The sequence below is a fragment of the Theobroma cacao genome, chromosome 4 (genome assembly GCF_053813885.1).
Source record: "Theobroma cacao isolate CCN51 chromosome 4, ASM5381388v1, whole genome shotgun sequence".
NCBI classification, from domain to species: Eukaryota; Viridiplantae; Streptophyta; class Magnoliopsida; order Malvales; family Malvaceae; genus Theobroma; species Theobroma cacao.
Window position 1 is genome coordinate 2,162,830 of NC_142642.1, and position 113,875 is coordinate 2,276,704.

Below are 113,875 nucleotides of genomic sequence, written 5' to 3' on the forward strand. Positions count from 1 at the left end.
AAATAAGCATTCCTGCTTAAGAAAATATTCTTTATTAATTCTCAACTTGAATATCTCATAACTAAGTTTAAGGGTCCTATTTATAGTATTATAGGCCCACATCCTAATAAAACTCTACTCCTAATTGTCAAATACAATTAGAATAATTAACAAGAGATTTAAATAAAATAAGTATTCTATTCCTAAATAGAACATGACTAGCTTAAAGTCCTAATACAAGTAAAAAAAGAATTTTATTAAACCTATAATTCCTAAATAATAATATTCTAATAATATACTCCTGTATCATTTTCTTTGAAATTTGCTCTAACTTTCATATCTTTCTCGTAATGACTTTCCTTTTATTGTATGCTCCCTTCTACTTCCATTTCGTCACTCTAATCAGTCTCCCTCTTTTCTCTACCTCGAAACCATCCCTATATTTCCATACCATATCCTTTTTTAGCACACTATCGTGCACCCTTTTTTTCCTTTCCCTTTCTAACTCCCATTTTTCTTATCTGTCAACACATCAACATGTCCTATCTCACAACAAGTATAAGCTTTCTCTTCAACTAAGCTCTGTCACATACTCTCATTCCCTCTTTTATTGCTTCTGTCAACATCAAATCTCACCTTTAATTTGAAATCCTTTGTCTCCTCTACCATTATCATACTTTCTTTTGTTGTGCCTAATCCACCTTATACACACAAATTTGCTTCAAAATATTTAGACTAGAAAATTAGGAGAAAAATATCAAATTTATTTATTTATCATACATGAGTTTACAATATTTAGTATTCTTTTATAATAAAAAGTACCCTTTGATTAATTTCTCCAATCTTCACTTTAAATGTTAGGATGACTTGATTTTAAACTTCATTCTTTGTTTCAAGGGTCTACGACTTGATCTCAAATTTGCTTCAAGGGTCTTGCGACTTGATCTTGAACTTCATATTTTGATTCAAGGGTTTACGACTTGATCTTGAACTTTGTATTTTGATTCAAAGGTCTACAACTTGATCTTGAACTTTGTATTTTGATTCAAACTTCTTGTGATTTGGTCTTGAACGAATGATATGGAGACTTTGTTTCAAGAGTCTTGCAACTTGATCTTAACGAACGATTTGGAGACTTCACTTCAAAGGTCTTGGCGACTTGATCTTGAACGAGTGACTTGGAAACTTCACTTCAAGGGTCTTTACCACTTGACCTTGAACGAATAATTTGGAGACTTAGACTTGTAGGTTGGAACTCTGGAAAAGCTTTGATTATTCAAATCTTCCTTCTTAGACTTGGTTGGAAACCTAAAAAGGCTTTGATCTTCAGAATCTTCCTTCTTAAGGCTTTTATCTTCAAAATCTTCCTTCGAGGCTTTAATCATCAAAATCTTTCTTTGAGGCTTCGAGGCTTTAATCATCAAAATCTTTCTTCTAGGCTTTGATCTTCATAATTTTTGTTCTTGGATTTGTGGAACTCTAGAAGCTTTGATCTTCAGAATCTTTCTCTCTCTCCCAATTATCTTCTGTCTCTATTGTTCCTCAAATGGCTTGGAGGAGCACTAAATTTATAGTGCTAGATGAGAGACTTTCATGAGAATTTAATCTCTTTGAATTATCTCTAAATTATTTTAATTTAATTAGAAATAAATCATGATGACTCACAAATGATCTTTTGATTGGCCAAACTTTGAGTATTTGAGTCTTGATTGGCCGAATTTGAGTATTATCTCTAAATTATCTTAATTTATTTAGAGATAAGTTGGATGACCAAATTTGGATTTTATCTCTAAATTATCTTGATTTATTTAGAGATATTTAGAGATAAATTGGATGACTAATAGATAAATTTTAATTAGTAAAATTTAAATATTATCTATAAATTATCCTGATGTATTTAGAGATAACTTAGATGACCAATAAGTGAATTTTTATTGATCCAAATTAAATATTTTCCCAAGGTAATTAACCAATAAATTAATTATATGGCTATCTTAAATGATGTCTTCAAATCCACATGGCGACACATGATTTGTTTTTGAAAAGTTTTTTCAATTTACTAATTTCAGACATGTGATATCTTGTAATTGGATAATAATTTTTCTCCTTCTACACACCCTTGACTCAATGGCATTCCAGTATTGCAACTTTGTTGTTTTCACTGCACCTTCACCATTTACGGCTTATCACCTTTTGTGATACCTCCTCTTCCTTCTCTAACAATGCCTCCTTCTCTTTCGACTAAAGTTCCAAAATGTTGTATGTCTCGCTACCCACATTGACCTTGAACCTTTCTCCACCCGCTTCTAGTTCTTTATGCTCAGGAATGACCACTTTACTACGAATCTTCACCAGCGCGAAAGCATGGTCAAAACTCTCATACTTCTGAGTGCTTTTATATAAACCAATAGGCTCCCCTCAATACTCACCCACTCCTTTAAAAGTGTTCAAATGCCAAAGATGAATTGGGATTTTGCTCAATCTAATCCATAAAACCACTAACCTTTCTCTTGGCGCAGTCACGTAAGAGACTAACTCTTCAAACCATACTTCGAATGAGTCCCAGTAATGATCTGGGAGTGCTTCCATTTCTTCCCATTCTTCAAAAGTCACTGCAACATTTAACCCTTTTACTATCCGCACCCAAACACCAATTCCTTCTTTGAAGAGATCCAGTTGGATCACTCCACATGCAACCTTTGCTATGAGACGTCCCACAGTATTGCTCTTAAGCCATTCCACGTCCTCATGTAGAATGTTAGTTCTAGCCAACACTATTTTCTCACCTAACTTCTTATGCCCATTCGTACTCCCTTTTCCAACTTCATTCCTCCTCACCTGTTGTGCATCGACGCCTACCTTCTTTTTGTCCCACCTTGCTCATCCCTACCTCCTTTTTCGCCACTTTCACTTTCCCTACTACTTGCCTGTTCTTCACAGCCTCGCCTGTAACCACCTCTTTAAAAGATCTATAAGCCCTCTCATTACTCTTGAAGATAACTATCCCTTTCATCTCCTCTATTTTCTTTTCTGTCTCTCTCTTAGCCACATCTCTCACCAACCCAACTCCTCTTACTGTAATTCTCCTACCATCCATCCATCCATTGATGATTCCCCCACTTTAATGCTTTCTCCATCTCATATTTTTCTCTATACCTGATAAACGCGTAGTTGGCCACTTTACCTCTATCTTGAGCACATTTCCTTAGTATAAATACGTCCACTACCCTCCCTCCCGTACTCCTCAATTGCTCCTTTAATCGCTGTCCACAATAATTTCTTACTAGGATTATCGACAAACACTGAATGAAGATATCTAACCACCGCCTACCATTCTTTCCTCCGTTGGTCGAACCTCTCTCACCCCTGGTTGAACCTTTTTCCTCTAAGATATTTACATTTCTAACCAATAACATTTAAGTTAGCTTCCTTGAACGACTCACCATCATTAACATTTCTATAGCATTACAATTCCCTTACTCAAGAACTTTTGGCCACCCCGATCTTCTTACTTTATGTGAATCTTCCATACATTTCCATCATAAGATATGGCCAGAAGCTTGTTAATTTAAATTTCTTAACTGCTTGAATTCACATAAAAACATGAATGTTAAATAGCAAACTCTTAACTACTGTTCTTCCTTTTATTGTTTTCAATTATATAATTTTTATTTTGTTCCATACTTTGTTTCAAGAATTAATTATAATAGTAATAACTAAAAATACCAATCAAACGAAGTTTAAATAATTATAAGTTCTTGGGCAGCTTTAAGGTGATTAAATTCATATTATTTGCCTAGCCACTGATCAGAAGAGACAACATTTGTAAAAGAAAAAAAAAGACATAATATCTAAAAAAATCCTTAAATTATTTAGCAAAACTTAAATAAGTCATTAGTCTTTTATTACTTTTAATCAAGTTGTTATATTTTTATTTTGAAACAAATAAGTCTTTATAACTCATGGTTGACAAACTGTTATTAGTTAAAAGACAACTTGTCATTCTATACCACGTGACAGTGATGTAATATACTGACATGTTATAATCGATGATATGTTATGTTAATGTGATATGATGATTTGATCATACGATATTTTCACCTTCTATGTCAATGCCACATCAACATTATGTCAACGTGGCATAAATGATATTTTGATTATTGACAATTAGCAATTATTAGTAATAAAGGCTTATTTGACTTCAAATAAAAAATTAATTAAATGTAATAAAAAATAAAGATTTATTTAAAAAAATTTTAAATAATTTAGACACTTTTTCCAAAAAAAATTTATTAATTCACCTTTTAACACCTTCAAGCAAAGAATTCAATTCCCTAAAGGTTAGAGAATCTCTCTTATGCTTTTTTCTTTTTTCTTTTCTTTTTTGAATTCCTTCTCTTTATTCTAAAAGACTTGCATCATTGATGATGAAGAATGTGGATAATTTCACTCCTATACTACTTATAATTTCACTTCCACATGCATCTTCAGTCCTCAATGGTCAAATTGAATGTATAAACTTTAATTATTAAGGCATTGGCCTTGGCCATTTCAGTGTTTCTTTTTTTTTTCCCCTACTCAAAGAAAGATATATCATTTTCTAAAGGTGCATGCATGGCCATATGTATGGTTAAATATATTTATGTATCATGCATGCATGCTATTTATTTTTTGAGAGTAAACAAAGAACGACTTTAAATCTGAAATAAAAAATGAAAGAAAGAAAACAGAACTACTTGCATCCATTTAACATATAATTCTGATCATTCAACTCTCCCAGGAAATATTTAGACTAAGTAAGCTCTGATAAAGAAGATGTAAGATCATACGATTTCCAATTATCTACTTCTTTTTACTATGTTTCTTACAGCAAAATTCCATGAGTTTTCCATAGACTCTATTATGAAAAAATTTAACATCAATTTTCTTAATTCTTCTTAATTTGCAGGTTTTAAGGGGAGATTAGCACTGGAAGATAATCAACAAATTACTTGAGACTGATTGAAAGCAAGGGACTTCTGAGGGTATTTGCATTTGAAGTTGGTAGGCAGATACCACGTCTTCTTTATTTATTTACTTATTTATACTCATGCCTACTGCCGTTTTCTTTGAATGAGACTTGAAACTTCACTTTCTCCTTTGAACTAAATTAAAGTTTAAACTCCCAAATGTCCCTTCTCCTTTGTCATCATTGACTTCAACAAAAACTAAAATGACTAGGGAGAAAAGCTGAAACAAGATATTTTGGGGGTTTTCTCTGCAAATTTTTTAGGTCCAATTTGCCTAAGAACTACTAACTTTAATTTGTTCAAAGGAAGAAGTTGTACAGGTTTTGATTTAAGGTAGGGAAAAAAGAGTAATATCTATGAGGGGTATAGCCTATCAATATAACTAAGCTTTTACATTGTTGCTTTACATCTTATTTTCATATCCTCAATTGTTTTCTTACTGATATAAGCTCTGACTCGAGTCTTTTTCCCTTCTTTTCCCCTTTGTATCCCGGAGGAATATACTGCAGCTACATAGATCATAAATATGGCACAGGGTGGGAGAGATGACACTGTGATTGATGTTGAATCATTGGCATCTTCCATGGAGAAACTACTTACTTTATCACCTGACAGTTGTATCTTTAGAACACCAAGCATACTCGCTAGGCACAAACCAGAAGCATATATCCCCAATTGTTTTTCCTTTGGGCCTTTTCACCATGATAAAGCAGACTTGAAAGTCACAGAGACAATCAAACTGAAGTATTTACGAGGCGTCCTCTCCAGATCAGATGATCGAAAGACAAAGTTAAGGGAATGCCTTGGTTCCATTCAGGAGGTTGAGGGAAAGGCTCGAGACTGTTATGCAGGGAAGATTGATCAGTTTGTGGCAGAAAATTTTGTACAAATGTTGGTGCTTGATGGTTGCTTCATCATTGAGCTACTTCGCAAGGATGCTGATGTGGTGCCTAGAGAGGATGATGACCCAATTTTTTCAATGTCTTGCATGCTCCAATTTCTTCATCATGACTTGATTTTGCTAGAAAACCAGATACCTTGGTTTGTACTGGAGCTTTTGTTCAACAAAACCAAGACCCCTTCGGAAACCAAGCCCCTGGTTGAACTTGCCCTTCATTTTTTGGGCAGCATGTTCTCATATCATAGTCCTTTACGCACTGACCTCTTTGTGAATCAAAAGGTCAAGCATATCCTTGATCTGCTAAGGTTATTTTTGGTTTTGCCATCTGAAGAAGTAAAACACTACGAAAGGGAACGACGGTTAAATCAACAAGACTTGGGGTGGCAGCCAATCCCTTCTGCCACTAGACTTAAAGAAGCCGGGGTAAAGTTTGTAAGAGTCACAGCTGGTAGCATTTTGGATATAAAGTTTAGGCATGGTGTTTTTGAAATCCCGTCTTTGCTCATTCAAGAGACGACGGAAACCATCTTTCGAAACCTCATCAGCTACGAGCAATGTTTACCGAATTGTAGACCCATTTTCACTTCCTACGCCAAGATCATGGACAATCTCATCGACACCACCAATGACTTGGAAACGTTATGCAAGAAGGAAATTCTCGATAACTGGTTGAGCCCTGAGGATGCAGCACATTGTTTTAACAAGCTTTACAATGACACTTACGTGAAAGAGTTCTATTATTGTAAACTCTGCGATGAGCTAAATCAGTATTGCCAACAACGGTGGCCCAAATGGCGTGCTGCTTATGTGCACAACTACTTCACCAGGCCATGGGCTCTGGCTGCTCAAATTTATGCCATCATCATGTTTGTGCTTACCTTCTGGCAAACCTTGAAATAGGATTGATATTGTCTCTCTAGGCCATTTCCTGTGTGTGGTTGATCCAAAACATAATAGAACGAGTGCGCTCCATCTTTAATTTTGATAAGCGATTTCTATGTTTGCTGTGTAAAACTATTTCTATTTCAAGGTTTTTTTCTCAATCAAATAAAATTTTATTAAGTATTCATAATTTATATGCAATTGTTGCATTTAAATGTGGTGAGTTCACATGGCACGTAACTTTATTAATTATTTGTGGATAATTAATAAATATTTAATTAATTAATATTAGATATTATTCTGATATTTCTTAATTAAATAATTAAAAAAATTTTGAGATAGGATATAAATTTAAATTTAATTTTTTAAAATTTAAATAAGAATTATCTATTCATTATATTTAAATTTAATTTGTTTAAATTTAAATAAAAACTAATTACATTTAAATTTAATTTATTTAAATTTAAAAGTAATATCCGATCTCTATATTCCTAACACGTTTATAAATAGTAAACAAATATACTAATTTTTCACACAAGAAAGAGTGAACGTGAGTTGTTCCATAAGTTAAAAAAATCAAAACCTCTTTTCTTTTCTTTCTTTCTCTTCGTTCTTGAGGTACCATCAATAGCCAAAAGGTTTTGAAAAATGTAATTCATTGTGCAGGACTCTAGTAGCCGCTTCATAATAATAAGAGTGAAGAGATCATTGTATGCACGAAGAAGGATTTGTAAGGCAAGCTTCTTCAATCAGAAAGAGAGTGGAATATGTATATAAAAAAGTAGACCCACCTCCCAACAATGGTATTAGAGTAAGTTTTGGCTTACTTTTATCCCTTTAATTTGTGTATATTTTGAAAGCATATTTTGATCATGATCTTATTTAACTTAAATTACCAGTATATGACTTTTTATGTATAAATCTGTAATAGATATGTTCTATTTTTTATTAGCTTTCTCATGATGTATTATATATCATCAAAAATAATATTGCAAATTTATTTTTGTTGAAACTAATATGAGGAAGGAGTAGGCTTTAATCCAGTACAAATAGATGCATTGGTCTAAGGTCACGTGGAGCCTTATGGATGGCAGCAAAACAGAAAAAAAAAAAAGGTAAAGAAAGTGCAACTAGCAGGATTCGAACCTATACTAACAAAATCATTACGACTTAAAAAAAATATTTTTTAACCACTACACCAAGAAAACATTCTTAATATGAGAGTGCGGCAACCAATAAAGACCAAAGCCCGAACACAGCCATAAAGGGCTTGATGTGGTAGCCACATGAAGCCAATGGATATACTTTTCAAAATTACATTCTTACCCCAAAAGTTTTTATTTTTACAAAATGACCCCTTAAAATATTTTTTGGTAATTACAATTTGACAAAAATGCAGAATATTATTTATGTTTTTGGCATGCTAATATTTTATTAAATTCACATACGTTATAAATTTAGTTAATTAATATGTTAATTAACCACTTTTTTTTTTTTTTGCTTATATGTTGTATATTAGACATTATTTTTTTCTAAAACATATATGGTTTGAGTGAACATAGCAAATTTTTTTTACTCTATTATTTTACATATGTTTTTTTTTCCTCTGCTATTTTACATATGTTGTAAAATTTTATATACCATATAAGTATATTTTATATGATTTTACTTATTTGTTAGTTAAAATTTATAAAATGTGTTACGTAATTATTTTGTTTATTTGTTAAGTAAAATTGTATGCAAATAGACAGTATAGTGATTATATGTCTCAGTAGTTTTGTCAAAGGAGACTGGGTTTTAAGAGTGACCATTTGTGACTCTCCAACCTTTCCTGAAAATTACTACAAAAACAAGGGTGCTTTGTCAAGAAGACTATTATAGTCTTTCCTGGGAGCATATGAAAATATGATCTACTTAATGCCACTTTGGTGTGTATAATATTTATATGGAAGTTTTTGATCATCCAAAATAATAAATATGTATAAGCAAGCACAACATCCCCATTTTTGTGTAGATTGATGCAGTAGATTCCTTATGATGTAATTTATTTTAGGTTTGTATTAATTATTGAGGCCATGTAAAGGGATGTAATTTTGCAGTTACTTTACTCATAATATTATTTTGGATATGGGCACCTATAAAATCAATAAGGTTCTTTAGTAAAACTCACTATATTATGTGGTAAGTAGGAGTTATTCCCATAATCTAAAGTTAAATTAGATTAAACATTTTAATTGATGCTTATACTATTGGTGATGATTACTAGCATGCATGCAAAATTTTCGAACTAGTAATATAAGTAAAAATTAAATATGTCTAATCTTAATTGATTAGAAAATTATATATGTACCTAATTAAATCTTATGCAATGATATAATGATATGGCTTTAAAATGAATTATTACTGATTTGACCAAAGGTGCCAAACTTGATGGCAAAAACTATGATATCTAGCATAAAAAGGTTCAATATCTTCCCAATGAGTAAGAATTGCTCAATCATTTTACCAAAGAGATGAACCCACCTGACGCTGAAAACACTACCCAACATCACCGTGACCAAGAGGCCTATGACACGTGGTATAAGAGATACAGTAGTGTGCTCTTTGACATGTTAAGTTGCATGCACGATGGTCTCATTAGGGAGTTCAAGAACTTCCCAACTACTAAGCAGTTGTGGGAACAACTGAAATTCAAATATGGTAAAACCATAACTACGAGGTTTTGTGCCTTTGACACTTAGGTTTAATCAATATGTGATGGACTCCAAGCACAGTATGGCTGAACACTTAAGGACTGTGTCAACCATGATAAAAGAGATGAAAGCAATTGGTTATGATCTCACAGATGTGCAGTAGATCTTAGTTGTCATCAGGTCACTCCCTGAGTCCTCATGGGATCATGTTAAACTTGTATTTACACACAATTAAGGGATAAAGACTTTTGATAACATTTCTCGCCATCTAGAGCTTAAGGCTGAGCATAGAGAAGTTATCCACAACACTGCCTTGATAGCTTAAGTTGGAAATCGCAAAAGATATGTTCCCTAATGAAAAAGACAACAAAATAATGGAAAGATTGGAAATCTAAGACCCAAAAGTGATGGAGTCAGCAAGCGCCAAAGAGGCAAGAGTGGTAGGAAGAAGGATAAGTCTAAGTTGAAATGCTTTAACTATGGTAAGAAGGGATATATTTTGCTCAGGAGTGCACTAAGCCTACGAAGGTTTGTCCTCTAAACTACTTTAGAATTTTTATATGTTCTCATGTGTTTATAACTCATTCTCTCCTTGGTTAGATTATAGATACAAAAGCAACCAAGCACATAACCTGCAACCATGCAAGATATGTAGATTACCATCGTTTACTAACGAGTAAACACTTTTATCATGATGAGGAATGGAGAACAGGAAGAGCTCCTAGGAGTAGAAACTTACCAACTCACAGTGACAATGGGTAAAAATGGCTCCTACATGATGTGCTTCATACTCCGCTCGTACGATGTAATCTACTTTCAGTTTTAACATTGATGATTTTAGGATTTAATTTTGCTTTCGAGAATTATAAGTTGTCTTTTTTTTTTTTTTTTGAAAACACGTTTTTGGTCATGATTATTTTAAAAACAGTTTGATTATGTTAGATTTGGATTCTAATAATGATGTTGCTTTTGTTTCAAATTCTTCTTTTGATGTTATAAATGATTCTATGAAATGGCATGCTAGATCAAGACATATTGGGCAAAATAGAATGTCCAGATTGGCTAGAGAAAGGTTATTGGGCTCACTCATCAAAGTTAAACTTCCTAAATGTGAGCCATATCTTGTTGGTAAGTCTAGTAGAAACCCTTTTGGGAAGGTAAAAAGGGCCACCCATCTTCTAGAACTTGTCCATTCAGACATTTGTGGGCCTATGAATGTAAAGGCACACAACAATGCATCCTATTTCATTACATTCATAGATGATTACTCACGATATGGATTCATATTTCTGTTGTCTCACCATTCTAAACCTTTGAATTGTTTCAAACGCTTTATGGCAGATGTTGAGAATTAGAAAAAAAGGAAACTTAAGGTTTAAGGTTTTTCGCACTGATAGACGTCATGAATTCCTATCTAATCAGTTTAAAGAATTATGTGAGGAAAAGGGAATCCATCAACAATTAACGATATCTAGAACTTTGTAACAAAACGGTGTTACAAGGAAAAAAAATCATACCTTGGTAGACATGGTTAGATCAATGATGGCACAAGCCAACCTTCCAATAAGTTTTTGAAGGGATGCCCTTTTGACCGCAACATACATCCTTAATCGTGTGTTTTCAAAATATGTTCCCACAATTCTATATGAGTTATGGAATGAAAGTAAACCTAATTTAGAAGGCTTACGTCCTTGGGGATCAGTAGGGTATGTACATCACTCATCTCATAAGTATGGGAAACTTGGCCCTAAAGCTAATAAGTGTGTATTTATTAAATACTCAAAACATTCTAAAGGCTACATTATGTATAGGGAAGACCCTAGTGGAGAACCCACTGAGATGAAATCTTGTGATGTTGATTTTTTAAAAGATGACCTTCCAAGCATAGATAAGGTTAAAGAAAGCCTTGTGCTTTATGAGATTAAGGAGCCTCAAGAAATGGTATCCTAACATGAGGAAATGAATGTGGAAACACATTCTATCCAATAGACTATTGAGGTCAGTGGGAGTACACCACCTGAGCTCCACCAAGATTCATAGTTGTGAAGAAGTGAACGTGGGCAAATATCTTGTAAATGATTCAAGATAAAAGGTCAATCTTTCTTAGATATTCCTATGGATCATGATGAACCATACTCCTATGTGGAAGCTTTAAACTCACCATCATCAGACAAGTGGCTTACTAGTATGGAAGTTGAAATGAAATCCATGACTGAAAACCAAGTATGAGAGTTAATTGACCTTCCACTTGTGTGCAAGGCCATCGAAAACAAATGGGTTCTGAAGGTAAAGCACGAAGTAGATGAATCAATTGAAAAATATATGGCTCGCTTAATGGCAAAAGACTATACCCCAAAAAAAGGTGTGGATTATGAAGAGACATTTTCTTCTACATTGAGATTTGTGTCAATTCGTCTTATCCTAGCTATAGTGGCACATCTAGATTTGAAATTATTCCAAATAGATGTGAAAGCTACATTTCTCAATGGAGAAATTAATAAGGAGATTTATATGAATCAACCAATTAGTTTTCCAGCCAAAGGAAATGAACACAAGGTGTTTCACTTAGAACATTCTATCTATGGCTTGAAATAATCATCCCTACAATAGTATCTTCATTTTCATCAAGCCATCATTTTCATAGGCTTTGTGATGATTGAAAAGGACCATTGTGTATATGTAAAGAGATTAGGGAATAAGTTCCTTATTCTTTCATTATATGTGGATGATATCCTATTAGTCGGGAATGACATAAAGTTAATTGTCAGCACTCAAAAGTGGTTATCCTCCACTTTCTAGATGAAGGACATGGGACAAGCTGAATACATCCTCGGGGTTAAGATCTCGAGAAATTGTTCTAAGAAGTTCTTGAGTTTCCTCAAGAAAATTACATTCAAAAGGTTTTAGAGCGATTTTATATGCAAAACTCCAAGCCTATAGACATTCTAATGAAGAAAGGCCTATATCTTAGCATGGAACAACGTCCTAAAACTCAAGAAGAAAACAAACAAATGGCGAATGTACCATACGCAAGTGCTGGTGGTAGTTTGATGTACACTATGATGTGTACTCAACTGGACATATGTTTTGCAGTTGGTATGGTTAGTAGGTACCAAAGTAATCTTGGGATTGCCCATTGGGCTACAAACGAAAAAATACTACGGTATCTAAGAGAAACCACTAATTTGGCTTTGTGCTATCAAGGTGGAAGTCTAAAATTGGTTAGATATAGTGATGCTGATCACGCCGATGACAAAATTAATCAAAAGTCTACTTTAGGATATGCTTGTATGCTAAAAGGCGAACCTATCTCTTGGAGTAGGAAAAAGCATCCTTGTACTACTCTATATACTATGGAAGCAGAGTATGCAGCATGTTGTGCTACAGTATAGAAGTGGTTTAGTTAAAAAGATTCTTGTAAAGCTTGAACATTACTAAGCATCTTAGTGAAGTTGTTGTACTTTATTATGACAACACAGCTACCATAGCTTATACAAAAGGTCCTAAGTATCATGGAAAAACCAAATACATTGATACTCGCTATCACTACATTCGTGACATCATTGCACAAGGTCTTGTTATGTTGAAGTACATTTCCACAACTGATATGTTAATAGACACATTCACTAAACTTACTGCTAGAAATGCGTTTCAAAAGCATATTAGAGGTTTAGGGTTATTATACATTTGATATTCATGTACTATTGTTTTTTGAATAATTAATAAATTAAATTTGTATTGACTTATTTGATCAAATGTTGTTAATTAATTAGGGCACATATCTAAGGTAATTATTGTCACTAGGCTTTATAGATTATTCATCTCACATGAGATAATCACCCCAACACTATGGTAGTGTGTGGGATGAGACTTAAACGATCATAAGGTACCAAGCATTCTGTGATCTCCTAGTCACATAAGTTGTGAGCAAGGATCTTAGCAATATCACCTTCACTTAGAGTCAAGATAAGACTCATAAGAGTCAAACATGGAGATTATCCACACTCCATAAAGCTAGTGATTTCCAGATTTGAATCTTAGGGGATTCAAGTCAATCCTTTTTGTAAAGGTTAGACCGAGATCCGTATGGTAGTTTTGACGTGACAAACCCTAAATAGAAGATCCACCATAACCTAGATTCCATATTATATGTGCTATTAGTCGACCCATTGAAATGAGTGATTGAATAGATCCTACTTCATCACTATGTGAGCCCTAAGGACTTATGTAGTCCAAATTTTATACCCTTTGAGACTTGGATTTATGATATGAAGTTGAGATTTGGTGTTGCTACTTTAGCATGATTTCCAAAGGTTAAAAATGATGTGATCTAGCGGAACATGATTAGTTATGTAGTCAAATCTTAATAAATTGACATGAGTATCCAAAGAAGAGTCATCATACATCTCTCATACATGGTCTATAACTCATTGTCTGGGCGGTTATAAAAACATTAGTTATTAGATATAACCATGAGTTTAGACACATAAAGAGATTCTGCATAGCCATTACATGTAGGAAAGATCAAAGATCAAAGATGCAAAATCTTATGTGATTAAAATGATTTGGGTATGACGAGAACTCGAGCGGTGTTATGTTAGCAAAATGGTAACTTAATATCTCATTGCTCACTAGTACCTTTATTTCTTGTTGGTCGCATGTTCCATTTTCGTTGTATGACAATTATTGGAAAATGAGTTAAATTAAAAATGGTATAAGTTTATGCCAATGTGTACGAGTAAGAAATGTTGCATTTACATGTGGTGTGTCCACATAGCATGCAACTTTGTTAATTATTTGTGGATAATTAACAAATTATCAATTAATTAATGTTGGATATTATTCTGATATTTCTTAATTGAATAATTTAAAAAAAAACCTTTGAGATAGGATATAGATTTAAATTTAATTTATTTAAATTTAAATAAAAATTATACATCCATTATATTTAAATTTAATTTGTTTAAATTTAAATAAGAATTAATTACATTTAAATTTAATTTTTTAAAATTTAAAAGTAATATCCTATCTCTATATCCCTAACACGACCACAAATAGTGAACAAACATACTAATTTTTCATACAACCAAGAGTGAACATGAATTGTTCTGTAAGTCAGAAAAACTAAAAACTCTTTTTTTTTTCTCTCTTCATTCTTGAGGCACCATCAAAGGTCAAAGGGTTTTGGAACATGTAATTCCTTGTAGAAGACTCTAGTAGTCGCTCCATAATGAGAGTGAAGAGATCATTGTATACACGAAGGAGAATTTGTAAGACAAGCTTTTTCGTCAAAAAGAAGAGTGAAATATTTATCTGAAAAGGTAAGCCCACCTCCCAACAGCAATCATAATCTTTTATAAAAAAATATTAGACATTAAACATATGAATATAGTCCAAAATAACTTGTACAAAACTTTTAAAAAGAAAAACAAACATCATCAAAACGATCGCATTTTACCATGCATAAACTATCTGAACTCTATTCATCTAAAATCTAATAATAAAAGGATCTATAGAAGCATTAACTTCTCAAAAAATATATGCAAAGATTATATCCTAATAACTTTCCACAAAGTTTTTTTTTTTAAGTCAAAAACATTTATTAAAAATCAAAGGGTTACAAAACTAACAAAATAGTTAGCAAAGCAAAGAACATAGTTCTATGCAAAATCAAAAACAAAGTGACAAAAGCCACCTTCCACAAACTTTGTTGAATTAGCTAATCTTGTAAAGATTCAGCAAGAAAGTCCTTATTCTTTGTTTTGTCTGCAAGGGAAAGATAAGAAATTTTTAGTAATAGTACAACCATAGAATCATTTTTTGCATCAAAATGAGCCAAATATTATGTAACATTGACTAGCATAAAGCTTTATCAATTAGTCAACTTTATACAAAAAGTTAGTCCAAGTGCTTACCATTCTAAGCAGTGACCCTTTCTTCCTCTTCCATCTTTGTCATTTTGCTCCACCACCTCTCAATATAGATAAACCTCTTTAGTCTACACTTGCACCCGAATTGAAATCTAGGGTTTGTTTGGTAATTAAAAAATAACTTGTTAGGAGACAAATTTTTCTATATAAAATATTTTACAAGAAAATTTAATATTTTTTATTATTTAAATAAACTGTTGAAAATATTTTCTATTGTTTGGATTATTCAATGAAAAATATTTTCCACCATCACTGGTAGAGTTAGTTGGATGTTAAAATGATAAATTGGAGTTGATTACAAAGCAATTATACTATTTAGTTCTCATTAATTTCATATCAAAATTAAGAATAGAAATGAAAATGGATAAAATAAGTGCCTTTTTGGTTTGGCGTTTTTCATCTTATCTACCTCTTAAAAGTAGAAGTTAAGCCAGATAAGATTTTTGAGAAACTCTTAAAAAAAGTAATTTTTTTAAGAACAAAATTTAAAAAAAATGCTTAAAGAAAAGCTATAGAGATGAGCTTTCTCTTCTTTCTTTTAAAACACACCAATTTTTCAAGAAATACCCCTCTCTCTCAATCAACCTCCCTCTACTTTCCTTCTCTCTGAAAATCACCCTTCTTAAATGTAAATCGTGATCTCCCTCTCCTCAACTTCTTTCTACAAAGACTATTAGAAAAAAACAAAAGAAAACACAATAACAGAATAGTAAAATTTAATATTTTTTTATTCTTACAAAGATTAAGAGAAAAGAAGATTCAAAATTCAAAGTTGCATTCAAATACTATTTAAAGATTTTCTCTTTTCTTCACCAAAGGATTCTAATGTTAAATACATCGTTTCCTCTTTTCTTTTCTTTATTGAGGAATTAAAGCATCATGATTCAATTGCTTGTTAAATCAACAAAAATCTAATACTATTACTACTATATAAGTTTGAAAGTTGTTCCATTTTTTTATGGATTTCTTTGATTTTAATATTTGAAATCGTATATAAACTTGAAACAGATTTATTCCACTTTAATTTATTAGGTAATTGAATATGATATAAATACCCCTTATGGTAATTTTATTCAAAATTAGAACTTATACAATGTATTTTGCCAAAAAGCTTACCAAACAGATTTAGCTTAATTATAAAAGCTATTATGAAGCTCTAATGAAAAATATCAATATTTTTCATAAAAGTTGTTATGAAAAATATCAATATTATTTTGAAATTATAAAAGCTATTATTTTTCATAAGAGCTTCATAATAGCTTTCTAAGCTAAAAAAAAGCTAGGCCAAATAGGCTCTAAATAATAATATTTTTCAAAGCATTTAACCACATAATTATAATGAAAGTAAACTCTAATTTTCAAAAAAAAAATGCATCTCATTATTTTTTTTAGCATAACACTATAAAAATATCAATATTTATCAACTGTGTAAAACATCCAAAACTTATATCCATAAATGTGTATTCATTAAGTGACAATGATTGAAATATTTTTTATTATAATTATTATTAAGATTTATTAAATTTATTAATAAAAATTTTAATTACATCAAATGATTTCATTAAAAATATTTTTTAACATTTTAATAGGATTGAATAATTTAAATATTAATATTTTAAGTTAAAAAATTTTTAATTAAATATTAATATTTTTTAAGTTTTTAGTATTTTAAGTTAAATAATAATATTTTTTAATATTTTAAGTTAAATATTAATATTCAGCAAACCTATACTACTAGGTTTAGTATAAAAGTATTCTTCCAATTCTCCGACAACTATCTTACATTCTTAATAGTTTACGTCACTGGATATTTTCTCTATTGATATGTAAAATGTTTTACATCTGAAATAAATTTCTCATCTTCCAAACCAGCATGATTTCTGAAAACGTTTTCCAAAATATATTAAACAAACATAATTAGGGATGACATTTGCTGCTACAAAAAAGGATTTCTTGCAACTACTAAAAGTAGATTATTCTTGCAATAACTTTTAACTCATTAATATTGATTTTCTTTTATTGTAATAATGTCGACATAGGCCTTTTTTCTTCTTGAAATTGATCTTTAATTATTTGCCAATTGTGCTAAGGCTTTCATTTGGGAAATATTAAAGGAGAAGATTTGTATTAAACTTGATATTGAATTAGCAGTTTCTATTCAACTTAATTCTGCCTTAAGTTTCTCTTAAATTTCTTAAAGGTCAATCTCTTAAGGGCCTGTCTATCATTGGAACAAATTTGCCCCTTGTTGGTTCTGTTTAATTGCTAGCGGTTTTTGTACTCAAATCTTTTTCCTCCAATGAACTTAGCTATAGCTTTAACGTTATTTTCTCCACGAAAAATCATTCCGCCGTCCCTTGGAAATTGAGAAACACCGAAAGTGTTAAGTGCAAAATTTCTACCCTCTCTTTCAATCATGTTCTCAAGAAAAGTAAACAGTATGACAAAAGCAAGAGTTTCTCAAGTCATTAATTTTTACATCATGTTTTGTAATACTCTTACACCTATACAAATAAATTCTTCCAACCTTTCAGAATAAAAATAATAGTAAATTCGTAATTAATAATGCAATCTCCCTTATTTTTTCTTACTACAACAAACTTATGTGGTTTATTAATTGATTTATGTTGAAAGAAAAAAAAATAATGTAAAGATTCATAAAAGAAATTTGGTCAAAAAAATCTGATTCATAAAAAGAAAAACAATAATAATCTTTATATAATCTCTCAAACCTTAATCTCAGCACATCCGAATAACATACCAACCCTCTCTAACATATATATATATATATATATATATATATATATTCAATTTTCAAATAGAAATATAAAAGTACAGTGGACAAATTGAAATTGAGAAACTAAATAATAGAAAATCAACTTCCATTAATATCTCATCTGCCCTCTTCATGGGAAATTGCAATAAATATTCAACAAGAAAAAAAAAAAGAGAGAGAATCAATAAAAGGAAGCTTTCTGCCCCTTTCTTAGTTATTTTCCAGTCTTGATTTATTTGGCAAATTTGATTTGATGGTTTGGTCGAAAAAATCCCCTGGCAATCTAGAACACATTGAAATCGATCGATTTTTTCATGCCTAAACCCCCCACCCAAAGAATTTGAATGCGGTCACTTCTTGGTAGATTCGCATGCTTTTTTTCCTTTGATTTACCCTCTTTTTCCACTGTATTTTTCCTTGCAGCCCTGCTGCATGCCCCATGCATGACGTTGAAGGTCAAAGTCTTCCTACCTTAAAACTCCCCCCCCCCCCCAGAGGAAAAGTTACAAGCTGGTCAACTCACGTCAAGCGCCCACACACCTCATCCCTACGCATGCATATATTTGCATAACATAATTGCATTCACACATGTTGCTCTCATGCCCCCTCTCTTCTATTTTTTTAATAGCTTTGCTTCATTGCCACCGAGTTTCCAATTCTCCATTCTAAACAGAAAAGTCAAACTTTTTGGCTTTTTTTTGTTGTAGCAATAGCATTATATACAAGCTAAGCCTACGTTATGTGAACTTGAAGCTCCTTTTTTGTTAGAATGAGCAAACACCCTAAATATGAAAGGGTGTTTAATCACTTTGATGAGAATGGAGATGGGAAGATATCCCCGGCAGAGCTTCAACAGTGCGTGAAGGCAATAGGAGGAGAGCTGTCACTTAAAGAAGCGGGGGTGGTGGTGGAGGCCTTGGATTCGGACGAAGATGGATTGTTGGGGTTGGAGGATTTCGTTAGGCTTATGGAAGAAGTTGGAGAGGAAGAGAAGCTTTCAAGATGTATGAGATGGATAGGTGTGGGTGTATCACACCGAAGAGCTTGAAGAGGATGCTTAGTAGATTAAGAGAGTCCAGGACTATTGAGGAATGTGAATTGATGATTGCTCAGTTTGATCTCAATGGTGATGGAGTCCTCAATTTTGATGAATTTAGAGTCATGATGTTGTGATTTAATTTTCTTTTCTTCTTCTTTTATCTTTCTTTTTCTTCTTGCACTTGATGGTGATTCTTTTCTCAAAGATCAATAATTAATTCTTTATTTATATTGTGGCTAGGTTTCTAATTTTTATACTTGTAGAAACATATTGGAAAATGGATATTGAGATAGAGATTACGGATCAAGGGTTAACAAAGAATTAATGGAGCTAAAGTCAGATCATACACAAGCAAATTGGAACAAAAAAAAAAGAAAAATCCATCCCTTTACATAGTTTAAAATCTTTAAGGCAAAGCTAGGCTGGAAGTGTTTTTTTTCTCAAAGTAAAATTTTAATAATATAAAAAATCGATGCATGCTAATAATCTTTGCGACGAGTATCAATCAGAAAAATACATACTAATACCTGAATATAAACCGAAACAAATTATCAAAAAATCTCAATTTACATATTATGTTACCACCAAGTATAAAACATTTCCGTTCTATCAATATTAAATTTAACAAAAGAATCAACAAAGCATTAACTTCTCTAAAGCCAATTACCATGTTGCTACCATATTTCTCAATATGACAGTATGCCAATTAACACAATAATTAGTTTTCTAAAGCCAAGCATTTTGAGTATTCAGAGGGATAGATATTCACCACACACAGTTGATCTCAAACTTGCTACATTTCAAGTTATAAGATAGGCTTTGCTTTATAGTTGAAATATTTATAAAGAATTTACCATCTAAGTTTGCTCTGTTTGTTTTAAACATAAAGCACTATGACTTTTGAATCAATCTAACAGCATACCTTATATTATATTTATATTCACACAAGTTATGTAACATCATGCCATTATAGACCCTAGTAGGTGGCATGTTTCATGTTAGTGAGAAAAATTGAAATGAAAGGAAATTGACAAAGTTCCAGAAAGGACAAGAGAGCAAATGAAGGGTATAAAGTTTATGTTCAGAATTTTAACCCTTAAGAATCACAACAATAATTTGGACACCAATGCTTGGCTTTGTTGTTGAATGACTATCAGCACTAGGTTAATGCATTTTTCAGATGTTAGATTTTTCCAAAATCTACAAGCAAGATAGCATAACTGAATGAAATGGTATGATATAAGCAGTGATGCAAGATTTTGGCCTGCTATCACCAAGCTAAACATGTAAGACTTTAATTTTTGGGCTAACAAAAAACTGTTGGTTGACTCATTTCTAGAAGAATAACTATAAGGTGTAAGAGGAGAAGTCTCTCTTGTAATACCCAACATCCCACATCTGATGTGAATGTGATTGTTAAGACCTGTATAACAATTCAAGCCCACCATTACTAGCAACTTGAGTTTAAGCTTTTGAGGGCAACGTGGTTTAAGTCCAAAAAGCTGTTGGGCCAATGGTTGAACTTGTGTTGTTACAAATGATATCAAAGCCTGCGCCAGGCTGATGTGGGCTTTCACATTGCTCTGGTGAAATCTTGGTCCTATAGATGTGATGTGTGGCCTTGATGAGGACATCAAGGATTTGAGTGGGTGAGATTGTGATACCCAACATCTCACATCGGATATGAATGTGATTGTTAAGACCTATATAACAATCTAAACCCACCACTACTAGCAACTTGAGCTTAAGCTTTTAAGGGTTATATAGTTTAAGCTCAAAAAGCTGCTGAGTCAATGGCTAGACTTAGATTGTTACACCCTCATATGGAGAAAGAGAGGAGAAGACAGTGTCCGGTAACAATTTTCCTACATTGAGGCTTTTGGTCCCTCCCCACCCTGAAAGCTTTTAATCATTGATCAGAAATTCTGATATAAAGGAGATTCTCATCATGATGGAGATGGGTTTTACAGGGGTTTTTGTGATCACAACCACCAAAATCTGGGGATGGTAGAATGTGAACCGTGCCACTAAGTTACAAGCCTTCAAAACGGTTGTTATGGTAGCATTAACTATAAAATAAGCACCTGGAAAGTGGCAACCTTTTGGCTGTAGAATTTCTCTCTTTCTTAATTGATTGATTTGTCTAGTAGCTAATCTTTGACTTTTGAGTCAAAGCAGCACAAGCTTCAATGAAGCAACAATGAGGCTATGTTAAACAAAAAGGCCCACCATTAGCTTCATATATAAGTTATAAATTATATATGTTATCTCAGAGGCTTCATCATATCGAGTACTACTATGATTATTATTTCAGGAATTATAGAGAATACAAAGTAGAAACTTGCTTTTTTTTGTCCAATTTAGTTTCTTAATTACGTATGTACAGGATCCCACTGCCCTTATCAATAGACAAGAGGCTAAGAGCCAAGGACTGCAGAACATTTCGAAACAGCTCAAAAATTAGAACTAACAGTAGCTATTTTGGATCCTTAATTGATTATTCATAGATTGGTCGTTGATGCTTTTACCAGAGGTTTGCAAGAGCTTTCACAGATTAACATATGTTCCACTTCCAGTGATTCTTCCACCAATCTTGATAACTTCTCAACAATCTCTCCAGCACTCGGTCTCAGAGAGGGGTCTTCTTCTATGCAAGCTCTAGCAAGATTTGCCAATGTGACAGCTTCATCAAATGAGTAATTCTCCCCTAATGCACTGTCCATCCATTCCCTTAGCTCCTCTGCGCTCTCTGACTGCAATATGGCCTTGATTTTCTCTGAAAGCCAAACATTCCCTCCTCCCTTCTTATCAGGTCTGCTTATTGGTGTTTGCCCGGATAAAATCTCAAGCAAAACTATCCCATAAGCAAAAACGTCAATACTTGGGGAAATCACACCTTGGTGAAGATATTCAGGAGCCAGGTAACCCAGGCTCCAACTAGCAGGATTAGTTGAAAGATCAGGATACTCTGTATCATCTTCAACACACCTTGCCATGCCAAAGTTCCCAATCTTTGCATTGAAATCTTCTTCCAAGAAGATATTTCTGCTCTTGACATTCCTATGAACATAGCTTGGATTCATTATCTGGTGCATATATTGTAAAGCAACTGCTACATCAAGACTGATCCTCAGCCTCTGCTTCCATGTCAAAAAGCAATAACAGGAGGCTATGAACTGGTTTTTCATTGCCAATCCACCATGTAACCAATCCTTCAAGGAGCCATTTTTAGCATATTCGAAGACCAAAAACGAATTAGAGACCTCAGTCACACAAGTTCCCAGCAGTTTAATTATGTTTGGGTGCTGGTGAGTTGCATCATTAAAGAATCTAAGCTCAACCTTCGAAATATTTTCTGTTCTTGTGTGCCTTATTGCTAAGTTTTTCCCATTGAGACGACCATGATACACACTTCCCTCGATCTGATTACTCGAATTGAAGTCCTCTGTAGCTTTTCTCAGCCCCTCTATGGTGTACATCTCCATCAGCGCCTTACAGGGAGTGCTACTGTCAATGATCTTACCATCTAAAGCATCCTCAGATCCCTCAAAAAAGACTTTCTTCTCACTTGCAGTTCTTTCGCTTAAACTAAGCTGCTGCAGTTCCACATCTACATCTTTTCTACAATTTTGCTTCTTCTTTCGCTTCAATTGGATCACCAAGAAGGTTGCTGCAACAGCAATGATAGCTCCAACTACAACCCCACTTAATGCAATATACACTCCGACTTTCCACATCCTTGACTTTTTCTTGTGCGTTTTAATTATTGGGATGCTGGTTTCTGGAAAATGCAGATTAGGCTCACTAGGTTTTGCTAGTGAACCAAGAAGAGGATCACCATTGAGTGGAATGAGAAGAGATGTAAGAGGTATTAAACTTTCAAGTTTGAAGGCCCCTAAGGATCTGTTATTTTCAGATATTATAGCTTCTGAAGTTGTATTGAATGCAATAGCCAAGTTAGAAATTGTATCACCTTGAGTTACTAGATAAGAAAGTAGGTGCCTTGCTTTCTAAGTGCCTTCAGATGCAAATGCAGATGGACATGCGCATCTTAATGGTATCAGTAACCGGACTTTGTCACCAAAACCCCATGGTGAGACTCCAGGATTCTTCTCTCGGATGGCTTTGCAGGTTGTCAAGCCTTCCAATGACTCAACAATACCATAAAAGCTCTCGCCTTTGATTGTAGTTTTTGTTAAACCAGCCTGGAAGAAACCATTGTTGCATTTACAATCAATTGGCACCAACAAAGGCTGATCTCTTGGCAGAAACTCTGTTTGTGCAGAGAAACCATTAGCTTCAGCAATTTTAAACCGATTGAGGCCTAAATAAAAGCTCAAGTTGGAAAGAGATGAGTAGTATGAATTAGTTCGGATCACTGCAAACGTGCCACATTGATCCTCTGATCCATTTACACTGCAACGGTACCCAGAAGCATCTGGAGATGTAGTTTCACAACTCAGCAAGTTCTATCCAAGTGAAGAGACAAGTAGCCAGAACCCTAAGACCAAAGCTCTCAAGTAAAGCTCACTGATCACAGATGCCATGCCAATAACCAACCAGTTCAACATAACAGACCAATTAAAAAAAAGAGCACACTTCGAGAGAGTGAATATTTTGGATCCATAGACACACAAAAATATAAAAAAATAAAGTGTTAAAATAAGAGCTTTTTTTGCTTTTTCCTCAAAGCCTTTCAAGGACAGGATTCTTGGGGATGACAAAGATATTGTATATTTTTATCTGGTTCCAGCTGTTTGTAACCACCTAGCCTTGGGCTTTGATTCCACTGACTAGGGGGTGGCTCTTTATCCCCAAGTTTTCAGTTGCCGTGCTTGGAGCCACCACTCTCAACTACTTTAGAGAACTCCTGGGGCTTCAAACCTGCTTTTATATGCTGAAAAATATGCATACAAGCCTATCATACATGTGCTTTGACAGGACATACATATAATCTGTTCCTTATCGAGATATAGGTAGAATTTGGGAGATGCTCTCTGATATTTTTAATCCAATCACATGAATGCCACGGGTAGATCATGGACATACAAAAACCATAATCTACATTTATGGTCCTCAAGTTTGGAAAAAAGTTGCTTAGAATTCATGGACCGAGAACTGGAATGCACAACATTACTTGTCTGAATGTGACAGTGAGTGCCAAACTTGGATAAATTTTCACTTGTAAACTGTTTTTGATAAGAAAACATGTGCAGCTAATGTGCCAAATTCAACACCAGATGGGATTTTTTATGCACTGTTGAGATTGCTTTTGTTGCCCTTTATCAGAAACAATTTGATATTGGAAATCGCATCCATTTTATGCAGACATTAACACAGTAGCATCTGCCAATTCTGTTTAACTATAATTTGGAGCATTATTGCGTATTTGTCGATATTGTACCTAGAAACTTTGAAGCTTAGTACTCTTGAGGGACTTTGGTTTGTGGACAAAAGATAGATAGGTCTGCATTGCAGAAATCTGTCTCATCAACCCCGGATGGAACCAGGAAAAAAGGAAAAGGAAAACCTGGAAAAAAATGAAGGTACATAAAGCATATGCACAAACACATGCATGCATTGGCTGGTTCATAGACATTCCTGCCCTACCGTAACAAAGAATTGGGTAAGGTCGAATTTAGGGGGCCCCCATTGACAAAAATTAGGTCCCAATTTCTAACGTTTCCTTGATGTAAATTATGATACGATGACCAAAATTCCTTACTCTCATGAAGATTTTCTAGACAGAACATGTGAGTTGCCATTGCCAACTCAGATGCCTACGTGGGAACCAACTTGGTGAGATTAGACAACTGGGTGAAATCCACATGCAGTAAGCTGATTGGAGATGAGTTTCAATTACTGAACATAAAAAGGGGAGATGAGGAAGGAGTTATATCACGATCAGAAACACATGAATTCCTATAGGCAAATGTAATATTCCTGTCGTAGCATGCCCAACTCTAAACGGGAAAATTTGAATTCAACTCTTAACGAAGATGCATTACTTAGAAATGATTTTGATGAATAGAAACGATTTAGATTTTGACACATAAAGAAAGAATAGGAAAAAGGCAAGATGATTTCTATTAGTTGAAGAGATATCCATGCAAGGAAAAGCTGGGGCATGAAAGGTAGGCTAGACATTCATAGGTCAAAATTGCCATGAAAATCCTAAGTTGACTAGCTCCACTGTTTTCAAAAGTACCAGCCATGATGTATCATCATTGCACATCCCACACTGCAGCAGGTTGTCCATGGAAGTAACTAGTTTTGGATATCAACTTGGAACAACAAAAGGAATAAATACAGAAGGTTTTCGAGAAATTCCTTTTTCCTCCATGTTCTGGCCTGGCATGCAACTTCTTCTATAGAAAGGAACTTTATTCAGGAATTCTAGCTTTTTCAATGTCGGGGGAAAAACAAAACCATTGTTTATGGAAAAGCCATGTTATCCGGAAAGTTAGTTGGTGATTGAAAAGCAGGTTCTCTCCGAAATGTGGAAGTGCTTAACAGATTCAATTACCGAAGAACTACTTTTATACAGGACCTGATTTGCATGTGAAAACACGTGAGACACTGCATATTTTAAGAAAATTAAAGTTTGGGACTTCGAAACCTGACTTAGCCCGACACATCAAAGACTCGTTTTTGCGGAGGGTAAATGGATGTCACTCACGTGCACAGGAATGGACATCTGAAGCCATCTCGTTTGTTTCAAAGCACCTGGATCCAACATCCTGATAAACGTCTAAACTAAAAGAACATTGTAGATGTAGGGTCAAATCTAACATTCAGGGTTGCAAGGGAAAGAAATGCAGGGACAGATCCAGGGATGGATTTTCTTTCTGAATCAGATTTTTTAGTCTATATCTGGGAGTTCTTTGCATGAAAGTTGGATCCCGAACTAGCAATTTATGAATAGAGCAGAAGGAAAAGATAAACCCCAAAAGCACCAATCAAGTAAGTGGCAGACATTAGCACAGAAAGCTGATCTAAAGCCATCTAAATTTATAGCTCATGCCGCCTAGAATTCCATGTTTCTTTTTTTTTTTTTTTCTTTTTGTTCTTTTCTTCTTGGTTTATTGGAATACAGAAACATGCAGGTTCCATGGATATTCCTTTAAGTGAAGCAACAAGAAAGAACAACAGTTATTACTAAATAGACATTGCAAATGATTTAAGTGACAAAATTTGTGGTAAACCTATGTCCCACAACATACAGGTTACAATTAAAAGTAGACATTATTTAAGGATTTTTTGTAGCCGGTTTTAATACATACACCTCTTTAAAGGTCACATCATGAGATGATAATCTTGCCACCAACAATTGTATCATTTTATTGAATTTCAAAACTTATCATGTGAGACCAATCTATCATACAATCAGTATATATTTGCTCATTAAAACCCATATGCTTTATCTTGCCTGTAACAATGTCAACATTTCTCCTGATTTTCCAAAACACTCTTTCGCATAAGGGATATAACTGCAGCTGGCTCAGGAGCTCCAAATACTGAACTCCCTGCAACAATGCAATTTGCCCCTGCTGAAGCAGCCATATCGATAGTTGAAGGCCCTAAACCACCATCCACCTGCAAAACAAAGCCACAAATGCTTCAATAGGCAATAATCATGAATAAGATGATCCTAAGAATGGGTACTCTCCGACAAGTAATCATGGCAAAACTTGACTGATATAGAATATTACACAGCAAGAACTTACCTCTATATCAAGTGATGGGTATTTCTTCCTTAGAACACGCACCTTCAAAAGCAAGTAAAAATGTCATTCAAAATAAAATCTAGAAACTCTGAAGTGGAATTACAAAATAGTAAGAAATAAGATGACACCTTATCCATCATTTCTGGCATGAACTTTTGTCCACCAAATCCAGGTTCTACAGTCATCACAAGAACCATTTCCACAGGATTTTCACTGTCAACCTTTTTAATATTCCCCCAACCCAAGAGGAAAAATAGGACCACATTAATCACAAAAAAAGAAACAGAAAAAGAGTGACACATAATAGTGACTGAAGAATTAGACACGACTCCATTCAATTCCAAAAACCAGCTAAAACAGAAGATACAAAAGCTGAAAAATCAGAGAAATGGGAGGAAACTATACCAGTGGATAAACCTCCTCAATTGGTGTTCCAGGCTTTAATGCCACACCAGGCCTCATGCCCTTTGACTTAATTCTTTGGATAAGTTCTTGCCAGTTGTCTGCAAAAGGTTACCTCAACATCTTTGCATAAGAAAATAAGGAATAGAAAGGTAGACAAGATGGCAGGAAGTAAAACAATAACGAAAAAGAAGACACATACAACCCACCTTTGGATATCTCAACATGAAAAGTGAAACCAGAAGCACCAGCTTTACCCATAGGTTCAACATAATCAATAGGATTAGCGACCATAAGGTGGCAATCAAGATATGCCCTGCAAAAGAAGAAGAATCCTGATGTATCTTGAGTTGTAAACATGCTAATATTAAAAAGCCAAAATAGTGCCAGCCTGCCTGGGGAAAAAGGATGTTACTTTGTGTGCTTTCTTAAACTCTCAATGACTGGAGCACCAATGGTTAAGTTCGGGACAAAGTGCCTATATGAAAAATATAACAATGACCAAGTAAGCATCTGGAAGTACCCAATAAGAGAAACAGAGCGTACTAGGCTCTTAATATATAAGGCAAAACACAGTTATTGTCTTCATCAGAACAGAAGAAATCACCACTAATAACTCTAGCAAGTTAATGACCACAACTTAAACACATGAATAACAGACATTGCACAAAAACCAATCCAATTTCAAAAGTTCATATAACAACAGGATTAGTCATTAACAGCAAGAGAGTTTATTCAATTTAAAAAATTAATATCCTTTTCCATTCCATCAACAAAGCACCACCACCCTTGAAATGTTTCTAAGCATGCTATTAACAACAAAGGATACCATGTCCCTCAATTTTCCTAATAAATAAGCATGTCCTCGGCCTAAACACAGAACTCTTATAAATTTTTCACGCCATTGATTACGATTTCTTCAAGAATGGAAATATAAGGCTTCAAAATGAACACTAAGATGGGCAGAAAGAAATTGATAACCTTCAATAGAGAGAGTTGCTCCTTTTATTAGCAAACTACAAAATATCTAAAAAAAAACTAATCACAAAAATAACAAAACAAAAGGTTGAGAACAAGGAGATAGAGAAAGAACCAAAATTCCACAGGAGAAAACTTTATCAAAGCAATGAAACATACCCATCCTGCAGAACAAAACCCAGAAACCAAAAAAAAAAATAAACAAGGTTAGAATTTTGAAAATCTGTTTCATCTCCTTAAGAATCCCCAAAAAGCAAAGCAGGGAACTTTTACCATGATATCCATGTGAAGCCAATCAGCTCCAAAGTCAAGCATGCGCTTTGCCTCTGATGCTAAGTTCGCAAAGTCCGATGAAAGCATGGATGGAGCAATTTTCGGTGTTACGCCCATCTTGGGATCCGACCCGATTTCTCTCTGGGTTACTTTTTTCCCGGGTTTGCAGTTGTTTTGTCTGCTTTATCAATGGGTGGTGGTTGAGCTTGAAGGCAGACGGACGTTCGATGCAGCTGAGGTAGGAGCCTACAGGTACAAACGGTGTCGTTTGATGGTCAAAGTTGTTGACGTTCTTACCTACCTCTGTTTACCAAACATCAGGACAACGGAGTTATGTTTCAAAGATAGGCTGTCTTAACAGATTTTTCCTTTTTTTAGAAAATTGATGGGTAATTATCTAATTATGTAATTAAATAATAGTAATATTCCATTTTAATAAATAGTCAGTATCGTTAATTTAATATCAAGTAAACCCGTAAAATTATAAAAGTGAAATATATATTAGTACCAAAAATAAGAAAAATATATATTCACTATCATTAATTAAAAGTAAAGAAGATGAACACTTGCATTAGAGCCCAAGCTAAAGCATATGGAGCTTCTTAAATAGGGGTAAGTATTAATCGATTCTAATTGAAATCGATTAAATTTTATCTCTAAAATTTAGAATCAAATCAATTAAAAAATTAATTATCAATTAAATATATTTTATATATAAACATTATTAAAATATTAGAAAATAATAAAATCAACCAAACCGATTGAATTAATCCAATACAAGTCGGTTTCGATCATTTTTAATTTTAGAATACAAGTTAATCGGTTTCAGTTATTTTTTTGTGAAAATTCACTTAATTTAATTTTTAAAATTTCAAAACCGAACCAATCGATCACATTAACTATTAAACGTTATATTTTACTCATGTCATTGGGCTTTCTTATTGTTTGGCTGGGAGGAAAATGGATTTGCAGTCTTGGGCCTAAGAAAACAGAGAGATGGATTCTGCCTAGTGTTTGCTGTAACCTATGAGATTAAGAACCAAAAACCAGATTATAAAGGTAATGAACCAAGGAAGAAAACAAAGAATATATTATTGTGTGTGGTGACTTGAGAGTTGGATTTGTTTAAATAACTAATCAAAGAATTGTAGAGAATCACTTAGACAAATATCACATGGTTTAACCTCAAAAATCAACCCAAAAAATAAAAATTACAACCGCATCGGGCCACCACGTGACTCGGCCGACGTATCTCTAATAAAATTTTTCCATTATTCATGATTCAAAGCTTGATTGATTAATATTCTAAAACCTTTCCAAAGACGTGATAATTTGATGTGAATGTGAGGCCCAAACCGCCAGACGAAGACATATTGGGGGATGGTAGGCGTGGCCATGGCCTACCCAAGGGAAAAAGGCTACAGACAAGAGAAATATATGCTTTTGGTTAATGCCATTTGATTGACAAAACTTGTCTGCTTTTTTGGCATTACTAGGCATAGGCAACTTTGGTGGGTTCCCTTATTCCACATTTTGCTTCCTTGGGGAATTTGGAATTTTCTAGCTAAAATTGGACCCTCCACAGCCCATGTGTTTTCCTAACACTTCCACCATGCAAAATGTCTCTTCTAAGCTTATAATCAACTTTGATTTAATCATCTTTTTGTTTTAAGTCTTGGGATTAGACATAACTAATTATCTTCTCGTGAGCTTACAAAAAGCAAAGAGAGAGTTGAAATCATAATTATTTCAATCTTTATTGTTCACCTCTATGCTTTAATATAGCTGGGACTTTGTCTAGAGTAGATTTTCAAGCACAAAAATATTCAAGTCCTAACTCTTGCTTAGATATGAATATATAATATTTTGTTAGATATTAAATTGTTGGAAAGATAATATTGCGATTGCAAGGTTTAGTATATATAAAAGCTTGTTAATTAAATTTTTTTAAAAATAATATTACAGTATTTGGTTTACAAAAATTTTATTGAAAATATGATGTTAATTTCAAAAATTTTCTCGAAAATATTATGTTTTCTTCTTTAAAATTTTCTATTTATTGAATTTATCCATTTTTTTTTTTACGATGAAAAAAGCTTTAACCCACCCCATACATGACACATGATCAAAAGGTCTTGTGAACCAATAATGAGAAAAGAGAAACTTGAAAAATAATCTTACAATAAGAACTATTTAATCTCAATTTGACCTTTGACCATCTTTGGAAAGACTTCAATCTTCATGATGAAAAAGGTTAGCTAACTTGAAGGGGTAAAAAGATAATAAAACCTTAGTCAAATTCCTAGGCTAAAAGCATTTTCACATGAAAAGAACAATTGGACCGTTTGATAACCCAAGAGTCATAATTAGTAGGTAAATTTGAAAAAGTGGGTAGCCACAATTTGTGGATAAGATGATAAGGTGAACCTTGATATTTATGGGTTATGATATCAAATAATTCATCATATTAAATTCAATAATGTTTTTTGCTCGTGTGCATACGCGAACACGTATATGCAAAACAAATTAAAAAATGATTAAATTAAAAATAATAAAGATAAATACACCGTCCTTTTAATCACTATCGTTGAAAATGACATTTGATTATATATAATTTGTTAGAAATTTTTAATACTGATTTCTAGTTCTTGTATTTAGTTTGCATGCATAGTTACATACGGTCATTGGCCATTTTTATTGAATTTTTGTTCTCTTGAGGTGGCTGGATGATATGAAACAATGGGGTTTATGACAATGATATTGAAGATTGCTTGGGATGGTTCATTTTCTTCTGGTTTATTCTTGCTATTTCTTTCGATATTCAATGGTATGAGTTGGAATTCTTTGAAGAGAAGGGCTAAAGCATCAATCATATGAAAAAGAGAGGTTCTTTTCAAGAAGGACAAGCAAACAAACTTGAGACTGTTGGTGGCTATGTAACATAAATGCAGATTTTTCACTAATTTTCTTTGCATAAGCAGCCAAAATCTGGGAGATTAATTGTATTTTTCCCACTTAGATAATATGGACATGACTGATCAGCTACACGTCCATGGAGTTAAGAAGAAGAGTATAAATTTTTGTGAAAAAGATACAAACCAAACCATTTCATACAAGAAAAAATCTCTCAACTTTATGTCAAAGGCCCCAGCAGTCCCAGCTTTCAGTTTGTTTTCTCTACCAAAAACCCCTAAAATAATTCAGTTAACCACCAAATTTTGCACTGAAAAACTCCATCTGCTGTCTGTGATCTCTCCATGGATACCAAAATTTTCCATTATTTTCGATGAAACATGGGGATTAGCAAGCAATCCCACTTCTGTTGGATTTCTTTCAAACCAAGAATTAAGGTGTAATCTTCATCTGCAACTGTACTTTTCCCTGTCCCACTGAAGAAATTGATTGCCAATCAACCTTGTACCATGACACAAGGTCTCTTAAGGACCTTTTTATGTGTATTTATTTTAGTTTTGATTTTTTTTTTCCTACTGATCATAACTCTGGAAAGTTTACTCAGCCTTTTTAATTTTCTTTTCAAGTTCAATCATTCTACTTTGCACCAAATGATTTTCTCATACATAATTTTCAACTTTTCCTCCCCATTGAGAGGCATGATTTAGATAATTCAAGGGGCTATATCATGTTATGACTTTATGAGTATACGTAGGGCAGTCTGAGAGCTAAGCCCTCACATCTTAGCTTAGCTTTTGCATGAACTTGGTAGGGTAGATTTTATGAAATGTATCTTAGTTTATGTTTAAGTAATTAATATTTTAACTGTATTACCATTTGCTAATAACTAATTAATTTCTAAATACACTGGTTTGATTTGGTCATTCAAAATTTAGAAAGAACCCCATTTTCCAACTTTATTTAGTTGATTCCAAAATTGATTTAGTGGAGCTCAGCTAGTAATAATTTTCAAGTTATTTTACTCTCTTAATCTTCTACTGGAATATATTCCATCAAAATACTTCGTCGAAATTTCTTTTAATAGAGAAAAAAAAATCTTTCAAAACTTTTGTGCGATAATTCTTACATTTAAATGACGTATTTATGAGGCCAATACAACATCAACTGTATATAAAGACTTTTACCAAACTCAAACCTAAATCCAACAAAAAACATCAATGCAAATATTCTTGCTAGCTGGCCTAAGGCATATCACATAAATTTTGAATCCCAATATTTTATTTTTATATAATCTTCTTCTTTGTCATGCACAAGAAACAGTCATAAATTAGCATTTTTGAAAGTAGAAAAAAGTGTTGAGATTCAAAGCAATGTATGTTATTGACCAGAAATAACTTTGAAACTTGTTTAATGTGCAACACATGTATAAGCTAAGAATTATTGTTTTAATATTTATAATTTTCACATTTATATTGTTTATTTAAATAATATTTATGGGTTTTTTTTTTTTAAGTTTAGGCAAGGTCAAAGAGTTTTGATTGGGGGAATCTTAGCCAAGGTAGGAACCAAATATGTGTGTTTTTATTGAACAACACATTTTCCATTAGTGAAAGGCAAAGTTGGGAAAGAAACAATGATTAAACATATGATTTGAGAGAGATGAACTGTCCATGCTTTGTTTAGATTATACTTTGAGCATTTCATTCTATGCCTAGCTGTGAAATTCTAAGCTTGGGAATTTGCATTAAAAATCAATAAAAGAACCAACAAAATGAAGATCCCAAGTAACTTAGCAGACACATTTTAAAATTTGGGGATTCAATAATTAGGATATATGGAAAGGCCCGAAAATTAAGGTGATTTGGTGACCTAAGACCTTCTGATTCAATGAAATTGGTCTAAACATTAACAATCACCCAACCTTTCTTCTTCCTTCAACCCATACCTTCCATTATTTAATCATAATAAATAGAGTGGACCTAGACCTGGACTTCTTTCAATCTTCCACCTTTAACAACTGAATTTGAATTTAATTTGTTACATTTGTATATTGAATTGTTAATTATAGTCATTATTAAAAATAATTTTTTAACTTAATTACTAAGTAAATTCTAATAAATAATTCCGGATTCCAACCCTGATGATATCTTAATAATGTTAATCTCGAATGAATGAAATCAAATAATTTCATCTTAATTTAAGATTAAGGCAATCTATCAATTTTAAAATTTTTAATTAAAAAATTAAAATACAAGAAAAATCAGGATAAAAAAGCATAAAAAAGTATGAAAAGGCAGCTTTTTACACAATTCACAAGAATCACATTAAGTCAAAGAACTTAATGTGGGTTCCACAAAATTACCAAAATGGTAAAAAATCCTGTGAAAGGGGACCACTTGACATTATTTATTTATTTATTTATGTAAGAAAAAGAAGTATTGAAAAAAAAAACCTGCAAAAAAGAGACTTCATGCAGTGCTTGCTATGCTAACTTCCCTTTCAATTCAAGGCCAAACTCTCTCTCTCTCTCTCTCTCTCTCTCAAAGGAGGCATTTTCCACTCCTTCAATATAACGCCAAAAAACGTTCTCTTTCTCTCTCCCATTCTCTCTTTCACTTCTGCTTTTTGGGTTGCAGAGGCCATTGAGGACAAGGAAGAAAGTTTCATTTTTTTTGCTCTGTGAGTGGCTGATGTTTTGGTTCTAAAGCGTTGGAGATAAAGAAAAAGAAAAAATAGGAGAGAGAGAGAGATGGGTTCTTGTGTGTCAGTGCATAAGAGCTCTCAAGAGTCAGCCATGAAACTTGGGCTTTCTTTTGGGTCTAAAACAGACAAGTTGATCATTCCACCTTCACCTGTTAAAGAGAAACCTGCTGCCAATTGTGACTTCGCTCTCAAAGTTCAATCTCCCTCTACTTTGAAAGATTTAGGTAATTGGACTTCTTTTTGGTTTTCTTTGTGTTGTTTTGGGGAAAAAAAACAAAGAAACTTGTTAGAGTTAGTTTTCTTGGTTATGAGGGAAAGGCAATATCTTTGATTTTCTTTTTACTTGTTTTCACTTTTTATCTTCAGTGGAGTGTAAAGTTCTCATCCTTTTTCGTTTCTCTGTTTCTGTGTTTTTTGATGATGATTTATTTTGATGATGTGAGATCTGAAATTGGTTTGGGGTTTGTCAAAGTTGTTATTTTTTTACTACTAACATGTTGATCTTGATATCAAGCAGTCTATGGTTTTTTTTTTTAGAAAAAAATAATTTTCTTTTTGTTTTGATGAATGATGGTGTTCCCAATTATTGATTTTTATGGTTATTTTTGCATGTCTGCTGTGAATAATATGCCTAATAAAATTGGTTTTGCCTCTGTTGATTGTGAGCTAGAATAGACATGATGTTTTTTTCTTTTTCTTTTTTAAAAATCTGGTTTTTCTCCATGTTATGGTTTCTTAGCTCACTCCAGTATGGCCTTTTTGGGGTCATTTTAGAGCATTTTCTGTGTTATTTTAGTGCAAGCTCTTCTATCATAGCCTAAATTTACGATTTCCTTCTCTTTATTGATGATCCAGACTCTTTCTTTGGCTTCCCCTTTCCCCTCCTTGTTACTAGCTTCAATTAGTTTATTTTGGATAAGAGTTCAGTTTTCTGTTTTTGGAAAAAGAAATTGTTTTGTTGTTAACAGAACACTGTTTAATTAGATGGCTACTACAACATGCCATTTTCCCTCTCTTCCAATTGAAGATGGAGAATTCTAACAGAAAAGTAGGTTTTCTTTTGTTTTCACATTCTCTTGCTAGAAAAGTCATTCGCTATTTGGAACTGCAAGGCGTATAGGAAAATTGTTAGTTTACACTATTGCTAATCTTGAAATTTACTTCAAGATGAGATGAAGCTAAATTTTCCTAAATCTGGCAGTATTGGAGTTGAAATTCTTAACTTGGCCAATAGGATGGATCATAATTCAGGCTGATTGGATGCCCTTGTTTAATGCCTTACCGTATGATGTGGAATATTATGTCATAAAAACATGTTAGCAATCAACAATCTTCTTCCTGTATTTATCCTAAATGGTTGTTTTGAGAATTTGTCTGATTTTGGAAGTATGCATCATTGTGGTGGCCCTTTTTTTTTATCTCCACATTTAGAGCAGTACATCCTGTGGTAGATTTATCAGCCCTTGATGGAAAGCTGGTTGATGGATGGACCACTCTTAAATGTAAGGCAGCGCAAACGGTTTTATGCAAGTTGGTTTATGAATATTACTGTAATTAATTCGACATTAAGATGGATATTGAATTCCCATGGAAGTCAAATTGTGGATTCTGTTGTTGTCCTAGCTACTTCTAGAATTTATGTTCAATGCAATAGACTTGGCTATTAAACTTAGGACTGCTAGTAGTGATGATATGTCTATAGAATATCAAAGAGATGACATCCTCATCAACTCTGAATCACTTTTCTGTGGGTGTCTGGTTGTTTGGTACATCACATACCTGTCACTGTTGGTTTAGCTCATCTTGACAGGGAGAATCTAAACTTTGCTGCTTTGATGATTCTGAGCAATAGGTCGATACTTAGTATCTCCTTTTATTTTTGGGGTGGAGGTGGGTGTGTTGGTAAATTGCACTAAAAGCTCCAACAAAATTGACATTTGGTTATGTTGTGGGGTAGGACTACTGTAGAAATGTACCATCTCAACATCAAATTGAGATCATATTGAACACTTGGATGCAGCGGTTTCTGAAAATTGTGTTTTGACTTGACTGCTTCTCCATAGTTGTTAGATCTTTGCTATTTTGTGATCAAAATTCAAAACCTCCTGAAATTTTCTCAAGTAACACATATCATTGTATAATAATCTTCAATATCAAGTTGGTATGGTTCCTAATTAATTTGAAGATATGAACTCTATGGTAAGTATGTCAATATAGCTCAACTTATACATTAACTTCCTTCTTTTGCTAATACGTTAACTTCCTTCTTTTTGGCTATCTGAATACCTTAAGCTAAAATTGTATTTTGTTTGGTGCAGGTAGTAAAGATGAGACTTTTTTTGATTCCCGAGCCTGGCTAGATTCAGATTGTGAGGACGATTTCTTCAGTGTCAATGGTGGTAAGAATATTAAAACCGTTTGAATCAATGTGTCTAGCAAGCTTATATAATTGCCATATATGTTGATATTTTTTTCTGGTGTTTCCTACAGTACTCATAGTTTTTCATCTTTTGAATAAATTTTATTTTTTATAATTGCAATTTTCGTGGGTAAAGTTTCATGATTAAAATTAGGTTGTTAACTTGTCATAGTTTTGACAATGTTGCATTGAATGTTTTATGAGTAAAGATTCAACACCTCTGTTAGTCCTGCTGTAATATGACTGTGATATCTGATTGTCATTTTTCTACGTTTATTTGACCAAGCATTCTCTAGGATTGTTTTTTTCTTGTCTATGGTTATCCCATCAAAATGTTGTACATTTGTGTGCAGATTTTACTCCATCTCGTGGCAATACCCCTGTTCATCATAGCTTCGCCATGGGGACACCTCAAGTTAAGAAGGGCACTGAGGAAGGATCTCCTGGGTCAGTCTCTGAAACATCCCCAACAGGAAAGAAAAAGAAGCTGGTTGAACTATTCCGTGAGAGCATTAGAGAAGACCAAGATGTTAATGAGCTAAATACCCCAAGGAACCAGGATCTTGCTAATGGAAAGATAGAAGCCAAACCAACTATACAAGACCTACTACCACCAAAATCTGCAGATGGTACCCCCTATGTCTCTGGAGCTAACTCCCTGTGCACTAGTGAAAGGACTGCTAATGGAGATAACCCCATTTTTAAGGAGAAGCCATTTAAGTCTGTGCAGTGCTGCCTTCCAAGCTTGGTTTCATGCAAGAGTTTTAGTGAGAGGAAGAAGAAGATGAGCCCTGCAATAGTTGTACATGTTACCCACCCGTAGGTTGATGAAGCCCGGATCATAACTCCCAGAGATCATGTCCTCAAGAAAACTTCAAATTTTTGTCAGATTTCACGAAGCCTTGGGGTCATGGTTACATACATATGGGATTTCTGGATTCCAGGCCATGTAAAAAGCAGCCCAGTAAATGTTTGATGCAGAACTCCTATTAGGATTTTACCATCTCAATCAACCTGAAGGTAAAAAATTTTCTTTTCAACAAGAAGTCAATACATAACAGGTGTTCTGTAATAAAAACCAGAAGAATCAAAGGAAAATCGTAAATGGCCCTTGTAATGAATATTATATATATATATATATATATATTAAGCAACTGAGGTGTTATGTGCAGTTCTTTCTGTAATTGATGCTGTTTAAATCTTAGTTGAGCTTTGCATTTTCAGCTGGAGCAACGGTAACTGCTGATATGATATATAATAGCTTACCAGGTTTTTAAGACCATTCTGTGTCATCTGGTGTGATGTTGAGATATATGCATTTACTTGAAGAAGTGGTCAAATTCTTTGGCAGTATAACCTGCTAATTTAATGGAGACAAGGAGTAATAACGTGCAGGCAGACCCTGTTTTGAAGCCGACTTCGTTAGGCCCAAAGGGAAATACGTAAAATGTCAAACCTACAGTGATAAGAGCCCATCCTGGCATCATCTCCAATGCAACAAAACCGAAAAGGCAGAATATCTTGATCAGGTTTAAGCATGGTTGGAGGATGGTGATCCACCCCTGGCCGGCTGATGAATACCGGACCGACCCTCAGAAATATGCTTTTTGCAGCTTTAAACTTTTCCATGTTAGAGAGGCATGGCCAATGGAACGACAATGACTGAATCTAAAACTTTTAATAAAAAGTTACTTACATCTTCAAGAAAGAATTTAGCAGTAGCATAGAATACTCGTGAAAGTTAGTTAAGATACATAAAACTAATAAAAATGAAGAAAAGAAAAAGATATAGCACTAGAAAAGATTAGAAAAAGGGAAAGCAACTGACAGATTTCCTTGTAGAGATAACAAAACTCCATGTGAATTTCTTTTTCTCAAAGATTGATGCATGTAGTTCACATTAAAATGATGATAAAAGAAATCACACATTTGTTAAATTATAGATATCTCGTTTATATAAATATAACAAGATCTTCTTCACTTATTGTCAATTGATTTTAAATTAAAAGCTTGTTTCAAAATTTAACATAATATTAAACTAATGCTAAAACAAATCTAATGTATGCTAAATTAAATATATCTTGAATATATAAATAAAACAAAAATTTCCCAATTTATTATCAATTGATTTTAAATTAAATATATTTTTAACAAATTTAATAATTTACAAGGGAGCCCTGGAACCTCCCATAAATTTGAATCAGTCTGGAAGATACAGAATTCCACCCACTGACATTATTATCCCAAAACAGCTTGGAAAAAGGAACCTTACTGCAGCACTACTTTGGAACAATCATTGCTCCCCGAACTGAAATAGAATCCAACAATGGTGGCGAAATTGTGAAAGGTACAAATCATAGTGAAAGCCCATCTCGATAGGATTGATGCGTGTGGGCTCCCACTTATCCACATGCTACATATCTTTGCAGTTATTCTCCCTGCATTGCTTTTGCTGTTTTTTATATGGTTTTAGCAGGGGTGATCCTTTTTCCAATCTGATTGAAGTTCCTTTCACATTGGTGCATGTTTGTAAAGTAAAAAACAAATGTTTGCTTCATGGGTTACTTAGAATTTTGGAAAATTTCGGCATTGAAAAAAATTTTAATTATAGAGAAATCGATGTTTACAATTACACATACATCTGAATATTTGATTCATTGATTAGTGTATGATCTTATATTTAAATGGTAGGGTTAGAATCCATTTTTTTTTCCAATTCAAAAAAAAAAAAAAGAAACTACTTACAATCTCACATGGGAGACAAAATCAACATGCAATTGGTTTCAAATTGTCAGAGGTTTTTGTGATATGATGGAACATTTTTTAAGATTTTAAGCGCAAGCTCCTTTATCAACAATAAACATATAATTGAATTCATATATAATTTCGAATTGAATAATTCAGAATTTGATTATGAGAAATGAAGGTGAAAGGAAAAATATATCTTAACTTCATTTTTTGAGAAGTTGGCTTGACAAGTCCAAAGTTAATTCCATAATGAACTTGTTAACAGGTAAAGATTAACTAAGAAAAAAGGGTTATACCTATCTCACCAATTTCATGCATGAAATTGACCTCAATAGGTTTATAGAATTCGATTGTAACCCTGAAAGATTTTAAGGCTCTGCACTTAAGCCCCTAAAAGGAGAAAAGACAGAATCTTTAGAGAATGTTTTGTAGTCCAGCAAATGAAGATTAGTTTAGTTCTAAGAGAATCTGACCTATAATGATTGATTAGGCCAGCTAGAGGAGTAATGTATATTTTCTTCCTATTTCTTCAAGTGGTTCTATTGTTTAGTTCTCAGAAAGAGATACGAAGCAAGTGGTCTTAAAATAGGACCACCCCAAGAATCAGAGAGGAAAAGTATGAGTTTTTGGTGGAACATGAAACCCTTTCTTCATCTTCTATGCCTTTTTCAGGAAAAGATACCAGATTTAAATAGTTTTAGCTAAGTGCTAAGGTCACTAAGAAAGTGTCACTAGAAAATTCCAAGTCACCGAAAGAAAGCAAAATAATAATACAAAACGTATTGGACCATTAAAATTTCCAAAATTGTTAAAAAAAAAGATCTTATTAGAAAGGAATCAGCCAAGAAAACCTTTTCAAAAAAGAATTTACCTACACAAAATCAAGCCTCTTCTCTTCTCTATATAAGAAGGCCTCGTTTCTTCATCAAGGTAGAGTTGAAATCACTTCCGAGAAAGTATACAACATGTTAGAACATAGAATTGAAAAATAATAAAATATCAAGAAATTACTTTTAGGCATGTATTTATACCACTTTTTTTTAAAATTTCATTCGTTCTCACTTGTAGTGTACAATATAGTTACAGTAATAAATCTTGAGAATACAATGAAACTCAATGATTAATTGCGTTTACATAAAAAAAAAATCAATCCATATAGCACTTGTATGACAACATTATCAAACTCTTATAAAGTTTTTCTGAAACAAAACATTATAAAAACAATTTAAGAAGAATTTAAAGAAGGTGGAGAGAATGACTGTAAATTATTTCTGTTGGTTCATATATAGAAAACTTAGACATAGATACCTCTTTGTATAAACACAACCTTTTGAACAAACATAATTAATTATTTGAACAAACATAACTATTTGGACAAACTTAACTCTTTAAGCAAATATAATTATTTGAATAATTATAATTATTTGAACAAATATAATTATTTGAACAAATATAATTGTTTAAAAGATTTTTTTTTCATTTTTTCACCATTATTAGTGAAAATGTCCAAGACAAAATTCTCTGAACCTTTAGTTCATCTATATAAATTTCTTCACCCTCCTTCTTGCCTCCAAAAATACTGTACTATATTGTTTGAGTGATTGTAAAATAAGTGTGTTACTTTGATTGTGCTTCTAGAGTACCAAAAACATACAAAAAAAAAATTTGGTTTAACTATTATAATTTTGTATTTCCAACCTTTTGTTCATCTGATCATCTTCAACTTACATGTCTTTAACTTTTGCGTACATGATATGCCATGGACCGATCTTGGTATGAATGCCAATTATGTGTTAGGATTATATCGATTTTGTAGAAATAAAGACTAAATTAAAGAAAAAGTAAAATTTACGGAAAATATTGAATTGGTAAGCACATCTTCCGTGCAAATATTTCGTACGTGTAGCACCGTCAACTAATCCAAAACCTTTTAGACCGTTGCCCCGAATGTAGGTCAAACCTCCATTTGGATTTGCCTGATCAATTCTCGTCCCTGTAAGGTGGAACCTGACAGGAGCCAACACATGTCCCAATGGGGGATCCCACGTTTTCCTTTTTTGTTGTTTATGCAAAGTGTTTCAGCTTATAAATAGGCTTCCCAGCAGAGGAAGTACTCCAAGAGTTCACAGAGTATCTAAGCCAGCTCTCCCTGCTCTTCCATACCGTAAAAACTGCAGTTCAGTACTTTCAGGATTAGCCAGTGACAAAGTTTCAACGATGCTTCATGGATCAGGATATCCAGTTTGTTGATGATAAGAAGCAATAGGAAAAGCTGCATCTTGGGTCCCACTTTCCATTCCCTTCTCACTGGAAAAATCGTGAAAGACCCCCCACTTTGGACCAAGAAATCTCAGCAGATCGACAGTTCAGCCAAAACAAGAAAGAAAGAGCAATTGTAATCGTTTTCCCACCTGCTCGTGTCTCTTCTTTCTTTTTCTTTATATATAGCCATTGGTTTTAGTAGCCTTCCATATCATTCAACGATTATGGCTCCTCCTGGCTTGTTGAGCTTATGTGTGCTCATCTTGGTGGTCATGCCTCATAGGGCATATGGCTCGGGCCGTGGTCCGTTTGGCCGAAAGAATGGTGCTGCCACTACAGCAGACAGTGGAATATGCGCTACCTCGGTGACCATCTACGGTTACAAATGCGAGGAACATGAAGTAAGAGCATCAAACAAATTAGTACAAGGAAAATGTGTTTGGTACAGAATTTTGGTGTTATTAATAAGCTGGATTTGACAGAAAAGTATGCTAACGAAACTGCTTTATTTGCGTTTTCAGGTGACAACCCAAGATGGCTTTATCCTTAACATGCAAAGAATTCCGGAAGGACGTGTGGGTGGGAATAGTACTGGTGGAAACAAGAAGCAGCCAGTATTGATCCAACATGGCGTCCTTGTGGTGAGTGCCTAAATATCTTTCGAAAAATCTTGACAATTCAATTTTGACCATCCAATATTTTGCCTGCCATATTCACCTGAGTGCAATTCTGTCAAACTCTACGCATAATAATTTATATTTAATAAGCTTGCTTGATTTTGATGCATGATTCAGTAGGAAATATAATACCGAATTAACTGTTGAAATGCACCGTACTAAGATCTTAGTCTTCTTTAATTTACAACTTTCCGATAAATGAAATCGTTAATAAATTGTTTATACTAAGAAAGAAGATGTAAGCTTACCTTTTTATAGTGAGGGTGTGAACTTGGACTCAATGTTTTGACAAATTTTATGACCGAAAGGTACAGTCATTCCGCGTCAGTGCCATAGCATTCGTACTATTTAAGTTAAAACAACTTTCATCATTCCACTCAACGAAATATTTGTCTGAGTAGGAAATGTGTGCCGTGCACTCAATTTGTCCAAGGACCATCCTTTATTTAAAGGCAAACTTTTGCAAGGGAATTGCTATGAAGTTGAGCACTTGAAAGGCCGTAACAAAAGGGGTTTTCAGGAGAAAAGAGAAGGCTTGGTTTACGCACCAAAAATGTCTACCTTTCATTAGGCTAATATGCACCATGTGGGGCATAAAGAGGCTGGTGAAAAAGTGGCATTAGCTTTCATTCAATTTGAGAATGTTTTTTGACTCTTAACATTTAGTTAATTTGTTTTATGGCATTGCCTTCTTAACCTTAATTTGCATTCTCTCAACTCTCAAATTGATGGTGAATGTTCTTCACAAATCCTTGTAAAGATCTTGCAGATGTGAGAGCTTAAAGCAACGGTTTCTTCTTAAAAGCAAGTGATGATATATATATTAGTGTCACACAAGCATCGTTAAAAAGAGGAATTGCGTGTATAATTTTGTTAAGCACCAGGTTTATTTTTGTAGTTTTCCGATTGAAAAATAAGAAAAAAAGAACTCCTATTTACAAAAGAAGAAAAAAGTAATGTTACCTGAAGGATTTAATCATGAGAACAGCTTATTTTCTTCCATGACGCAAAGTTTGTCATGTACTTCATTTCCTTCTTTCTTCTTTTTTGACCCTTTCCTTTGCATTTGCTTTGAATGCAAGTTAAACTGCGGATGGACCACACCATGGAAAAATGCATGATTGTTGCTTGTTTATACCAAGTATATGCTAATGTCTTACATTGGGATTGTGATCTTCATGCTTGGGCCAACTTTCATTTTTGATTAAATTTGTCCTTGTTATTGTTCACGAGGCTGAAAGAGATGGGCTCAAGAATCCTGATGGGTACACAAAATCATGCACCGTTGCAGGCTCAAGTCCAACCAACACCCAGAATTGAACATCTCTATCTAGTTCCTTGTCTCAAAGCACACATGCAAATCATGCACGTCTCCTGTTTCTCTGAACCTTGGTGGCCAAATATAAAAAATTATCGGGGCTGCATTTTCCGTCTGTTTATGTGCCAGAGATAGCCTCAAAATATAGCTGCCTCCTGCCATGATCAAGATGTTCGGTTAATTTACAATGCATTTTTTCTTGTTTTTTGGTTCAGGATGGAATGACATGGCTTCTGAACTCACCAGAGCAAAATCTACCAATGATTTTGGCTGATAATGGGTTTGATGTATGGATTGCTAACTCTAGAGGGACAAGATTCAGCAGAAAGCACGTTTCACTCGACCCTAGCCAGCCGGTTAGTTTTCTTCTTTCTCTTCCTAATTTTCATGCCGATGTAGTTTGATCCGTATTCTTTGAAAACTATGGTTAAAACTAACGGTAGAAAAACAAATTATTTCACACTCCACCCTCTAGAAATTTGAATATGAACTTGTGGGTTATGCATGAACAGTTATACATGATTCCCTTAATTGTGACAATTAATTTCGAGTTTAAGGAGACAATCAGTTCTTTCTGGGAATTGGATGTTAGTCATGCATCATCACGTGATTAACAGATTGTTAAAAACTGAAAATATGGCAGGATTTCTGGAATTGGTCATGGGATGAACTGGTGACTTATGATCTGCCAGCTGTTTTTGACTTCGTGTTCAACCAGACAGGGCAGAAGATTCATTACATTGGCCATTCCCAGGTGAGATCCCATTTAACAAACAAATTAATCTTCTTCTGGAGTCAGGAATTCAAACTTATATTCTCATTCAGTTCATTTTGATTCATTGGTCCGACTCTGACTTTCCCAAATGATCATTTGGGTTGACAAAATGTTAAAAACCTTAATCAAAGTGATGTTTCCATTCTGGTTTACAGGGAACTCTGATAGGTTTGGCATCCTTCTCCGAGGGCCATCAGGCGGGCAAGCTGAAATCCGCAGTCTTTTTGAGCCCAATTGCATACTTAAGCCACATGACTACTGCACTTGGTGTGGTTGCTGCCAAAGCCTTTGTTGGTGAGGTCTGTGAGGAACATTTTTCTTCAGCATCAATAGCAAGTAAATTCCAAAATCTTAACAGAAATATTAATCGCTAAAAGGGATTTATTGGTTTTGGCAACAGATAACTACATTGCTTGGAATAGCAGAATTCAATCCGAAAGGGTGAACAATCAAGATCTTAAAACTCTTTCTATATTCTAGCTATACTGTTGTTATGTTTAAGGGATGGACTTCCCCACTAGAAAATGTTTCATATAATGATTTTTCCTTACCCTTAACAGAAAGGAGGTAACTGTCTTTCTCAACTCTTTGTGCAATTATCCTGGAGTTGACTGCTATGATCTATTGAATGCACTTACTGGTACGAGATACATTCTGAAGTTCTTAGCCTCCTTATGCTGACAATTACGTACAATTTTCACTATCTGACTGCAATTAATGCATAGATTTAATCCTTTAGAAGATACTGATTTCATTTTGTTATTGTAATTCAAGGTAATAATTGCTGTCTCAATTTATCCACGGCCAACATTTTCTTAAAGAATGAGCCTCAATCCACAGCAACCAAAAACATGGTGCACTTTGCTCAAAGTAAGTCCGTGAAACCAAACTCTTCTTATAGAGGTTTTACAATTACTAGTTCTGCCTTTTATTTCCCTCCACCTTTTCTTCTATCACTTCCTCGTGATTTATTCTGTGTTTATGAAAAAATTGAAGGAAGAATGACTAGTCTTACAAATTATCATAAATGAGGAAAATGATTTATGGTGGTGTCTTATTCACATGTAATTTGTGATATGACTAACAATAGAGGCTTCTAAAAAACAAAATATTACAGCTGTTAGAGATGGGGTTCTTGCCAAGTACAACTATGGCAGACCAGACTACAATGTGATGCACTACGGAGAAGACACACCACCACTTTACAATATCTCCAACATTCCTCATGACCTTCCTATCTTCATGAGCTATGGAGGCCTAGATGCTCTCTCTGATGTCCAAGATGTTCAGCTATTGCTTGACCATCTGAAGTTCCATGATGTTGGCAAGCTCACCGTTCAGTACATCAAAAATTATGCTCATGCGGATTTCATTATGGGAATTAGCGCCAAGGATATTGTGTATAATCAAGTTGTTCAGTTCTTTAAAAATCATCAATGATCCCTCAAAGAAGTTTCAGTTTTTTGTTTTTGAGAGATAGGACTTCTAGGCTTTTACTCTTTGCTCAATAATAAATCATTTCAAACATCAGAGTTCTGTTCATAGCCAGCTGATTGAAATTATTTGCACAACCATCCTGGGTAACAATCCGTTTGGTAAACCTGACAAAGCAGTTTCTGTATTATATTCTGATGATCATTTCTACTTCTATTAGAAATATGCCATTATAAATGGCAACCTGATCTGTCTGGACTATTTGGTTGGTAGTATGACGAAAAATAAGAAACCACAGATGCTTTTATAGACATACTTTCCATGTCAACTTGTTTGCACTGTTATACAAGTTTCAGACCAATCAGAAATAAAACTTAAAAAAAAAAAAAAAATTCCTGAACTACTGTGAAAAATCATGAAGTAAAGTATGATGTGACAACTTTATAAGAGTACATTTGGATGCAGAAGACAGGATTAAAGATTAAGGTAGCTCTATGTCTTTATTTGCTTTAAAGAACAAGTAATCAATAAAAGGACTACCCTACTATGACCCAGTCATTTTTAATTTTTCAACCAAAAAGTTGTTTATATCAGCTATATTAATGAATGATATTCCAATAACTGACCTTATGAGGTAATGATCACAAACAGGTTTTTCAGCTTCCTTTACTTGTGTGTCTGCCCCTTTGTTAAGCTGATATCTCTGTATATAAAATTTGTGCTTCCAGGAAAGCCCCTAACTGAAAATGATCACCACATGATACCTTTGTTTAAACGCCAAGTTTGTGTGACCTCTAACCAACTAGAATTTGCTTTGCAGGCAATCCAAAAAACCCAAAACGCTTAACAAATTCCAACAACATTGCCCCTTCTTTTGTTTTAGAATTACAGGCATCCCAACCCAGCATTCATTCATGAATGAACCAGTACAATGAGGAAGCATATAAATTCTGATAGAGACTGTCAACAACACTTACGGCTTTTCTTTATATATATTGACAAAGCACGAATAGCAACATTCCAACGAGGCCAAGAGGGCAGTGAAGAAATGAGATCAATGGAGGGTAACTCCAGAATTTTCTTTCTACTCTTTCTGCTAGCCCTGATAGCAAAACAGGCCTCCGCAGCTCAGCACGTGGTTGGAGGTAGCCAAGGTTGGGATGAATCTGTGGACCTTAACTCGTGGGCTTCAGGCCAAACTTTCAAGGTTGGAGACCAGCTTGGTATGTTTCCTTCCCTCTTAAGTCAATCAGTTTAAATCCTGTTATCTGCAATTTTTTAAGGTTCAAATTCCCTGCAAATCACATTTCATTGCATGAAGGTTGCCCTGAAACTTTTGATTTTGCCCAAACAGTTTTCAAGTACTCTTCAGGGCTACACAGCGTAGTTGAGCTTGGAAGCGAGACTGCCTACAAGAACTGCGACCTGGGAACAGCATTGGACTCCAAAAACACTGGCGATGACGTTGTGAAATTGAGCAAGGTTGGCACTCGTTATTTTGCTTGTGGAACATTAGGCCATTGTGACCAGGGCATGAAGATGAAAATCACAACAGTTGCCAGCAATGCACCTTCTACTCCTGCTTCAGCGTCAACAACCTCCGGGGCTTCTGCTGTTCAATCTTTTGCCACCTTTCTTCTGCTTGCTGCATTATCAGGAATCAGTTTGCTTTATCTGCTTTAAAAAGTTTAAGCTTGGGCTAATTTTACAACCATGGAGTAATCATTTTGTTTGGGACTTTAAATTATAGTCAGTATTGAATATGTTTTTGTAAGTTCTACTCATATATATATCATCATGGCCATAATTGAGAGGATTGAATAAATTGACCAGGGCTCCAGGACCAGGACGCATAACCTGGCAGGATTTTGTCCAAGTATATTCCAAATCAGGAGTTTCCAAAATGAATTAAACATGAAGATGTTACTATTTCCATAGAAAATGTTCTGAAATTGTTGTGAAAATCTCTGGCACTTCATAAACATTAATTATGTCATAAATATTGATTTCATAAGTCGGCACCTGATGGCAGAAACAGTCTGATTAGAGGATAGGAATCAGGTTGCTAAAGTACGGCAGGCGGCAGCCACCTAAAAACAATAAAATAATTTATCCAAATTTAACAAATTGAGAAAGACATAATACTCAAATAATTTTTTAAATTATTCAAAAAAATTTTAAATAAATTTTTTATTATATTTAATTAAATTTTTATATTTCTATTTTAGATTAAATAAATTTTTATAATTAATAATTATTTATTTATCATTAATCAAAATATTTTTTATTATTTATATTCACGTAAAATTAACATGACATTAGTATGAAAGGTAAAAAATGTTATATATTATGTTATCATGTCAAATTAAGATGTCATGTCATAATAAATTATAATATATCAATATATAACATTATTATCAATTATGATATAATATCATACCACGTTAGTGCAACACAGTATAAAATGATAAATAATATTTTAACAAAATAAATAATTAATCATAAAAGTTTATTTTACTCAAAATAAAAATTTAATTACTTATTTAACTCAAAATAAAAATACAAATATTTGATTAAATGCAATAAACGTATAACGACTTATTTAATTTTCTTAAATAATTTACGTACTTTTTTTGGATATTATACCATCGATAAATTATCAAGCACATGTGAAACCCAAATTAAAAAAAAAAAGGTTAAAAAATTTTCGTATGAAATATATCGAAATGATGATAAAAAAATCTCAATATATTAAATTAAGGATATTTTGAGTAAATATACTAATAGTCTCTTCACTTATTGTCCTTAAAATTTTAATATAGTATCAAAACTGATTCTATTTGTTGATCTCCTTATAAATAATGAACTAGTAATAAAAAAAAAATCTTATATCAGTTAAATCAGAAATATTTTAAATATATAAATATAACAAATACTCATTTTGGAGAAACATGTTTAGGATAAAAATGGACTTACTAGTCAAATGTTTGATGTCACATTAATCATGCATCCCAAGAATTTTTGATCCTTGGTTAATCCAAATTGCTAGCATGTGATTTGTTTTTGGTTTTGCCCTCATTGAATCCCAATCAAATCCTTATGATATGATAAGACTAACTTGATTAGAAAATTCAAATGCTAATCCATATCAACTTCTTAATTATAAACTATTCCTCCTTCCTTGGCCTCAAATTTGTACCAAAGTCTTCAACTTAATTATTACCCCAAAATTTTATTAATTTTACCTTTTTTAGTTGATAAATCAATCATTTATATTAAATTATTACTTTTTTGGTACTTAAATTTTATTACATTTTAAAAAGAAAATATTTACCTAGGCAGAATGATTAACCAATAAAGAAGCTGAGCTCATAACAAAAGAATAGGCCTACTTGCAGCATATTCCTCTGAATAACTTGAGCAAGCGCAGCCTCTTTACTATGTATCTGCTTCAACTGTTGAGTTGAAGTTTCAAGGTTTTTTTTCTTCTTTTTATTTTTTTTTCGATTTTTTCGAATTCGAATTTTTATTTTTAAAGATGCCGGAAGAGACGACGTCCATAGATTACGTCATGGAGAAGGCATCGGGGCCACACTTCTCCGGCCTCCGCAATCCGACCGCCTCGTCCGCCTCCTCCTCCGCCTTCGCAGACGCCAACGCTCCTCGTCAGCCCTTCGTCATCGGTATTACTCACTTCACTTCTCTTCTCTTCTAAACAAACGATTAAAAAAAAAAGAAAATTTCTTTTTTGCTTTCATTATCCAAAAAGTAGCTGGATTTTGCCCTTTTTTTTTTTTGCTTTGAAAAACAAAGCAAAGTTTTTGTTTTTATGAATAACTGTTGCTTGTCTCTAATTTTTCTAACATATCTTAAAATTAATTCGAAAAGATTTTTTTATTTTTTTGTAAAAAAATCATCAAAATTTGATCCTTAGTTTTTGGTTTCCCCTAAATAAGCAGGGGTTTCTGGAGGTACAGCTTCTGGTAAAACGACAGTCTGTGACATGATCATCCAACAGCTTCACGATCACCGCGTTGTTCTTGTCAATCAGGTTCAAATTCAAGTTAATTTCTGCTGTTATTAACTGAAGTTCACCAAGCTGTTGGCTCACATTTTCCTTTTTGGATGCAGGATTCATTTTACCGCGGCTTGACTACTGAAGAGCTGAAACGCGTGCACGAGTATAATTTTGATCATCCCGGTATACTAATTTGATGTCGTTTTCTAATTTTGTTGTCTACTGTTATATTGGATGGCATTGTTCTGATTGTGCATTGTTTTTTTCTTTTAATAATTTATGTAGATGCTTTTGATACTGAGCAGCTTCTGGATTGTATTCAGAAGCTTAAAAGTGGGCACTCTGTTCAGGTCCCAATCTATGATTTTAAGCATCATCGTCGATCTTCAGATAGTTTTCGACAGGTAGTTAGTTCGATCCTTGTTGAACTTTCTATGGCTGATATTAATGCTGGAAGGGGCTAGGTGTATTAAATACAGAACTTGTATTAGTTGTTTTGGTTGTTTGCTTGTATTTTTAGACTATTGCTCACACTTGCATTTTACTTTTTGTTTCTCCTTTTTGTTATCGAATTTATTGTGGCATTGCAAAGTATCTAAATTTTTATTGATGATAAATTCAATAAGTTAGCAAGCTTATATGAGTTTGTACTGTGTTTCATCCATGATCAGGTGAATGCTTCTGATGTCATTATTTTGGAAGGAATTCTTGTTTTCCATGATCAGCGTGTCAGGAACCTTATGAATCTGAAGATTTTTGTTGACACAGGTTTGACATCTTTTATCTAGTTCCTTACTGTCTTGGCATCCTCATAGCATCCTCCAATGATTGTTGTAGACATGTCTATACTTTTAATTTTGTGAAGATGAAGATGTTCTGTCCCTTTTCTTTACGTAAGATTTGATATATCATGGACAGCCATCAAGGTAAACAACCTGTAGCCCTTACCAACCAATCAAAACAAAAGTCATAACTATAAGTTTTAATAACAGGAAATATAAGACAAACAAAATTAAAGTTAAATGTCTATCTAGAAAAAGCTGGTTGGTGTCAAAGCTGATCTGGAAACTCATTTATAAGACAAAGCTCGAAGTCAACTTGTGAATTAATTGCTGACTGCAAACTTTAAAGTTGTAAATAGCGTGCCTCCTCCCAGCAGGCAGAAGAGGAATGTTTAGCAATGGTTGTTTTCAAAAAGCCAACACAATAAATTCTAAGAAATTTTAAACTTGGGTTCTTGGACTCCCGGGGATTGTCACTGATAAAATACACTAAGAACACCATGGTCTCACCTAGTTTAATGACTTTTGCATGCATTTGTGCGTGGGTTGAGCTTGCATGTGCAATGGTGCATCTGTTGTTTTCTATCTGACCATGTTTGTTTCTTTCTTGCTCTCATGGTTTCTAATGGTTCTCTATTTTATTTGGCAATTTTTATTACTTGTAGATGCTGATGTGAGGCTTGCTCGTAGAATAAGACGAGATACAGTTGAGAGGGGAAGGGATGTAAACTCTGTTCTTGAACAAGTAAGCCTATCTATACCACATTTTTCTTTGTAATTTAAGACTTGAAAAACTTCCTGAGATCGTCATAGTATCTGGTGCGGAATTTATTCTTGCCATGATATGCTGCATTGTTTAGTTTTACTTGTGTGGTGTCAGTTCTATTGACACACTGGAATGAAAATCTGGAAGAATAAACAGGGGTGAAGCCCTGGGAAAGATGCTGCTACCTGGATAACCAGAGCAGGGAAGAAACAGTGGTTGTATGTAGATTTGAAACAAAATACGTTGTGATTCTCATATTATTCCATTAAAACTCTTATTGGGAATTTTTGATTAATGTGCTTCCTTACATTTAATTTTTTTCATTATTACATTGCAATTTTGTGTTATTTCTGCAGTATGCCAAGTTTGTCAAGCCTGCATTTGATGATTTTGTTCTGCCATCAAAGAAGTATGCTGATGTCATCATCCCCCGTGGAGGTGATAATCATGTTGCCATTGATTTGATTGTGCAACATATCCACACTAAGCTTGGTCAGCATGATCTATGCAAAATTTATCCTAATGTGTATGTAATTCAGTCAACATTTCAGGTATATCTTGTGCTTTATCTCTATCTTATTTCCGTTATACTTCTGTGCAACTGTTTAATCATGTAGAGGAACAGATATCTGTTATTAGCGGCCATTGCTTGTTACTAGCGCACATAAAACTCTTCCTCCATCTAAATTGATGTCCAGCTCTATAATGTGCCATTTACCCTAAAATATTCAGGTCAACTATTAGTGTACTGTTATGACAGAACGTTGCCACATTAATTGTAGTTAAAGCTTCATTATTGGCGAAAATGTGAGAAATGCTAGGTATTGAAGATTGGCATGTCAGTATAGTTTCTTTTTCTGAGTCAAAATGAATATTAAATAAGAAACCGCTGAACAACACTTGTTGAGCACATATCCCACAAGTTTACCTTTTTTCTCTTTAGATATATGATGCCACTTGCATACTTAAAGTTATTCCCAACAATTTTCAGTTTTATGTCTATGGTCTCTGTATGGTCTTTCTTTTTTTGGTTTTTCCTTTTAATTATTTCATTTGTGGTGCAGATTAGAGGAATGCATACTCTGATTCGAGACCGGGAGATTTCTAAGCATGATTTTGTCTTCTATTCAGATCGTCTTATTCGTCTGGTACCTTCTGCTTTATATCTTATGCATAAACTGTGGTTTGTTTTTTGTTAAATGTTTTATAACCGATTTTATTGCTTCTTACTTAGGTGGTGGAGCATGGTCTTGGGCATTTGCCGTTCACTGAGAAGCAAGTAGTAACTCCTACAGGTATGTTTAATTAAATAATAGTGGCACTTTTTCACGTTGATGGAAATGTCCAGTTCTCCGTTCTTAGTATTTGCAACTGGTAAATGTCCAAAAAAGAAACTGGTGAATTTGCATTTATGTTAAGATAGATGTCCTGATGTGTATTTAAATATATACTTTTTAGTTTCTTGTTGTTCTGATTCCTTAGTGTTCAATCTCTCTCTCTCTCTCCCCATTTGCATGCATAATTGACTGGTTGTGTAGCTGGCATACAATGACAAAGCTTAAGTGCTGTTGACTTATCCAATTTTGCATTGACTATTTCATATCTTAAAACAATTTATCTTCTGCTTATCTTTGAAACCTGCTGTTATTTCTTTTCAGCATCAGTATATACTGGGGTTGATTTTTGCAAAAAGTTGTGTGGCGTTTCCATTGTTCGAAGGTGAGCTTTCAATCAGGTATTGATTTGGTCAGTTTTGGTTATTTGACAGCAGACCTTGTTTAGTCAAAATTGGGTTGTTTGGCGATCTTCTGTTACATATGATGAGTTATGATGAATCTCAGCTCAGGTTTTTCCCCCATTATCTTGTTCTAGATGCTTGATACATGCTGCATATATGTGAGAATTTTAGTTTTGATTATGTAGTTTGTGATTTTCTATATATTACTTTTGTATGTACTAACCAGTTTTTATTCTTATTGTTTATTACAGTGGTGAAAGCATGGAAAATGCATTACGTGCATGTTGCAAAGGAATTAAAATTGGAAAAATTCTGATTCACCGTGATGGGGATAATGGGAAACAGGTTAGTAATGTTACTGCTATCTTTATGTTGTTAGGTATTGCATATAATTAATCTTAACCGTTAATCTGCTTTCTTCAATATTTTTAGTTAATATATGAGAAACTTCCCAAGGACATTTCAGAACGGCATGTCCTGCTTCTGGATCCAGTTCTTGCTACAGGTAAGCTTGTTCCTCTTCCTAGAAGCCAAATTATTCCCTATTTCTTATACCTATAGTTACTATACTATTGCAAGAATAGGCTAAGGGAAAAGAAACTATCCTAAAGCTTTACCACATCGTTTTTCTTCTTTGGTTAATATCACCTTAAGTGGAAAGAATTAGTCCAGAGAAATCATAAATTAGAAATTCTTCTGGCTATCAAATTTAAGAATATTGCCATCACTTTCTGATTATTTCCCAGAACACATCTGTTGTAACTGCAGTTGGTGGTCCCTGGAAATACATTCAGAATTATTTGTCTTGTGTTCTATAATTACTGACTGATTTATGCCTTCCAATGGGAAACCATCTTGATGACTTTTCTTGTAGGGAACTCTGCTAACCACGCCATTGAACTACTCATACAGAAGGGAGTTCCAGAATCTCACATCATATTCCTAAACCTCATCTCTGTGAGTTTTTCATGTTGTTGGCTGCAGATGCATCGAGTATCCTGCAACCCTTCCTACCATCTTTCTTTCCCTCTCTTCCTACATACTGATTCTCCTTTTCTTTTCGTCAGGCACCTGAAGGAATCCATTGTGTTTGCAAACGTTTTCCATCCTTGAAAATTGTCACTTCAGAAATTGATGTTGCATTAAATGAGGAGTTCCGTGTCATACCTGGCATGGGTGAGTTTGGTGATCGTTACTTTGGCACTGATGACTGATCCACCATGGTTGACAGGTAGCAATTGTAACCAGTATCAGATGGACCAGTTGCTTGAATAAGTAATATTCCGAAATACATATGTGTGATCAGCTTAACCATTATATAGAAGCTACCGGCTAGGCTCATTGGACTTCATCAACATTATTGTGACAAAAGTCGAGAGATGATTCCGGTATCATTTATTTTTGTTTCATGTTGCCTTAATTGCTCCATGCATGAGCATGATGAGCTTGCGGATGGAAAAAAATACTTGAACAGCGTGAAGTCATTGGTGTTTGGTAAACGCCATAAAAACATAATGAATACCAAAGTATATGCAGTTGATTTAAGACATTTCCAGCTAATTGTTGTTCTTTCAAGCTGTTATATTTCAGAGGGCATTGCATAATCATATTCATGGGTGTACCTTTCTGAAAGTAGGTGCAAATATTTGTGCTAGTTGAGGAAATCAAGACTGGTTGCTTCTGTACAAGTGTATGCGTTGCTGTTTTTGGAGGATAATTTACCTCATTTTGAGATAACGAGTTAACACACCCTTCATGTCGTGAGCAAATTGGGAAATTGGGAAGCCTCCAGGACTTTTTGATTGCCAATGATCCCCGAACTCCCCAAAATCCCACAACAAATCCCAGTTTGATGCCGGCGTCAGGCGATAGCTTGTCAAATTTTATTCTCTATCACTCACTAGAAGACTACGATGTTTTTTCATCACAATAGGAACAGAAAATTGATTATCAGCGAGGTCCAGAGTTTCGAACCTTTTTAAGTTCCCCAAGGGTTTCTCGAAACATTTGTTAGCTCAGGCACGTCTGAGGCAAGTGTTCTCTGGTCTTTTGTTGTTGCCATTTTAACAAGGACTCATTATCTTTAGTGGCATATCGTTAGGTATTTAGAATCAGTTCTGATATCAATTATCACGGTTCATATTAATTTATAAGATATTGTTTGCTTTATAATATAATTTTATTTCACAAAAGACTTCTTATAAGTTAAAATGGAATGAACATTTAGTTTCACTCTAGTATACATTTAATATGAGATTTACGACTTTTCTTTGAGATCATAACAATCTTCCTAATGTAAGACTTATGATTTCCTTTTGAGAACGTGATACTATGCATGTCAGGTTTCCTATGCAAAATGGGAATTGATCCTGACAATTGCGACAGAATATTTTCATGAAACAAGTTTGATTTCAGACTGAGTACCAGCAAAGTAGGAATCCTTTGTCCTCGGCACGCAGGAATTCTACCTTTGAGCATATTGTTTCGAAGGTGAAGTGTATTAATGTTTGTGCAGCTCTGCAAGTCGGAAGGAATTTCCCCGGAAAGTTGATTGTTGCTTAGGATCAAATATCTGAGCCAAACTCGAGAGCCTATCGAGCTTGGTATCTTACCAGATAAACTGCCGTTTGACATGTCTATATTTCAGGCTCCATTTGATTTTGCTGAGCGCGGCTTGTAGGTATTGATTTTGGCATTGTTTTTTTCAATATTTGGTCGATAGAAAATAAGTTGTTAGCAAACAGCAAAGAAAATAAGTTGTGAGCAAAAAATCATGCAATAATTGATGAAAATTGAATCTGAAAACTTGAACATTGTCTTTTCATTTTATTTAAATGAAATACAATTTTCAATCTAACCAATACACAAAATAAATCCTCTTCCCAACTAGTAGTATTTACACGTTGGGCTACTCCACTCTCCTTTGGTCTGAACTTGATCCCCCAATATGAGTATTATTTTATTAATAAAATAATTATTTTCATTTAGTTTTGATTCAAAAAATATATTTAAACATATAAAAATATTTTGAATATTTTAATTATAAATATTATTATATTACTATTATGGTAATAATTAATAGTTATAGTTGTTTTCATAATAAATATTTTTAATATAAAAATATTACTATTTTAACAGTAAGTGTTACTATTTTTAATATGTATCGAGGGTTGGTGGCTTGAAGAGAGGTTTTCGTTTTTTTTCCCTTGAATCTACAACTTGTAAAAGAAAAAAACCTTGTCACCCTAACAAGAATAGCTTAATTTGAGTAGCTTCAAGGGTGGATATTTCCCTACATAATCTACACTAAAGGTGACACTGACATATAATAATATAACTAGTTTGTTATCCGTACAACCCATTCGAAATGATAAAAATTTTTTTAATTGAGTTAAGAATACTTTGTAAAATAGATACATAACAGTAATTATATTATCATAAATATTATTTTACAAAATATATAGTTGTTGCTATTGTAGGTGCTTTCATATAAAAATATACTTATAAATAACTTCACGAAAAAAAAAAACTTTAAATAAAATCTCTAAACTTATGGTAGAATATGTAATAACTCAATCTCTCTTAAAATTCTATCTTTAGCTAATTGGTTTGCACCTCTTTTCATTAGTTACATTTAACATTGAAAAATAAAATATGTAGTAACTCAATTTCTTTCAAAATCTTATGTTTAACTAGATGATATGCACCACTTTATATTAGTTACATTTAACACTTGAAAAATAGAGTATAAAGTAACTCAATTTCTCTCAAAACTCTATCTTTAACTAGTCGATATGTACTCCTTACATTAGTTACATTTAACATTGAAAAATGATATAAGAGTAATAAATAATGGAATAAAAAAATTATTTTTTATAAATACTCTCAAAGAAAAATCTAGAACATCAGCCATGAAAAGAAAAAATTTAATCCAAACTTATCCTCAAATCTCAAGCTCACTCCCAAAATTCCAACTACAAACCAATCCCATTAGACTTTAAGCCCACGCTCCAACAACCACGTATCAAACTAAGAACCCTGTCAAGTGTCAAATCAAAAACCCTTTAGCATTTCCTTTAAAAAAAACAAATTTTTTTTTATTATTTGTAATTTTCAATGCTCAATTTGCTATAAAAAGCTTACATGAGATTATTTATTTGCTTAAATAGGGTGCCCACATGTATGTAAGTGTTTTTTTTTTTTCATAGTCGAGTTAATTTAGAAATCTAAAATGCATGTAAGTGTTTTCTTTTATTTTTTTCATATTCAAGTTGATTTAATGATTTGAAGTTATATAATCAATTATGTGCTTGTTTGTTAATGATAAATCAAAATAGTATAACTGTACAAATTATAGTACTTCTTTTTACTATTCATTTTTCTTTTAACTTTTTTTTTTGTTTATGTTCATAAATTTTAGATGATAAGATAGACTTGAAATTGAGTATTCTTGTAATGTCAAATTTAATGTGTGTTTAAGAGGAAACATATTTTTTAGTTGTTGAATAAAGTAAAAAACTTTGAAAACACTCAATTTGAAAATTTTATGAGATTCGTGTACTTTTATATGGTTATGAAAAAAATACTAACATGCAAGTAAGCAAACTAATGTTTTGGATTTAATTGATTTTCATTTATTTGGTTGTGGAATGTTCTTTTTATATTATTAATAAATTTATAAAATGAGATTGACATAGCAATTGGAGTAGTTAAACCAATATAAATGTCATTTCACCTATAAGTGAACCTCTCACAAAGTAATTTACTGTTGGACCAAGTGTCAAGCAAGGAAACCCTTTGGGGCTTCTTTTAAATATAGAGTTGAAAATCATAATTAATTAAATAAAAAATATTAATCTTTGGTTTTCTATTTTGAGCATGAAATGTGAAGATTTGATATGTGAAACTCCCAAGAATTCTCAGCATGTTTCATTGCTTTGTGAAGCTTGCCGCTGACCTGCTAGGGCAGAGATGATATTAAACCAAGTGTTAACCAAAAAAGCATTTTGGAGCTTCTTTAAAATATAATTATAAATTAGTGGCAAATTACAAAGGAAGAATGTTTTCCATTTTGCCACCTGGGAAGGTTCAGGGACATGAACAAAATGGTCATCCCAAAGTCATCCAGAAAAATAAAAACCCATTTCTTTGAGACTCTTTAAGATACCATTTCTGCAATATTGAGGTTTGAAAATGCTCATCAATTCAACTTTAGGACATGGTTCTTGAGCCCAGTGTCAAAACCAGCATACATGTCTTTGTTAGAGCAGAAGAAAGAGAAAATTTAGAGAAAAAGAATGTTAGTATTTCTACAATCTTTTGAATACCAAGACCAAGAACATATAGTTCCACTTGGTATAAGAAGGCTCCATTGAAAAGCTTTTCGACTGTTTTTTGGAAGTATGGGTGGACTGGCTGAGTCGCATTTATGAACATTTCTTTGACAACTTGGTTTTCTTTTTCCAGGGTAAGATGGATTTTCCTACCTATTTTTCAGAAAATTGTTTCGCCAAGCTTGACCATATCAGATCATATGCAGGCATTAATGCTGATAATTCATCTTGAAAGTGTCAACTTGTAAAAGGTTAATGAGTTTATTCTTACTTTAAACTAGCTTTTAATATGTGGGATGCATGTGTAATTTTATATCTTATTTAATTTTTAAAAAATAAAACTTAAACATAACTTTTAATAAGGGATATATTTGCTTAATATTGAATTAAACGCTTAAATACGCTTTAATATGAATATTAAACATGCATATATACAATCAAAATATATTAATGATTCACTTCTATTTCATTTATTTATTATATCCTTTATTTCTCTTTTTCTTTCCTTATTATCTTTTTTTTCCCTTTCATTTTTGGAAACTTATGGTTTTTGCTAAACTTTCAAGAATTTAAATAAAAATGTTATGAAAAACATATTTTGACAATTAATCTGAAAATATCTTGAAAATTGTTTGATTGCAAAAGAAAATTTTGACTAAACAAATCATGATATTAATCCCATGAGATCCTCTTGGACAAATAAATTTGATTTTGTTTACTTGAATTTTACCAGTATTTAAGTAGTCAACTAAGCATGTATTTATGGGCCATGTCAAACATTTTTTACCTATTCTTTGATCATGCTGTTTTCTTTTTAAAACTGATTTATTTTTCAAATTTAGGTGTGCAAAGTAATACTATCATATTAATTAGAGCTCGTAATTATATTAAAATTAAAATTAATTGGGAATTCTAATAATGGAAAAATGTTTATGTAATCAATTTGGTCTTCCAAACATAAACTTCAAATCTTGCATTAATTTATTCAAAAAACATCTCATCAAAAAAATTTAATCAAGAAAAAACAAATCTTGTACTAATCAGTAAACACATGTCAAAACAATAAACCATCCATGTAAAATTATTTCCTTTTTGATTAAAGATTTTATCTTTTATATATTTATATAAGATATTAAATATATTTCTAATTTTTGTAGACACTAAAATTATAAACACAAAAATGAATCAAAAAATATATATATAATAAAAATAATTAAAAAAAATGAAAAATAAAAAAGAAGGGAGAGAGGTACGACTGGCAGGGTGCGGACGCACCATGCCAGGCACCTCCCTCACCCTGCCAGACGCGAAAAATTCGCGTCTGGCAGGGTAGTGGAACATGCCCCCCAGTGCCCAGGGACAAGGCAGTGGAGCGTGCCCCCCAGTGCCCAGGGACAAGGCAGTGGAGCGTGCCCCCTCCAGAGCCTAGGAACCGTGTATAAAGGGGAGGGGGCACTGTAGCATTCGGGAGAAGAAAAAAACGGGAGAAAAATCTCAGATCCTGCAAGCAAAAGAAAACAAGCAATCAAAAACCCCAAAGGAACCTGAAAAATCAAAAACATCCTAGTTCTCTAGCAGCTAGAATCAGTCCACAAAAAAAAAATACCCAAAAAAGAAAGAAACGTGTTCAGTGAGAGTGAAAGGGAGAGTCCGGCCAGAGAGGACCGATTGGGGCTGAGGGTTTGTCGTTGGTTGGGGAAAGCCAACTTGAGCGACGTCGATTGGAGAGAGAGCCGACCGATTGGGGAGCAGCAACCACCGTTTGAAAAGTCGACTATTAGGGAGCAGCAGCCACCGGTTGAAAAGCCGACTTGAGCAACGTCGATTGGAGAGAGAGCCGACCGATTGGGGAGCAGCAACCACCGGTTGAAAAGTCGACTGATAGGGAGCAACAGCCACCGGTGGGAGAGCCGATCGTTGGAGGAGTGAAGTCGGTTAGAGAGAGAGAAAAAGCTCGACCGTCGCGCCACCAGATCTGTCGTCGTCGGAAGGAAGAGCTGATCCAAGTGGGGAGCGACGCCACCGGTTGGGGAGCCGACTGTAAGGGAACCCGTGAGGCCACCTATAGATCGACTGCAAGGAGGAGTTCGCCGGCGTGAGGCCTCCTGCAGATCGACGACCAAGGGGAGTTCGCCTACGTGAGAAGGAGAAATCCAGCAGAGGAAGAGTGTAGAGAGAAGTCAGAGAGTTTGTGGGTAGAGAGAGAAAGTGAAGGGAAGAAATGGGAAGAAAAGAAAGAAGAAGGGGTTTTATAGTTAGAGCTTAAAGCTAAACGGTGCCGTTTTGGGGAATAAGATTGGGCAGCTCAAGGGCATTCAAAGCGACTGCGTTTTGGCTCAGGAAGGCTGAATACTTAGGGCATGCTCACGGGCTTTCTGCTAGACTGATGCGTATTGGGCTAAGTTGGGCTTGAATCTTGGGTAAGTTTTAAATCCTGGGCTTTTGTTTGTGATAGTTATGATGATTTTCTTAATGTAGCCTTTTGTTAGTAAAATAATGGGAACATAGTATATTAACATGGTAATATAAATTTAAAATATAAAAAATAAATAAAAAAATCAAAATCATTAAAATAGAAAACATAAAAAATAGGTAAATAACAATAATAAAATAATAATATAAACGAATGAAACAAATGGTAGGCTAAAAGATTAAATTAAGAAATTAAAAATTATTAGATTAACCATTAAAATAATAAAATAGGTATGAGAATCAATATTAGAAAGTTAACTCTTTTAAAAAAATATATAATTAATAAAATAATATACCGATGATGGGATGATCGATCGGGATGCGAGAAGTCGCAATCTCGGGTCGATTTTCCTTAGGTTCGGAATTCGAATTCGGACTCCACCAGAACAATGGGAGGGTCTCGATTTCAAGATTTCGAAATTTTTTATAAAAAATAAAAAAATTAACAACACGAAATCATTTAAAAAAGTAAATAAACAAATAATAGATAAAAAGAAAAAAATGAAAATAATAATAATAATAATTCGAATATATAGTAAGTAATCAATTTGTGAAAATGCAATATACACGGCATAAAACAAATAAAAAAATCTAAAACAACAACTAATTTAAAATTAAGCATTAAATATCAAATGACACAAATTACAAATTAATATATATATTATAAAAAATGTAAAAATAAAGATAAGAAAGTAAAAAAATTATATATATATATATATAATAAGATCTTAGACATTAGGTTTGAATAAAAGATTGCTTATAAAAAATATAATAATAAAACTATAAAAATATATAAAATAAAAATAGTATATAAAAAAATAATATAAAATTTTTGTTCACTAAAATAACATAGAATTATAAACAATTTGTCTAACTATAAGTGAAAAACATAAGAACTTAGAACAAAAAATGTAAAGTATAAAAATTAATAATAATAATAAGAAATAAGAATAGAAAATAGGATAATGAAAAATATAATAAAATAAAAATAATAATTAATTAATAATAACTAAAAAATATAGATAATTGCATTAGCATGACATATATATATTGCATTATGCATATCATTGCATATAAATATTTCTGTTTTCGAGTTTAAGCCCCGATGATGGGATCTTTCGGGTATCTTGCGAAGACGGATATTTCTCGAAAAGTTTCCTAAGTGAAAAGACGTCCTCGGGTCCCACCAGTATGATGGGAGGGCTCGAGAACCATCTTTAATAAAAGGCTTTTACCCGAATTAGGTTCATTATGCACAAAAATATTATTTTAAAAGAAAAACGTACGATTACCCCGATGACGGAAATTATTCGTCGAATTTGCGAAGACGAGTTTCTCGGATAATTCCCTAGGTGAGAGAATATCCCGAGTCCCACCAGTATAATGGGCGGATTTGGGAAAATATCCTCGATAAAAGGTTATTCGTCCGGCATTTTTATCTCACGTCATGCATTTCATCTTGCCACCTATTTGCATTCCATTTTAGGTTAAATATGAGATAAAATAAAAGAATAATAATTAAGAAAAAATAGTGAAATTAAAAATTAAAGCCCAATAGGATAATCTAAAAATAGTACCGTTCATGGAACGAGCGTCCCAGGGGTGCTAATCCTTCCCCGGGCGTAACCGTACTCCCGAACCTAGATCTAGAAAATCGTAGACCGGTTTAAGGTTCTTTTCGGTGGGCTTAAAATTAATTTAAGTTTTCATCGATTAGAATCGAGTCAATAGGTGGCCAATCGCAGCTAGTAAAAAGATTGGTGGCGACTCCTAGTTTAATTTTTTTAGTAAGTTTTTTCACGTTCGCGTCTGGGGGTCGGGTTCTCAGACCCACACGTTACGACAATTTCATGAAAATTCATATATCATTTAGGAATAAATAAATCAAGATTAGCCTTCTATTTCAATGACAAGACCCAAATCTTAATTTTTTTAAGATTACCCTAAACCAGTTTTTTAACATATATGTTAAAGTAAAAAATGAACATTCAATTTGAAACGAAAAAAATAATTATTTTAAATATGTCGACAATACAGTACTTTAACATCAAAATTTAAAAATAATTTTGGAATTGTTTAGAAAAAATTTGTGGGAAAACGGGTACATATATAATCAGTCAATGTTACAAAAATGCTTGTGTGATATTATAAACTTGGCTTGAAATGATGTCATTACTCTAATTGAAGAAATGTCTGCTATTACAAGGAGAAAAGACAATAGGGTAAAATCAAACAAAGTCTAGCCCCTTTGATACTCACTAACTTATTGAATTCATATAAGATAAGATTAAGCAGGCACACAATTTTCAAACAATTCTTACGTGTACAACAAGGCTCAAGATATTGACACCCATCTACTTTCTACTCAAATATGAACCTCATACGGGGATTATTGGAAAATGTTAATTTGTGGTTTAAGTCATAAGTGTTAAATTGAGATATGAATCACATATTGTACGATATTAATAATTAGGGTTTAAGCCTTTTCACATTTGATAGCAAATGACAATGACATAATTATGTTAGTAACTAGAATGAACCTAGTACTTTCTCTTGACAAAGACAAGTGGTGAAACTTGGAGCATGAGATCAAACCCACTTTAAAGAAGACTTTTTCAAAATTAATAGTCAATAATTCAAAAATATTGTCCATTTTGTGGGTACTTTTATTTTATTTCGTGAATTAAATATAATATTAAGTGTAATTCGTAATTTAAACTATTGGTTTAGATATCTTCAAATTTAGAGCTATTTTCCCTTGGTAAGTAAGTTACGTTGTAAAAGGTTCATCACACGTGAACCATTAAAAAAAAAAACTGCATTTAGCTTAACTTTTAGAATATAAAACCTGTCAAAAGCTGCATTTAGTTTTCTAGAATATCAAACCTTGGAATGCTAACTTCCCAGGAAAGGGGTAACTGTAAGATTGGGTTGTGCTTTGAGGAATGGACTAATGGCACACACTAGGGAAAATGGAAAACCACTTTTCAATCCTACTTAAAGTAGCTTCCAGGAAGAAGGCAATCCCCGTGGAAGGATTTGTCCATTGGAATGTACCTGGTAGAAAAGTTTATGTTGTAAGCTGTAGGTTAGTCGGCAGATTACACCATGTTGATACTTGACTTCCACGTAAATGCATGGAAGATTGAAAGAGTAAATTATGGCTGTAGAAAATAAACATTGGCTATTCAGATATCCAACAAAAAGAAAGAAAAAAAAATCACATCAGAAGAATAAAATAAAGTGGAGAAAACAAAAGTTACAGTTTCGAGGAGACTTTTCCAGTTCATATTAGACTGTTTTCAAGGACTTTTCGGTTCACATATTCCTCTTGGAATATTCTGGCATGTGGTCCAGTTTTCGTTGACGGCTAAATAGTTTTTACATGACAAATTAATCTATAGTACTGTTTGTACTGAAAAACTAGGAAAACTCATGGCCATTGTTCCGATGAGGGGACCACTACTATAATTTATCAGGTTAAGTATTTGATGTTAACTACCATCCATATGGTATTGCCAAGATAGGCTGAATTTGTTGGTTTGACTGCTGATCTGAATACATGACTCTAAATATGCAGAAAGTCCATTAAAATCCATCCTGAGCTTTCTTTATATAATAGAATAGCATCTTTTAAATGTGTCAGAATTCTTTGAAACTCCTTTCGCTTCTTAAACATGAATCATCACAAAGCCTCCATTCAACTTCTTTCTCTTATAGTACTGATATCAGGAATTCTGTACTCCAAAACCATTCAATTTGGTTTCTGCCAGACTGACCTTAATGCCAGTTGCATTGAAGCTGAGAGGGAGGCACTGCTCAAGTTCAAAGAAGGCCTTACAGACCCTTCAGGTCGGCTGTCATCTTGGATCGGAGGAAATTGCTGTAGATGGAACGGTGTTAGTTGCAACAGCAGATCTGGTCATGTTTCCAAGCTCAACCTTCGCAATACACATCCAGATGACTTCGATGCTGATGGAACAGTGTACAAATTGGGTGGTAAGATCAATCCATCCTTGCTTAATTTGAAAGTGTTGAATTACTTGGACTTGAGTGGAAATGACTTTCGAGGTGTCATTCCAGACTTCGTTGGATCACTAAGGAAGTTGGTGTACCTCAATCTTTCTGGTGCATCTTTCAAAGGAATGATACCTCCAAATCTAGGAAACCTCTCGAAGTTGAGTTATCTTGATCTCAGTAATACGCTCGATGACTCAACGGAGAGCAATCTCAGATGGCTCTCCCGTCTCTCTTCCTTGAAATATCTTAATTTGGGAGGTATAAATCTGATCAAGGCATCGAGATATTGGCTTCAAGCTTTCAACATGCTACCTTCCCTTGAGGAGCTGCACTTGTATAATTGTCAACTTTCCAATCTCCCCGTCACTCTACCATTCATCAACTTTACGTCTCTTTTGGTACTTGACCTCTCCAACAATGGATTCAGCTCCACAATACCACTTTGGTTGTCCAATTGTACTAACCTTCGCCATCTTGATCTCAACTCCAACAATCTCCAAGGTGAACTTCCAAATGAATTTGCAAACCTGAAAAATATCCGATACCTTGATTTGTCTCAGAATTCAAACATCAATGGAAAATTAACTAGAGATTTAGGAAACCTCTGCAATTTGCAGAGCTTGAAGCTCTCTGTTAACAATATCAGTGGTGAGATAACTGAGTTCATTGATGGTTTATCTGGATGCAACAACAGTATCTTGGAGACCCTAGATATTGGATACAACAAATTAATTGGCAACCTGCCTAGTTCCCTAGGATATCTTACGAAGTTGAGATCCATTAAACTTTGGTCTAACTCGTTTCAAGGTTCAATTCCTCCATCAATTGGAAATTTATCATTATTGGAGGACTTCTACCTTGCGAACAATCAGATGAGTGGCATCCCAGAAAGTCTTGGTCAACTCTCAGCCCTAGCTGCTCTAGATTTCTCAGAAAACTTGTGGGAAGGTATCATCACGGAAGCTCATTTTGTGAACCTCTCAAGTCTAACGGATTTTCGTCTCTATAGGTTGTCCGAGAACATTTCCTTGGTATTCAATATCAGTTCTGATTGGATTCCCCCTTTCAAACTCAAGTACATCAAGATTAGATCATGTCAACTAGGTCCAAATTTTCCTAGGTGGCTTAGAAATCAAAACGAGCTGACAACTTTGGTACTCAACCATGCGGGGATAACAGGTACTATACCTGATTGGTTTCTGCAATTGAATCTTCAGTTTGAGGAACTAGATATTGGTTCTAATCAATTGAGTGGACAGATACCAAGCTCCTTGCACTTCCGTGACTTAGCCACCGCTGATTTCAGTTTTAACTCCTTTGAAGGTCCGTTCCCACGCTTATCATCTAATGTGACTACATTATTTTTGAATAATAATCTACTTTCAGGCCCAATTCCCCAGGACATTGGTGAAGTAATGTTCCTTGTTGAGGCCATGTATATCTATGACAACTCTTTTGATGGTAGTATTCCACTGTCAATGGGTAATTTAACAGAACTACTAACCTTGGATATGTCAAACAATAATTTGTCTGGGGAGATTCCTGAATTTTGGAATCATATTCCTTTCTTGTTGATTCTAGATTTGTCAAATAACAATCTTTCTGGTAAAATACCTACATCATTAGGTATTCCTAGTTCACTGAAATTCTTGAAACTCAGTAACAATAATCTCTCTGGTCAAATCCCTCCTTCCTTGCAGAACTGCACTCTAATGCTTAGTATTGATCTTGGTGACAATCAATTATCTGGAAACCTTCCAAGTTGGATTGGAAAAAGCATGAAATCATTGTTGATCTTGCGCTTGCGATCCAACTTCTTTGGTGGAAGCATTCCTGGGGAGATATGTGACCTTCCATATCTTCATTTGTTGGACCTTGCAAACAACAGCCTCTCAGGATCCATTCCTTCTTGTGTAGGAAATCTGACTGGAATGAAGTATCAACTTAAGGATATGAATGCAGAGTTGTATCAGGGACAACTGAGGGTGGTGACAAAAGGAAGGGAACTTGAATATCAAAGCACTCTTTACCTTGTCAACAGTCTCGATCTTTCAAGCAATAATCTATCAGGAACGTTGCCAATTGGGCTTACAAGCCTTGTTGAGCTTGGGACATTGAACTTGTCAATGAATCATTTGATGGGGACAATACCAGAAAATATAGGTGAACTGAAACTATTGGAAACTCTTGACTTATCGAGAAACAAGCTTTATGGCCAAATTCCACCAGGAATGGTTTCTCTGACATTTTTGAATCACTTGAATTTTTCATACAACAATTTGTCTGGAAAAATTCCAACGACCAACCAGTTCCAAAGTCTTAATGATCCATCAATCTATGAGGGAAATCCTGCCCTTTGTGGGCTTCCATTATCAACTAAGTGCACTGATAGCAATGAAACAACTCATTCCTTTGATGGAGACAAAGACAACGGAGATGCTAAGGACAAAGACGAGATTGAGCTTCTCGGGTTCTTTATTAGCTTGGTGTTGGGTTTCTTTGTGGGGTTTTGGGGAGTCTGTGGGACTCTGATCATCAAGAAATCATGGAGACTGGCTTATTTTTCTTTTGTTGATAGAACGAAGGACAAATTCCTTGCATTCTTCCTGGTAAATGTTCATCGTCTGCGAAGGAAAATCTTCAGGAATTAAAGAAAGCTTAGCATATCTCCAATGTAGCGAGTATCCATTACTTGCATGAGATATTGGTACTCTAATTAATAATAAGATGATACAATAAGAATTTATTTTATGATACTTGAAGCTTTTTTAACCAGAATTGTGTTAAGAAAAATTAATTAAATAGTAATTATTTTATATCTAAAAATAAATAAATAAATAAATTTAATGTTTATTGACATAAAAATTCCCATATTATTATATTTGGAGCTATTCAAATTATATCCATTTAGCAATTAATACACTTTTTTCTCACTATGAAAGAATTTAGATTTCATTTCATCATTTCTAAAAATTTAACAATGCAATGACAAGAGATGGATCAAAGAATTTTTCTGCGTGGTGTCATGAAATTTGTTTAGATGAGTTGTTTTGAGAGACTGAAAATGCAGTCAAGGACCAAGAAGAGGAAGTATCATTACAAGTCTCAAAAGCAAGATTTAAATTTTGAAGAGGAAGATTAGTTTAGGTTTTGATTTTTTTAATATAATCTTAGATTATAGAATAAATTTTTTTTGTTTATCATGTAGTATTTAAATATTAATATATAATTGTTTTTGGATAAATATATATATACTTTGACTTGGAGCCTTTACTCCACTCTCTATAAAATTGAAAAAAAAATTAGCAAGTTTATTAATATCATTAATTACATAAAATTCTAATATAAATAATATAATAAGAAGAAAATTTTAACATTTTAGTAAATGACTGGTTTCATGTGACACCACTTTCCTTCATGTAGGTCAAGAATGACAATATATATATATATATATATATATATATATATATATAAATCGAACAAATCAAATAAAAAATATTGTTAAAAATAAATATAAATGTATATATTAAATACATAAAAAAAGTATTCGAGAATTTACTTTGGTAAATAAAAGACTCAACAATTAAATGAAGAGTTCAAAAATTTTGGATTAAAAAAAGATTTAAGTTATTCTTCAAAGGGTGAAATAATAATTTAAAAAATATTAAGAAGGGCTAAGTAAAATCCTTTTGGAACGTTATGTGACTTGGGAACTGCTTCTCTGAAACATTGTTGGCTTAAACTGAGAGCCCATGTACCGTTTGCGTATCTCCAACACAAATCCTAGCTTCAGTTGCGAACCTGGTTCGGTCACTCTCGACAAATCTGTTGTACCATGTTCTTGCTTGCAAAATTATGTAATCTATTTATTAGAATTGTTGTAATCTGTTGTACCATGTTTGCTTGTCAAATTGTCGAATGCGCTGGCTAATCAGAGACCACATCCTTTCTAACCACCAAACTCCATTATCAAATGCCCTTGCTTTTTCTTTCATTATAAATGATAGTTTTGTCTGCAGTAAAATATTTTATTGTTGAATGGAAAATTTGAAAAGATGCATTCTAACAATACAAAATTTGATTAACAGCATTCTTTGAGCAGAGGATGCTGCTTTGCAATGAAATAGGAAGACATTAGTAACTTTCTTTACCCATATCTGTATTTATACAGCCACTCTGCTGATAAAAACAGTAACAGACTGCTACAATTTCAGCATGAGTAGTTAGCTTATTTAGAACATGCTTATTATGGTATCTTGCAACTAAACCTGGGTTTCTTGCTTGTTCATTGATCTTCTTAGGCGAGCTAATTTCAATGATACACACACCATTACCCTTTCTTTCTTATCATCAAGGAATTGGAAATAGACACGCCTCCAAGATTTCTTCAGTATTAAGGGCCCGCACACTCCCCAAAATCCCACAACAAATCCCGGTCCCATGCTGATATAGAACCACAGCATTTCGTTGTCATCTCCATCTTCAGTGTCCTTGTTTCCAGCGCCAGGGGAATGTGTTGGATCATCATCGCCGTTGCACCTTGTTGGCAGTGGTAGCCCACAAAGTCCATTGTTACCTTCATATATGGATGGATCAATGAAGGTTTGAAACTGGTTGGCTGATGGAATCTTACCTGACAGGTTATTATATGAAAGGTTCAAGTGATTCAATGAAGTTAAGGAGACCATGCTTGGTGGGATCATGCCAGAAAGTTGATTTCTTGAGAGATCGAGTGTCTCCAGCCATTGCAAGCGACCAATACCTGATGGTATCTTTCCTGTCAAATGGTTCATGGACAAGTTCAAAGTGCCCAATCTTGATAGATTTGTCAGCTCTTCAGGGAAATCTCCAGATAAGTTGTTGCTTGAAAGGTCTATGCTATTCACAAGAAAAAGAAAAACATCATAAAAGAGATCTCTTCCTTTTGCCACAACCCACAACTGCGACTCATATCTGTTATCCTTAATAATGGTTGAAAATCCACTCATATTGCCAATACAACGAGGAATTGATCCTGACAAATTGTTTTCTCCCAAGTCCAGTATATGGAGAAGGGAAAGATTGCATAATTGTCTTGGAATATCCCCAGTGAACATGTTAGACCGTAAACTTAGAATCAACAAAGATGGCATCGTTTCTCCAATCCAAGTTGGGATGTCTCCAGAAAGCTTGTTGTCGCCAAGGTCAAGAGTTTCAATGAGGGTGCAATTCTGCAGGGTAGGTGAGAGTTCCCCAGAAAGATTGTTTGTGCTCAATCTTAAGTATTTAAGTGCAGTCAAAGAACCCAAAGAATGTGGTATATCCCCAGATAAACTGTTATTAGACATATCAATAAGATACAAGTCTGGTATGTTATTCCAGATATCAGGAATTTTTCCAGTCAACTGATTGTCTGAGATGACAAAAGTAAGCAAGAAACTCATTTCTCTAATGGATGAGGGAATAGAACCATTTAAGGAGTTGAAAGAGAGATCAACATCAGCCAACATGGGCATTCTTTCACCAATATCATGAGGAATCGGTCCAGAAAACATATTATGGTCAAGATGGAATGAAGCCAAATTCAATGAAAAAATCGGTAGAGGGCCTATGAAATTATTATAGTTCAAGAAAACAATTCCTTGAGGCATAAACGTTACGGTGTTTGGCAGTGTACCAGTTAACTGATTGTAACTGAAGTCTAGTTCATTCAAAACTAAATCTAACTCCCAAAACCACTTTGGGATGGTGCCTGAAATCCCAGCATTCCACACAGCTACAGTCTTTAGCTCATCTTGATTTCTCAGCCATTCTGGAAATTTAGGGCCTACTAGGCATGATTTGAGATTTATGTATGTAAGTTTGAAAGGAGGAATCCAATTGGTACTCATATTGAAAATCAAGGTGATGTTCCTAGACATTTGAGCAATGGATAGCTCCTTTAAGCTTGTGAGATTAGAAAAATGAGCCTCTGTTACAACACCATGCCATTGATTACCTTTGACATCTAATGAGGCTAACGAGGAGATTTGTCCAAGGCTTCTTGGGATTGTTCCTTCCATTGCATTTTCTGAGAGATAGAATTCCTGTAATGAAGACAAATTCCCTATGGATTCGGGAATGGAACCTTCAAAGTAGTTTTTCATGAGAAAAAGATGTTTTAAGTTCCTCAAGTGTCCTAAGGAATCAGGAAGAATGCCGTGCAGTTCATTGTAACCCAAATGCAATGACTCTAAGCTGCAATTGTTGCATTGAGATAAGCCATTGATAAATTCACCTATATCACCAGTAATCTTGTTGAAAGAGAGATCAAGCACATGCAAATTACAGAGGCTTCCCAAATTTCTTTTTGACAACTTGCCTTCAATAAATGAATTTTTAGACAAATCAAGGTTTTGAAGATTGATCATGCCTGCAAATCCATCAGGAATTTCGCCTCTGAGGTTGTTTGAGTTGAGATCAAGGTACTCAAGACCACTTATATTAAAAAGCCAACTAGGTATTGAGGAGTTGAAACCATTGTTTGAGAGATCAAGCACCGAAAGGGATGAAAAATTAACAAGGGGAAGTGAGAGAGGAAGAATGGAAAGTCCACAAGCTGGTAAGTGCAACTCCTCTAATGAAGGAAGCATGTTGACAGCTTGAAGCCAGTACGTCCCAACCTTGCTAAGATCAACACTTCCCAAATTTAGGTGTTTCAATTTAGAAAGGGTTGATAACCAATGTAAGTCATTCTTGTTTGAGTCACTAAAACAAGAATTGAGATCAAGATAGTGCAAGTTGGTAAGGTTTCCAAGAAATGAAGGAATTGGTCCACCAAAAAATGCACCCGAGAGATTGAGATATCTCAAAGTCTTGAGTGATCCGACAAAGTTTGGGATGGAGACTCCTTCAAAATTGTTCATACTCAAGTCTAAGTACCTCAAATATTGCAAATCAAGCAAAGAAGGATGTATCTTACCGCTTAATACATAAGATGTTACATCCATATCGGGATTATTGGAATCCAAGTTGCGAAGTTTGAGCTTGGTGACATGATGTCCGAGCTTGTCACTGCACTGCACACCAACCCAGATACAACAATCTTGTCCTCTCCAAGAAGAGAGCCTCCCTGAGGGATCTGTGAGACCTTCTTTGAATTTGAGAAGAGCTTCCCTCTCCTTTGCAATGCAACTAACATTTTGACTCTCGCATGAACCAAATTTAATAATTTCAAGGTAAAGGAGCTCAGAGGAGAGGATCATAATAAAAAACGAACACCAGACAGAAGCACTGGTGTTTGCCATGTCTCTTGCAGGTAAGAAAATGTAGGAAGATGCACTTGAGCTTATGTTATTATAGGAACCAAAATAATAATAATAATAAATAAAAAGAAGAGTTCTTTTACTTAATGTCTTTGTGCTGGACCATTGAGGAAGCCATAGATTTCTCGGTTCCACTGTCTTTCGCACATATATAAGATATTTTTATTCAAGAGCTGTTTTATAAAAGTCATAACTATACAAGGAGTCGTGTGGGAAATCACTTAAATATTTTCATATTCCAAGTTGCTACTTCTCATTATTTCTAATGTAACAGGAACTTCCATTCATTCTCTCTCCTTAGTAGAGGAAAGTATCATATAAAACATACAGCTTTTCCATCCCACTTGTTCTTTATTAATTTGTTTATTTATTTTTTATCAGAAAAGAACCCACTAGTTTGAAAAAGAGTAGATTATACCAGAAACATGCATCTAGACTTACTTTGACCCAATAGGGGTCAAAAATGATGTCCACATTGTGGAGCTGAATGAAGGTTTTCTGTACTTTAAATCTTTTTTTTTTTCTTTTCTTGAAGTCAAGTAACAGTTTGGATAATGACCAAATTGTCAATGCTGTAGTTTCCAAGAAAGGAAAGTATGGATTCTTAAGCCTTGGGTTGGGACAACAGTTTGGCACCCATCAATTCTAGCAAAATCTAAAAAAACCAGCTGAATGAAAGGGTGAAAGTGAACTCACCTCAATTCTAGTTCCAAGAAGATTGACCATTTTTTATTATTTCCAACATTACTAGAAATGCAGAGATGCATACACTTGCATACAAAGTCATTTCCATAAAAGATTTATGAACTATAATGCAATTTTTAGCTATTGTTCACATGCAATTAATGTCCAAATGACTGATAAGAAAATCAATGAGTATGCACTTTTGCTCCTACTATTTATAGGGAAAAATGAAAAAAGAAGAAAAGAAAAGAACAAAGTTGCTTTATGTTAAAGTCAAAAGTTTATTGGTGAACCATTTGAGGAATCCATAGTTTTCTCAGCTCAGTTGTCTCATGCAAATGTTTAAGATTTTCTGACAGTCTTTCTTTATAAGAAGTCATGAGGGAAATGATTTAAAATGGGCTGTTATTTTCCTAGCTATTTTCCATTATTCTTTGAAGTAAGAGGAATTTCCATTTTCTCTGTCTGCTTAATCCAAAATCTAGCTGACAAAAATTTAGACATAAAAAAAATAAAAAAGGTGGAACTCAAGCTAATAACAGTTCCAAGAAGATTAAACCTTTTTTTTTAACCTTTCCAGTATAGTAGAAACATGTAGGTGCAGACAATAGCAGACCAAGACAGTGCTATAAAAATTTCATAAACTATGCAACTTTTACCGAGTATATATTTTATTTTTGGCATGCAATGACACAAATATGGGTTTGTTTTGACTAGCATCGGGTACAGGTAAAGAAGGACAACCCATAGCAGAAACTGGAAAATTTCAGCCTATTCATACCGTGGAAAATGGGAAATTTTCACACTTTCCATATTTGTGGAAATTTATTAACCAAATTGTACTCCTCGAGTGGCGGAAGACGTTGCATCTTTCTAATGAAGAGTTGAACACAACTTAGAAAGCCAGTTTCAAATAATTAAGTGGTTAGGAACAGGGCAAGAAAGTAATGTATGGATAGGGACACTAGACACCCATCCATCATTTCAAAGACTAATTGAAGAACCTGTTTTAAAAGAATACTTTTGATAATGCCTTTCCACAAGCAAGAGCTGGGAGGATTTGGAGAAGCTTGAAGATTAATTGCAAACGCTCTTGTATGATGATTATTTTCTTCGACAAATTTAATGACGTGACAATGCCATATGGCATTGACATGTAACGTAGCACTAACATGATGACATGATAGTGCTACATGGTAATATTGACATAGCGGATAAAAAAAATTACAAAAACAATCTGTTTCACGTCATAGAAAGTAAATTGAACAAAAATGTATAATACAATGATTAAATTTAATAAAATTGAGATGTTTAGATACTAAATTAAAAAAATATTTAAAAAATATAAATATTTGAGTAGATAATATGTATACTTATTAATAAGCTAAATGTTTAAGTATACAAAATTTATAGTGTTAAGAAATATATATATATATATATATATATATATATATATATATATAAATTCTTACTTGATTATTTCATTCTATAATAGGTACATTGATTTATCTTCTTTGCAAATTAAATTTGAATTTCCCTTCTATAAAAAAATTTCAATATTTTATAGAGTTGTTTTATAAATATCATGATTAAAATCATTATCGCTTAAATTTTCTTTTTTTATTAAATTTGATATTATTTTTAATGAAATTTTTTTTATGCTGGAAATTCGCATCGGGCCCAGCTAACCTGTAAACGTTTTATTAATAATCGAAAGAATTAAGTACATTAGGGAGGGGGACATAAACCGAACCTCTAGAATTACATGAGATTGAGAAGAATGTGGAAAAGTACCTAGAAAGGAAGGTTTCATTTTATGTGCATATTTCTGAAGGCAAACATAAAATTCCAACGCTTCCGTATTACAAGAGTCTAGATTATCATTATAATAAATAGAACAGAAATAAATTAGGAGTGCTACTCCTTTACATTTATTTAAAACGAATATAAGGTAAATTAGTTTTATCTAATCTAATCATTCCTCTGAGCTCACCTTCAACTTGTGAAAATACATGCAGATTCTGGTGTGTATGCCCCTGATTGGAGAGATAGTCATCAGCTTGGTTTCCTTCTCTATGAATATGTGAAATCCGATAAGAAATGACACTCAAGTAGTTATGGATAGAAGCCAACAAATATCGAGTCTGGGAGGATCCTTTATGTCCCTCAAGTATCATTTGCACAATTACCTTTGCATCCATTTCGATCCAAACTCTAGATATATTGTGCTCAATACATAAAAGTAGACCTCAATGTAATGCCATTAGTTCTGCCTGTACAGAATTATAAGGTTCAAAATTTTCAGAAAAACCAAAAATGATCGTACTTGTGTGATCCCGAAGTACTCCTCCACTTGCAGCATTCTGGAAAGCATCCTTAGAGCTACCATCTACATTCAGCTTAAATTCACCCAACAAAGGTCGAGACCAATATACAATTTTTGGAGGATCGTGACTCTCACGTTCATACTGAAATCCCCAATGTACTACAATATCAATATCTCCTTTCCATTGCCCTTTACTTAATAAGTTCCCCTGAAAGAGTTGCCTTAACATCCGCATAATTCTCCATATAACTCTGTCAAGATACATTTTTATTTCCCTATATTTTGCATCATTACGTTCAACCCATAGGAACCACATAATAAGTAATGGCAATAAAATTTGAATATGACCTGGTTCCGTATAATCTCCAGAATCATACCATGAATGAAGAATATGCATAACATTCTGAGGATTATGAACATAAATTTGAAAGAATTTTGCAAAATAATTCCAAACCTACTGTGCTACTACACCTCCCCAAATGACATGTAGAATGGACTCCTCCGAACGACAACAAAGGCATTTACAAGCTAAGTGAAAGCCTTTGGATTTCATCCGTAATTCCACCGGAATCCAATTTTACATTAGGCGCCATAAAAAAAATGAAACTGTTAAAGGAATGCTCTTATGCCAGATCAGTTTACCCCAAGCAAAAATAGGTTGTCGTTGTCGAGAAAGTTCTCAGGCACTTTTAGTACTAAATTTTGCATTTTGAGTTAAGGCCCAATATGCCATATCTGTTGTATTTCTACTAACAGGAATCTTCAAAATCTCATCAATAATCACATTGGGTAAAACAGATTTCAATTTGTTGACATCCCACATATTATTATTGAAGAAATAATTGACTTTTACCATAGAGTGCGAGTATAAGGGAAAAGAATGTACCAGAGGTCTAGCACCTAGCCATATATCATAACAAAAAAGAAGTTCTCCCTTGCTAACCTTTCATTGCACATGTTGATCGGATATGTCTCTACCATGAATCATCTATTTCCATGTTGCCGAATTATGTGGTTTAGGAGTTACTGTCTGCGAGATTTGCCCAGTACAATACTTGGCTTTCATATATTGTGTCCATAAGTTATTACATGTCTGAAAAAGCCACCAAAGTTTTGTAGAAAAAGCCTCGAAAATGTCTTGCAAACTGCGAATATCTAGGCCACCTTCTGAGCTCGAAAATGTGACTTTATTCCAAAATGTCTAGTGTATGCGTTTGTTGTCCGAGGAATCTCCCCATAAGAAACTATTAAATAGTATGTCTATTTTTTCAATGACACTCACCAGGGGCTTAAGAACTTGTAGTAGATAAATTGGCAATAAAGACAGGACACTCTGTAGCAGTGTGATACTGCCACCAGGTGATAGGGCTTTGTTTTCCCAACTTGAGATCCGATCCGTATCTTAGATATGAGTGAGTCAAAAAGCAACATTTTCTTGGGTCCTTTATAGAGAGGTACGCCGAGGTATGTAACAGGAAGAGTCTTATGATGAAAACTTGTGGTTTGTGCAATAATTAACCGTCTAGAGTTGGCCATCGAAGGAGCTGTAATGAAGCAACTTTTCTGCCGACTTATTTTTTACCCCGAGACTTGCTCATATTCCTATAAAAAACCAAGCACTTTCTCCAAAGCTGATTTGCTTCCGTTAGTAAAAATCATTATATCATCCGTAAAAGCGAGATGGCTAATATTTAAAGAGCGTCCCGAATAGAAATGCAGTGACTTATATTGGGTAAAGACAGAATTAATACCTCTCAATAACTATTCTACTGCCAATATAAATAATAAAGGCGAAATAGAATCACCTTGACGTAGTCCTCTCTCGGATTTAAAGTAGCCAACCAAATGCCCATTGACTAATAGTGAAAACCAGCAATTGGAAATGCACCTTTTAATCATGTCAATCCACTGAGAACTGAAACCAAAATGCTCCAATATTAAATACAAAAAATCTCAATTTAATCTGTCATAGGCCTTCATCATGTCAAACTTCAATATTACATTGTCCCCTCTAGCTTTGTAATCAATTTTACCAACTAATTCCTGGACGAGAAGAATATTGTCACTGATTAACCTGCCACTTACAAAGCCACTTTGGTTATCCGAGATTAAAGATGATAGTACTTTCGCTAACCGGTTCGTCAATAATTTACTAATTATTTTATTAAAAATAATGCATAAATTGATAGGGCGAAAATCACTCCAACATTCTACATCCGATTTTTTAGCTAAGAGGACTAAGGTTGTAGAAGTTACCCCCCTTGGCATTGTAAAGCCTGTGAAAAAATCTCTCACAGCAATGAAAAGATCATCCGCGATTATATGCTAGCACTGTTGATAGAATAATGATGAAAACCCATCAGGACTAGCCACACTATCCTTGTCAATGGCGTAAACTGCTTCCTTCACTTCTTCCATTGTCGGTTCTACACATAAATTTTGGTTATCCAAATCAGAAATAAAATGAGAAATTAAATCAACATTGAACCTGGTCAAATTCGTTGCTTCAGCTTTTAATAAATTAGCAAAATATTCAACAGCAAACAACTCAATCTGGTCTTGGTCCTCCAATATAGTACCGTCCTCGATTCTAGTTTTAAAAATGCAGTTTTTCACTCGTTTTTTTTTTGCAACCGCATGTGGAAGAACTTTGTGTTGCGCTCTCCTTCCACTAACCATTGAACTCCGAATTTTTGTTGCCAAAATGCTTCCTCAATACTAAGCAAATGGTTTAGTTTTGTATATGACTGATTAAGTTGTGTTCCATTGACAGTAGACTGTTCCTGTTCAAATAATTTTTCACACTCCACCGCATGTTATTCAACAGCCTTAATATTACTAAATATGTCACCAAAAACATTTTTATTCTAGCTTTTCAAAGCATTTTTCAACTGTTGTTGCTTGAGCCAAAAAGCCATCAACCCGTTACCGTGCATTGGTTGTTTCCAGTTCCTGTCAACAAAACTCATAAAACTATGATGTTTTAACCAAGCATGTAAAAAACGAAAAGAAGAAGGATTTTTAGCCGAGGACTTTGAGCAGGAAATTAGCAATGGGCAGTGATCAGAACCATCTCTGTTGAGGTGTTGGACTCTCGTTTTTACAAACTAAGTATCCCACTGCATATTATAAACTATTCTGTCCAACCTCTAAAACATGCGAGAATTAGTCAAAGTATACTTATTTCCTTCAAAACCTGCATCTAACAATCCACAATCAAAAAACGTCATTGCAAAGTCCTCCATAGACCCAGCATGTGGTTCTACACCTAGAAATCTTTCCTCCCTGTTTAGGATTTCATTGAAATCACCACCAGCAAGCCACGACTCTTGTATTCTAGTAGCTACATTTCTCAAAAAAGCCCATAAATCTTGCCTTTCTAATCGGGTACATTTAACATAAATAAATGAATATTGAAAGGAGAATGAAAGCCACGGTAAAGAAAAGCTAGCATGAAGACATTGAGGATGATCAAACCGTATGGAACAGTAGACTTCATGAGTCTAGAAAAGCCAAATCTTCTGTGAACAATTGGCAGCCGCACTGTCAAAGCCAAGTTTCCTTCTAAAAGATTCAATCTACGAGCCTTGTACCATTGGTTCTAGAATAGCCAATATCTTTATATGGTGCATGAACTTTAATATTTTTATTCTTCTTTGGATGATTTTTCCAGCAACACCTCGAGCATTCCAAATTAATAAACTTATCATGGGTATGTGTTTGTGGGGAAGTACAAAGAGATAGAAGCTTCATCGCATCCATCTATAGCTAAGATCTCTTCTTCTGAAGAAGAAGCATCTTCAACAAGAATGTAGGACACCTCACTATCTGATTTCCTCCTTCTGGAAGCCAACGGATGATGTTCAAAAGAGTGACCATCTATTCCTAAGGCTGGGTCTACATGAAAAAATTCCCTACTCCTACCCTTCTGCTTACTTGCTGCTCTTTCTTGAATTTTTTGTGGTTGGTGCGTGGGGTCTCCCTGTTGCGATAAGCACTTCGAACGTTCTTCACTTCCTGCATGGGCTGCATGGGAGGCTACTGGATGATACTCATCATTCCCTTCAATGTCTTCTTCTCTTGGACTTAGCTGCTCGGCCCTCTTGAAGCTATTTTCACCACCATCTTGCACTTGTTCGACGTCCAAGTTTACACAATTCAATTGCTGTTTTTGACTCTCCGAGTAATGTCCATCCTTTGGCAGCATCAAACCATCACCATGCATGGCCGCCACAGACAACCTGTCTTTCAGCTTACGATTTTTCTTTTTTTTGGTTTTCGGAGAGTCACATGACCTGCCTCTATTGCCCATTTAACACTGTCAAAGTCCCCAACCTGTTCTACACTTGCATTGGTGTCTGTACCGGTCTACCAACTCTCCGCCACTCTTGCATGCATCGAGTTCCTATTATCTATTGTAGCTACCTTCTTCACAGCAAGTGTTTCTACACCCTTCTCACTCATAACCTGCTGCTGTTGATCAGCTTGAGACGTATCACTGCCCATCCTTCGGCCTTCTTGGATTCTACCAATCTCGCCTGTATCAGTTTGTCGTCGTTCCTCTGCGTCTACTAGAACACCAGATGAAAATTTTTTTCTTGCATGATTATTGTTCACGTACTCTGTTTGCCCTTGTTTTTCCATCTGATTCTGCTCTTCGTTTTCATCCTCCATGATTATTTGGAATCTTTTGAAAACTGGGACGTTGGTTTGTTGGGGAGCCATCTCCAGATTTGTTTCTTTACCCATCATGTCATTTGCTCCACTGCTACATGTTTTGCCCACTACTTGCCACCTTTGGTTCTGTGTCGCCGGTTCTACCCATTTATTTTCTGGATTTTTTTTCTTTTTTCCAGAATCGGCCCATTGCCTTTTTCATACCTCACAATCTTCACCTCTATTTCTCGCCTTTTTCTGCATCAATTGACCTCTTGGACGGCATCAGATCGTTCCCTTTATTTACGTTTGGCTCCAGCTTCTGTCTCATTGCACTCATCTTTTTCGATTTGTTGCCCAGTACCATGCATTCCGCAATGTCATGACCCACATGGCTACAGTGAGTGCAATATGCCAGCAATTTAGAGAACTCCACTTTCTGCACAAAGCCACCCGTTATAGTTCCTGTTTGTCTATATGGGTCACAATCCAAATATGATCCAATGGTGGCTTTTGACAGTCATACTCAACGCAGACCCGTGCAACGCTAGGTCGCGATCCATTTACAGTGGCTTCATCAACGACCAGCGGTCGACCCACCGTCTTGGCTATCATCAAGAGCCGATTTCTCAAACAAGTGGGCACATAAACTTGAGAACGAGATACAAACCGAAACCAATGAAGACTCTTTCTCTGATTGAAAATCTGAAAACCATTTGAAAACTCTCATCTTTTGGTTAGCAATAAACCAAACCTGTCTCATCCATAATCGGTTAAGATCATGCTCATTAGTGAGATGAATCAAAACATGTTTATAATCAAGCCATCAGATTTCATATGTGCTGATTAGCCCTATACCTTTGAAGGCAACCCGAATCTCATTCAACCGTGGCATTCTTGAGAACTTACCGATCATGGAATGTTTCAAGGGCTAGGCAAGGGTTGTAATCTCGTCGTCAAAAAAGGATGCCGCTGGCTGATCCTTGTACCAGAAAGGCTCTCGGGATGGTGGGATTATGGGTTGTCGTTCTCTTGCCGCGATAGAAAGGAAAGATTTCTTCTGGGATCTTGGCGAGAGGAGGCTTTGGTTTTGAGGGTCAATGGTTTGTAAACCACCATTATTGACTGGCGACTCAAGACTTTGTGTTTCCTTGGGTGAATGGATGGGTCCTGATTGTATGGGAGAGGGGTGCCCAGTGGGCAGCAAAGGTGTGGGAGGGTCTGGCGGCCGGCCAGCAGCCATCCCATGAAGGAGAGGTAGCGGGGGAAAGTGATGTTTGCCTAATGAGTTGGATTGAGAAATGGGTTGTAGTCTCATGATTCCGATAGGAATGTTAACAAACAAAAAGATTTAATTTTCTTTTTTTAATATATGTATGAAAACTTAAGTCAGCCTATTAAATGCTTTAATGACAATAATTTGTCTGGAAATCATCTCATTTAATGTTGTAATTTTGAGTAATTGACAAAATATTTCTTTTCTTCTAAGTATTTTATTTACCTTATAATTAAATTTAAGTTATTAGTGTCAAAAGCCAATAACTTGATTCTAGCTATGATTTCAATTTGACAATTTAAAAAAAAAACCCACAAAAATTTGATTGAGATTGGAGGCCAAAGAGACCACAAAATTTATTAAACCCACAAATTAACCTTATAAATATTTTTTCGATCACCATTTTTTCCAAATTAACATTATCATGCTAACATTTTTATACATGTTTTGATCAAGGGTCATAAAGATGAGCTTAGTTTGCATTCCAAAAGCTAGCAATGGTTCAGAATAATCAAACAACCTTCTGATCCACAATGAGTGAACTCCATCAAGTAAATTTGTAATTCTTTTTTGACTAAAAATATATAATTGTTAATAATAGACAATTGATGATGGGCGGTGGTCCCCATCAACAACCGACATGTGACTATCCCGCTAGGGTGTGGCCTTTAATTAAAAGGAATATTGACTTTAACTTCTTTGGTGTTTTGATGGAAGATTGAGAAAACACCACGCTTTTGGTATTTTCTCAATCTTCCATCGAAAACACTAATTACTCCAATATATCAAACTTCATGATTTTAATGTAATGTAATTTTTAATAATTTAAAAATAATTTTAGAAAATATTAGAATTTTTTTATAAAAAAGGGAATTCGAATTTATTTTTTACAAAAAAGATAAATTAATGTACCTATTACAAAACCAAATAATCAAGTAAGAAAATATTTATATATATTATAAATCTTTTACACTTAAACATTTAATTTATTGATAAGTATATGTATAATCTATTCAAAGGTTTGTAATTTTTAAATATTTTTTTAATTTAATCTCTAAACACCTCAATTTTATTTAATTTAGTCTCTATACTATACATTTTTGTTCAATTTAATCCCTATAACATGCAATAGATTTTTTTTAAAATTTTTTTCTCTATCTACCACATTAGCATTGCCACGTGACACTACCACGTCATCATGTCAATACCACATCAACATTGCTACATCATCATGTTAATGCCACATGGTACTACCATATCATCATATCAATGTCACATGGCATTGCCATGTCAACATTGCCACGTGACACTGTCATGTCAGCAAATTTGCCATGTTAGTGTTGATGTCATTACCTTTAAAAACAAAATTGGACGATGTTCGGGGGAGGGATTAAATTGTTTTAATTCCCAAAATCAATGAACTAAATTGATCAAATTTTGAATATAGAGACTAAATTAACGAAATTGCATTGGTATAGGGACTATTTGGACATTTTAACCATTTTCTAACAATCTTGACTTTATAAAAAGTCATGTGGGAAATGATTTAAAATGGACTGTTATTTTCCTAACTACTTTCCATTACTCTTTGAAGTAAAAGGGCTTCCTACTTTCTCTGTCTACTTAATCCAAAATCTAGCTGACAAAAGTTTGGAAATAAAAAAAAATAAAAAGATGGAACTCAAGCTAATACTAGTTCCAAGAAGATTAACCATTGTACTCTAGCAAAATGGTGGATTTAGTCCTTTTACAATAATTTGTGAAAATTGAATTCCTGTACTTTCTAAAATTGACAATATCAATCCAATATGTTAAAATTTTTTTGTTATCTATGTTAATATGGCATTTTTTTACTGATGTGGTATTAAATATAATGACGTATTAATATTGACATGGCATTTATGATCTATTTCACAACATTCTTTTCACTGCTTTGAATAATGGATTACAAAAATTCAATTCTTCTCTATCGCACAATATTCTTTCCCTAAATACTAGAAACCTATTTGTATTTTTTATCTTTTTTTTTTCAACCTTGTTTAAAACCATCCGCACTTATAAAATTTATATCATTGTTTAATCATATCAATACGACTATTGCATTATTTGTTAAATAACACATTATTTATTGCCATATCATCATATTGAATGTCACATCAACAAAACACCATATCAATATAGATAATAGAAAGATTTTAACATATTGGATCGACATTATTAATTTAGAAAAATATAAAAACTTAAATTTTATAAATTATTATATAGGAATTAAATTTACTGCTTTGCTAGAGTATAAAGATTAATTGTATAATTTGACCTAAAACTTTATAAACTATTACAACTTTTAGCAAGTATTTTATTTTTGGCATGCGATGACACAAATATCGGTTTCTTTTTACTACCATTGGGTACAGGTAAAGCAGGACAACCTCTTGCAGAAAGTGGAAAATTTTAGCCTACTCATATTATGGAAACTGGGAAATTTTCACACTTTTCATATTTGTGGAAATTTATTAGCCAAATTGTACTCCATGAGTGGCGGAAGTTCTTGGATCCTTCTAATTAAGAGTTGAACACAACTTAGACAGAGTCAGTTTCAAATAATTAAGTGGCTAGGAACAGGGTGAGAAAGTAATGCATGGATAGGGACATTTGAGCCGCCACTTGAGAGAATACTTTTGATAATGTGTTTCCACAAGCAAGAGTTGGGAGGCTTTCGACAAGCTTGAAGAATTGCAGAAATGGGGAAAATAGTTTTGGTTTAAATACTAAAAAGGCTTGTGTCTTATGATCATTTTATTCGACTAAACTCTTTGCCCTTATTTTATCTAAATGAGCCTTTAAATTTTGATTTCTATTTAAATAAACTTTTAATTTTATAAATAATTAATTATTTTCAAATTCAATATCGAATTCACATTTCATATTCAAGCGACATATGACTTAATGAATTGATATAATTACGTGATAGTTAACATAGCCATGTGATAGATGACATGGTTAAATCTACAACCACGTTAGTTGCCCAATTCATTGATCATGTGGACAGAAAGTGCCGGTTGATATTGGATTTGTCAGCAATTAATTTTTTGATAAGATTTTAGCCTTGCTACAATTATATTCATATTTGTGGAAACTGCCAACGATGTTGCACTCCTTTAGTGCTATTTGTGGAAATTATTGCACGAACTTGTACGCCATCTTTAATGCTACATGACTACAATCAATATTGAAAAATCAAAAATAGGTTCTAAGGTATGACTTCATGAAAGAAGAATTATAGTAATCATGTCTGAAAGCTCATGCAGCAAGGTTGTTGTGCTCAACTTATACCATAAGATGAGGCATAGAGTGGGTTATCACACGCATAACTTCAAAAAGAAGTTTAAGATTTACATTTTCTCTTTTCATTAGTTTAAAAAAATAAAAGAAGAAAAAAGAATATAAAAACTTACTAGTAATATTAATCTTACAAATTTATTGCTGATCAATTTATATATATATGACAATTTTGTATTTTTGGCCAAGAAAGATTAAAAAATTACAATTCAAAGATCTTTTATATATATATGAAAAAAAATTATTGAAAAAAATAATGAGACATAATTAGTATTACTAAATATGCAAAGTGCATACACCTACATACAAAGTCATTTTCATAAAAATTTTATAAACTATATTGCAATTGTTAGTTATTGTTCTGTAATGATTCGGGGTCCAAACACTACTGGTTTAGTAATTTTTCAAGTCTAAATCATGTGACTTTCAAAAATTTTATTTTCTAAAGTTAGGTTTTTATATTAATGTGATATAGAAGCCATCGCATGTCACTACACGTCTCTAAGTTCTTAAACTAGAGACTTCCTATGACATTTGGCCTTGGTAATAGAACTGTACATAACAACTAAAACTCAACCACATCTAAAACTATTGGCAACCTCATTCCAATCCAAAATACCAACACATATCAAATATCGACCCAACGGCACAACATCAAAATAAAACCAATACATCACTCATAAGCTAAATCAACAATAAAACAACATGCTTTGCAGGAAGGCAACCAATCCCTTGGCCTTTGTCCATGAAGTCCCTCACTTAACTAATTGGCTCAGTGCAATGTCACTTGCAACTCACACCTCTATCCATCGCCTCTAGCTCAAGCACTATTTTCTGGATCACCTTCTCTTTATCGTCACAGAAACTTAAACCCAATCTTTTTATCAACTCTCATATTTCTTTTGCTTCCCTCTGGTGACCGAATTCCTTTAATAATAATGGTTGATTTAAACCTTTATATAACTTTAAACCCTTATATATAAAAAAAAACCCTTATATAACTTTAATAATGACATTCACATATGATGTTCATTGAAAAATATCACATGTTCACATATAATTAACGTTCAATTGATAAAATTAAAAAAGAAAAAAGGAAAAACCATACCATCAAAATGGGAATATTTAACCAGTTCTGTTGTTCATATCGTGGAAAATAACCAACAACTTGTACACCATATTTTTAATGCCATATCTTTTTCATCTACAAACTGTATCTTCTCAATAGGAAGCTTGTCCAGAATAACTATCCAAGCAATTATGACATGCCTAGAAATATGATATTTGAACCATATAATTTTGTGTCAATCCACTTTCATCAGCTTAAACGAGATGCTGTTGCACGTGCATGCAAATGATTAAATCAATTAAGAAATTTTTTCAATTGAACTAACAGAATGTGTTGTAAAAATTAACTAAACCAATGGAAAACGTAATTTAAACAAATTAACCGAATAAAATCAGCTAATTCAGTTTATAATAAAAGTAATCGAAATTTTTTTAGCTCATGGAACTTAATATGCTCAAACTCAATTTTCTTTATTTCTTTTTTTATGTAAATTACATTTATAACAAAATTAAATTATGAAATCTTAATAATATCATAAGCTTAATAGCATTAAAATGTTTCAAAAGATAAATAAAATTATACTAAAATAATCCAACAAATTATAATATGTTTATATTATTATATATGTTGTATGTTATTTTTTGTGAAAAAAATGGAAATTTCATTCGATAATAAAGTACCATAGAAAATTACAATATGTATCATAATAATAATTGTACCCTCAACCCCACACATTATAAAATTCCTACGACATCAAGAAGGTCTCATTAATTGTCTATTTGGCCCTGCTTATTTTTAGCTTATCTACTTTTTAAAAGCAAAAATTGGACTAAATAGTATTTTGTGAGAAACTCTAAAAAAAAAACTTTTTTTTAAAAGAACAAAATTTTATAAAAAAAGAGCTTAAAAAAAGCTCCAAATTGGAGCTTTCTCTTCTCTTTTTTTTTTTTAAAAAAAAAAACACACCAGCTTCTTAGGAAAGTTATTTTTTTCAAAAAAGATCCTCTCTTAAAAAATACCTCCTCCCTCTCTCCCTATCAATCTCCCTCTTCTCTCCCTCTTTCTGCAAAAAATCCTTCTAGGGTTTTTTTTTGTTCTTACAAAAATTAAGAGAAAAGAAAACTCCAAATTCAAAATTGCATTCAAATATTATTTCTTCTTTTTCTTTTTGTTTTGTTTTTCATTTTATTTTCTATCATTCCTTTTTGTTCGCTTTGAAAACTTTTTTTATTGCTTGATATTTTTCAGTTTATTATTTAATATGACAATTATGTGATGTTTATTTGTTCTTAACTTCTTTCTTGTGTATATAATATTTGTTGATTATGATTGAAATAATTAGTTAAATAAGTCAGTGATTATTGAGATAAGTTAGATGAAAATTGAAAAGTCAATATTTGTACTCGTTTATGGTAATTCAGTTTTAAAGAATCTTTCTTTTTAGGTATAACAATATGCTGCATTACAATAAAATTAAAATAAACTTTAATTCATTTGACAATAGGAATTGCAGAATCCCTAAACTTCTTAGTAGTAAATTTCACGTTTGAGCTAACAATATCGAACAGATAATGTGACACTCCTTCACAAAATAAACACCCATTAAAAAATGAGAAAAAAATATAAAAGCCAAAACTTGTTTGTTCATGGATCCATGAACATTGTTGGTGAGGACATCAAGACCTTGATAGACTTACATAGAATTAGAGTTGATGATTTTAGTAGGAAAATAGGTTATCAAATCAATGGCTAAACGTGATTTTCTTAACCTAGTTGGATCCATTATTAATACCACCTTGGGTTCTCTTCTTTGTATGTAACATCAATTTTGTTCAACTCTAAAAGTCATAAATTTCAAGCCAATCTTTAAAAAATAACAACAAATATTTTTTTATATTCTTCTTTTATCTTTTAGCATTTCATAATATTATAAGGGAAATTATATTTTTTTCACACTCATCTTTTTTTATTTGATTCAATTTTTTTTCTTGATTTATTAAATACCCTTTATAGTAATTTTAATCAAAATTAAAGTTTATATAAGTTGTTTTACCAAACAGCTTATCTATAAAAAAAAAAAGAGCTTATAAAAAGTAAATTTACCAAACAACCTTAACTTAACTTTAAAAGCAATTATTTTTCATAAAAACTTTATAATAACTTTTAAGCTAAAAAAAAAACCGAACCAAACATGCTCTAAAAACCTTCTCATGTAAAAACCTAATAAAAAAAACATGAAAAAGAAAAAAGAGTACTTTCCAATCATGCCCTCCTACCCATATTAGCTAGAATTATCATCATTCCTAATTACATTTTTTATTGCCACAAGAACATCTAGAATTACCTTCCACAGAAACTAATCCACCTCCAAATCTTTAGCCAGCTTAGCAATTTCATAAGCCACCACATTAGTCTCTTTTCTACAGTTCTTAATAGATGTGCAATTAAGCCGAGTCATTCCCAAGCAACAATCTTCAATCACATGAACCACCTCCCCATTAAATTTCTTATTTTTAATCCAATTAACCACTTGAAAGCAATCAATTCCTATCTCAGACACAAATACACTTTAATTATAGTAAACTAAAAAGGCCCATAGCAAAGCTTGTAACTCAGCTATTATAGCATGTGTACTGCACTTGAATCTCGTCCCACCAATAGTGTGGGCAAAGAGGGTATTTGTCAAATTGTTTTCCCTACTTCCCATCACCAACTTTGTTGCCCCTTGCTGTCAAGCTTCTTAGAGCCATTTCCTTTTATTCTCAAGCCTTTAATCTTCATAACTAAAGCATTTTTTATAGAATCTTCACTCCTAATGGCTTTCCTTTCCTCTTGAGCCAACAAGACATTGATCAAATCTATCACAGAAATTCTAGTTAAGTCTTTTGAGTATTCCAAGAGGAGATTTTAGCTTCCAACCTCTCAACTAGACTTATTAAAAACTTTTTTACAACCCTATTCTCTATTACTTCTTCTCCCAAGAGCCTTAACTGATTAACAACCTTTAGAACCCTATCTGAATACACTTGAACCCCTTCATCATCCTTCATCTTCAGCAACTCAAACTCACTAGATAGATTAAGAATCTATATTTGTTTAGTGTGATCATTTCCTTGAAATTCTTCTCTCAAAGTATCCCAAACTTACTTGGGATCATTGAAGTTCATGATTTTACTGAATATAGTGTCAGATACAGTAGAATGCAAACATGAGAGAACCTTGTACTTCTTTGATAACTCTTCACTATGTTGTTTAATTTAAACCAGTGTGGGGTTAACATGCCTCTGACCTAGTGAATCTCCTCCTACCTCGACCACCTCCCACAAGTCAAAAGCCTTTAGATAGGTTCTCATCTTTACTGCTTAGATGGGGTAGCCTGAACCAATAAATTTTGGAGAAGCTAAGGCATTGTATTTAGCAAAAGCCATAAAAGCACAACCAATGAAGAAATCAAGTAGAAATACTAAAGGTTGAAAAGCTTAAGGTCCCTTAAGATGAATATTGCTTTGATACAATGTTGGAGTTTCAACAATGAACCTAGAAAAAATGAATAATAAAGGTCTTTTAGAAAGATGAATAATAGAGAAAAAGCAATAATAGAGTAACTAAATTCTGGGAAAGGAAAAACTCAATAATTTTCCATTATTTTTCAATATATATATTTTCCATCACAAAGTGTAAAACCAACAAAGCTTCAAAGACGGTCTTGGAAAATGAAATCATGGTGAGAAAGAATAAAATTGTTAATTAAGCACCTGATGCACTAAAAACAAGGCATAACTTTTCGTGCCTAGTAACAATTAATTTGGAAGACACAGACACGTGGCTTTTTAACCTAAAAATACAAACAAAACACCTCACATTCTTGCATATATAAAGAGTAAAGTAAAAACATAGCTAAACGACACAAGCTGTTGTGTTTAGCTTTACAAGGACTCTAAAACGACACTACAATAAAACGTTTTGTAACAACAAATGCAAAAGCTTGAAACAACACATAAACCTGCGCATCACTAAACAGAAAATAGTAAAGTTGAACCGTCATTTTTTTATCATCATAAGTCTTCATTGTTGTTCTCAAATTTTTTTCTAGTTCTCACCTTACTTATTTGCAGCAGGTATCTTCAACCAGATTAGGATCAATTTTTCAACAAAGCCAACTAGGTATTGAAAAGTTGAAACCATTGTTTGAGAGATCAAACACCGAAAGCGATAAAAGGCTAACAAGGGGAAGTGGGAGAGGAAGAATGGAAAGTCCATAAGTTGGTAAGTGCAACTCCTCTAATGAAGGAAGCATATTGACAACTTGAAGCTAGTACTTCCCAACATTGCTAAGATCAACACTTCCCAAATTTAAATGTTTCAATTTAGAAAAGGTTGATAACCAATGTAAGTCATTCCTGTTTGAGTCATTAAAACAATAAATGAGATCAAGATAGCATAAGCTCATAAGGTTTCCAAGAAATGAAAGAATTAGTCCACCAAAAAATGTACCCAAGAGATTGAGGTATCTCAAAGTCTTGAGTGATCCTACGAAGCTTGGGATTGAAACTCCTCCAAAATTGTTCATATTCAAGCCTAAGTACTTCAAACATTTGAAATCAAACAGAGAAAGATGTATCTCACCACATAACGGATAAGTTGTGACATTCACATCAAGATTACTAGAATATAAGTTGGGAAGTTTGAGCTTGATGACACAATGCCCAATGTCACGAACTATGCTCATTCGCTTAAGTACGCGATAGTCTATACGACACTTAAGTGGATGCTTCCATCCAAGCCAACCAATAACTCGTTTAAATCTGAACAAACATAAATAATAGACATAAATTAGATTAAGGCAATGCAACATTAAAATCATAAGGCATAACAAATGCCATATACGTAACCACTTGAGCCACATAAAGAAAAATGTTTTATTAATATTGAAATAAGTACAAAGGGACTAAGACATGTCGTCGTCGGGCCATAAAGACAGCCCTGTAAAGAGTTTACTATAATTTATAAATATTTCACCAATAGCAATTACAATGTGTGAGATAGGGACATTCCCTTCCTAAAAGGTCTTCCTTCTAAAGATTTAACAAGTATTTCTAGAACTATCACTAAGTGCCAATACAATATTTGAAAAAGGGACATCACTCTTACGGGTATAAAAGATTTAATCTCTTATGCAATTCTACCCTATCATAACCATATACAAGGTTGCTCATGACATCCTCCCTCACTCAATCTATCGACGGCTTCGTCGATTGGTTGGTTTGGAATTTTTCAATCTTTTACTTGGAGACACAAAGGTCAGCTTCCTTCTTCTAGGTGATTTCATTTGTCCCAAAACCTTTCCATTTTACCAAATACACCTGTGTTGGTCATCAATTCAATATGGTCAACCTTTCTGCAAGAATCTCCTCTACTTGATGTTGTGATGATGGCTTGATGGTGATGGTAGCTTTCGTGGCTTGACTCTTACTTACATCTGCTGGATCTGTTACAAGTTGCTGATGTGAAACACTAAATGCATGTTCATCTACTTAGGTGGATCAATCTTGTAAGAGGTCTTCCCCATCTTGTTTGTAATTTGCACAAGCTTTTCATACTTGCACACTAGTCGTTTACCCTTTTTTCTTAAAAAACGGAGTTGTTAGAGTATCAACTTCACTAGCACAAGGTCCCTCACTTTAAAGTGTTACTCTCTACAACTTTTGTCTCCCTACTTCTTCATGTGGGTAAAAGCTTTCTCTAGACAAGCTTAAGTGATCTTTGTATTTTGTCTCCATTCTTTAGCAAAGTTGAATGCTCGAGGGCTCTTCCCACTATAAGACTCCACTGAGGTATGGAGAAGTCTAGGTTGTTGGCCTGTGACAACCTCGAAAGGGGTTTTGTTCATGGTAGAACTCTTCTACGAATTGAAACATAACTGAACCACATCTATTAAATTAGGTCAATTCTTCTAATTTTCTTGCACGAAGTGTTGTAGATATTCCTCCAATAGTATGTTAAAACGTTCGATCTGACCATCTATCCTTAGATGATAACTAAAGGAGATGTTGAGTTCTGACCTTAATAGCTTAAAAAGCTATTTCTAAAAAAGACTAGTAAACCGTGGATATTTATCATTGATAATGCTCTTAAGTACACCTTAGTACTTTACCACATGTTTGAGAACCGTGTGAGCTATTTATTTGGTAGAGCCAAACTTCTATACTGGGATAAATGTACCATACTTTGAAAAACGATCCACTACCACTAGAATTGTTGTCATATCTCCCACTTTAAGACAACCAACTATGAAGTCAAGAAAAATGCTTTCTCATGGCCTACTCGATATTGGTAGCAATTCAAGCATCCCTAACGACTTCTGTGTCTCTACTTTTTCTTGTTGACAAATGAGACACATCTTGGTATAATCTATCACATCTTGTCGCATATGATTCCAATAATAACCTTATTTCAATAATGCAACAGTTCGTTACCAACCTGGATATCCAGCCCAAAGAGTATCATGGCATTCCCATATCAATTTCTATCTTAGCTCCCTCACTCTTGGGACAAAGATTCATGGTTTTTTTGTTAGTAGAAGCTCATTTTCCACCTAAAAGTATTTGGGCTTCTTACTCTCCACCAACTTCATAATGGCGATTGCTTGAGGATCTCGATGCAAATTTTTCTCAATAAGATTACGAATATCTGTGGTCACTTTGCTGGCTATCATTAGCCCTTTCACCTTGAGAATTATGAACTCAACCTTCCTGTTAAGGGTTTCTAACACAAGATTTGCCTTTCTGGCTTTGTGCTTAAAGGAGAAATCAAACTCAGTTAGGAACTCTTGCCATCTAGCTTGCTTGGACGTAAGTTTTGGCTATGTGAGAAAATGACTTATAATGGTGTTGTTGGTCTTAACCATGAATTGCGATCTTACTAAGTAGTGTCGCCAAGCTCGTAAATAATGAATCATGGCTAATAGTTCTTTCTCTTATGCTATATATCTCCTCTCAGCTTCATTCAATTTATGACTTTCAAACGCAACTAGGTGTCTTCCTTGTAATAACACTATTCTAAGAGCAAAGTCTGATGCATCTGTCTAACTTGAAGGGCTTTTCAATATCGGGGAGTGCTAAAATAAGGTTCGTCATCATCACATCTTTCAAGACTTTGAAAGCTTTTTGGCATTACGATGTCCAACTCCACTTCTGTCCCTTTTTTAAAAATTAAGTGAGTACTACTGTCCTTTTTTAATACCTATCCATAAATCTTCGATAATAATTGGCTAACCCTAAGATCGAACAAAGCTCTATTGTTTTCTTAGAGGTGGCCCACTCTTTCATAGCATTCACCTTCTATATATCCATCCAGATGCACCCTTATTTGATTATGTGGCCAAGGAAGTGAATTCTAGTTTACGCGAATGCACATTTCTTTCTTTTCATATACAACTGGTTCGTACGTAACCTTTGGAAGACCAACCGCAAGTGCCTTTGATGCTCTTCTAAGTTTGAACTGTACACCACAATATCGTCTAAGTAGATTACCACCAATTTGTCCAGATAATCATAAAACATCTGATTCATCAAAGTGCAAAAGGTGGCAAAAACATTGGTTAGTCCAAAAGGCATAACAAGAAATTCAAACGCACCATATTGCATCACGCATGTAGTTTTTGGTTTTATCTCCCTCAGTAACTTTTACTTAATGGTCACCTTATCTCAAATCTAATTTAAAAAAATACTTTGCATGACTCAGCTAGTCAAAAAAAACTGCCATAAGAGAATTGAATATTTATTCTTGATTGTGGCTTTATTCAAAGTCTGAAAATCCACACATAGCCGTAAACTCCCATCTAGTTTTTCCTGAAAAAGTATCGAGGCCCCAAAAGGTGCTTTTAAAGGTTAAATGAATTAGGCTTAGATCAACTCATCTAATCGTCTAATTGTTTCCTTAGCTCTACTAGCTCTAAGGGAGCCATTTTGTATGGCCATTTTGCAAGTGGCCTGACTCTTGGATGTTTTCAATCTTGTGATCAATAGCTCATCAAGGTGGTAGGATTCCAAGTAGCTGTTTTGGCATTATATCCTAAATTTTTTTCAAAACCAACTTCACTCCCTTAGATATTAAATTTATATTATCTTCGCCTTTGTAGATAGGCATGGCCACATAGGAACGCTCTTTTTTCTTAATCCCTTTCTTGAACTAGATAGTTGATATAATCCTTTTTCCATTCTTAGGCAAAATTGTAGCTAGTATGACACAAGATTTCTCCCCAAAGAACATTAAACAACTCGCAGCAGGGAATGGGATAGCCATACTTTATTAATAAAATCCAAGCCCAAAATGAAATCAAAGTCATCTATAGTGGCCACAGTCATGTTCACCTTCCCCTCCCAAGAACCAATTTTAACTTTTGTATCTTTGAAGTTCCCTAAAATAGCTGAAGCTGGCGAGTTAACTACTTTCATTTGCTCGAAGTCTTTCTCAACCTTGAGATCGCATCTCTTTGCCTGACTCAAAGTGATGAAGGTATTGAAGGCCCCTATGTCAAGCATAGCTTTGGTCTTTTTATCATTCACCAAGACATCCACATACATGAGACCTCGTTAGGGCTCCTTTTTCATCTTTTCCAATTGTGCTTGCAAGGCACTAAGGAACTGAATTGAGCCCATACATGAGAACTCTTCCTCAATTTCCTCCACTAGGATTTAGTTCTGAGGTGCTTCCACATTAGCAGTACAAATCACATTAAGAGCTGCTTGATGTGGACATTCAAATACTCGATAAGGTTCATTACAAAGAAAACGAGATATTAAGGCTCGAGTTCGAAGCCTCATGGCTTAGTTGTTCTTGGTTGTAGTATGTCCCGAGTTGGTGGTCTCTTTCTTCTTCCCCCACTCAAAAATTTGCTAACTCTTGAGAATTTTGCCCCATTATTGGAGCTCAAACTATTAGTTCTTGATAAAGAGTTCTTCTGTTTATGTGAGTTATCATTGTAATCAGTAAAACGTTCAATAGTCACCATTGCTGAAGTCAAATCTTGTACCTTCTATCGCTGTAACTCTATCCCAGCCCATGACTTTAGACCTTTGAGAAAATAGAACAATTTATCTTTCTCAGTCATGTCCCTACTATTTACCATTAGGGTAGAGAAATTTCTCACAAATTCTCGAACTAACCCGATTTGCGTCAGCTCTTGCAACTTCTACCGAGCCATGTACTCTACGTTCTCCAAGAAAAACTAGTTCTTCAGTTCTTGCTTCAAGTCTGCCCACATCTATATGTGACACTCACGATCGACAAATTTGAAATGCCACCATAATTTTGCATCCCCTGTAAAATGCATTACGGTCATCGCCACCTTGTCTTCCTCCGACTCCATATGCACAACTCGGAAGTACTGCTCAATATCAAAGAGGAAGTTCTCCAACTCCTTTGTATCTCTAGCCCTTTCGTATCGCTTGGGCTCTAACATTTTAGCCTTTTTCCCTCGTTCTCCTGGATTTGCATTGCCATTACCCACAACAATAATAAAGAGATTTACGTGAGCTTTTAATTCTCCAAACTCGCCTTGGAGAGTGCTCAACATATCCCTAGTCTCATCACTTAGGGTATTTATCATTTCGGACAATTCTACTAAATTGTCTTAATTTCATCTATTTGTTTTCACGAGATCATCTTAGCTTTTATTACGACCATGGCGGCCTCTAACTCATCAATTCTCTGATGGTCCTCTAGTGCACTCCGCGTGCTCACCATGTTTGCTCTTTCACTTAGCACATCTCGTCCGCGCTTTGATACTAAGTGTCACAAACTACACTTCTTCGCTTAAATATGCAATAGTCCGTGTGGCGCTCGAACAAACGTTTTCATACAACCCAACCAATAACTCATTTAAATCTAAACAAACATCTATAATAGCCACAAATTAGATTAAGGCAACTTAACATTAAAATCATAAGGCATTACGATTGCCATGTACGCAGCCACTAAAGCCACATAAAGAAAAATATTTTATTAATATCGAAATAAGTACAAAGGGATTAGAACACACCATCATCGGGCCATAAGGGTAGCCCTAGAGGACTCACTATAAACATATCTTTCCGAATGAAGAAACCAAATAATCTACCAACTGCTTACCCCTTATAAAGAGTTTACAAGGATTTACAAGTATTTCACCAAAAGGCATTCCAATTTGTGAGATGAGGACATTCCTTTCTAGATTTAATAAGTATTTTTAGAATTGTCACCAAGTGCCATTACAATGTTTGAAATAGAGACATGTCCCTTGTGGATACAAAAAACTTAATCTCCTATGTAATTCTACCATATCATAACCCTATATAAGGTTGGCTCATGACACCCAAGCTTGTCACTACACTGCACACCATTCACCAACCTAGCTATGGCAATCTTCTCCTATCGAAGAAGAGAACCGCCCTGAAGAATTAGTGAGACCTTTGAATTTGAGAGGAGCTTCTCTCTCCATTACAACGCAACTTACATTTTGACCCACACATGAACCAAGTTTAATAGTTTCAAGGTAAAGGAACTTAAAAGGAGAAGATCATAATAAGAAATAAAAAACACCAAACAAAAGGATTAGTGTCTGCCATGTCTCTTACAAGTAAGAAAATATAAAAAAAATGCACTTGAGCTTAGGCTATTATAAGTACCAAAATAATGATAATAATATACAAAAAGAACGGTTCCTTTGATCCAATTGAGGTCAAATATAAGATCCACATATAGGAGCTGAATGAAGGTTTTCTTAACTCTAAATCTTTTTCTTTTTCCTTTTTTTTTGGTTGAAGTCAAGAAACAATTTGAATAGTGACCAAAATTTCCAATGCAGAAGTTTCCAAGGATGGAAAATATGAATTCCTGGACATTGGGTTGGGGACAACAAGTTGGCACTCTTCAATTCTAGCAAAATCTAAAAAACCGGTTGAATGAATGGGTCAAAGTGAAACTGACTCCAATTCGAGTTCCAAAAAGATTGACCATTTTTTGTTATTTTCAACATTACTAAAAATGTAGAGATGCACACACCTGCAAACAAAGTCACGTCCATAAATATTTTACAATTATTACAACTCAATGAGACAAAGCTCGTTTTCACCATGTCTCTTGCAAGCTAGAAAATCAAAGAATATGGACTTTTGCTCATGCTATTCACAGGATAAAAAAGAAGAAAAGGAACGAAAACAGTTGCTTTGAGGTATAAAGTAAAAAAAAAAAAAAAACCGTTATGCTGAACCATTTGAGGAAGCCATATGTTTCTGAGTTCAATTGTCTTATGTACATGTTTAAGATATTCTGAAAGTCGTGACTATGGCTTCCTAGCAGGCAAAGTATGGATTCGTGGAGTATGGATAAAGGTAAAGAACAACCCTTACCCAACCCATAGCGGCAACTGGAAATTTTCAACCTATTCATATTGTGGAAAACGGAAAAATTTTCACACTTTTTCATATTTGTGGAAATTTATTAATCAAACTGTACTCCTGGAGTGCCCAAAGATCTTGCATCCTGCTAAAGAGTTGAACACAACTCAAAAGAGTCAGTTTCAAGTAAACTAAGTGGTTAAGTAATGCATGGATCTAATAATATTTATCTCATATATTTATTACTCAATTTATATCAATATATAACTTTATTATAACGATAGATAATTTTGTATTTTTTATCAAGAAAGATTGTACATTTACAGACTCAAAAATCTTAGATATATAACAAATTTATATTTGATACACCATCAGTATATAATACTTATATATTATTATTTAATCAAATATTGTCATATCATTAATAAATAAATTTAAAAATTGAAAACTCTCAAAAAATAAATATTCATAATTTTTAAAATATTTATTTTGAACGATTTTTTAACTTTTATCTTTACATGTTTAAGAAACGGTACTCTCTGATTAAGTGATAATGTATAAATAATATAAATTGACTACGTATCAAATGTAAATCCATATAAAATTGCACAAAATTATAGTTGCTTCTCATGACAAAAAATATTGAAAAAAAACATAATAAGACATAATTAGTATTAGTAATTATGTCATTATATTGTTCATGGGTCAAGCAGCTTGTCTAGACCCCAACGTCGAGCCCGTAAACTTTGAAATGGATTAACCAGCCTGATCCGGCCCATCTAAAAAGGAAATGGATAACAGATGGATCCGGATCGGGTTAAAAAGCACAACCGACCCGGTGAATCAATTAGATATTTATCGGTGTAATGCCAGTGTTATCCATTCCCGCCAAGGAGAGTTAAAGAAATCTCAACACCGGCCACCGCACGCCGCACAGATGTCCCTGTACACCCTCCCTTTCCGCCCACCTTGCCCAATCATTACCTGCCGCGTGTCTTCATCCCCAGCCGTCACTCTCCCTTCACCTCCTCCCTCTATCCTCCCTCCTACCGCTACCGCTACCGCAACCGCAGCCGCAGCCGCCCTTCCCTCGCCAACATGCGCATTGCAATGCCCTCACTTCGAAACGTACGCATGATTTCACTCAAATTTTAGTTGCAATGACTTAAGTTTTTTTTAAGAAAAAAAATGTAATTTTCAGGTGCTCTGGATGCACGCACGAGTTCAATCTACACCGTCCGATCATCGTGGAGGAAGCAACTGATTTCTTCAAGAGTCTTGGAGTTTCAGATTTTACTTTCGATAGCTGTAGATTGGTATTATTACCACGAGTACATATTCATTTCCCACTTAAAAATTTTCCTCTCACTTTTCCCTTAAAATCGATAACTTTTTGGGGAGGGTTTTGATTCTGTGCTTCGCTTTCCAGTGGGGATGGAGGTGTCGAGCAAAGCTAGCCGTTCGTGGATCATCGGAGAACCCTCTGATTGGACTCTACCAGGAGGGTACTCATAACGTTGTGGATATTCCTCAATGCAAAGGTCTGAAAAATCGAAAATTTTAATTAATATTTTTCAATTACCTTTGTTATTTTTTGCTAATCAATGTTTTACGTTCTTAATCTTGATTTGTTTAATGTTAATCTTGCTGCTCCAGCTCATCACCCCAATATTAATGCCGCTGTTGAGCTACTAAGACAAGGTGGAATCTTTTCTTCTTTCTTTTCTTCCTTTCTTTTCTCTTTTAAATTTTCTTTTTTGATTAAATATACAATTTTCTTTTAACTTAAACTTTTATGTTTTTGTATTTAGGTATTAGAGAATTAAATATTGAGCCATACGATGAGGATCAAGGGACAGGGGATTTGCGATACCTTCAGGTGATTTATTCAGATGATTTTAAGTGCATAAATCAACAAGAAAGGCGATATGTTTATGTATATGTATATGAAGATTTTGATAAATGTTTGTTGTCTGCAGATGGCAGTGACAACATACAATACATCACTTCCAGCTGCGGAAAGATATAGAAATGGTAATTTTAAACAATTATATGTATATTTGGAAAATATCTCTGTTTTTCTTAATAACTCAAGACAAATGAGAGTAAAGGTCGTTATAATTTGATTCCAGGTAGAGTACAGGTATCTCTAGTTTGGAATTCAAGAAATGAGAAATCCTCGAATTCTGACAAATTAAATGCCCTGGCCAATGTGAGCTCAACTTCCTAACTTTTATACCCTCTTGTTGCCTTGTCTTACCTTTTGTCGTTTGATGTATAGTTTTGCCTAATGGTGTACAGTTTTTGTGGAGAAATGGTGGGCCAAGGAGTAATCTCCATTTGATTCACTCTGTATGGGCTAATTTTCAGACATCTACTAACAATGTGAGTTGGTAGTTTATCTTTTGAAATATATAATGAATAGCTCATGTCTGCTGTGGCTTGTTGAGAGGAAAAAGTTGTTATTAATGCAATTGTGATTCTTGGATATTTCCTTTAAATTAATCTCATTGTTTGAGCTGGCAAACTGGAAGAGCTTAGAAGCGGTAAAAGTCTATTTTAAGAAACCGTTGAGAAGAAACTGAAATGGACTCATTGATCTTTTATAACAAGTAATTTGAAGTGGAAGTGAAATTTTGCCAGTTGCATGAATTGCTAATTGTTCTGGTATGTTCATTGTCATTTGCTATGCTGCTAGCCATTGTTGATTGTTCCTTTTCTTTTTTCCCCTTTTTAAATGCTTTGAACACTAGGAACTTATAATGTTTACTGATGATGCAGATAATTTTTGGGAATAGGTGGAGACATCTGTTAGGGGAAAGAGATTTCTGGGAACATGTTGGAGGAATTGATATATCCTTGGATCCCTCCAGTTTTGGCCAAGCAAACACACGGGTGAGCAAAGCTGCTAATTAAATAGGTCATGTTTGAGTGGGAATACTTACATGCTATCAAATATACAATCAACTAAGAAAAAAAATGAATAGTATGCAGCAAACTAGAGCTAAGCATTGCAAAATATTATTCACACAGGCAAACTGACGGTCTGCAGAGTCAGGGCTCGGAGGTGCCATTTTTGAAAGCTATAGCCGTCATAGTGAATTTTGTTTCTGATATAGGTGCTTGTGCCTTTTCTTGGTCCATTTTGTGATTACTGCATGATGCAGGACACATTTATATCCTTTTTTCCATTTTTATTCTCTGCCTGGAACTGTAGATCAGCATATGATGCATAATACAACTTAAGTACCTGCAGGAAATGCAAAGCTTTATCTTATATTGCTTGTTTGAAATCCAGCTTAGTATACTTTGCCTTATTGTTTCTTTTTCAGGCTTTTGATAACTTGCTTCAGAAATTACACAAGCATGTGCCTTATGGAGCATCTGTGGCTGATTTGTATGCAGGAGCTGGTGTAATTGGATTATCCTTAGCTGCCAATAAAAAATGCAGGCAGGAAGCAGGATGGTCCTAAACGCTTCAGATTTCTCTCTGATTCTTGCTTTAATGGGAATAAACTTTTTTTCTCATTTTATTTCTAATGTTTACCAGGTCTGTCAAATGCATCGAGATTAACAAAGAGTCTAAGCCATCATTTGAGAAGACGATTGACCGCTTACCAAACTCTATAGAGGGCAGCATTAGCTGGCATAACACTGACACTTCCATTGTTAGTATCAAGTTCATGCAAATTTATGGTCTTGCATATCATTTGGGATTCACACACAATTCACTCTACTTAGAATGATGTTTTTGCTGTGCCTTGAGCTTCCATCAAAGTTTGGCCTGTACTATTGATGTTAAGTAATTCAGAACTAACTGTATGATGGATTCCCTTATTTTGCAGGATCCTCTTTCTTGGCTTGTTGGATCCGATGTAATTGTTGTTGATCCTCCTAGGAAGGGACTGGATGCCTCTTTGATTGATGCTTTACGAACTATATCTTCACATAAAGTTAAACCATCATTGAAAAGGTAGGATGATTCTGTATCTTTGAAGCCATCTGGACAGGGGTATGATTGGAGTTCCTATAAACACTATTCAATTGTTATTTGGTATTTGCAGCACTTAAATTTCAAATATTTAACTTCTATATCTGAACTCCAGTTCATCTTCAAATATAAAAGAAGAAAAGAGACCATGGATTTTACGTGAAAAAGAACGTGCAAAAGAAGCTTCAATTCAAGTTGGAAGAGAAACAACTTCGGAAGATCCTCAATCTCTTCCACAAACTCTCATTTATATAAGCTGCGGGTGGGAAAGCTTCAAAAAGGTGCTTTTGGTTGGAAGATTGTGTACTGTTGCTAACTTTGCAGAGTTTTTACAAACTAATTGGATTGTGATGTGACAGGATTGCAAGGCCTTGTTGACCAGTAAGAGTTGGCATTTGGAAAAGGCCCATGGTTTTAATTTCTTTCCTGGCACTCAGAGGTATTGCTCCTTCAAATTTGTGTTTTATTGCATAAATAAAAGTGAACATAATGAACATGTATTTTGTCTGTCACGTGATTTGTAAAGTTAACCCTTTCTTCTCCTTCCCGTGATTTATCCATTGGGAGTAATGTTGGGATATTTCTTGCAGCATTGAGGTTTTGGCAGTGTTCAAAAGGAGCCTTAAGAAAAAGAAAACAGGGAAGAAAAAGAAGAAACAGTTGTGAGGAACAGAGTACCATTGATTTTGCATTAAGTTTTTGAATCTCTTTTCAGCTTCTTCTTTAAGAAAATGGTCAGATCATAGTCATAGGTAAGATAGGCGATTCATCGGTGTGTGGTTGTGAAAGATGCACCAGCTTTTGAGTGGCCTTCGTTGTCAAATGGTCTCAGGTTTGGCATGTTAAGAAGACTCAGAACTCGAGTACATATGTTGCATATAAGAGGACAGCAGGATGTAAATAGAAAAAAAAATGTTTACCATTCATTCCTCTGTGCTGAACTAAATGGAAATTTTTTCATTATTGACTGAAATTTTATGAAAAAGAATAGGCGCAACTGATCAAAGTTGTACATGGTTGTTGATTCTCTTCTATCTACTCTCGGATCGGTGAAAAAACTGCAAAACTGATCGGAAAAGGTTACTTAGAAAAACAATAACAAATAGAGATGTGTGGTTCAAACAAATCTGCTATTATACTTTTTTTATTATTACGAGACATCAACAATCCTTTTCTTCCCCTTTGCATCTTGCCAGATGAGGGAAGGCAGTCAAAATGTTGTATGCCCGTAAGTCCTGCCGGGTTAAGATCCCAACTACAGGAGTCACCTGCAGGTGACGCATGGCTCAGATTAGCAATTTGGTAGGAAAAAAACTTCATTAGCTATAAAAAAATAGAAGAATTAAGTGTTGGGTTGGTAAACTCACCCCTGCCCCTTGATACTTTGGCACGATGAGCAAATGCCGCAGTCCAACTTGCCTGAATAGAACCATGGCTTTAGCCACTGACATGCTTTCCACCACCGTGTAAGGGGTTGTATTGGTGAGAGGATGTAAATCAGCATACATTTCCATTTCATCACGAGTCACAGCCACCTGCTCAATCTTCAGTTCCCTTTCGGCCAGATCAACCCAGTTGAATTTCTCCCTCACTTCCCATTCCTCTGTTCTCCTTTTCTCTGGCATGAACCATTTCTTCTTCAGGGCTTGGACAAGGTGTGCTCTGAGGATCAGTCCATGCAGTTCTGTTGCCCCAGTGGAAATGGTTCCCGGCACCAGCACACCTTGATCGACAATGGGGAATGCATTATGTGTAGTATTCTTCAATACATCCACGATACGCGACACCTTTTCCACCCCACAGAGAGTGACTACTGGTGGCTTGGCGTCAGCAAGGTCACCAACAGTGAGATTTCTCATCCAGGGCTCAGGATTTGCATCCAGGAAAGGGAGGCCTTTGAGTTCCAGTATAATCTCGTAGATGCTGGGGTTGAAGCTGTCTCCAACAGTTTTAGCAATCAGAAGGACTATCATTGTTATTGGCAGCAAAAGAAGGTTGTTTGTGAGTTCAAGGAATATCACACAAAGTGACACAGTCATCCTCATTGAGCCAGCCATGAGAGAGGCTGCACCGAGAACAGCATAAAGCCCCTGGTCTAAGTTTGTATATGATCCCATGACCATACCAAGAAGTCGACCATAACCTGAGCCCATGAGGATGATAGGGAGGAAGAGACCGGATGGCACGGCAATGCCAAAAGTAATCAGCCCTAAGATGCAATAAAGTACAAAAAAAAATAGAATGGAGGAAACTTGGAATTCAGAGGAAGTGTTGGAGGAGAAAATGTTTCGAACAGCATCATCATTAGTGGTAAGAAGGAGGGTAGCTAGATCATTATAGTAGCCATCTGGGCAGTTGAACTGCTTGAAGTTTCCAGACCGATCGTTCGTGGGACAAGTGTCCTGGAAAGAGGGATCACAAGGTCTGCATTGGGCTAGAAAAGGGAGACAATATTGGCACACTGAGGTAAAGAGAGAGACGGCTAGAGCTAGAAGTACTTTATGCATTTTCCCTTTCCTGCAACAGAACAAAAAAAATGTGATTATTAAACATTGATGATAAAATGTGATGTACGATAATTGAAGAGATAGTTGGATTCTGTGGCTTACTGGTTAATGAGATTGTAGAGTCTGAGGACCTTGTGGAGAACGTGATTATAGAGGCTTCCCAGAAGTCCACCAATGATTCCAATTATGATCACTGGGATTACATCCATGGGATGGTAACTGACAGTAACATCACTCACATCAAACATGATCAACCCTCCTGTTCCGAAAAGGCCACATTTCCCAGAATTGCAGATTTCAATGAATGCCCTCAGCACCACCACCACAACCGCTGTACTAAAGAAAGTTCTCCAGAGAAGGGAACTCCTCCACCACGTTGCAACCTCTTCAAGAGAGAACAGGACGCCTCCCACCGGGGCACGGAAAGCTGCACAAACGCCTGAGGAAGCACCACAGGTGATGATATCTCTGCGATCACGGTCATTGTTGAAGTAGCGAAGCCAACGCCACTTGAGACGGTGGTTGTCAGGCCCTCCCTGGGCTAGTAAAGAAGAAATGCAACTACCGATGTGCACCAAGGGCCCTTCTTTCCCCAGATCCAGGCCCGCAGAAACTGCTCCAATGCTGCCAACAATCTACAGTTATTGAAAATTTATCAGCATGCTTAGCTATAATAAACAAAATAAAGTGAGAGCTGTCTCGTACTTTATGCAACAGTTTCTTTGGTTATGTTCCTGTGTCAACCGTGCATGACTTTACACTTAGGACTAGATCATTACCCAATTCCAGATCTGATCGAACTTTCATCGTCCATATTTGGCTGAAACCTTAAATTATAAGTCAGATATGAGATCGAGTGTTCATTTTCAGATAATGATCAAGTCACTTTCAAAACGTACATCAAAGTCAATCCTCTGAACTATGCACCCTGGTGCCAATCATAACCAAATTTCTTGTCTGATTTATTCTACTTCCTAAGAGTAAATTCTTGTATGATTTGAACCATTATTGGAACTGTTTGTTTACAAGGCATTCTGATTGAAAGCTAATTAACCAACCTTGACAATCAATGTTGTGGCACCAAACATGTTAGGAGTATCAACTCCGTTGAGATAAGCCTTGATTTCCGGAATACCAGGACCAGCTGCAGTTGGCGCAAAACACACACACAGAAGTGCAGCAGCCAAGGTCAGGGAAAAATTGACACCGGTGAAAAAGACCAACCCAGATAAATACCTGCATCAAGTCACCTAGTCATATCAAAATCAAATTCAGATTCTCTTGGATATAAGCAAAAGTTTGGTATTTGATCATGGAAACTGAAAACAATGATCAGAAATGCTAGGAACGACATCTATACCTTCCCTCCTCGATGAATCCAACAATAGCAAGAAGCTTGTAGCCAGCAATGTTCTCAATTGCAAGATTGATAAGAGTGGCAATCAATCCTGTTAGCAATCCAACAAGGAAAGCCAGAGTCCATTTCAAGAATATGTACTGCAAAACCTGTACTTTGGATCTGCTTCTCCAATCATGTTTGAAAATATCATTCTCATTGATCCTGCATCACAGCTACTACTGATCAGTTCTCAATAAATGTTACTCAAACAAAGATCAAACAAGAAAGAAAGAGAACTGAATCAGAATTCAAAATATATATTTATGTAAACAGCTTTATTACTCATAGTCCAAGCTCTCTATATGGGAGACCTTGGCTCCAACCAAGGCTAGTGGACTGGAAGATAGAGTTCTGTTTCTCTTGAGAAGTGGCTCACCCAGAGAATTGCTCTCAGGGTCTCTTTCTTCTTCATCAGCTTCAGCTTCCAAGTTATGGGGAGTTTCTGGTTTTGCCAACTGAGTTGAATCCTCCTCCATTGTAAAAACAGAAGCTTTACAAAGACAAAAGAATTAATGGAGATGCTGCTGGTCTTTTTCTTTTCTAGTAGGCTTTTAGATGGCCATGGATTGAATAGCCTCTTTATATCTCTTGGGATTTTTGAAAACTTGGAAAATGCCTGTCATCATGCACCTTATACTTCTCTGTTCCTTTGTCTTATCAAAAAATAATTTATGTAAATTCGTACACACTTTTTGTTGCTTAATAGCAAAATTTTGGGTAAGATCTAGAAGAGTCAAGTTTCATATTTTTTCTTTTGTTACATGTTTGTCACATGGCTCTTTGTTTTCTTCCCCTTTTCCTCTCAAATGTTAGAATAAATCATGCAAATCATTAAACTTATTGTTAGGTGAACTAATTAATACATTTTATCTTAATTCTTGTTATATTTGGGAGTAATTGTCAAAGGTAAAAAAAAAAAAAACACTTGTTGTTTACAACAAAGCTTTGGGGGGAAAAGGAAAGGAAGTATTTTTGTATAGCATGTGGTCCAAGAAAAGGTGAGTGATAATTATCCTTGGACTTATGGCCATAAATGATTAAGCCACTCTCCAAGGATGCCTCAAAGCCTGAGAATTTTATCAAGAGGAAAGAAACAAGGATAAGGGGTGTAGATCAAGTTATAAACCTTTCATTTTCATTCATCTTAATTTATCCACCCAATGGAAACTTGATTTATAATCTTAGATGACATAATTCTCAAATGGGTTGTTTTTTAAATTTTAAATTCAGATTAAAATAAAGATTTATATATGATGCAATCTTAATATGTTACTTCAATAAAGAAATAATAATATTTAATTAAATGATAGTGTATAAATATTATATACAGAATGTACATCAAATATAAATTTTTAAAAATTACAATATGGTACCTTTGAAAGATTTGCAATTATTTGAGAGAATTCTGGGTCCATCATGATTTGCATATGATATGATAGCTACTTATTTCATTTTATTTGTGCAACTTTGAGTGTAAGCAAATGGCAAACTAAATTTTGAATTTCTCCTTTATTTTAATAGTTTATGAAAATTTTGCATAATAAAAAATACATTTTTTGGTCAAAAGAAATCTACGCTGCGCACCCCACGCAAATCACTCCTAAGATCACCCGGTGTCGGCATGGTTGATGAAAATGGGGCCCGCAAGTAGGCCCCATTTTTATACATTTTGGGGCCACCAATGATCCTGTCACTCTCTCTAAATTCAATTATGTATCACTCATGGCACGCACAAAAATAAAGTAAAATTCACTTTTATTTCTTGTGATTTTAATATTTTTTGCTTGGTATTCAGTTTTTTTTGTTAATTAATACCTTATAAGTATTTTTTTTCCTGATTAGCATCATGGAGATAATTTATGTCCCTATAGAGTTAAACTATTATTTTTTTCTGAAAATTAAATTATTAATTTTGATCAATAAAATTATAAAAATACTTTTTAATATAAACAAAATAGGTTAATTTAAATTAAACGGATTTTGATAATTTTATTATCCAAATTAATGACCTAAAAAATATATTTATAAAATGTAAATTGAGAAAAAAAAATTACATGAAATGAAGTGGAAAGAGTTAAAATATAATAATTAGCAAAAAAAATATTATATAAAAAATAGCCGAAAGATATTAAAGAAGCATTGTTCCCATTGGCCGCTTCCTGTTTTTCGCAGTTGTCCCCTTCTTGTTCATACGCTAAATATTAGGTTCCTCGTGACAGATCATAACAACCCTTAAATCCCAATTGGACTTAGACACGCGTAATGCTCTAGATGGAGGAGATCACAAAGATCAATGGTGAACAGAAGTCCGACCCTTGAGGTGATTGAAGGGCCACCCTTATCCATATTATTCATAGATTTTTTTTTTTTTTTTTGCAAATATCAATCATGGGAGTTGGCAATAAAACAAATAGAAAAATAATTAATAACGTGATGGAATTATTCCGGATTTCCATTAAATTATCAACATGGGTTTTGGCTCTTTCGGAAGGTGACATGTGTAGGGGACACGTGGCAAACATCGGCTGGGTTGATGGGAGATCCACAGACAGGGCAAAAAACCCCACTGTGCCAACTGGCATGTCCCCAGTCCCGCACATGAATGTCTTTGTCTTTAGGTTTGGATTAGATGAGATAAATCTTCTCTTGTCCTTCTCTGCCAACACCACCCACGTGGAGAACTGTCAACCATCAGATCTGAGGACTTTTTTTAATTGCAATTTTGAAATTTTTTTTTATTTAGAGTAAATGAAAAAGAAGAGATGCAAATGGGATTATCGTGAAATTTAGGAAAACGCAAAATCGAGACGCCACCATTCAGCCAAACCACATAAATGCAAAAGCAAGATGTGCGTGATTTGTCCCATAATAATAATTCAGCCCCATTCTTTTTCTTTCTTATATCAGCATACATCCATTTTTTTGCTTTATTTTACGTTTAATCAAGGAGCCACCAAAAAAAAACAAACTGTTTTCAATTTATCTTGATGGTTAGCAAATTTTATATTATTATACATCAAAGTAAATTTCATTTGTAAATCTATAACATTGTATAAAAATTGTCCCAAAATAAGTGTCCTATAGACACATGTCCAAGACTCGCTCGACATTTTTTATAAATAAAAAGGTTGGGAAGGAATTATGGGTTTTAAAATATTGAAATTCAAAATTGATTAAAATTTAATTATTCATATCTTATTAAAGAAATTTTAACACCTAATACTTGAACTTGAAACAAACACCCCGATTGATAATACCGTACGACCATTGCAAAGAATAACACAATTCACTATTTGCGAGTTCTTCAATTGCAATCACACGCTACAAGACAACTTGTGTCACACGCTCCGATGATTAAAATCAGATAATGAACACTTCTCTTTTTCTGACTATTCCAATTTCCAAATTTCAAATCCCAAATAGAATAATTATATTATATACATCATGATGTCAAAAATAAAATAACAAAGAAAAGAAAAGAAAAAAAAAGAACCCATTCCTTTTCACTTTAACACGCAAACCTTTCTCTGATAAATAGCAGAGCCACGCGTATGGAGAGGGTGGGTGGCTGTTGAGTAGATATGGCCTGCGGGCAGAGGCTTTGAGCAGCTGACTTTGTGGTGTGGAAAGTCTGGAGGATGGCATTAAAGTATATTCGACTATGACCAGTGCGTTTCACACGGTCACTTTCTATTTGTTTTTTTCTTTCTCTTTCTATCTCTCTCTCTCTCTTTTTTTCCTATGTCTTGTACGTGGGTAAAAGAAAAAGCCCTTTTAAGGCGTCCTTTTAAGTATCTTATTAGAGTATAACACGTGTGCAACACTCGGACCTCTTTGCTTCAACACTAAACTCTGATCTCTTTGCAGCTTTTTCTTTTTCGTCCTTTTTTCTTCAATGTCTTTTCTCTTTCACTCTCTCTACCCTCCACCTGGTCAATTCTTCTTATTAAATATAAGGCAGAAGTCACAATTTTTCACATGATAATTTATGAGAATAAAAACGTAATCAGATATGAAGTCAAATTTTAGATTTTCAAATTATATATGTTAAATGCATTTGAATGCATCAATTTTTAGGTTTTGAAGGGAGATCATTCCATTTAAGTAAAATATTTATATCTGATATATTGTACATATAGAGATATCGGAATATATTTTAAAATTATGAATATTTGTTTTTGAAAACTTTTAGTTTTAAAATTTATTTATTAACTGATTAAGTAACGGTATGTAAATATTATACATGTATAGTATATTAAATATAAATTTTTAAATTAATTAAGAGTTTGAAAATTGATCCTGAAACTTGGGAACTTCCCGTATACACCAAAATCATGGAGATAGTGGAGGATTTAAAGTTTATCCAGCATGATTGTGGCCCAGGTGTCCAACATATACAACACAGCAGCATTAATCTTTGAAATATGATAGAACATATGGGCCCTAATAAGTTTATATCCAGAAGCAATGGAACTTTTTTTATATAAATATTTTATTATTTTTCTCAATTTAAGATCAATGAATCTGATTGAGATTTCATCTACATTCGAATTAGATTTTTTTTGAAACCATTCAATTGAATAGGATTAATTTGTTTGGTTTTGATGTTTCAAAGTGTCTCGTATTCTTTCTCCGATATCATTTTCTAAATGAATAAATACTATTCCCTTACCAATATTTTTGACCGATGATACCAAACCTAACAAGTTTACCAAATTGGCCTTTCTTTTCTCTTTTTTGTTGAAAATACAATCATTGGTTGCACTGTTTTATTTTTGTTTTTACGAATAGAAATCCTCTACTAACACTAGGTGTCCGATTTACTACTATTTTTATATTTTTACATCACATATTTTTTAAATTTTTCATATTAAGATTTAGAGTTAAGAGTTTATAATTTAGAGTTTAGGGTTTAAGATTCGAAATTTTTAAGATTAAAATTTTTAGTTAATAGTATAAAACTAAATTTGTGACGTAAAATTATAGAAAGAAATAGCAAAACGAGCACTAAATGAAAGTAGAGAATTTTTGTCCACGTTTTATTGGTAATGAAAAGTTTAAACAATTTAACGAATATGAAAGGTATTAAAAACATTACAAAGTAGTAAGAATGGGAAGAACCAAAAAGATACTAATTTAGGATTCAAAATTTTAAGATCACAGTTTTAGTTCATAGTACAAACTAGATACGTGATATAAAATTATGAAACCAAAAACTAAAATGAGTACCAAATTGAAGTAAAGGATTTTTATTAACGTATTACCAGAAAGGAAAAGTTAGAACAACATATGCAATATGAAAAGTATTAAAAACATTAAAAAATATAAGAATGCAAAGAACCAAAAGGGATGCTAATTTAGAATTCAAAGTTTTAGGATCAGAGCATTTAGCTGATAGTATAAAATTAAATTCGTTGAGCAAAATTATGAAAAAAAACCACCAAAACGAGCACCAAATTGAAGTATAGAATTTTTACGTAAATTTTTTCAGACCAAAAAAAAAAAGCTAGAACACTTACGAAATATAAAAGGTATTAAAAATATTTTTATCAAAGGAAGAATGAAAAAAAAAAACTAAAATGGATACTATTTTAAGATTCAAGATTTTAGAATTAAAGTTTTAGATGATAATATAAAACAGAAAATACATGGCACAAAATTATGAAAGAAAATACTAAAACGAATATCAAATGTAAGTACAAAATTTGTGCTTATGTTTTATCGACAAAAAAGTTAGAACAACTTATGGAATATGAATGGTGTTAAAAATATTAAAAAAAGTAAGAATGGAAAGAACCAAAAAAAATAATAATTTAAGATTTAGGGTTTTGGTATTAGAGTTTTTAATAACTAAATTCGTTGAGCAAAATTATGGGGAAAAAAACCAATTTTAACACCAAATGGAAGTATTGATTTTTTTTTCAAATTATGCTGACAAAGAAAAATTAGAACTATTTGTGGAATATGAAAGATATTAAAAATATTTAAAAACAGGAAGAATGGAAAGAACAAAAAAGAATACTAACTTAGGATTTAGAATTTTAGGATCAGACTTCTTTTGGTTGATAATATAAAACTGGATACATGGTGAAAAATTATGAAAGAAAAACATCAAAATGAGCACCAAATAGAAATAGAGGATTTTTGTTCATGTTTTACCGGTAAGGAAAAGTTAGAACAATTACTTACGAAATATGAAAGGTATTAAAAATTTAAAAAAAAAAGAATGTAAAGAACAAAAAAGATACTAATTAGAAGTCAAAATTGGATGTTTTAACTTTCATATGTTCATTTTATTAAATTATAACTTGTTTGATGATCTTATCACGTGTATGTGTGTGTATATATATATATATATATATACGACGAACATTTATTAAATTAGTTAATGGCAACTGCTAGGTCATATACAATATACAATGGAATACGATCGTCAAACCTTTCTTAGGATTTGATTCAAGATCTAATAAATAAATATATATATTTGATACATTGTGATTGTATAGATTTCATACTATATCAATAAATCAAATATTATCACCTTTTGTTAATAAATAAATAGTATATATTTAATGTACTAACCATCAAGTAATATTACATTATTATGACAGCAATTGAAATTTGAATTTTTTTTTGCTTGTTTTAGGGAAGGAAATTTTAAGATTTCTTTTGCATATGTACGTGTTCAAAATCATTATGGATATATGGGCTTTAAAGAAAGAAATTTAAGGGAGAGGAAGTGATTTTGTTTTTTTTTTTTGGTTTTTCTTTTTACAAAAGATCATTCTATGTTTTATAAATGAAGGAGAATATTTTTGTTCATGTTTTATCGGTAAAGAAAAATTAGAACAAATTACTTATAGAATATGAAAGGTATTAAAAACATTAAAAAATTTAAGAATGTAAAGAACCAAGATGATACAAATTTAAGATTCAATGTTTTAGGATCAAAGTTTTTAATCAACAGTATACGATTAGACACGTGACATAAAATTACAGATGAAAAAACCAAAACAAGCACCAAATAAAAGTAGAGGATTTTCATTCATGTTTTACCATAAAGAAAAAGTTATAATAACTTAGGGAATATGAAATGTATTAAAAACATTATAAAAAGTAAGAGTAGAAAGAAGCAAAAAGGATGCTAATTTAGGATTCAGAGTTTTAGGATTTTTAGTTGATAGTATAAAGTTAAATTCTTTGAGTAAAATTATGGAAAAAACACTAAACAAGCACCAAATGGAAGTATAAAATTTTTGCTCAAATTTTACCAACAAAAAAAAGTTAAAATTACTAATGGAATATGAAAGGCATTAAAAATATTTTTAAATAAAGAAGTAATGAAAAAAACTAAAAAAGAAACTAATTTAAGATTCAAGATTTTATGATCAAAGCTTTTAATTAATAGTACAAAACCAAATATGTGGTTCAAAATTATGAAAGAAAATACCAAAACGAGAACCAAATATAATTACAGGATTTTTGCTTATGTTTTACCTATAAGAAAACGTTATAACAACTTATAGAATATGGACAGTATTAAAAGCATTAAAAAAAGTAAGAATGAAAAGAACCAAAAGAGGCATTAATTTAGGATTCAGAGTTTTTAATTAATAGTACAAAATTATGAGAAAAGCAAAAGCACCAAAATGAGCATAAACTGTAAGTACAAAATTTTTACTCAAATAGTGCCGGAAAGAAAAGTTAGAACTACTAATAAAATATGAAAGATATTAAAAATATAAGAAAAGGAAAGAACCCAAAGGGATACTAATTTAAGATTCAGAATTTTAGGATTAGAGTTTTTAGTTGATAGTATAAAACTAGATATGTGTCGAAAAACTATGGAAGAAAACAAAAATAAAATGAGCACCAAATAGAAATAGAGAATTTTTGTTCACATTTTACCGGTAAGAAAAAGATTAAACAATTACTATACAAACTATGAAAGGTATTAAAAATATTTAAAATAAAAAAGAAAAAGCAAGAATAGAAAGAACAAAAGGGATACTAATTAGAAGTCAAATTTGGATATTTAGAAGACATTATTCCTCTAATCCTCTCATTTTGTTTTATTGTCACTAAGAAAATAGTCAAATATTAGTCAAAATCCACCTAGAGAAATGAAGGAAATGAAGATATTAAAGTCACCATGTTCTTTCATTTTTTTTTTTTTGTTTATCCTCATTTGCTTGCTTGTGTATTGGTTTTCTAATTTAACTATCAAATAACTTGTCAACTCAAAGGAAAGGGATCTCGACACACAAGAAGTAAGAGATCTCAACTTACAATATGTATGAAATTCTTTTTTTTTTGAACTCTGTCTTTTTCAAATGTCCATTTCATTAAATTAAAACGTGTTTGATGATTTTATCATGTATATATATATATATATGATAAACATTTATTAAATTAGTTAATGACAAGTGCTAGGTCATATACAATATACAATGGAATAGGATTGTTAAATCTTTCTTAGGATTTGATTTAAGATCTAATAAAATAAAGGTATATATTTTATACACTGTGATTGTATAGATTTCATACAATATTAGTAAATTAAATATTATCATCTTTTGTTAATAAATAAATAGTTTATATTTGATGTACTAACCATCAAGTAATATTACATTGTTGTGGTGATTTTGATCAAAGCTTCATATTGTTATTAAAGAGAATGAGTTTTGATCCTGAAATTGAAATTGAGAAGAGAGCAAAGCCGAGTGAAACAGGAAATAAATCATGATATCATGGGAAAGGCGTACTTGCTTGCTTGTTTGTTAAATTGAATGTGGATGGGAGTGCACAAGGGCAATCGGGTCTAGCAGTCACAGGGGATTTGATCAGGGATGAATATAGCAATTGAACAGTGGGCTTCACATATAAAATTTATATCTCTTTTTCATACAACTGAATTATGGGCGATATACCATGGCCTGAAGCTGTTCTGGAATAGAGGCTTTAGGAGAATCTAGGTGGAGTTTGACTCTTTATTAGCTT

At 33.8% G+C, this 113,875-nt stretch overlaps 12 protein-coding genes and 1 pseudogene across 14 annotated transcripts; 8 read left to right on the forward strand and 5 right to left on the reverse strand.

Moving 5' to 3' along the window:
- Nucleotides 1-4,238: 4,238 nt before the first annotated feature.
- On the forward strand, nucleotides 4,239-6,953 carry LOC18600983 (UPF0481 protein At3g47200-like). 2 transcript variants are annotated; one of them, XM_018118929.2, is made up of 3 exons: nucleotides 4,239-4,319; nucleotides 4,928-5,022; nucleotides 5,485-6,953. In XM_018118929.2, the coding sequence occupies exon 3, from the start codon at nucleotides 5,515-5,517 to the stop codon at nucleotides 6,787-6,789; it is 1,275 nt and encodes a 424-aa protein (XP_017974418.1). In that variant the 5' UTR covers nucleotides 4,239-4,319; nucleotides 4,928-5,022; nucleotides 5,485-5,514; the 3' UTR covers nucleotides 6,790-6,953. The 2 variants fall into 2 exon arrangements, with proteins under 2 accessions (XP_017974418.1, XP_007031831.2); XM_007031769.3 differs by lacking the exon at nucleotides 4,239-4,319 and adding an exon at nucleotides 4,688-4,796.
- An 11,986-nt stretch (nucleotides 6,954-18,939) lies between these two features.
- Nucleotides 18,940-19,389, forward strand: LOC18600984 (putative calcium-binding protein CML19). Its single transcript, XM_007031770.3, is given in 2 exon segments — nucleotides 18,940-19,162; nucleotides 19,165-19,389. Coding segments are annotated over 2 exon segments (402 nt in total). The 3' UTR covers nucleotides 19,344-19,389.
- Nucleotides 19,390-21,502: 2,113 nt separating this feature from the next.
- LOC18600985 (protein LYK2) lies at nucleotides 21,503-24,666 on the reverse strand. The gene has a single exon (XM_018118844.2). It carries the CDS (start codon nucleotides 22,944-22,946, stop codon nucleotides 21,711-21,713), a length of 1,236 nt encoding a protein of 411 aa, XP_017974333.2. The 5' UTR covers nucleotides 22,947-24,666; the 3' UTR covers nucleotides 21,503-21,710.
- On the reverse strand, nucleotides 23,220-23,756 carry LOC148763054 (protein LYK2 pseudogene; annotated as a pseudogene).
- A 1,860-nt stretch (nucleotides 24,667-26,526) lies between the features above and the next one.
- LOC18600986 (ribulose-phosphate 3-epimerase, cytoplasmic isoform) lies at nucleotides 26,527-28,918 on the reverse strand. The gene is made up of 8 exons (XM_007031772.3): nucleotides 28,590-28,918; nucleotides 28,476-28,480; nucleotides 27,754-27,816; nucleotides 27,548-27,654; nucleotides 27,342-27,439; nucleotides 27,065-27,157; nucleotides 26,937-26,978; nucleotides 26,527-26,805 (listed from the first exon to the last, which is right to left on the reverse strand). Exons 1-8 carry the CDS (start codon nucleotides 28,704-28,706, stop codon nucleotides 26,650-26,652), a joined length of 681 nt encoding a protein of 226 aa, XP_007031834.1. The 5' UTR covers nucleotides 28,707-28,918; the 3' UTR covers nucleotides 26,527-26,649.
- Nucleotides 28,919-34,037: 5,119 nt separating this feature from the next.
- On the forward strand, nucleotides 34,038-37,848 carry LOC18600987 (uncharacterized protein At3g27210). Its single transcript, XM_007031774.3, has 3 exons — nucleotides 34,038-34,429; nucleotides 36,524-36,604; nucleotides 36,978-37,848. The coding sequence occupies exons 1-3, from the start codon at nucleotides 34,252-34,254 to the stop codon at nucleotides 37,445-37,447; spliced, it is 729 nt and encodes a 242-aa protein (XP_007031836.2). The 5' UTR covers nucleotides 34,038-34,251; the 3' UTR covers nucleotides 37,448-37,848.
- A 3,656-nt stretch (nucleotides 37,849-41,504) lies between these two features.
- On the forward strand, nucleotides 41,505-46,113 carry MPL1 (Myzus persicae-induced lipase 1). Its single transcript, XM_007031775.3, has 9 exons — nucleotides 41,505-42,035; nucleotides 42,156-42,275; nucleotides 43,845-43,985; nucleotides 44,273-44,383; nucleotides 44,560-44,703; nucleotides 44,805-44,845; nucleotides 44,965-45,044; nucleotides 45,179-45,274; nucleotides 45,522-46,113. Exons 1-9 carry the CDS (start codon nucleotides 41,859-41,861, stop codon nucleotides 45,842-45,844), a joined length of 1,233 nt encoding a protein of 410 aa, XP_007031837.2. The 5' UTR covers nucleotides 41,505-41,858; the 3' UTR covers nucleotides 45,845-46,113.
- A 612-nt stretch (nucleotides 46,114-46,725) lies between these two features.
- On the forward strand, nucleotides 46,726-47,714 carry LOC18600989 (Cupredoxin superfamily protein). The gene is made up of 2 exons (XM_007031778.3): nucleotides 46,726-47,061; nucleotides 47,193-47,714. Exons 1-2 carry the CDS (start codon nucleotides 46,770-46,772, stop codon nucleotides 47,519-47,521), a joined length of 621 nt encoding a protein of 206 aa, XP_007031840.2. The 5' UTR covers nucleotides 46,726-46,769; the 3' UTR covers nucleotides 47,522-47,714.
- Nucleotides 47,715-49,285: 1,571 nt separating this feature from the next.
- LOC18600990 (uridine/cytidine kinase UKL1, chloroplastic) lies at nucleotides 49,286-54,702 on the forward strand. Its single transcript, XM_007031779.3, has 14 exons — nucleotides 49,286-49,521; nucleotides 49,798-49,889; nucleotides 49,970-50,039; nucleotides 50,142-50,260; nucleotides 50,528-50,624; nucleotides 51,304-51,383; nucleotides 51,761-51,955; nucleotides 52,469-52,552; nucleotides 52,639-52,699; nucleotides 53,063-53,123; nucleotides 53,394-53,487; nucleotides 53,575-53,647; nucleotides 54,017-54,099; nucleotides 54,210-54,702. The coding sequence occupies exons 1-14, from the start codon at nucleotides 49,377-49,379 to the stop codon at nucleotides 54,354-54,356; spliced, it is 1,401 nt and encodes a 466-aa protein (XP_007031841.2). The 5' UTR covers nucleotides 49,286-49,376; the 3' UTR covers nucleotides 54,357-54,702.
- A 9,700-nt stretch (nucleotides 54,703-64,402) lies between these two features.
- Nucleotides 64,403-67,701, forward strand: LOC18600992 (receptor-like protein EIX2). Its single transcript, XM_088805199.1, has 2 exons — nucleotides 64,403-64,946; nucleotides 65,031-67,701. The coding sequence occupies exons 1-2, from the start codon at nucleotides 64,625-64,627 to the stop codon at nucleotides 67,616-67,618; spliced, it is 2,910 nt and encodes a 969-aa protein (XP_088661325.1). The 5' UTR covers nucleotides 64,403-64,624; the 3' UTR covers nucleotides 67,619-67,701.
- Nucleotides 67,702-69,043: 1,342 nt separating this feature from the next.
- LOC18600993 (receptor-like protein EIX2) lies at nucleotides 69,044-72,232 on the reverse strand. Its single transcript, XM_018118907.2, has one exon. The coding sequence runs from the start codon at nucleotides 72,230-72,232 to the stop codon at nucleotides 69,230-69,232; it is 3,003 nt and encodes a 1,000-aa protein (XP_017974396.1). The 3' UTR covers nucleotides 69,044-69,229.
- A 25,641-nt stretch (nucleotides 72,233-97,873) lies between these two features.
- On the forward strand, nucleotides 97,874-101,975 carry LOC18600994 (S-adenosyl-L-methionine-dependent methyltransferases superfamily protein). The gene is made up of 15 exons (XM_007031784.3): nucleotides 97,874-98,106; nucleotides 98,180-98,294; nucleotides 98,408-98,519; nucleotides 98,635-98,679; nucleotides 98,790-98,857; nucleotides 98,958-99,012; nucleotides 99,111-99,190; nucleotides 99,280-99,363; nucleotides 99,760-99,873; nucleotides 100,311-100,429; nucleotides 100,529-100,646; nucleotides 100,824-100,951; nucleotides 101,085-101,250; nucleotides 101,329-101,408; nucleotides 101,560-101,975. The coding sequence occupies exons 1-15, from the start codon at nucleotides 97,916-97,918 to the stop codon at nucleotides 101,633-101,635; spliced, it is 1,551 nt and encodes a 516-aa protein (XP_007031846.2). The 5' UTR covers nucleotides 97,874-97,915; the 3' UTR covers nucleotides 101,636-101,975.
- CLC-B (chloride channel B) lies at nucleotides 101,867-105,545 on the reverse strand. 2 transcript variants are annotated; one of them, XM_007031788.3, is made up of 6 exons: nucleotides 105,158-105,545; nucleotides 104,837-105,037; nucleotides 104,535-104,712; nucleotides 103,579-104,111; nucleotides 102,337-103,486; nucleotides 101,867-102,035 (listed from the first exon to the last, which is right to left on the reverse strand). In XM_007031788.3, the coding sequence occupies exons 1-6, from the start codon at nucleotides 105,349-105,351 to the stop codon at nucleotides 101,886-101,888; spliced, it is 2,406 nt and encodes an 801-aa protein (XP_007031850.2). In that variant the 5' UTR covers nucleotides 105,352-105,545; the 3' UTR covers nucleotides 101,867-101,885. The 2 variants fall into 2 exon arrangements, with proteins under 2 accessions (XP_007031850.2, XP_007031847.2); XM_007031785.3 differs by having other exon boundaries at nucleotides 101,907-102,237; nucleotides 105,158-105,543.
- Nucleotides 105,546-113,875: the final 8,330 nt, after the last annotated feature.

What these genes read in the sequence shown, in the direction of transcription:
- LOC18600983 (XM_018118929.2), top strand. Translation starts at nt 5,515, where the DNA reads ATGGCACAGGGTGGGAGAGATGACACTGTGATTGATGTTGAATCATTG.
- LOC18600985 (XM_018118844.2), bottom strand. Translation starts at nt 22,946, where the DNA reads ATGTGGAAAGTCGGAGTGTATATTGCATTAAGTGGGGTTGTAGTTGGA.
- LOC18600986 (XM_007031772.3), bottom strand. Translation starts at nt 28,706, where the DNA reads ATGGGCGTAACACCGAAAATTGCTCCATCCATGCTTTCATCGGACTTT. An exon ending in TTGAGGAGGTTTATCCACTG is followed by an intron (nt 27,158 to 27,341) that starts GTATAGTTTCCT and finishes AATATTAAAAAG; the next exon opens with GTTGACAGTGAAAATCCTGT. An exon ending in ACCCATCACTTGATATAGAG is followed by an intron (nt 26,806 to 26,936) that starts GTAAGTTCTTGC and finishes TTTGTTTTGCAG; the next exon opens with GTGGATGGTGGTTTAGGGCC.
- LOC18600987 (XM_007031774.3), top strand. Translation starts at nt 34,252, where the DNA reads ATGGGTTCTTGTGTGTCAGTGCATAAGAGCTCTCAAGAGTCAGCCATG. An exon ending in CTCTACTTTGAAAGATTTAG is followed by an intron (nt 34,430 to 36,523) that starts GTAATTGGACTT and finishes TGTTTGGTGCAG; the next exon opens with GTAGTAAAGATGAGACTTTT. An exon ending in TTTCTTCAGTGTCAATGGTG is followed by an intron (nt 36,605 to 36,977) that starts GTAAGAATATTA and finishes ATTTGTGTGCAG; the next exon opens with ATTTTACTCCATCTCGTGGC.
- MPL1 (XM_007031775.3), top strand. Translation starts at nt 41,859, where the DNA reads ATGGCTCCTCCTGGCTTGTTGAGCTTATGTGTGCTCATCTTGGTGGTC. An exon ending in CACTCGACCCTAGCCAGCCG is followed by an intron (nt 43,986 to 44,272) that starts GTTAGTTTTCTT and finishes AAAATATGGCAG; the next exon opens with GATTTCTGGAATTGGTCATG. An exon ending in ATTACATTGGCCATTCCCAG is followed by an intron (nt 44,384 to 44,559) that starts GTGAGATCCCAT and finishes TCTGGTTTACAG; the next exon opens with GGAACTCTGATAGGTTTGGC.
- LOC18600989 (XM_007031778.3), top strand. Translation starts at nt 46,770, where the DNA reads ATGAGGAAGCATATAAATTCTGATAGAGACTGTCAACAACACTTACGG. An exon ending in CAAGGTTGGAGACCAGCTTG is followed by an intron (nt 47,062 to 47,192) that starts GTATGTTTCCTT and finishes TTGCCCAAACAG; the next exon opens with TTTTCAAGTACTCTTCAGGG.
- LOC18600990 (XM_007031779.3), top strand. Translation starts at nt 49,377, where the DNA reads ATGCCGGAAGAGACGACGTCCATAGATTACGTCATGGAGAAGGCATCG. An exon ending in GCGTTGTTCTTGTCAATCAG is followed by an intron (nt 49,890 to 49,969) that starts GTTCAAATTCAA and finishes TTTTGGATGCAG; the next exon opens with GATTCATTTTACCGCGGCTT. An exon ending in CTTCAGATAGTTTTCGACAG is followed by an intron (nt 50,261 to 50,527) that starts GTAGTTAGTTCG and finishes ATCCATGATCAG; the next exon opens with GTGAATGCTTCTGATGTCAT.
- LOC18600992 (XM_088805199.1), top strand. Translation starts at nt 64,625, where the DNA reads ATGAATCATCACAAAGCCTCCATTCAACTTCTTTCTCTTATAGTACTG. An exon ending in AACAGTGTACAAATTGGGTG is followed by an intron (nt 64,947 to 65,030) that starts GTAAGATCAATC and finishes GTGTCATTCCAG; the next exon opens with ACTTCGTTGGATCACTAAGG.
- LOC18600993 (XM_018118907.2), bottom strand. Translation starts at nt 72,232, where the DNA reads ATGGCAAACACCAGTGCTTCTGTCTGGTGTTCGTTTTTTATTATGATC.
- LOC18600994 (XM_007031784.3), top strand. Translation starts at nt 97,916, where the DNA reads ATGTCCCTGTACACCCTCCCTTTCCGCCCACCTTGCCCAATCATTACC. An exon ending in CTTTCGATAGCTGTAGATTG is followed by an intron (nt 98,295 to 98,407) that starts GTATTATTACCA and finishes TTCGCTTTCCAG; the next exon opens with TGGGGATGGAGGTGTCGAGC. An exon ending in TTGGCCAAGCAAACACACGG is followed by an intron (nt 99,874 to 100,310) that starts GTGAGCAAAGCT and finishes TTTCTTTTTCAG; the next exon opens with GCTTTTGATAACTTGCTTCA.
- CLC-B (XM_007031788.3), bottom strand. Translation starts at nt 105,351, where the DNA reads ATGGAGGAGGATTCAACTCAGTTGGCAAAACCAGAAACTCCCCATAAC. An exon ending in GGATTCATCGAGGAGGGAAG is followed by an intron (nt 104,713 to 104,836) that starts GTATAGATGTCG and finishes GACTTGATGCAG; the next exon opens with GTATTTATCTGGGTTGGTCT. An exon ending in CAAAGTATCAAGGGGCAGGG is followed by an intron (nt 102,036 to 102,336) that starts GTGAGTTTACCA and finishes TTTTCCGATCAG; the next exon opens with TTTTGCAGTTTTTTCACCGA.